The sequence below is a fragment of the Canis aureus genome, chromosome 6 (assembly GCF_053574225.1).
Source record: "Canis aureus isolate CA01 chromosome 6, VMU_Caureus_v.1.0, whole genome shotgun sequence".
Taxonomy (NCBI): Eukaryota; Metazoa; Chordata; class Mammalia; order Carnivora; family Canidae; genus Canis; species Canis aureus.
Window position 1 is genome coordinate 5,017,349 of NC_135616.1, and position 119,223 is coordinate 5,136,571.

Below are 119,223 nucleotides of genomic sequence, written 5' to 3' on the forward strand. Positions count from 1 at the left end.
ATCTCCCACCCCAAAGTCAAGCTGCATCACACATCTCTCTCTCTGCTTCCTCCAAATTATTTGTAGGAAATATCTGAATAATCAGGCCAGAGAAGGAAAAGAAAAACAACTCAGTTACTTCAAGTAAGCTCAGTCTGATGGAGAAATGGACCACATCATAGCTAAGACGGTAGTAATGCATAGATAGGAAGGTAAGTAGGTAGATAGAGGAGTATGGAAGTAGGAAAAAACGCATCATGTACATATCCATAAACATTTGAGGCAACTTAGAAAATAAACCACAGTATACAAAAGAAAAATAACTAATAAAAATAGGGTCAAAATCAGTCGAAAGGAACAAAGAAATCGATGCCACCCATCACCAGGGTGTCACAGAGGCTGCCACTGGGGGCCAGACTCAGTCCTGAGTCCCCCATCAAAGTATGGGATATTCTTGTCACTGTCAATAAAATGTTCACTCAGAGAAACAAAAGCCTTACAGATTCTTATAAAAAGGACTTTGGGCAACACGATAAAGTCCTCCACTGTGCTTTTGCAAAACACCCAGGTTTGTTCACAAGTACATTTCTGTGTCAGCTGCCCTCTGTAAAAGCTGAAGACATGATATTCAATCTTAATTCATCGGATGCTTTTCTGTGGGAAGCTGAGATAACGAGGTCCAGGAACATAGCTTTCAGATGATCTAACTCAGAACTAAGGTGTACGTGGTCTCGCGCCCTGTTCTCTGTCTCTTCACATCTAATTCCCAGAGACAGGAAGAGTTCTCGATATGTAGGGATCTGACACCCCATAAACAGCCCAGCTGAGAAGCTGCAGATGTACTGGAGTCAGATACCCAGGAGTTAGGAAGCCAGGAAGAAGAGAAGAGGTGAAAATAAAGGGAGAAAATAACAAGGGCTGTAAATGGAAGATTCTGGATAAGACTGCTTTTATGATCCATGTGAATTAATACAGACCTATTCCGAGTGCCAATCACATCAGCTTCTTAAAGTCTTTAATTCTTACATCCCCTTAAGTGTCTGCACTAACGGCACAAGGCATTTCCGTGTGTGTCTGTGTCTGGTTGGTTGATCTTCTGAAGTCTCCGACAGTCGTTTCGTCCTGACATTATTCTCACAAGCCTGTTCCCAGGCTTGATCTGCCACGTGCCTGCCCACTCTGACACTTTTCCATTCATGGAAATAAATTTCCTCTCCAATTCCAGCTGCCATCCAGACCAACAGGTGTAGTCTTTGAAAGCATAAATCAGCAAAGAAGATGTGAATCAAGTAGTCCTTGAATAAATGTATATCCGGTCCCATAAATAATCACTGAGCTCTTTGTATGGCAGGAACTGGGCTGGGTGTCGAGCTTTCAAAGATGAATACAGCGTGTCCAACCCCCTCAGTGAGCTCACAATCAACAGAGAAAAGTGTGTCGTTGGTACCCAATCCTTCACGGGAAATCAAATCCTTGAGCAAACACATGATCACACTCTGCACTTTGAGTGCTGTGACAAAGGAATGAAGGCAGGGCGTGACTGGAGGAGCCCTTTCTGATTCAGAGGACAGGAAACTTTCAGAAAGACAGTGATGGCCTATTGAGCCTCCATTCTACCACCCCAGGTCCTTGCCACCAGAACCCTGCTTCTGTTCAGGGACTCATCCAGAAACGAAGGAATCCACAGGAATGAAATCCTGACCAGTCAAAGCCAGTCATGGTAATTCCATTCCTCTTGCCAGGTGGACACGTGCTGAAATTATGGCCCAGAACAAATGACAGGAAGTAGGCTGGGGGGCCTTCCAGGAAAGGTTTCTTTGTTCTTAAAAAGAAATGTCCATTTTCCTCTGGATCCTGCTGTCTGGATCCGATTAATGGAACTGTCGGCCACCTGTGATTATGAGGCCTACTTGCCCAAGGACACTGGGCAGTTGGTTACCTGGTATTGATATGTGTGGATGTGTAAATGTACTTGTGTGGTAGAGGCACGTATCTACAAAGCTGTGAGCTTCTTCAGAACGTGGATGAGGCCTTACATCATTTCTCTCCCTCCCACAGGATCTAGCATGGAGTCTAATACATAGAAGGCACCACTTAAATGACTTTGAATAAATCAATACATGGCAAATCTACTCACGATGTTTATTATAATCATGTATTAGTGCATAATGTACAATTATACTAAAATTTTTACAAACGTATGTTGCCACTATATGTAATGTTTTCCATTTTTATAATTTTCCAAAACACAACCCAAGACTGATCTAGACGTATACAGTTCTATATGGTAGCCCCTGGACACATGTGGCTATTTAAACGTAAATTAATTAAAATTCATTTAAAATTTAGTTCTCAAAAAAAAAAATTAGTTCTTCAGGTACATTAGCCATATGAGACTAGTCACCACTATAAAAGACAATGCAGATAAGAACATTTCTATCATTGTAGAAAGTTCTATTGGACAGTGCTGTTCTAGAGCATGTGCTGACCACCTCCAAGTGTAGCCGAGTGTTTGGTACACAGTAGGCACTCAGTAAATATTTGTTTAATTAATTAATGCATTCAACTGATCATTCCAGATATCATTCAATAGCCAAGATTCAAAATGGCAAGCCCTGTCCTATCAATGAAAGCAACAGAACGAAATATCTAGAAAGGCCTACAGGTCCCCTAGCTGGCAGACTGCCCTAAGAACATATGTTCCACAACCACACAGTCAAGCCCATGCTGAGCTGATGAGCCTGAGCTGATCATCCATTACTCCATGGCCTAGGATGGACAACTCTGTGGCTTATAACATATCCTTCTATTTCTTTCCATGGACTGTCCCAAGGGCAGTTGAGCCAACTTTTCAGGGCTTATACCCAATTTCCCTTTTAAATTCATCAAGAAATTTCACTATGAATTAGAGATTTGAGATTACTCCCCAAGTCCCAGGGGATGAAAAGGTCTCTTTTGGTCCTGGGGCAGCAGGTAGTGTGCAGACATGATGGCCAGATAGGTCTGGGTAGAAAGCCACCTTAGCCCTTTGGCTGTGCAACCATGGGCAAGTTGTTCAACCTCTCCTAGATTGTGTCTTTTCATCTGTGCAGCATGGACATAGACAGTTCTCCATGGCAAGATCCTTTCAAATGTGATGTGTTGGTGCGTGGCACACACTCGGTCCCTTCCCTAGACAAACAGCCCCGGTCACCAGAGGCACTCAGCCCCTGTGGGTGTCTCTCCCTCTCTTCCTGGCACAGTCCGCCTGAAGTCCCTCTGTTCTGGGGGGCTGTTATTTTTGTTAATGCTAAGTTATAAGCTTGTAGCTACCAATAAGAAAAAGGAAAAACCCTGAGACTACAGAGAAATCAGGCCTTGAAAACAGCCAATAAAGCGGATGCCTGGCCCCGAATGCCCCCCTGAGCAGCGGCTGCCCGCCTTCACGCCTTCGGCCTCTTCAGGACACCCAGCCCTGTATTTGAGGTGTCATCCTGAATCTTATCAAGAGTGAGGAAAGCTGCTCCTGGCCAGAAGTGCTTGGAAAGCACTGAAAGACGCAGGGTGTGTGCGAGGGGCCCCTGGACCCAGGCTCTGGTCAACAGGCCTCGTCCCTTGGGACTGTCCCCGCCTGGAGCCCAGCAGCCCTTTCTCATCTTCTGGACACCCCCTCTACTGGCTGCTTCGTCTTCCGTCTCCTGGGGGCTGGCCTGTTGCCCTCTGGCCTTTCCTGGCATGCTTCTTTCTTCCCTCCAGCATGAGCTCTCCCTGACAGAATTCCTGAAAATTTTCACTAAAATGGTAACATGTGCTCATAAGGACATGTGCACCAAACAGGGATGAATTTAATAGGGTCCATCATATTGGAACCCAAGTCTCTACTTAATTCCATGCTTCTCACCTCCCAGAGAGCTTCAGTTTAAAATGAGTGTCTGCGCTTATAAAAATGACCAGTAAAATGACCAGTATTTTTAGTACCTCCTAAAAATATATTTCAGCACATCTGGGGTAATACAGGTGGGTGAGTGATTGCACTCACTCTTGTGAAAGCCACATAGCCACAGAACTAGCTGTTCCCTCGACACGGTGTTCCACCATTTGTCACCAAATTTAGCAATGTCACCCAGACACAACATCGCATCCGTCATTTAGCCTTCTTCTGTGTGTTTATCGTAACACAGCCTGTAAAATACTGTTCCAATCAGTACATTTAAACATTTTATATCCTTGAAATTACCTCTGGCTGCCAGATTGAGCATTAGGTCAGTTTAAGCTTTTCACGATTTTATCAGCTGAATAATATCCCTCTCTCCATTTTTGTCCATATTGGAAAAGTCTTATGGCTTTATTTGCTTATCTTTGAGTCTTTGCCCATCAAAAAGTCTAAAATACATCGTAAATATTTTAAGACACCCTAAGTATTTTAAGTCATCTTTAGTATTTTAAAGATGAATCAGTCTTCCAATAGTTGTTTTTTTCTTTAATTTTAGAGACTTGTTTCACCATTGACTGCAATCTCTCCCAACATTACTGCAGCAAACATTTCCATAGCACATTTACATAACGTGGGGCAAGCTTATGAGAAACAGAAATATTTCATCTTTCATATAAAGTTCTGTTTTTCCTTTACATTTGTACGCTATCTATCAATGTTTAACTTAATCGGGTCCTAGTGTTTCCCAGGCTTAAAGAGATTTTTGCTTTGAGTAATCTCCCCAAGCACAACCAGCTCCAAGTGCTTCTGGGATGTTTCAGAGGTGAAGACAGCCAGGCATTAAATCAGCCGCAGGCAAACTTTTACCACGGTAGGGCCGGATGATTGCGACTCCTAAATTCTGGAGCACCGTATCAGCTTTCTGTAGTTCTTCCCAGAGATCAGAAAGCAAAACTCATGCCATGCCTTGCCTCTGTTACTATCACCTCTGCAGGACTTCTTTGCTTCTTTCTCCTGCAGATACTCTTGTCCCACCAGCCTGAGGGGTCACACTTGCATCTTCCCGCTGCAGTAACAGTGACCATTCCCGCCCATCTGGAAAGAGTGGACCTTGACCACTCCTACATCCATCAATAAGCAGTTATGGAGTATTTCCCATGTGCTAAACTCTGCGCTGGCCCCCAGTATCCTGGTATATGTACATATTTAGTGAAAGCAAGCTCTAGAATAAGACATAAACAGATAAAAGATCACAGTAGCCCATGGTGCAGTGACCACAGGAGGGGCCGGGGACACAGGGACACAGAGGAGACGCAACCACTGCATCCTGATAACGTGGTGAGAGCGGCAGAGATGGTGACCTTGGGGTACTTGAAAGATCCGTAGTAACTCCCCAGACCGGAAAAGGGGGGTGTGGGGCACCCCAGACAGGAGCTGTCATTCACCAGTTTGGAGAACAGAGCTGAAGAAACACAGCCCAGTCCTGTTTGGGATTCAATACGTGTGACATGTTGGCAGGGCCTGGAACTGGAAGCACCTGGCAGCAGGTTTGAAACTGGAGTCTAGAGCTCCACAAAGATGGCAAGGCAAGAGTCTTAGGTGCACGGCCCCTGTGATGAAGCCACTGCATGGGGAATCTCAACCCCGGGTAGTAGGATCGATGAAAAAAAGACCAGGGACAGCAGGGCACACGGAAGAAAAGGAGGCCACTCCAGGCAGCGAGTACAGAGGCGGGAGCATTTCTCTCTTTTCTGGAAAGACCCCATAGGCAAAGGTAGAGGGGTGTTCAACAGTCTTACTGACAGAGACGAGCCCGAGACCCATCCCCACCCCCCTACCCCGCCTCCAGGTGTCCTGCCCCCTGCAGGGGGTGGCCCCGGGCGCTCTTCCCCAGGGAGGGAGGCACTTGCCAGGCCTGGCTTCCCTCTCCTCCATTTCAGCCTTGTTCTCCATCCACTCCAACTCTCACGGCTGCTTTTTCTTTTGCAAAAAGCAAAGTGTAAGTGAGAGCTTACAAACAAAAATGAACATTCAAAATATCACTCAAGGCAACAGCTACGTTATTTGACAACATGCAGAAGAAACCATCTATTTTTTAATGAATGTGTTTGTCGACCTCTTTGGCTGTGGGGCGTTCACTGCGGCACTAACTGCATCCTCTCCAGCCCAAGTGGCACGGGGGTCCCCGGCTCTCTGAGGCACCTCTGCCGATCCCCACACATAGCTCCTGTCTCTGATGCTCTGGTCGGCCTAGCCCAGGTTCTGGAAATGCTGGTGACAGATGTCTAGGAGGTGGGTGACAAGCCTGGAATTTTGGGATGGGTGGGTGGGAGAGTGGTCGCCCTTCCTTCCACACACAGCTGCTGTCACTGTGACCTGTCACCTGTGCTGAGTGCCTTCCAGACCTCTCTTTCATTATAAGGGTCTGGAATACGCAGAGAGGAGGCTGCGGACACATAGGCCTGGAGTCACGTGTGAAATTCGTCACAGAAGAAGAGTGAGGTCTGGGACCCTGAGGGCGCAGAGGATCAAGAGGTGATGCCACCATCTGCAGGAGCCTCAGAGAGGCGAGCAGCTCAGGGGACAGCGCAGAGCCCCGGGGTCACAGAACTAAGGGGAGTGGAAGGTGGCAATCTGCAGGCCATGTGTCCCTTTGGCTCTGTGCTACTCAGACGTCCCTTAATTAAGCCTGGCTCCATGCCACCTACCTACCTGCCCCTGGGAATCCCAGGGAGCACTTATACAGCTCACGAGTCCAGATTTGCTGCTGTTGGCCAGCTTTCCTATCACCAGGAGGTCTAGCCAACCCCTCCTGCCATATCACATTGCCCACCGAGCCATGAGGCTCTTCCCACCCCCCTGCTCCCAATGTGGACCATGCTTCAGTTTCCCCAACACTGTCAGGCTGTCACTTCTATAGAAATGAATTGCAGAATTGAGGATAATAGATGAAATTTAGAAAACAGAAAAGAAAAATCTTAGAAGTGAATGCAGATATAACTGTGCCTGGTGTCCATAGGCCCAAGCCCTCCAGGCCTGGGAGGGACAAGTGTGGTTATCACTGGGTGGTCCTCATCTAAGCACTGCTGCCCTCCCCTCTGCTCTGTGAGTGTCCCAAAGAGAATGATGAACTACCTTATATACCTGCCCAGCACACCATTGCGAAGTGCTTTTATCAACATACCACGGGTGTGTCTCCCAGAGTCCTGGGCCGCTACCTCTCCAAAGATCAGCAAGAGGGGAAAGGTATATCCTGTCCCAAACCAGCCTGGTGGTCAGAGTAACTGATGCGCTGAGTATAATTCTTTCAGTCTATGCTACCAGGTTAAGTTCAAAAATTTCTTTAAGATCTGAGTCATACATACATATTTTTTCTTCCCTTAATAAAGCTCCAATAATACCTGATTATTGACAAATCAGAATATCCACTCACGACCCTGTGGACAGAGTTCCAGACAATTCACCGGAAGTCCCAAGCCAGGAGTCAAGGGAGCCACTGCGGTATGGAAAGGAACCAAACAGGACTTCTCTCCAGAGCCCAGGCCACCGAGATGCCAGCGGGCAGAGTGCTGTGCGATTCCAGGATTCTTGTCCCTGCACTCGGCTGACCCACGTGGACAGGCACCCTTTACCCAGGGCATGTGGGAACCAAAGGTGTCTGGGGGTAGGGCAGTAGATGTCACCTGACTCGTGCTCAGATCTGGCATGGCTGAGCTTGGTCACTGGCAAGAACCAAATAGAATACCAGGAAAGGGCTCTTTTCCTCTATAAGGCTGCAAGATGCTCCCTGATAAACTCCAGCACACATCCAAGGGGCCCTTTGATATCCTTTCCCCCAAGACAAAGAGGTAATTGCAAGAATATCCAAACTATCCAAACATCTAGAAAAGCAGAAATACCACTGGCAGCTTAAACACAGACCTCCTCAGTGTCCCCCAGATTCCAGCCATCAGCAGTCCCATAGCACTGAGCACCCCAGCACCATAGGCTTGGAGTGAATTGGTTCGGGCCTACTCCAGTGCCTCCAGAATTGGGACAAGTGGACTCGGTCATCTGGGCTCTTGACGGATTTCACACGTGACTCCAGGCCTGTGTGTCCGCAGCCTCCTCTCTGCCTGTTCCGGGCCCCTGTAATGAAAGAGAGGTCTGGAAGGCACTCGGCACCGAGCTGTGCTACCTTCACATTGGGGGCTTGTGCAAGGAAGGGCCACCAACAGAGATGCCCGCTCGCACCCAGTGCGCCAAAGCCCACCCGCTCTCCTCCCCCAAAGCACGGCATTGACTTCAGAACGTACTTTCCGAAGCAAAGTGCTCATCCCAATGAATTTGTCAAAACAAATTCTAGATCCTGAGTGAAAGGCCGTCTTCGTTCTTCTAAATCTCCATCGGTATGACTTATACGGGAGCCCCTGATGCACAGAGCCCAGGGGTTTGCGACTGGTATGGGAAATACCAGAGTCAACAGAGCTCAGCAGCCCAAGGAGCCTCGCCGCTGGGTGGGGACCCGCGCAGGGTCACTGGGATTGAAGCCGTGTGACAAAGAAAACGCACTGAGGACCAATCGGAGAGGAAACAGGCAACAGCTACCCTGGCGGAATGCTGGGTGATTCTCCTCAAAGCAGCCTTCCCTGTTTTCATTGTCTCCATGATAAAATGAGAAGTGGGAGGGGAAAAGGAAAGTTCGTGGAACTCCCGTTGGGCCGCTTGAACCACAGCCCTGGCTTCCCTTCTGTGGCTCTCCGGAGTCGTGGCTCTGATTCTTGGCACTTCTAGCTCTTCATCTGTGAAATGGGGACAGTGGTGTCCACTGTTGGTCTTGACTCACCAACCTCCACAACCCTTACCTGGGTAGAGATGCTGGTTAGAGCATCTCAGCTTCACTTTGGGGAAGAACGTTCCTCGGCTTCTGGTCCCAGTACTGCCCTGTTGCATCTCGACGGTACTGTCATAAGGTTCTACCCACACAGGTGCGGGGTGCTGACGGCTGCAGGGCCCAGAGACTCTGCCCCCAGATCCTTGACTCAACCACAGGGTCCTGAGGAAGGACCTGATGAGCAGATTCGTCTCGGGCTGGCCCTTTAGCTGTTCCTTCAGTTATGTGTGTCCTCTATATCCTCCCGATAAATACACTTTTCGCTGAAGCTAGTCACAATTGGTTTCTGTAGCTCACCACCAAAAAACTATAACTATCCTGCATTTGGCAATTGTCTTGGCCACCTCACAGATCGTTCTGAGAATCAAATAAACCACTGGTGTGAAAGCATTTTACTAACCGTAAAGGTCTGTACGGATATTGGCATTTTTACTACGTGGGGTCAAACTCTCAGTGTGAAAATCTCCACCAACTTGGCCTAGTGGGATGTGGGATCAATTGTGCCAAGGAATCTCCCCTCAGGACGAGAACACAGGCATGATGCCCCCTACCCAGTCTGCATGATGTTCTCTGCTCTGACCTGAGCACCTGGCCAGGCAGAGCTAGGCGGGCCCACCGCAAGCAGGCAGGGCGGCAGGCATCGTGAACTAGATTTACGGCGCATGGATTAGTTGCCCTCAGAGACCGACTAAATTAACAAGGACAGATCATAATGTCAGACTGAGCTTCACGGCCCGAAGCACTAGGAATGGCCAGAATGAGGGGAGCTGTAATTAGTTTCATTGAGATGCTTTTTTAAAGATGCTCAGCAGTTTTGATGCTGATAACTGAGCTTGCTGCTTTCTTGGTTTTCCTCTGTGGCTCTTTCCAGACATAATACACGTGCCCAGAGTGTCAGGTTTGTTCTTTTAAAAGAGCTTTACAGTGAAAGTGGGAAGTGGGCTCGGAGTCTGCCAACCAGCTGAAGGACTTCAAGATCGTATTTCAAAAGGTAAGTGTGGGACACCTGGGTGGCTCAGTGGTTGAACATCTGTCTTTGGCTCAGGGCAGGACCCCCTGCCTCTCCCTCTGCCTGTGTCTCTGCCTCTCTCTGTGTGTCTCTCATGAATAAATAAATAAAATCTTTAAAAGAGAAAAAGAAAAAAAAAAGGTAAGTGCTGTCCCAAAATCCCCAAGAGGAATTTTAATCTTGAGTGACAGGCTGCCTTGAGGTGGACAGAAATGGTTACAAATGAGGCACCCTTGCCGCTCTGTGTTAGTTGTCCTTGCAGAGGAGATTATTGCAGCAAAGACAGTGCATGCAGTGTCCTCTGCATGATGACAAGTCCTCCCTTACTGTCCCTGCTGACTGGGAAGGCAGGCTGCAGGGGCAAGTCAGCCTCGTGCAGAACCAGCCTTAGTCAAAGGTAGAAAAGTGGAAAGTGCCCAAAGGGAAGCCAAGACAAAGTTTTCTGGACCTTCCAAAGAGAACACTGAGACAACAGAAAAGTTTGCGTGGGGGTTGCCCCTCTGCGCAGGTCCCTGATGACAGGAGGGGTGGAACATGTCAAGAGGCAGCGGGACAGGAGTTCACCCCTGAGCAAAGTCCAACACAGGGGTGTGGCAGCCAGAACATGAGGTGAGACTTCAAGTTGGGGTTACAGAGCCAAAGCCAGAGTTAATAAGTGACAAATGCCACACTTCAAGCCCAGATCTGTGTTAACACTTCCACACACCAGAGAGAAATTACTGATACTTCATTTCTGAGAGCCTGGCGTGTATACGCAATACTACAAAGTCCACAAGGGATGAGGCACCTCAGAGATGGCCTCTGACATCATGAGGCCTAGGACCCAACTGAGGAAGTATGTCCAAAGCAGACCCCACCCCCACCCCGGCCCACACCCTCTCCCCAGGCATGCAGGCCAGATCTTCAGCAGCCCCATCCCTGACTACTCCCGGGATCATCCAAAGGAAACAGCCCATGTTGGCTGTACGTGCCATCCATCCTCCCCCCAGACCTTCATGTTGGTGCCCATGACCCTGAGGACAAGGGGAGGGTGACCCAACTTGTCACTGCTTACTGTGCCCATGTGAGCACACAGCTGTCCTCATCCAGGAACTGTCTCCTGATGCTCTGGGTACCAGAAGAGTGCAGGACCTGACAGAAATGAGAATGCCTGCATTCCACATCTCACAAACTCTTCCCTGAACATAGCTGCTTGTATGTGTGTGTGAAGGAGAGAGACAGAGAGAGAGAAGATAAAAGAATAACTATATAAGACAGAATATAACAAATGTCAAAAGAATAATGCCCTTTGATGAGAAATCAATCTTAGCAGAATGACTTCCAAAGAAAGTAGGATCTAAGCAAGAATTTAAAGACAGAGAAGGTAAAGGTTCATTTATGCATGCTCGAGTAACTCCCAATACTCCCTATCAGAGCACGTCTCACACCACATTGTACTTGCCTATTTATTTCTCCATATCCTCCAGTGAACTTTAAGACCAATGATGGAAGGGCCTGTGTCGTTTTTGTTCCATATTGTAATATAGAGGCCTTTAGAGTGTCCAACCCATAATAGGTATGCAATCAATACCAGACAGATAGATGGGTATGGATAGGTGATGGATGGATGGATGGATGGATGGATGGATGGATGGATGGATGCATCTTGCTTGGAAGGATGCATGAGTAGATGAGAGGATGGAAATGAAAACAGTGTGGACCAAGGTTGTTCTTTGCATGCATCAAGATGGAGCTTTTCTCACTTTCCTTGATACTTTTCAAAAACCACTTACCTACCTAGCATTCCTTGGAGACCGCAGGTTTAACAAACTACAGAAAAATTATAATCACAAAATTCCTTTTCAGTGAGAGCACCCTGTAATAGAGAAATGTGAATGAAGTAGAAGGGACAGATAGTGTAAGGAGCAGGAACTGCAGGAGCTATACGCAGAGCGATTGCTGAGGCAAAAATCATGGGAAATGTCAAATGGGCCATCTTCAACTTGAAAAAAGTATGGACAGATCTAGCCTAGAATTTCGTGGGCAACAGTGTGGCATAGGAAAAATGCCCAGGATGTGGAATCTAAACACCTGGGCTCCAATCTATAGTTCTGTACTCTAGTATAAGGGGCAACTACTCAGGCTCTCAGTGCTTTAGTTACTCGGCCTTCAAGAGGGCAGCAATAATGATACCTAGTCTTCCCAGGGGTAAGAGGATGACAAGAAATCACAAAGGTGAAAGTTCTCTATCAACTGGCAGACCCCTTACAAACACTGATTTTCACAGTGAAACCTCCAACCAACCTGTAGACATAGAAGGATCAAACAGCATCCTCCTTACCCATTTCCAAATGAAACAGAGACACAGGGCATCCAGGTAAGTTACCTTACAGGTGGAGGCTACATAAAGCTGAGAAGGGCTGCTCATCTGCTGACTCTGACCATCAGACTCTGCTTCTGTGACTGACAGGCCTCCACATGGCCGGGGGCAGCCAGCCAGGGCCTTCAAGTAACACCAGGGCATCCCAGCTCTGGGAAACACGGGTGGCCTTATGATGGTGTTTTATAACGTGGAGATTTTAGATACAAATGCCACTGTCTTTCAGGGCACCCTTAGTGGCCCTTGTCTGTCTGGGCAGAAGACGAGAGACAGTGGGACCCCTCACCTGATGTTGACACCTTCAGCCTTTGGAGGTGTTAATTGGATCTCAGGATTTTCTCAGAGTCTGGGATTCTCTCAGAGAGTCTTTTGTTTTGAAGGGAACCTTAAAGGTCACCTAGTTCAACCCTGTCATCATGAAAACGAGGAACCTATGCTAAAGAAGTGGTCTGATTTATTGAATACTCACAGTCTGTTGGCCCTGGGGACTTCGAAGTGGACACCACATGCTGTCTGTCAAGTGCTGCCACCCATGCAAGCAGGATGGTGTCTCTTGACTAAGGAGGATTTGGGGGGCAAGTTCCGGTGTGATATAACGTGCGGGTCGCAGTCTGCATTTAGTCCTTGGGCACATGTCTCCTTTAATTCTGCCCCAAGGCCAGATGGCAGGACATGGCTGAGAACAGATTAAAATACAGGTTTTACTCAAGGACAAAGAATTTGTGCTCATCCCAAGGCTTCTCATTGGGTTCTTGTCTCTCCTCCCACCCCATTATAAGTTACTGGGAAGACCAACCCAGTATGTCTCATACATTCTGTGCCAAAGGACCAACACAGCCCTAAGACAACTGTCTAGGGCATAACTTGTGACCTTGAGCTAGCGAGGTAGAATGTAGAATGCAAAGTCCATCGTAGATTGAAACACAATATTGGTTGATGCACTCCCCCATGAAGCTTCTAAAAATAAAGCTTGGGGAGCAACACAAAGGCTCTGCTGAGGTAGCAGAGCGGGTATGGGGCACTGTGTGGCCTCTGTGGGAGCCAGAATCCACGAACAGATGGGTGGAACTGGACATCAACTGTCCCTTGGTGCTTTTCAGTAGATATTGAGGACGTGGACCAGCAAAGGTTCCATGTACAAATATGGAGGGCTCAAAGCGTGAGATCTGGAGGCCTGGTCCTCTCCAATCTTTGCTTTTCTCTTTGTTTTATGAGGAGTATTTTCATCCATATCCTCCTAATTATCATTTTTTTCCATCATCAGCATTAGATTTACCTTTGCCCTGCAAGAGGATGGAGTGTGTTTCCTTGTACCCACAGAAACGCCAAGTTAAAAGATTGGAGAATATAAAGAGAAATGAAATCGAACTGAAGTCCACAGCCCCTACTGATACATCCTGCACTGTGCTAGGTATTGGGTATACTAAGGTCCTAGGGAAGCTACAGAGTCTGGAGCAAGAGCTTGGCCATTTCAGCGACTTGGTTATCTGGTGTGTACAGTGTAGTCAATGGAAGCTAATACTTACCTTGCATCATATAAAAGTACAAGAGATGGTAAATATGAAGAATTTGATTCTCAACAACTGGAAGCTACCAAGGTGCAAGCTTGCTCTTGAGAACACCACAAGCCAGGACCTCTACTCTCTGGGTCTTTTGCAGACTCCTTCCCATGCACATGGTGGGGAACGAGCACTGTACACAGCCATGTCCTCAAGTAGCAAGGCTGTGCAGACTTCCTGAAGGACAGACCGCCTCAGCACAGGACCTAGGCAGAGGACTGACCGGGTCTGCCCTGCACCTGCCGCCATGATGCTGTGGGGGAGGTGAACATCCCCTGGGTGCACCTGGCCATCTGAGCAATGGCACACTCAGAGAGCAGCTCAATGAGTGTCGCGCAGCACAAAGTGGACCCTCTGTGGCCTGCAGACCTGCCATTTTCACTGGGCATAGTGACCCCATTCTCATTATGCGGCTGAACTTTGCTTCTTTCTCCCCAGCATTAAAATTTCCAGTCAGAGAGTCAGGTGTAATTATACATCTTAGAATAGCTCATAGGCAAGTTTCAGAGCCTCTTTTTTTCATTTGTCTGGACAAGGAAATGTTACTCCCTAATGAGTGGTACTTACGTATAAACCCAAGTCCATTTAACCTGACCCCGGGCCTGGCACATACAAGGCATGGGGCTATACCCGCCATAGGCCGAGAAGTCACAAACGCTGCACTCACGGAAAGCTACATAGAGTGCAAAATAGCTCCAATACCAGGTAAGCATCATAAGAAAAATACAAACCTAAATTGAGGAAGACATCATGCAGGAGAGGACATTTCCCGTTGACCCAGGGGACCAGGGCAATTCCAGCTGTACTAGGATTCGATTTTTCATTCATTACATCAGCCACAATTTCCAAGTCCTAACACGTTGGAGCCACAGATATTCTTGCAGACAGGATCTGTGCTGGGTTTGTGCTGGCCAGGTGGACACCCCATTTCTGGCCAAGGCTCAGCTGCACAAACACGTTGTATGGATGCTCCAATGCTGGGCTCATTCGCAGATCCAAAGTTCCCTTTAATTTCCTCTTTAACCCAGAGTGTGAGGCCATATGGCCACCACAAGACATTTTTTTTAATTCTGCTCTTTAAGATTCCATCCTGGAAGTACTGGAAGTGAGCACCAAAGCAGTCTCAGCTCACTGCCATGCTGGGCCTTGGTCCCAGGAGCCCCTTGTGCCAACAAAATCACCAGTTGTGGTTTCCAACCACATTTGTGCAAACCATCATTTTCCCTTCCCAGATTGCTAGGTTCTGTTCTCACACACATGCCAGGCTTATGAAGTTGTGCAAAGCTCAGGAAGTGAATGCCTCCGTAGGAAAGTGATTTATAATGTTACGGCTATAGGCCACACACTGTCAGAACAAATCTAGTTCAATTTTTTCCGAGTTCTTCTTCACCATTTATCTCTCTCTCTGTTTCCTCTCCCTGCTGTACCCAATCCACACCAACATATGCACACGTGTACCCTCACACGTGCACACACACACACACACACACACACACACACAAGGCCCACAGCCCCTCGGCTTCCTTCTCCTGTCCCGGGACCGGGAGAGGATCCGCCTCTGGGGCCACAGCCCCATTTCTGAAGTCCCACTCACTCTCTTGGCCAAACCTGGGGCCAGTCTGGAAAGCCCCAGCTCAACAAGTCAGCCCCGAAAGTGACCCCGCAGTGAGTCTTCAGATGGATGCGGCAGCGCTGGCAGCGAGGTCAAGCCAGCTGAAGTTGGCAGAACTTTTCTGGGAGTCTCTGGCCATCTGAATAGGACCATTAAGAATGAAGAAAGGCAGCTAAAAAGCGAGCATGACGTGTTGCTCTGAGATGGCAGCAGGTCCAGGCATCCCCACAGCCGCCAAGAGCCACTGCGCACAGTCTAGGAGATCCGGCTGTCCACCCTGGGAGGGCTCTCTGTGCCTTCGGCATTAGGATGAGTGATGGGCCAGTGTGAGTCCCCCTTCCACGTCCCCCACTGTGCAGGTCTGTCTCCCTGTTTTAAACAGGATGGAGAAAGGTGAATGGCTATTCTCAAGGTACTTTTCTCCCCGTCACTTCTTTTCCTTAAGAAAACACCCGGTTCAGAGACGTCCTTTAACTGCCAGCCCTGCCCCCTGCCAGAGCACTAGCACTCACCCTCAGTTCCTCTTACAAGAAGCAAAAGCAGGAGCATTTACCTACAGAGTTTAAATGGCCTGCGTTCTGGCCCCACATCAGAAACTTGGAATGACTGGGCTTTTAATTCCATCTTGGTTGCTAGATTTCTTGGGAGGCTACTTGGATTTCTCTCCACAGTGTCAGCCAGGACACAAGTACTGCCACACTGTTCTCCCAAAACATGGGTCAGTTCAGATGCTCTTCCTGTCCCTGGCTTCAGATGGTTAAGTCAAAGGAGACAAATGTATTGCATTGGGTTTGTACCAATTTTTTGATGTCCAACAAATGCAATGAGTAAGTAATTACCTGCTCCCAGCAAATAAATTCCTCCTCAGGGAGGACATATTGAAGGAGGCAGCAGGAAATGCCATGTTCCTCGGCAGGCCAGCCACAGGCTCATCCAGACTGCAGGGTGTATCAAGAGTCAAACTGGGCCAGAGGCTCTGAGGCAGAGGGAGAACTGAAATCCCACTACGTTTCACCCAAGTAGCTCTTTAGGACTACGCAGGAGCTTGATTCCCCTCAATCTACTTATCAAATTTCTCTTAAACTTATTTCAAAAACCAGATTTGTCTATTCAAAAACCATAAAATCTTGTGGTTAGACGTCTTTTTCATGCTTACGGATGGGGTGATTACACAGTATCCCTGGGACAGGTCCTCCAGAACTCGGTCCCCTCAAAGCCCCTCACAGTGAAAGGCAGTACCCCTTGGTGTCCTGGCCTGGCCACCTGGGAACAGTCCCCAGACAGCCCACTGGTCCTTCAACTCTCTTCACCAAGATACGGGCCCCCCAAATCTCCCCCATTCCTCATGCAGCGTGTTTTGGGGGGCCCATGTGGATCTGGCTCTTCTCCGTTCAGTGCACCCCCATCCGACAGGCCCCCTTTAAGGAGAAGAGCCCCTCGCAGAACCCAGACGTCCACCACGTGTGGTCCAACTAAGCCAGATTCAGACGATCGCACCTTTCCTTCTAAAACTGCACTTTTATTAACACAATGTGGCTCGTATTCTTGGCAGGCACAGCACACCAGTACTGAACATTAACTTTAATCTCAACCAACCTTCAGCCTGTTTTATTCCTGTTCCCACTAAATCCCATCACCCGGCCCCAGACTTCAGCAAATTGATTTCTGGACCTAGGAGCTGAGCCTTTTGTTTGCTGGGTATTTTCATTTAAAAGTAGACAGCTGAACCACAAATCACTCAGGGCACACCCATCCACATCCTTTTAATGTTTCCTCAGACCTAGCAACAAAAAATCCAGCAGGAGAACAAGAACCATCAAGTCGAAATGAAGACCAGACCACATTTCATTTAGACAATTACTGGCCTATTAACTTTAGTCAATTATTAATTCGAGCCCCTTGGTATCCGGGCAGCTTGAAAGAATGAAGGCACCTATCAAAACAACTCGCCTGGGTGACAATGGCAGTGGGGCCACCCTCTCGTTCCGGCTCCAGGGAGCACCAGCGGGGGCCCGGGAGCACTGCTGCGGCTCGGTGAGGCTGATGGAGAGTCCGCGAACCAGGGATCTCCTGTGCAGACCAACTGGGCCACAGGCTGGCCCGCCCTGAGGGGGCTCCCCGGACTCTGCCATCAAGAACCCCCTGCACTGTCCCTGGGTTCTCCCAGCGCAGGTGTTAAGGGGAAGCTTCCCCTTCATTTTCTCCTTGACCTCCAGCCTCTATGTTGCGTGGGTAGGAGGAGGGGAAGAAAAATGGAGGGGAGACAAAGAAGGAGGAGAAAAGAAGAGGGAGAGGCTAATCACAAATTGGAGTCGGCACCTCTTTTGAAAAGTAGAGCTGGGACGCCTGGGTGGCTCAGCGGTTGGCTCATGCCTCTGCCTTCGTTGGGCTCAGGTCATGATCCCGGGGTCTGGGGATCTGAGTCCCGCATCAGGCTCCCTGCGGGGGCCTGCTCCTCCCTCTGCCTGTGTCTCTGCCTCTCTCTGTGTGTCTCCCGTGAATAAATAAATAAAATCTTAAAAAAAAGATTAAGTGGACAGAACTACACAGCTCTGACATCTTGTAGGCAAGCCAGCTTGTAAGAAGGGTAAAAGAGTGTCCAGGGAACCCGTGGTGGGGAAGGAAAGAGGCTCCCCTTCCCAGACACGCTGGCCGGGCCGGCCTAGGACATGCAGGCCAACCGGGCAGGTCGCACAGGGCGGCCACCCAGACGCTCGCTGGCCCCGCCGGAGCGGCAGCCTCCCTGGAGCGCGGCCTGGCACCCTCGTTCCCCGGCAGGTGAACCAGAGTCCCCATCTGCTAGCTGGACTTACAAACTGATCACCGAAGATCGTCCTTCCTCACGAGCCTCTTTCCTCCTCCCAAGTTCATAAATCACTTTTAATTACCAACCCACAAGTTCTCCTTTGGACTCACTTCTTTTACATGGCTTTTGGTTAAAAGGAAAGCCGAGCGCACTTAGAAGCGCAGTTTACGTTTTTCCCAGAACGTTTCCCTGACTTCGTGGTTGCTATTACCCTGATGTGGGGGCCGTGGGGGCCGAGGCACCAACTCCACTTACACGCAGCTGGCAGATGCAAACAAGATCAGCACATCTCCGTTACACAGCAGGCTTTCATACGGTGATGGTTCATATTTTACTGCAGTTGCCTTTGGAAATGCTCAAAGCAACGACATCTGTTTCCTTTCACTGGGATTGTTATGTTCTTCCAGCCAAAAAAGGAGAGGATAGAGTTCATTAATTCAGCATAGTAATAATTACAATGTCCACATAAATTTTGTTGGGTTTGGGGCTTTTAAAGACTGAAGCATCCACCACCCTCAACCCCCTCCCGCTTTCTTAGTTAAGAAGTGAAGATGACAATAAAACTGCTGAGGCTCAGGGCAAGAATTCAGAGGTCCTGCGACCACAGAGACTTGCCACAGGCTTCCAAGGGGAAGGTGACATTCCCGGCCTGCCCCTGGAGCCGGGCAAAGACCCTGGGAATGCACAGGGAGGTGATCGCTCTGCGGGAGGTTGCTCAAATCACCATGGACATAGGGGGATTTAGACAGCCCCACATTTTATCCCTTGAAGAAGGTAAAAATCTGCCACAGATAAATAAGTAGGGGCAAGAGATGGGAGTAGACAAGGTCAGGGCTAAGACATAAAAATCCACATACATTGAAAAGCTTGGACTTCTTCCTAAATGTGTGGAATCCACTGGAAGCTTTCATCAGAGGAGTGACTTGATAATGTGCATTTTCAAAAGATCACTCTAGCTGTAGTTTGGAGAACAGATTGAAAACCAGTAATACTTGAGACAGAGCCACCCAGAAGGCAGACACCATGACCTGTGTGAGAGCGGAAGGTGGCCCAGATGTGGGGCCCACAGTGGGTGAGTGGAGACAGGTACAAACTCAAAAAGCATTTGGGACATAGAATTCATACAGCATGGTGGTGGATTGGATGGTAGGGAGTCAAGAAAGATGTCAAAGTCAAGGGTGACTCCCAGGGCTCCGGCTCAGGCCACTGGGTGGAGAGTGGTCCTGCTCCCTTGAGATACGAAGCATTCAAGGAGGAGTGAGTCACAGATGAAGGATAAAGGCCTCAATTTCAGACATGCTGAGTTTGAGGTGTTCATAAACACCCACATGGAAATGAGCATCGGGGTGGATGGTGCACACCTGGAACTCAGCAGTTTTTTAAACAACCAGACATTAAGATTTGAGTAGTCAGAGGACACAGGTAACATTCAGATCACAGGAAGAGAAACAATCATTGGGGCATGTCGGATGGCAAGAGAGGAGAAACCAGGACATAACCCCAAAGAAGCTCAACATAAAGGGCAGAGCTGAGGAAGGACCTGCCAAGGAGAATGATGTGAAGAAAAAACAGAAGAGGGTCCCCCGTGTCATAAAACCTGAGGAAATGTTTCGGGGAAGGTAGAGATGACCAGCAGTGTTCGTAGCCACAAGGTAGTCATCAGTGGCTTTATTGAAAGCTGTGTTGGTGGCAACAGAATCTAGGAATGTGTTAGAGGTCAGGAGAGTGGACAAACCCTCGAGAAATTTGGCCATAAATGGAAGGAACCAGCAGTTGCAGAGGGAGATGTAAGAACCTAGGTCAGGAGGCAGTTTGGTTGAACTTATAAATGAAAGGTGAGCCTGTTTAAGTGCTGATGGGAAGGAGCCCATGGGAGGAGCTGGAAGATGCAGGTGGGGAGGCAAAGAGAAATCCCTGCAGAGACGAGAGGGCAGAGGCTTCGGCCTGCCTTCTCCACAGCAGACGCCCTGAGGAGAACCTAGGTAAGGTAAGAGGAAGGTTATAGATTTGGTAGGAAAGAGTTCTCTCCAGCAGTTTCTGTTTTCTCTGAGAATGAGAAGGGAGGGAAGGAGGGCCAGAGATTCTGGAAGAGTGTAGAGATGTTTACAGAGCTGAGAGGAGGGAATTCCTACAGCCCCCAGTGAAGGGGGAAGAAGGTGGCTCCCAGGAAAGCTGGGCTTCTTGGCTTTTTTTTCTGGCCTGCAGTGCTCGGAGGGCCGGACTGTTTATGCTCCCTTACATACACAGTACACTTAGTTCATCCCACCATTTACTCTCTAGTGACACACACGTACAAAGGTCTGACCTGGAACCAGGCCTGATAAGAGCCACCAGGTAAGCAGTAATGACCGCATAGGGCAGTGCAGGCCCAGGGCATCGTCCCCCCACCAAACCACCCCAAATTCACTTCAACCATCTGCCCGGCTCTCCCTTGAGCATCTTCAGGATTGTCCCTCAGTGAGAAACTCAAAATCTTTTTTTAAAATATGCTTACTGGGGCTCCAATAGATCAGCTTGGTGGTTATTCCAGAATTTGAAGAAGCCGAAGGACAATGGGCTAGCCGACCTTTTATTTCCTAAGCTTTCAGGATAGTTGAGGAATTCAAGATCCATGATTTTAGCAGACTTGAAATGAGACTGACCTTCTGGTGACCTCCCGGCTCACGGTCCCCGGAGCTGAGTGAACGTTAGAGAGTGAACGACCTTCTGTGTGAATAGGTCAAGTCACAGGCAAGGCAGCGCCCTCCATACCATACCCTGGTACGGATTCCATTTTGAAGGAAAAGACATGGCCTTGAAGTGAAATGAAGCCACTGACGGCAATGAGTCCTGAAATTTAACCCAGCAAACTCAGGCGGGCTGGGACAGCCATGTCAGCTCAGGGAGGGCGACATGTCGGATTTGTGGGGACCCTGGCTCAGAACATCACTGCGGAGAGATGTGTAACCACCAATGGTTTCACACTTGTATTATTGAGCCAAGCCACAAATGACCCTGTGACTCAGTTTCCTCATTTGTAAAAGCAGATTAAGAAAACAGAATACCTACCCCATGGGGCTGTTGTAGAGATTACATGAGGTAATATTTCCATGAAGCATTTAGGATACCACCTGGCACTTCGTAAGTGCTAAATAAGTAGCATTGTCTTTTTCCATCACAAAAAGAAAGTTGGCCAAAGAGGCAGGGACTTTTGACCTGAAAGAACCACCCTCCATGCCCCACTCAGAGGGCAACTTATGAGGACTGGAAGTGATCCTAAGGTCAGCACCTTCCTGTGACCCCTCCATACAGCTGCTTCGTTCACTCGTGTTAGGGGGTCCGCGTCAGGGCCCATGCGTCCGAGGGAGGGCCTGCGTCACTCACTGCCCTTCCACGGCCCAGCACTGTCCTCTGCACCACGCCCAGCTGAGGGAGCCCCCAGCATTGCAGTGTGAGCTCATTCATTTGGGGAATATTAATAATAATGAAAGGGAATAGAAGGGAAGGGAGAAGAAATGGGTAGGAAATATCAGAAAGGGAGACAGAACATGAAGACTCCTAATTCTGGGAAACGAACTAGGGGTGATGGAAGGGGAGGAGGGCAGGGGGTGGGGGTGAATGGGTGACGGGCACTGAGGGGGGCACTTGACGAGATGAGCACTGGGTGTTATTCTGTATGTTGGCAAATTGAACACCAATAAAAAACAAATTTATTATTAAAAAAAAAAAAAGAAAAGCAGGAGTGCCCTAGGCACTTAGGAAGAAATTACTGAAATCAAGGGGAAGTTGTAGAAAGGTGACTTTCCAAACCAAAGTGGGGAAAGACGTCTAAAGACAACACAGGAAATGTGAAATCAAGGCTACTCCCCAAGTTGAAGGTCTGCAAGCCCCCCAGGAAGAGCCCCTGGTCAGCTCCGCCTCACTCTCCCCAGAGGAAAAGCCAACCGTTACCCTCACCCTACAACTCTTCCTTCAAAAGGCCCGTAAATTAATTCAGAGTGTTACAAAATCACAAACTCCCCCTTAAAGCCATGTTTCAGAAACACAGTGAAACCTCACAATGAGTGTGCAGATGTGGGAAGGCCCCGCCCGGACTGAGTGCCAGGGATGGTACCCGCCCCCCTCCTGGAGTTCCTCCAACCCTGACAGCAGTGTGTTTCCAAACTGCCTGGGGAGAGTGGTGGGTTGGGTTGCATTTCCCTAACCGACCAACCAGGGGTCACTGGTTACAATATTCTGATGGATATTTTGAACCCTCAAAGAGAAAAGGACATTCTGTGGTATTCACGTTCTCTGATTGCAAGGTTGAGAAATCTGCTCTGCGCTGCTGGCACAACAGGCCTGACTGCAATTGCGCTGAGATGCAATAGCAAGAAACCCATAAACGAGTCCAATTTATATTATTACACATATCTGGGGGGTGGGGCAAAGGCAGGCAAACACAGCTTTCCTCAGATCAAATAAGCAGTCAGGTCTAGGGCGGGCAGGAAGAGAGCATTGTTGACAGAAGACAAAGCACCTGTGTAGGCTGGGAGGGCCCGGCCTGGAGGGTCGGTCCTACTCCTACTGCCTTCTCTCTGCCTCTGCGGTCTCTAAACCGCTTCACAGAAACTTGCTTCCTGCCAATTAAGAGGACAAGAAAGTTCAGAAGAAGGAATGTCTTCAGAGCTGTGATGAGGTTTCGCCTTGAGTCTTCTCAACAACCTCCGTGCAGGAAAACCCGTGTCTGTGTGTCTGTGGGGTCACGCTGTCGGGGGTCAGGGCCGAGAGGGCTCGCAGAGCAAGCAGCCCTGTCCCTAGAGAACAGAGCCCGGGGTCGCGTCCCCTGGCAGCTCGGAGGCCCCTCAGGGGCTGAGCCCAGGCACGAGGAGTGGAAAGCAGATTGGCCAAGGAAGGAGGCCAAGGCCCACCCGGCAAAAGGTGGTGAGGGAAGGAGCCGGTCTGCTTTTCCGGCCGGGGGGTAGGCCGGTTCAGGCCACCCTCGGGAGGGGCAAAGCTGTCCCTCCAGAGAAATGGTACTCGGTTGGACCCGTGTCCACCAGAACAAAGGGCCTGTGTTTTCACTCCAGGGCTTGGTTTGCTCGGAGACTGAGCCCAAGTGGCCCCTGACCACGAGTCTGCCCGAACTCCTGCCACTCGAAATGCCCTGCACACCCAGAGGTAAACAGCAGGCACCTTGTTGGTAAAGATCGTGAATTGGGGGTGAAATCCAGGGGGGTTTCCTCCCCGTGTTTAATAAGCTGTGTGATATATAAAAAGTGGCAGAAATAGCAAAAGTAAGCTTGATGTCATTAACAAAGTCAACAAAATGATAGTGTCAGTAATCCAGATGATTCTAGACAGAACATTCCCATGCTGCCATTCTTCTTACGCAAAACAAACTTGGCAAAGACAGTGTGCCACCTCCATGTGGGGGAGGGCACTCATGTCAGGCTCCAAGGTGTGCTGGCTGGTCCCTGAAGCCACTCCAGAGGGTTTTTCACAGATGCCTCAGGCTGGGATCCAACCTGGTGGTGATATTATCCATGCCTGGCTGTCAGCATGGCCCACGAGTCACACCTGGCCCACCTCGGCCCAGCGTTGGTGGGGCTCTGAATTCTTTAAGAGCAAACACGTGAGGTGAATCTTGTCAAAGAAATGGGGCCAAGAGCCTGTAGTTAGAGCCCAAAGTGATGAAGGAGGAGGCCCACTGAAATCCCGCTGGGCCCCCAAGTGGCATGGTGTCCTGGCGGAGGCACAGGACTTGACAGGAGAAGACCTAGCTGGGCCTTGGACAGCTCTCAACTAAGCGAAGGTGACAGAAGCAGCTTCACTCCTGTGACTTTGGCCATAGCTCAGATGAAATGAGGGTAAAGCATAGACACCAAAAACTGGAGGACACCACACGGAAGGAGTTTCTCTTTCTTATCCACCTGCAGACAAACCCTCGTCCACTTGTCGTGCCCACGTGTAGGTTCATAAGCAAAAGGAACCAGAGACAAGCCATGAGTTTTGGGGTCATTATAAAAGTATTTTATAATTTCGATAAATAACCATAGATACAGGGCCTCCTGGGTGGCTCAATTAAGCATCTTCATTCGGCTCAGGGTGTGATCCCAGGGTCTGGAGATCGAGTCCCGCATCAGGCTCCCTGCAGGAAACCTGCTTCTCCCTCTGCCTGTCTCTCTGCCTTTCTCTCTGTCTCTGAATAAATAAGCAAAATCTTAAATAAATAAATAAATAAATAAAATCTTTTTTAAAATGAATAATAATTATAGATGTAAAATATAGTTACTATTTATATGTAATATATCAATATACATAAAATTTTACAAATAAAATTATAAAATAATTTATAACATATAATATACATGTAGTTATATATAAATATAAATAATATAAAACAGATTATATGTTACAATAAATATATTTTATACATTTGTAAATACATATTCACGTTATAGTATATAACATATATGATTTAATTATTTATTAATTTATTGTATGATTTAATTATGTGACTATAATTTAATCATGTGTATCTGTAGTTATATAATATATATTTGATTATATGCTATATTGATTATATAATTTAATTATAATATGAATATATTGAGTATATTATAAATATAAATGTATATATTTATTTTTTTTAAATTTTTATTTATTTATGATAGTCACAGAGAGAGAGAGAGAGGCAGAGACACAGGCAGAGGGAGAAGCAGGCTCCATGCAGGGAGCCCGATGTGGGACTCGATCCCGGGTCTCCAGGATCGCGCCCTGGGCCAAAGGCAGGCACCAAACCGCTGCGCCACCCAGGGATCCCAAATGTATATATTTAATATATTTTATACATACACACACTGCACAAATGCTTGTGTCAGACAATCTGCTAAGCACTTATACTCACAATGATGTACCATTATCCCCATCATACAGATGAGAAAACCGAGGCAGGAAGTTCAGAGACTTGTCCCAAATTATCCTGACTCTTTGCAGTAAGAAGAGCAGAGAAAAGCCTCGGTGGCAGCCCTCGTTTGTCCCAGCTCGTGAGCTGCCCACCACAGATTTGAATGTAAGGAGTGATCCTCCACTAGTTCCATCCCAAGGCCCTGCGGCACTCCCACAGCCTCTTCCCTGGTCCTCCCACTCCACAGCAGCCAGGATGGTTGCCCTCTGTTGACGGTACAGTTGTTGGTCTTGCACACTCACCACAGTATGCCCTCTGATGGACCCCAAATCCCCACGGTGAACAACTTATTTCAAACTGAATCCCACCTCCTTGCGCTCTCCCACACTAACCACCCTACCCCCAGTGCCCTCACTCCTTCCTTCCCCCTACCTCCTGCTCCCTCCAGGCCAGGCTCTCTCTCACCTCTTCCAACAGCCCACATGGACGTCCGTTCCAGAATCCCAGCTGTTCTCCACCCAGTTCTGCACAGCTTGGCTTCTCCCCCAACTATGTGCTACCTGAATAGTCACTTCACTGCTCTCACTCCATTCCCTGAAGGTTGTAATTGTGTCACGTATCATTTCTGTTGTCTCAGGCTCTAAACCTGGTTTAGACAAAGTTCAGCAGATTATGATTAATTGATTTAATTGATTGGTTTCAATTAAGCCACAATACCACCAGAAAAAATGAGAAACTGTGGCATTTTGATAATGACACCAGGAAGGTTGGTTATTTGGGACCTCGGAAGTTTCATAAACTTTCAACATATGCTTCTTTTGTATGAAAAAATCTAATTAGTTTTCTCAGAAAAGCATCTGGGTGTACATTCTGGGGGCTTATCAGGGAAGCAATCACAGGCCTACTCAGAGGTGGGTTCGTGTACCAATACCATTAGCTGGTGACAGCAGTGCACTGAGCCCACACGACAGGAGGCAGGCAGGCTGCCCTGAAGGCGCACCGCCCACATTCCTTCTGCAGCTCCAGCAGAGCTGGGGAGAGCACGCTTTCTTATTTGTGCTCCAATCATCTATAATATCTAAGCTTCTAAGTATATGCAGCCTGTCATGGCCTAAAAAGCCATGCCATAGAGGGCAACATGAACTCTCAATTTCCTTGTTCTCCCAATCAACTAATTAAAAAGAGTCCTTTGTGCTCATTTAAAATACTAGAGCAACAAAAGCAAAAATAAACACAGAAAAGGAAACCATCAAGAAAATGAAAGCACAAGCTACAGAATGGGAGAAAATACTTGCAAATCATATATGTGATAAGGGACTAATTTCTAAAATCCTAAATCTATGCACTGCTGGGGATTTACCCCAAAGATACAGATGCAATGAAACGCCGGGACACCTGCACCCCGATGTTTACAGCAGCAATGTCCACAATAGCCACACTGTGGAAGGAGCCTTGGTGTCCATCGAAAGATGAATGGATAAAGAAGATGTGGACAATGTATACAATGGAATATTACTCAGCCATGAGAAAAGACAAATACCCACTATTTGCTTCGATGTGGAGGGAACTGGAGGGTATTATGCTGAGTGAAGTAAGTCAATCGGAGAAGGACAAACATTATATGGTCTCATTCATTCGGGGAATATAAAAATTAGTGAAAGGGAATAAAGGAAAAGAAGAGAAAATGAGTGAAAATGTCAGTGAGGGTGAGAAAACATGAGAGACACCTAACTCAGAAATGAACAAGGGGTAGTGGAAGGGGAGGTGGGCGGGGGGTTGAGGTGACTGGGTGATGGACACTGAAGGGGGCACTTGGCAGGATGAGCACTGGATGGTATGCTATATGTTGGCAAATTAAACTCCAATAAAAAATATTTTTAAAAAAAGAAATATAATCTGCATCTAGTAAAATAATAAATAAATAAATAAATAAATAAATAAATAAATAAATAAATAAAATCCTAAATCTATCATCTAAGGAGGGGCACCTGCATCTCAGTAGATCAAGAGTCCAACTCTTGGTTTTGGCTCAGGTCATGATCTCACAGTCATGGGATCGAGCCCAGCATGGGGTTCTATACTCAGTGCAGAGTCTGCTTCAGATTCTGTCTCCCTCTCCCTCCCCCTCTACCCCTCCTCCCACTCATGCTCTCTCTCTCTCTCTCTCTAAAATAGACAAAATCTTTAAAATAAAATCTATAAGGAACTCATAGGACTTAAGAGCAAAAAAAAAAAAAAAATCCAATTAAAAATAGTTTCCCAAAGAAGACATACAAATGGCCAACAGGTACATGAAAGGTGTACATCATCACTAATCATCAGGGAAACACAAATCAACACCACAATGACTTATCACCTCGCACCTGGACAAGTGGCTAGCATCTCCAGTCATGGCTCTGCCCTTACCAGCTATGTGAATTGGGTACTCTCCAAACCTTCAAATCATCTGATCACTAAGAAATCAGAGTGACTAACTCACAGATTGCTGCAAGGATTAAGTGTGAAAATCCACATAAAGACCTTAGGTAAATTCCAGGTAAAGACCCAGCTGTGAACAAAATCTTTAGAAAAAAATAGAATAATATTTTTACAACTTCAGAGTGATGAGATTTCTTAAACAAAACTCTCAAGGAAAAAAATGATAAATTTGACATCATCAAAATTTAAAATGTTTGTTAAGGGGGGCTCAGTGGTTTAGTGCCTGCCTTCGGCCCAGGGCATAATCCTGGAGTCCCAGGATTGAGTCCCACATTCATCTTCCTGCATGGAGCCTGCTTCTCCCTCTGCCTGTGTCTTTGCCTCTCTCTGTGTGTCTCTCATGATAAATAAATAAAATTTTTTTAAATAAATAAATAAAATGTTTGTTAAAGACAAAGTCTAGGCTGAGAGAAAAAAATGGCAATCCTTATTAAGAGATGAAGTATTTGTATGTTTTCAAAACATATAGAGACCCAGTCAACAAGGAGAACATCAACTCAGTTGAAAAATTCTATATGTTTATAAAAAAATTCTCAACCTCGTAATAATCATAATTACGCAAATGAAAACTATGAGCTACTGTTCTATACCTTCCAATGGACAAAAATCCTGAGTCTGCCCGGCATTCCAGCTCTGAGGGTTCACCATGGCCCTCCCCAAGCTCATCAGAGAAAAGCCCCTGGGGCCACTAGATGGGTTCACCAGATGCTATACCCCTCTCCTCGGGGTGCTGGGAGCCCTACCCTACCCAAAGAAGCCTGCTGCTAGGACCTGCACAGGGCTCTTCCCTGGGATTGTTCTCCTGAGAGTGGACTACACATCCCTAGACCTAGTGTACTCTAGGGGTGCATGTGGACATGCAAGGCCTCTGGCAGGGCAGGACGGACCTGAGAGTTGAGGGTTGGAGAAGAGGATAGGAAGAGGCCAAGGACACCATCAATCCTCCAAGCTGTCACATCATAATACAGAACTCCAAGGAGTCTGAGAATTCTAAGTTCAAACTCATTCTCTAAGTCAGTATAAAGCCATATCCTCAGAAGAAGAATAGATGTTCAAGTTTTACTTAGATGTTTAATATCTTAACTCCTAACTTTTAAATAGGTGGATACTTAGTATATGGGGATGTGTACTCTTGCCCTGGGCAGGCCTGATCTGACATAGAAAGCACTGGCAAGAACATAGAGAAATGGGAACTTAGTTATACTGCTGTCAGGCATGTTTGTTCTTTGAAAATAATCCAGCAATACCTAGTTCATACCCCAATAACACCAAAAATCAGCTAATATCTCCTAGAAAATCTCTTGCAAAGATGATGCATTGGAAGTCATCTAGAATTACTGAGTGTGTTACCCAAGTGTCAGGCTCTCAGGTGTTTTATAAACTGCATGTTTAAAGCAACCCCGTGAAGTAATTATTAATAGAGACTCATTTTACAGATGAGATAACTGAGATTTACAGAGGCTGGGTACATTGTTCAAGTTCACACAGAAAGTGCTAGATTTTAACCCAAGTCCACTGGCCCCAGACTTCGTCCTTACCTACTGCGCTATCTGCCAGAATGGAAGAATCACTATGGAAAGATACAGAAATGGGAATAAGTATAAACACCTAAGAATGGGAGAAAAATCAAGACTGACTCACACAGAAAATTTCCATTGAAATTGTGCACATAGTAGTTATATGAGTATGGAGAGCACTTGAAAGCAGAGAGAGAAATTAGGATTTAATATCATAGAAAGAATGGGTGAAAATTTTTCATGAAGAGAGTGACACATAGAAGTAGAAATTTTAAAATACAAATTTCTCAACAAATGCTTACTGAATTGAATTCTTTACTGACAGCTGAATTCAACATGCTTTATCCATGAAAAAAAAATTGAACAAATCTAAATCTTAAACATTTTAACATTTCGAATTTTAAAAATTTGAACTTACCACAAAAAAGAAAGGAGAGAAGAGTTTCTATCTTGTAGTTTGGGAAAACTGGAGGCAACTCCATCACTAGCCACTGTCATCACCCACACTACCCCCACCGACCCTCACACACACTCCTCCCTGGAGAGGTGCCCTTTCCACTGGCAAGACTTCCCTAGTGGCGAGAGGTCAACAGTTTCCCCTCTGGAAGACTTACGAAGGCTGGATCTTGAACCTCCCACAAAGAATTGGCAGTTCTTTAGCCCTGGTGAGTTGAAATACCAGTGTCTCTTGCACTAACTACCTTCCCAGGCATCCTAGACTAGAGTATATTCCTACAGCTCCACACAATTCTTTACCTTGTTTCACTACTAAAGTCACCCAGTCCAGAAGGGCAGACAGCAGCACTACAATTGACTAGGGAGTAGTACTTGCACTCTGAGGGCTTTGTAGGAAGCACAGGGGGTTTACTAGTGGTTTCTGCTATCAGTGTGTAAAGCTGTAAGTATGACATCCTTACGGATTCATTTCTTTTGTTATTTTGGTGAGGTTTTTTTGTTCCTAACTTTAAAACCTTTTATTTTTTTTCTGATTAGTGAACAACACATCAATACATTAAAAACACCTAAAAACACAAGAAAAAAGAAAAATTTTCTTGCAAGATAGGAGATAACATCATTAACAATTTCACAATTGAGACACCTGGGTGGCTCAGCAGTTGAGTGTCTGCCTTTGGCTCAGGGCATGATCCCAGGGTCTGGAGATCGAGTCCGCATTGAGCCTCCATGGGGAGCCTGCTTCTCCCTCTGCTTATGCCTCTGCCTCTCTCTGTGTCTCTGTGTCTCATGAATAAATAAAATCTTTTTAAAAAACAAAAACAATTTGGCAATCATTACTTCATACAAACCTTTATGCATACATATATATGCACATATGCACACCTATAACCACATACACAGAATTTTACCTAATTGGATTATATCCTACATAATCAAATATGAAGGAAACCCTTTTTATATATCTCTAGATTGTGTTTATTAGGTTTTTTAATGTTTTGTTTCATTTGTCTTGTTTTGTTTCTTTTCCCCTCCTTCTTCCTATGCCCAACACTACAATTTTTATTTTGTTGATTTATAATGCATTCTAATATATGGTCAGTCTATCACCACATATACCCCCTTCTATTTTTCAAATTTTTATTGGAATTCTCATGTTGTTTTCTAAATGTAATATTGAAAAAAAACTGACATCCTTATGATATTAAATCTTTCCATCACTGGATATCTTTCTATTTGTTCAGATTCTGTTACTCTTCATACAGATACTGTATTTTTCTTGCTAAAGTTGCTCCTAATCATTTTATTGTGTAATTTCTACCGCTATTGTGAATACCTCCCATTTCATTATCTTGTAAAGGTTTTGATATTGGGGATATATATATATATATACACACACACATATACATACATGACATGATATATATATATAAGATATATATGCTAAAGTAACTGACTTTTGTAGTTATCTTATTCATTCATCTCACTAAATTATTCTATAAATCCCAATTATTTTAACTGGGCTTATGATTATGGTATCAGCAAAAAAATCTTTTTTTCCAATAGGTACACCAATTATTTTAATTTCACATCATATTGTATTAACTACACCCTCTAAAGTGGTATTATTAAGTGGCAATGGAGACAATCCTGCTTGTTTCTATTTGTAATTGAAATAGTTTAGGATTTTATCATTTAGAATTATATTTATAAGAATTAAGCAGGCAAAAGTACTAGTCAAGAGCAGAGATTAGCAAACTATGATCCATGAGCCAAATTTGACACACATTTTTGTAAAGTTTTACTGGAACACAGCCATGCTTTTTCATTTGCATATTACCTGTGGTTGCATTTTGTTCAACAGAAATGTGGAGGAGTTGTGACAGAAATCATATGACCTGTATTATCTAAAATAGCTACTATCTGGTCCATTGCAGGAAAAGTTTTCCAACAACCTTGGTCAAGTGAGCTTATGCTGTGGCAACAAACAACTCCAAAGTCCCAGTAGATTAACACATTTATTTTTCATTCCAACAATGCCAGTTGTGAATCTGGACAACTTCCAGGCATTCTGTTCTCCATGAAGTGGCAAAAAAGTAAGCTGTTTCAATCCTATTGTTCTGCCATTAAAATGCAAAGCCCCTTGGATCACCACAGTGGAGGAAGAGCACAGTGTTTTCACACCCACCCCCCACAATACAGCACAATCCATAAACCAAGAGTAATCACATGACTCCACTAAGTGAGCTGCAAGGGGACTAGGAAGTAGAACTTTCTATATGCCTGGAAGGAGACAGAAACCAGATATTGTCATGCATTATCAATACCTATCAAATAGATTTTATTACATCTTATAATTTCTTTCCATTTCTATTAAAAAGTTATTTGGTTGTTAAAATTTCAACATCTATTGATACATTCTGTGAGTTTTCTCCATAGGAAGTGTAATGTAATAAATTCTGCTCATAAACCTGTTGTGAGGGAATCATTCATGTGTTGCTGCAATGAAATCTATTTAGTAAAAGTTCATTATTTTTTGGCAAAGTTGAATTTTATATGTTAAGATTTCTTTTTTTTTTTAAGTTTTATTTATTTATGATAGTCACAGAGAGAGAGAGAGAGAGGCAGAGACATAGGCAGAGGGAGAAGCAGGCTCCATGCAACAGGAGCCTGACGTGGGATTCGATCCCGGGTCTCCAGGATCGCGCCCTGGGCCAAAGGCAGGCGCCAAACCGCTGCGCCACCCAGGGATCCCTATGTTAATATTTCTGCAGCTATATTCACAAGTAAGATTAAGTGGTTAATCCTTTATTTTCCCCCTTCTTTAATTTTTATTTTATTTTCCCCTTTGTACTATCTTTATCTGTTAGGGGAGATCTCAAACCTGGTACTCATTAGAATCATTTAGAGAGCAGTTGCAAAATATTGATGTCCAAACCCAACTCCAGACCAACTGAGTCATAATCTTTGAGTGTGGAGTCCAAACAGCAGTAGTTTTTAAAATTCTCTTGATGCGTCATTTGCAAATATCTTCTGCCATTCTGTAGGTTGTCTTGTAGTTTTGTTGTCTGTTTCTTTTGCTGTGCAAAAGCTTCTTATCTTGATGCAGTCCCAATAGTTCATTTTTGCTTTTGTTTCTCTTGCCTTCATGGATGTATCTTGCAAGAAGTTACTGTGGCCAAGTTCAAAAAGGGTGTTGCCTGTGTTCTCCTCTAGGATTTTGATGGAATCTTGTCTCACATTTAGATCTTTCACCCATTTTGAGTTTATCTTAGTGTATGGTGAAAGAAGAGTGGTCTAGTTTCATTCTTCTGCATGTGGATGTCCAATTTTCCCAGCACCATTTATTGAAGAGACTGTCCTTTTTCCAGTGGATAGTCTTTCCTCCTTTGTCGAATATTAGTTGACCATAAAGTTGAGGGTCCACTTCTGGGTTCTCTATTCTGTTCTATTGATCTATGTGTCTGTTTTTGTGCCAGTACCACACTGTCTTGATGACCACAGCTTTGTAGTACACCTGAAATCTGGCATTGTGATGCCCCCAGCTATGGTTTTCTTTTTCAATATTCCCCTGGCTATTCGGGGTCTTTTCTGATTCCACACAAATCTTAAAATAATTTGTTCCAACTCTCTGAAGAAAGTCCGTGGTATTTTGATAGGGATTGCATTAAATGTGTAAATTGCCCTGGGTAACATTGACATTTTCACAATATTAATTCTTCCAATCCATCAGCATGGAATATTTTTCCATCTCTTTGTGTCTTCCTCAATTTCTTTCAGAAGTGTTCTGTAGTTTTTAGGGTATAGATCCTTTACCTCTTTGGTTAGGTTTATTCCTAGGTATCTTACACTTTTGGATGCAATTGTAAATGGGACTGATTCCTTAATTTCTCTTTTTTCAGTCTCATTGTTAGTGTATAGAAATGCCACTGACTTCTGGGCATTGATTTTGTATCCTGCCACACTGCCAAATTGCTGGATGAGTTCTAGTAATCTTGGGGTGGAGGCTTTTGGGTTTTCTATATATAGTATCATGTCATCTGAGAAGAGGGAGAGTTTGACTTCTTCTATGCCAATTTGAATGCCTTTTATTTCTTTTTGTTGTCTGATTGCTGAGGCTAGGACTTCTAGTACTATGTTGAATAGCAGTGGTGAGAGTGGACATCCCTGTCTTATTCCTGATCTTAGGGGAAAGGCTCCCAGTGCTTCCCCATTGAGAATGATATTTGCTGTGGGCTTTTCGTAGATGGCTTTTAAGATGTTGAGGAATGTTCCCTCTATCCCTACACTCTGAAGAGTTTTGATCAGGAATGGAGGCTGTGTTTTGTCAAATGCTTTCTCTGTACTATTGAGAGGATCATATTGTTCTTGGTTTTCCTCTTGCTGATATGATGAATCACATTGATTGTTTTACAAGTGTTGAACCAGCCTTGCATCCCGGGGATAAATCCCACTTGGTCATGGTGAATAATCTTCTTAATGTATTGTTGTATCCTATTGGCTAGTATCTTGTTGAGAATTGTTGCATCCATGTTCATCAGGGATATTGGTCTATGGGCTAGTACCCAAGATCTATAAAGAACTTATTAAACTCAACAGCAAAGAAACAAACAATCCAATCATGAAATGGGCAAAAGACATGAACAGAAATCTCACAGAGGAAGACATAGACATGGCCAACACGCACATGAGAAAATGCTCCGCATCACTGGCCATCAGGGAAATATAAATCAAAACCACAATGAGATACCACCTCACACCAGTGAGAATGGGGAAAATTAACAAGGCAGGAAACCACAAATGTTGGAGAGGATGCAGAGAAAAGGGAACCCTCCTGCACTGTTGGTGGGAATGTGAACTGGTGCAGCCACTCTGGAAAACTGTGTGGAGGTTCCTCAAAGAGTTAAAAATAGATCTGCCCTATGGCCCAGCAATTGCACGGCTGGGGATTTACCCCAAAGATACAGATGCAATGAAACGCCAGGACACCTGCACCCCGATGTTTAAGGAAAAATGTCCACAAAAGCCAAACTGTGGAAGGAGCCTCGGTGTCCATCGAAAGATCAATGGATAAAGAAGATGTGGACAATGTATACAATGGAATATTACTCAGCCAATAGAAACGACAAATACCCAGTGTGGATGGAACTGGAGGGTATTATGCTGAAATAAGTGAATATAAGAGTGAAATAAGTCAATCAGAGAAGGACAAACATTATATGGTCTCATTCATTTGGAGAATATAAAAAATAGTGAAAGGGAATAAAGGGGAAAGGAGAAAAAATGAGTGGGAAATATCAGAAAGGGAGACAGAACATGAGAGACTCCTAACTCTGGGAAACGAACTAGGGGTGGTGGAAGGGGAGGTGGGCAGGGGTGGGGGTGACTGGGTGATGGGCACTGAGGGGGGCACTTGATGGGATGAGCACTGGGTGTTATTCTATATGTGGGCAAATTGAACACCAATAAAAAATAAATTTATTAAAAAAAACTCTCTTGATAATTCTAACTGTGCAGAATGCACTAGGGTTATATCGATGTGTACCCTCTTTGTAAGGTGATAAAATCATTCTAGGGTTCAAATTATTTAACCTTTTTTCATACACAATGTATACCATTAAACTTAAAACAATCAAGCATACTAGAAAACAAGAAAACAAAACAAAAATACCCTTTGGATTCCAGATAATTGAGGCATAAGGCACAGAATTTAAAATAGTTATCCTTAATATGTGCCAGGAGATAAAAGAAAAAATTTGAATTTTGTCAGAGAACTCAAAATTGTTTTAAAAAGGAAATACTAGAACTTAAAAATCCAGCCATCAAAATTTAAAACTCAGTAAATAGGTTTAGCCAGAGCTGAAGAGAGAAATGGTAAAGTAGAAGGCAGATCACAGGAAAATATCCAAGAATAAAACACAGAAAGAAAAGAAAACACTAAAGAGAGGGTAAATTGTATAGGATGTACAATAAGCTTAACATATAAATAATTGGAAACCAATTAGGGGAGAAGAAAGAATTTGGGTAGAAGCATATTTGAAGAGATGATTTCCAAATCTTTAAAAAAGATTAGAAAAATATGAAGTCACAAATTCCACAAGTCTTTTAAACCCCAAAGAGAGTAAATAAACAACAACAACCCAAAACACACACCCTTTGCTGCATCACCATAAAACTGCTAAAAATCAGACAATGAGAAGACCCTAAAGCCGTCTGAGGTCCGGATAAATAGATACATTCCTTTAAAGAGGCAATACATAAACTTATGGCTGGTTTCTTCTTAGAGAAACAGTAAAAACCAAAGACAATGAAATGATATTTTTAAAGAACTGACAGAAAATCTACTATATGCCTCATAGTGTATACTGAGCAAAAATACCCTTCAAGAACATGGATGAAATAATGACATTTTCAGATAAACTTTTTAAAAGAAAAGGCCATCGCAAAGGCAGGCTAAAAAGCATCTGACTGACGAGCAACCCTTTTCAACAACAACAACAACGTCATGCGATGAGCAACAGACTCTGCTGATGGGCAACTGGGTTTTTAGTTTCTCTCACTTGCTTTCTGCCCAGAAGCAGAATGGACACCACTGGCCAGTTGTGAGGTGTGGGGAGGATGACAGGAGAGGAGACCTCTATAGGAACAGCCTGAGCTTCCTAAAGATACAGGCACATGGCCACAAAAGTGTTTTAATAAGAAAAATAAAAGAAGTACATTTATTTTAAAAAATATTTTATTTAAATTCAACTTGTCAACATATAGTATAACATCCAGTGCTCATCCTGTCAAGTACCCTCCTTAGTGCCCATCACCCAGTTTCTCCATCCCCCCACTCCCCTCCCCAAGAAGTATATTTATATTAGTGGAATGTCATATATAAATTAGAAATACAGAAAATTTGGCCACAAGTCAGTTAAATAAATTAGGCTTATTCTTCTCATGGTACATGAAATCCAGGAGTAGGCCAATTGGCATTAATTCAGCAGCTCAAATATTCAGGGCTGACAGTCATGTGATCCTCTCAGTCTTTGCTTCATGGTCTGAAGACAGCTTCTAGAGGTAAAGCCAACCAAATTCTGGGGGGAAAAAGGGAGGGGTGGGAATAATACAAGGAAAAAGTAGTGGAAGCCAGAATAAGAAAGTTAAACATCCCAGAAATTCCCAGCAGCCTTCCACTTACTTCTGATTGTTCATAGCTCTGTCACATGGCTCTCCACCCAACTATGAAGGAGGCCAAGAAATGTCACTTTTTTAGCAGAGTTCTGTCAGTGGAATGAAAGGAGAGAATGGATATTGGGTCAGCCAGTGGTAATGTTGCCACTCCACAAGACTAATTCCACATGGAATCCATTATCCTAACTTTGTAAAAATTCATTGTAATGTTTTCTTGGATTTCCAAAATACCTTTATTCTGACCAGTAAACATCTCTTAAAAGTTGTATTTTATTCTATAAAAGTCTGTATGGTGGTGGTTCTCTGTAATTTGTTTGCTCACTCTGCACAGATGCTTCTAGGCTGAATTTGTGACACATGGTTTGGACACCACAGAGATTGTTTTATTCTTTATGGTCAATAAAAAATGTTCTCTTAGAAGTCAAAAAACATCATTAGAAATGGTATGTTAAGAAGTAAACATAAAACTATTCCCCAAAAGTTAAAATCAGATCTTTTGAATTGAAAATGTCCTGAGGCTTCATTCCTCTCCATTGAGGTAGGTCAAGGAAATGCATTTATTCATTCTTAGAATAAACTATCTAATGATGCTAATGAACTCTATTTAGCCCCTCTCTCCCCTACACAAGGTAATAAGAAGCAGACATTCCCAATGGCACCTCAGCCCCTGCCCTTGCTCTTCATTCTAATACAGACAGGCTTCAGCAGAATCAACCCCTTCTAGAGAATGCTGGTAATTCCCTTCTTCCTAGTAAACCATGCCAGGCAAAGGGAAAGAGGCCTCTGTAATTAGAGGAGGGAGATATGATCGACCCTTCTCCTCCAGATGCTGGCCATAGGACCAGCTTTTCCTACTCAGAGACTTTCTAGCCTCTCTCCACCTTCCCAGGCATTATAGGGTGTGAGAAGTCATCTCTTTGAGAACAGTCACTCAGTCCCCAATCCCAGTTCAGCCTCTGGGTAGATTAAGCACATGACAATTAGCTTCTGATTATTAGGGCACTTCAAAGACATCCATCTCAAATAAACACATCACCAGCTACACAACTAGATAAAGAGCCAGGCTGTCCCACCCATGAATCTCCCTTTTCAGGAAGCCCTGGGAAACCTAGGAAACTGACCACTTGTGAGACCCCACTTTTCCCTTCTAGTGCCTAAATTCCTGCTCTTCTTACATTTTAAATTTGCTAATAAGTAGTAAACGTGCATAACCTTAGGCATTCCTTCCCTGACCCCAGTAAAGTCAAAACCTCAGCTCTGCACTCTCTCCTTCTGTCTCTCTCCACAGCCTCATTGTGTGGCCCCAGGTATGCCATGTACCTCCCAGGACTTGTGATAATAAATCTTGTTTTATCAAAGTTCCCCGATTGTTGTTGCTTAGGTGCATCTTGCAATCATAATAACAATCACAGAGCCAGTCTGGCCATAACATTGACTCTGGCTGAGAGAAATGTCTATAGGGTCTCGCCACAGTAGTACTGGCCCAAGTAAGTGCCCTAGGCATTCCTCACCAATAGCATTACTATGGATAGGCTGACACCAATACAAAACATTGTGCCATAGAGATATTTATAGCAATTCTCAAAGCATGCACTTAAATACCTTCCTTTAAAGCATGTTCCTCTGTAGTTTCCAGATTTATTGCTCTGGAGAAAGAAAAGGCAAGTGTATGGACCTTTAGTCGGACAAAAGTCCTGAAAAACACGCTTCCCTACTAGGAAGAGTATTACGATTTTATTTATAAAGGACTACAGTTAGAGAACTCAAATAAAGTCTGCCCTCTACACATCATTATGTCTAGACTAGGAGTTGGGGGTGCAAGAGAGGATGTAAGTTCAGACTACAGCTCAGAGCACAGAGGAGGGCTGGGCAGTGAGGGGACAGAAGGCCAGTGAGCTCTGAGACCCTCTGTAAGAATACTTGAGGGATGCAAGACAATAGCCCAGCAGTCAGATAGCAGGGCCTTCCCAGATCATGGATGCCATGGTTCTGACTGGAGCAGCAGTATCTGTAGAGGATGGGCTACCTTCTAAATGAAAAAATATGCAGAGCTGGGGGAGAAGCCTAGTGTGCAATTTCTCCATGAAGGCACAGACTGGGCCTGCCTACAGGTAACCAATATAGAGCAGCAGCCCCACCAAAGTCCCACTTAACAAGGCTCCAAAGTTCCCCAGGAGGAACTCCTTACCCCACTGCCAGCAAATCACCACACAAACACACACACACACACACACACACACACACACACACACACACACTGCATCAGAAGAAAGCAGGTGGCCAAAGAAGAAATAAAAAGTCAACAATTACTAAAAACAAAAACGCGGCCTTATAGAGACTTCTACAAGATGGTGGCTTAGAAAGATCCTGAATTCATCTCCTTCCATGGACATACCAAATCTATAGTTACATACAGATTATTTCCCTCTGAAAACTAGATGAACTGCTTCCTCATAACACAGGATGAAAAGACCACATCAAGACATGTCTTGGCTCACCCTCAACAATGAGGACATATCAAGAATACATCAAGCAAGTTAGACAATCACAAAGCCTCAAGAGATAAGAGCCAGGGCTAGGCTGAATAGGAAGTTTCATCACCTACACAAGACCACTCCTTTAAGACTGAGACAGGTAGCTGCTTTGCCTAATAAATACAACACAGAGAGTCAAGCAAAATGAGGAAGCAAAGAAATATGTTCCAAATAAAAAGAAACAAAAAACAAGATAAAAATCTCAGAGAAAGACCTTAATGATATGAAAACAAGTTACCTACCTGATAAAGAATTCAAAGTAATGATAAAGATCCTCACCAAACTCAGGAGAAAAATGATGAACATCTAAGAACTTCAGCAAAGTAAGAACTTCAACAAAGAGACAGGAAATATAAGAAAGTATTAACAGAAGTCCAAGAGCTAAAAAAGAAAAGTCTCAGAGCTCAAGGATACAATAACTTAATTGAAAAGCACACTAAGGGGGTTCAGTAACAGACTGGATGAAGCAGAAAACCAGATCAGCAAGCTAGAAAACAAACTAATAATAACTCACCAAGACAGAGCAGAAAAAAGAAAAAATTTTCTTTAGTAAAGATAACTTCAAGGAATGGGACAACATCAAGTAGAATAACATTTGCGTTATTGGGGTCCCTGAAAAAGAGAGACAGAAAAAGGAAGAAAACTTGTTTGAAGGAATAATGGCTGAAAATGTCGCTAACTTAGGGTAGGAACAAGACATCCAGGTTCAGGAATTGCAGAGAGTTCCAAAAAATTATTAATCCAAAGAGATTCACACCAAAACACATAATTAAAGTGTCAAAAGTTAACGATAAAGAGAGAATCCTAAAAGCAGGGGGAAAAAAACAAAAATTTAATATGTAAAAAGGAAACCCCATAAGGCCATCAGCAGATTTCTCAGCAGAAACTCTGCAGGCCAGAAAAAAAAAATAGCATGACATATTCAAAGTGCTAAAAGGAAAAAACTTCCAACCAAGAATACTGTACTGACACAGTTATTATTCAGAATTAAAGGAGACATAAAGATTTTTCCAGACAAGCAAAAGTTCATCAGTATTGTTAGTATTTGCTTTATATATTTTGGTACACTTATGTTGGGTGCACGTATACTTACAAATGGTTTGTTTTTTTCATTTTTTTTTTAAGATTTTATTTATTTATTCGCAAGAGTCACAGAGAGAGAGGCAGAGACATAGGCAGAGGGAGAAGCAGGCTCCATGCAGGGAGCCTGACATGGGACTCGATCCTGGGTCTCCAGGATCATACCCTGGGCTGAAGGTGGTGCTAAACCACTGAGCCACTGGGGCTGCCCTGTTTTGTTTTGTTTTTTTAAGACTTTATTTATTTATTCATGAGAGACACAGAGAGAGAGAGAGAGAGAGAGAGAGAGAGAGGCACAGGCACAGGCATAGGGAGAAGCAGGCTCCACACAAGGAGCCTGATGTGGGACTCGATCTCGGGACTCCAGGATCATGCCCTGGGCCAAAGGCAGGCGCTTTACCACTGAGCCACCCAGGCATCCCAGCTTTGTATTTACAAATGTTAAAGAGACTTTTTTTAAGCTGAAAGGATATGATACTAAAGCAAATATTAACAGACCTAAAGGGAGAAACTGATAGCAATACAATAATAGTAGAGACTTTACTAGCCAACTTATATCAATGAAAAGGTCATCCAGACAGACTGATTTCCTTATTAATCAATAAGGAAACATCATCTTTAAACAACACATTAGCCTAGATATATTAAAAGATATGTACAGAACATTCCATCCAAAAGCAGCAGAATTTACACTCTTTTCAAGTGCACAAGGAATATTCTCCAGGACAGATCACATGTGAGGCTACAAAACAAGTCTCAAATTTAAGGAGATTGAAATCATGTCAAGCATCTTTTCTGACCATAGTGGTAAGTCAATTTTGAGGAAAACACTGGAAAAAACTACAAATACATGGAGAATGAACAACACATTACTGAACAAGCCCTAGGTCACAGAAAAAGAATCACAGGAGAAATAAAAATAATGTGTGGAGACCAAAAAAAAAAAAAAAAAACCCCAAACAAACAGAACTATAACATACCAAAATCTATGGGATGCAATAAAAGCAGCTCTGGGAGGAGTTCATTACTATTACTATTTCTACAGGTCTACTGCAAGAAACAAGAGAAATCTCAAATACACAATTTAATTTTACACCTAAAGGAACTAGACAAAGAAGACTAAATGAAGCCCAAAGTGAATAGAAGGAAGGATATAATAAAGATCAGAACAGAAATAAATGATATAGGGGCTCCTGGGTGGCTCAGTTAAGCATCTGACTTTTGATTTGGGCACAGGTCATGATCTCAGGGTCATGAGATTAGCCCTGTGCTGGGCTCTGTGCTGGGTGTGGAGCCTGCTTAAGATTCTCCCTCTCGAAACGGACTAGGGGTGGTGGAAGGGGAGGTGGGCGGGGGGTGGGGGAGACTGGGTGACGGGCACTGAGGGGGGTACTTGATGGGGATGAGCACTGGGTGTTATTCTATATGTTGGCAAATTGAACACCAATAAAAAATAAATTTATAAAAAAAAAAAAAGATTCTCCCTCTCCCCTTGCCCCTCCCCTAACTACTTGCTCTCTCTCTCCCTCAAAAAATAATATGTATATATATGTATATACATACATACACATACACACACACACGAAATAGAGACTCAAAAGGCAATAGAACAGCTTAATGAAACTAAGAGCTGTTTCTTTGAAAAGGTAAACAAAATAAACAAACCTTCAGCCAAACTCATCAAGCCAAAAAGAAAGGGCACATTAAATAAAATCAGAAATGAAAGAGAAGCTACAACTGATACCACATAAATACAAGGAATCCTAAGAGGCTACCATGAATGACTCTATGCCAACACACTGGACAATCTAGTAGAAATGGACAAAATTTCTAGAAATTTAAAGTTTTGCAAGACTGAATCACGAGGAAATAAAAAATCTGAATAGGCCAATTACTAGTAAGGAGATTGAATCAATAATCAAAAACCTCCCAACAAATGAACGTCCAGAACCAGATAGCTTCACTGGTGAATGCTACCAGGCATTCAAAGATTAAATACCTTTTAATCTCTTCAGAAAAAATTAAAGAGGAGAGAATGGCTCCCAACTCATTTTCAAGCCAGCATTACCCTGATACCAAAACCAGAAAAAGCAACCTAAGGTTTCAGTACAATCCCTATCCAAACTCCAATGGCATTTTTCATAGAACTAGAATAATAATTCAAAAATTTATGGAACCACAAAAGACTCCAAGTAGCCAAAACAATCTTGAGAAGAAACTGTGACATACCATACTTTCTGACTTCAAACTATACTGCAAAACTATACTAATCAAAATCATATGGCACTGGCATAAAAACAGACACATAGATCAATGGAAGCAAATAGAGAACCCAGAAATAAACCCACACATATGTGGTCAATTAATTTATGACAAGGAGGCAAGAATATGTATTGGAAAAAGATATCTCTTCAACAAATGGTGTTGGGAAAACTGGACAGCTACATGCAAAAGACTGAAAGCGGACCACTTATCTTGAATGTAAGACCTGAAACCATAAAATTCCTGGAAGAAAGCATATGTGGTAAGCTCCCTGACATCAGTCTTAGTAACATTTTCTGGATCTGATCCAAACACAAGGAAAACAAAAGTAGAAATAAACAAACAGAACCACCTCAAGCTAAAAAGCCCTTCATGGCAAAGGAAACCATCAACAAAACAAAAAAGTAAGTCGCTGAATGGTAGAAGATATTTGCAAATGATATATTGGATAAGGGGTTAATATACAAAATATATAAACAACTTATACATATCAATAACCAAAAAATAAGATTTAAAAATGGGCAGAAGATCTGAATAGACATTTTTCCAAAGACATACTGATGGACAAAAGGCAATTGAAAAGATGCTCAACATCACTAATCATCAGGGAAATGCAAACCAAAACCACAATGAGACCTCACATGTGTCAGAAAGGCTACCATCAAAAAGACCAGGAAAAACAGGTGTTGGCAAGGATGTGGAGAGAAAGGATCCCTCCTCATGCACTGTTGGTGGATCTGTAAATTGATCCAGTCACTCTGGAAACAGTATGGAATTTCCTCAAAAGATTTAAAATAGAAATACCATTTGATCCATCAATTCCAGTACTGGATATCTATACAAAGAAAACAAAAACACTAACTGGAAAAGACATATGCACCCCCCAAGTTCAATGCACCATTATTTACAATAGCTAAGATATGGAAACAACCAAAGTGTGCACAGATGGATGAATGGATAAAGAAGATGTGGTATACATACTTGCAATGGAATATTACCTAGCCATAAAAAAGAATGAAATATTGCCATGTGTTACATGGAAGGACCTTGAAAGTACTGTTCTAAGGACGGTAGGACAGAGAAAGACAAATACTGCATGATTCCACTTATGTGAATCTAAAAAACAAAACAAAACTCAGACTCATGAATACAGAGAACAGATTGGTGGTTGCCAATGAGGAGGAAGGCTGGTGGCGGGGGAGCAGGTAAAAGGGATCAAGGAGTACAAACTTTCAGTTATAAAATAAATAAGACACAGGGATATAATATAGAGCATAGGGAGTTTAACTGATAATATTGTACTAGCTTGTATGGTGACAGATGGTGACTACACTTATGGTGAGCACTGAGTAATGTATGGAATGTGAATCACTATGTTATACACCTGAAACTAATATAATTTTGTATGTCAATTATAACTCAATTTAAAAAAACAGCACTGCCTGCAAGGATTTTTTTAGTTATTGGATTAAGACTAGATTTCAAATAGAACAGAAATGTGAACACCCCCTCCAACTCATCCTCTACCTAGCAGTGGAGGATGGTGAGAACTATCACTTGATCCATAAAACAATAATATTACATTTCCCAGTCCTCTGAGCCATGATATCACTGGAATCACTGTACACTGCATGTGTAAGCTATACTATATAACTATATATTACTGTATACGATAGTTTCCTGTGGCTGCTGTAACAGGTCACCACAAATTTAGTGACTTAAGACAAGTAATATTTATTGTCTGACCAGTCTGGAGGTCAAAAATCCAAAATGGGTCTCATTGGATTAAAATCAAGGTATCTGCAGGGTGGTATCCCTTCTGGAGGCTCTAGAGAGGAATCTGTTTCTTTGCCTTTTCTAGACTCTAGATGCCTCTTCATTCCTTGGACTGTAGCGTCCTCTGCCACCTTCAGGTCAGCAGCCTTAGGCAGAGGCACTCACACACTACCATATCCCTAGTTCACCCTCTCCCAGTGGTGAGGACCTGTGATTACCATGGGCCCACCAATAATATGGATGATCTATTTAAAAGTCAGATGCTTAGCAACCTTATTCCATTTGCTACCTTAACCTCTTTGCCACGTACCATAATATAGCCAGTTTCCAGGGATTAGGATGTGGACCTTCAGGGCCATTTTTCTGCCTACCACACCTGGTAAACCTGTTTTCTCCCCTGTGAAAGGGAAGGATATTGATTGGTTAGAAGGACTGCCTGAGCTAATGTAGGTAAACTGACAGCCACAGAGTAGATGTTCATTCAGTATGTGAATCACCCTTGATTCACCTACTTTTTTCCTAACCTGTACACTCGAGCCTTCCTCTACCCCCACTGGCTAGCACCCATACTGGGTGGCCATTTTACCAGATGCAGTTCAAGCATTCAGATGAAGATTCTCATCAAAGCTGTCTTCTTCATCCTTGGCTCTTAGCTAGGGTAGTATGTTGGAGCACAGGCACTTTTTGTATTTAGTAAGATCTATTCCAAACAGAGGATGTGGAGAAAGGGGAACCCTCTTGCACTGTTGGTGGGAATGTGAACTGGTGGAGCCACTCTGAAAAACTGTGTGGAGGCTCCTCAAAGAGTTAAAAATAGATCTGCCCTATGGCCCAGCAATTGCACTGCTGGGGATTTACCCCAAAGATACAGATGCAATGAAACGCCGGGACACCTGCACCCTGATGTTTCTAGCAGCAATGTCCACAATAGCCAAACTGTGGAAGGAGCCTCAGTGTCCATCGAAAGATGAATGGATAAAGAAGATGTGGTTTATGTATACAATGGAATATTCCTCAGCCATTAGAAATGACAAATACCCACCATTTGCTTCGACGTGGATGGAACTGGAGGGTATTGTGCTGAGTGAAGTAAGTCAATTGGAGAAGGACAAACATTATATGGTCTCATTCATTTGGGGAATATAAAAAATAGTGAAAGGGAATAAAGGGGAAAGGAGAAAAAATGAGTGGGAAATATCAGAAAGGGAGACAGAGCATGAGAGACTCCTAACTCTGGGAAACGAACTAGGGGTGGTAGAAAGGGAGGTGGGCGGGGGGTGGGGGTGACTGGGTGATGGGCACTGAGGGGAGCACTTGATGGGATGAGCACTGGGTGTTATTCTATATGTTGACAAATTGAACACCAATAAAAAATAAATTTATAAATAAATAAATAAATAAATAAATAAATAAATAAAACCTTTAAAGACAAAAAAAAAAAAAAAAAAAGACCACACAGTAAATGTTTTAGGCTATGTGGGCCAACAGGTAAATTTGAGAATATATGTAGGTACTTACATAAAATGTAAGAACCATTCTTCGCTTGTAGGCCATTAAGAAAAACAAAGGCAGGCCAGATTTGGTTGATGGACTGTCATTTGGAAGACCCCTAGTGTAGAAGGCAATTCTTAAAAATCAGATCTCTCTCTCTTTACTATAAAATTTCTCAATTTATCTTACTATTTAACAAAAATAGTAATTTAAATCAATTTATATTGGCGGGGGCTAATGATTATGCAAATTAACTAATAATAGCTATAACTTCTTAATTTTCTTATTTCAAACGTATTAAAAATAAACGATCATTCTAGCCAATAATTTCTATTTCTTACCTGGATTGCAATTTAACACGATGCTGGTGTGAGTTCATCACACTTCCTCAACCAAAGTGAGCTACAAAGTGGTAACTATTTCAGAAGAACATATAGAAGAGAGAAAAAAAATTGCAGCATTAGTATATAATCAAGCAGAAACTGAAATACGCAACTAGAAATGTAAATGCCACCAAATCCGGAGACCACGGATGCCTAGCAGATCCTCTGGGCAGCGGCTGACTGTGTGGTTTTCATTCAGCACTTCGAAGATTCCACAGGAAACTGGTAGTGTCCAGTGACAAATTCTGATGATGCCAACCTCAGCGCGGGGTGTGAAGTCTCAACTGCTGGAGCCAGTTCTTCAGCCACCTGTCACCACCACCTGTTAACAGCTGACCCACTCACGGGCTACTGTACACGAATTCTGACTTCATTCCTTAACATATCAAATGAAAAGTTAACGCATGCACAGAAGGAATCATAAGTGCTATGAAGAAACAACTAAAGTAGGATTTTGATCACAAGAACACAGCAGGAAATAATGGCAACAAACAAATCTACGTTGGCACATCAAACTGCAGCATGGTGTTAGATATTCCTGAGACCGCTCTGTGCCACCCCGGGAGTCACGACTGTAACCCAGAAGTCCTCTGGGTGGGACACAGGCAATGCACCATTCGTTTGGGGCACACACCTGTACATTTGCAGCACAGGTATTTTTGAAAAAGGGGAATGAATTGCATTTAGAAAGCAATAATGTGCATATTATAGTGTGGTTTTAAGAATTACTAGAATGTACGCCATATCCAGATTTCTCTACCAAGGCTTATTGTCAAGAAAATGTGATTTTTAGAATTTCCCTGTTCACCTTACTTAAAGGAGATTTAACAGTTGAAAGACTTGTTACTTTTTACTACTCTAAACATAAAATACCGTTCTGTTTTCATGAAGTGGTGGAACTGATTAACTAGTAACTTTTCCATTGTTCATTCTAACATTGTCTAAATATGAACTAGCGATCTGTTCCTAGTATCATCATCAATAAATTCACAGAGAAATTTGTGGTAAAAAAAAAAAATCTATTCCAAACAGGTGTGCACACAACCAGATGGATATACAATACCTGCTTGGGAACAGAGAAAAGCTAAAGCTAAATTGGGTCTTAAAAGTAATAATGTGGGACGCCTGGATGGCTCAGTCAGTTAAACGTCTTCCTTTGGCTCAGGTCATGATCTCAGGGTCCTGGGATCGAACCCCTTGTAGGGCTCTCTGCTCAGCAGTGAATCTGCTACTGCCTCTCCCTCAGTGCTCTCTCTTTCTCTCAAATCAATAAATGAAATCTTTACATAAATAAATCAAAGTAATAATGTTAATGAAATTACTTTACTCTCATTAGCATTCCAAAACCATAAATTCAAAGACAATTATATATTAACTCTCTTACAATAAAAAACTTAAGTTTTTGCTTTTTAAGTTACTGTTATTTTTAAGCCCATATTCAAGCTTTGCTCTCCCCTTGGCCAGAGTTTCCATTTGACAATTGGTAGATAGGGCAGCCATTTACATGTTAACCTGGGGAGGGAGGGAAGATAGATATCGAAGCTAGAATTTAGTAACTTCAATCATTAAATCAGAAAGTTATTCAACGTCTGAGTGAAGGACCAGATAAAAATAAACAGGTAACACCTTACACAATTATAAGGCATTATAAAAAATTAATACCTGCGACCAATTAAGTCACACAGATGAAAGTTAATAATTAAATTAAAGATATTATTCTATAATATCTTTTAATCAAAGATTAAAGGGTTCACCCACATGATTATTATAATTATCCCATTATTTTATAATGGAAAAAACAAACTTTATATCAAGGAGGGGCAAGGAGTATTATATTTATCCTTAGAATCAAAACAAACATTTCCTTAATTTGGTAATTAAAATTTGAATTTAAAACATAATAGTTTGATTTTGTTTCAAATGTGGATTTTCAACTTGGGTTTTCCATGATGGGAAAAGCCTCAAGACATGAGACCACATTGCCACCTGGTGGTAGGATCGAATTTTGGAACAATTCATTTTGAGAGTTCCTAGCCTTTGATTTACTATTTAAAAAGTGAAAAGTATGTGTTTTAGGTGGTTATTGTTTAACTTCAAGAAAAATGAAAGAGTCTGAGGGACAGGATTTTGGAGGTACCAAATTAAAACAAAATGTACTTTGAATGACAAATTTTTTTAGAAAAGCCATTAGCCCAATTCTATGGAATGTAGGCCCACCCCCACGGACAATCTAGAACCCCATGTGAGTTCACCTCAGTGACTGAAGATGCGGGGAGACACATCAGAACTTCCAAGAACCCTCCTTTGTTTACCTTGAAATTCCATAGTGCCATTTCACCAAAATAAAATCAGTCAGGCAAAATCAGTCAGGAGATTAAGGACTCAAATGTATTACCTAGTTTTAGAAAGCATAAAAGAGGTTCCAACCATAGGTGTTACTTGAATCTAACAAATGCTTGTGCTTCCCTTTTCAAACACATCACAACAGTTAAAATATTGTGGTTGAGACACTAAGGAGAATTCCCTAAGAAAAAGTGATGTAGCTCAATAGTCAACATTACATGGATGGAGAAGGCCAAGCTACCCCTTCCATGTGATGGTGGAAGAGAAGACGCACATTCTCTGAAGTATCCTGGAAGGTCTACTGTGAAGGTCATTCTTGGGGGTCAGACAGTGATATCTCTTCCTCAGGAAGCTTTATGATCAACCCTAAAAGAACTCAATAAGATGATTCTGATTCTTATTTGAAATTAATACCATTTACAGATAACTCTAAGTGTTGTATAAATCTGACCCAATTATCAAATTAAGGACACACAAATCTTCATAATAGGATTAAGGAGTCAAGCACCAGGCACCACAAGGCTTTCCCTGGGGCTTTCCCCCACCCTCAATATGTACAAGGACACCAAGAGGTGGTTTCACTAGCACCTGGTCCCCTCGATTTCACCCGTTGCCACCTCCTGGGACAGCGAGATACACATAGAACCCTCCCCTCCGGCTCTTCCCTGAAAGCCAATCCCTGCTTGCTAGTCTCAGCACCTGGGCTCAGCTCAGCTCCATTGCTCTTCCCAAGCAGCCTGAGATTCACCAGTGTCTCCTCGGAGGACAAAGGAAGAAGTTTGAGAGTTTCTCTCAGGACAACTGTCAGCTCTTCACAATCTGCTCTTCAAATCAACACCCGAGCAGCCATTTTAATCTATGAACTGGTGGCTGAATTGAGAGGTTTTCACCTGAGCCACACACCCCGTTGACAGGGAGTCCTGCTCTCCTCATGTTCCCACCATTGCTTGAGACAGAACACACACGTCCCCTCAGGCTGGAAAGACCCCCCCTCCCCCGCCCCGAGGCCTGCCCTACCAGTATATTTCCTTGATGGGAAGAAACCAAGTTCCACAAGAGCACAAGCCAATCCCCCATCATCCTGGCTGCCCCTGCCTCCCTGTTCTTGGATCAGGGACTGAAGTGCACAGGAAGTCCCCCTGCCCCAAGGCCTAAGGTTCACCTCGTTTCCAAATAACCACCTCCCAAAACATCTACTAATGGGCACACCAATACCTTTCCAGAAGAGTCTTGACCCAGTTCCTGGAGTCCTAACAATCATTAAGTGGTCAGCATGGGTTCACTTCCTAAAAACAAGGTTGTTTGGTTTATAGCCACAAACTCATCTTGAATGCAGTACTGAAAGGGCCCTAAATTAAAATGAAAGGGATGCCGAGCCACCTCAAGGCCTCTCTATATTTTCTAGAATCTTCCCTGGGGCTAGATAGTTCCCTATGAACCCAGAGATGGTTGGTGTTTGCTAGATAGGGATGGTGAGTGGAAGCAATAAAGAGTATTGTCTAAACATGATTTTAATCATGGGCAGTGGAACCAAATCTGAATGAGGAAGCAAAAAAAAAAAAAGAAAAAAAAAAAACAGAAACTGTTCTTAGTAAGAAAGTGGTCCATTCTGAGAAGAGTTGGGGTAAAAAATAACGGCCCTAGAGGATATTTCTGCAATTAAGATGAAAGGAGAGAAAGCCATGGTTGCAAAGTGGTGTATATACAGTCAAGATCCCCAAGGTATTTATGTCCTGGTGCTGACAACCTCCAAGGAAGACTGGAGAGTGGTGGCAGAGGGGTGAGGAGGACAGAGCCACTGGAAAGGGTAGGTCAGGAGCTAGAACCCTACCCCATGAAGTCACTGGAAGCAATGAGATCAGCTGGAGAGGAAGGCCAAGAGCGGGAGCTGCTACGTTACAGAAATGGGAAGCTACGAGCCATGAACAGAGAACAGCTCAGCAAGGAGGCAAGTAGCCATGGATGGAATACATTAGAAATGGTAGCCACTTTTGCAAGAGGAATTCAGAACAAGTGTGAAAATGCGGAAGGAAACCAGCCCCTCCTCCTGGCTCTGAAGTTTCTTCTGCATTTGATATCGAGGCTTCTGTAAGAGTATGGTGGCCAACAGCCATCCCTAGAGGAAGTCTGTTCATCAACACATGGCGAACTCTGAAACTCTGTGCTGAGGAGGAGGAGGAAGGTGAGGGATGGGGTCAGACTGAGGCAGGGTGGGGTTTTCTTTTAACTAAATTCCACAGTAAGAATGCATTTTACCCATTTCATGACTGGATTGTTTCTTTGCTGTTGAGTTTAATAAGTGCTTTATAGATCTTGGACACTAGCCCTTTATCTGATATGTCATTTGCAAATATCTTCGCCCATTCTGTAGGTTGTCTCTTAGTTTTGTTGACTGTTTCTTTTGCTGTGCAGAAGCTCTTTATCTTGAAGTCCCAATAGTTCATTTTTGCTTTTGTTTCCCCTGCCTTCATAGCTGTATCTTGCAAGAAGTTACTGTGGCCGAGTTCAAAAAGGGTGTTGCCTGTGTTCTCCTCTAGGATTTTGATGGAATCTTGTCTCACATTTAGATCTTTCATCCATTTTGAGTTTATCTTTGTGTCTGGTGTAAGAGAGTGGTCTAGTTTCATTCTTCTGCATGTGGCTGTCCAATTTTCCCAGCACCATTTATTGAAGACACTGTCCTTTTTCCAGTGGATAGTCTTTCCTGCTTTGTCAAATATTAGTTGACCATAGAGTTGAGGGCCCATTTCTGGGTTCTCTATTCTGTTCCATTGATCTATGTGTCTGTTTTTGGGCCAGTATCACACTGTCTTGATGATCACAGCTTTGTAGTACAACCTGAAATCTGGCATTGTGATGCCTCTGGCTCTGGTTCTCTTTTTTAATATTCCCCTGGCTATTCGGGGTCTTTTCTGATTCCACACAAATCCAATCATGAAATGGGCAAAAGACATTAATAGAAATTTCACAGAGGAAGATAAAGACATGGCCAACAAACACATGAGAAAATGCTCTGCATTCCTTGCCATCAGGGAAATACAAATCAAAGCCATAATGAGATCCCACCTCACACCAGTGAGAATGGGGAAAATTAACAAGACAGGAAACAACAAATGTGGAAGAGGATGTGGAGAAAGGGGAACCCTTATTGCACTGTTGGTGGGAATGTGAACTGGTGCAGCCACTCTGGAAAACTGTGTGGAGGTTCCTCAGAGTTAAAACTAGACCTACCCCACGACCCAGCAATTGCACTGCTGGGGGATTTACCCCAAAGATACAGATGCAGTGAAACACCGGGACACTTGCACCCCGATGTTTATAGCAGCAATGTCCACAATAGCCAAACTGTGGAAGGAGCCTCGGTGTCCATCGAAAGATGAATGGATAAAGAAGATGGGTCTATATATACAATGGAATATTTCTCAGCCATTAGAAAGGACGAATACTCACCATTTGCTTCGAAGTGGATGGAACTGGAGGGTATTATGCTGAGTGAATAAATCAATCGGAGAAGGACAAACATTAGATGGTCTCATTCATTTGGGGAATATAAAAAATAGTGAAAGGGAATAAGGGGGAAAGGAGAGAAAATGAGTGGGAAATATCAGTGAGGGTGACAAACCATGAGAGACTCCTAACTCTGGGAAACAAACAAGGGGTAGTGGAAGGAAGGTAGGCGGGGGGTTGGGGTGACTGGGTGACGGGCAATGAGGGGGGCACTTGACAGGATGAGCACTGGGTGTTATGCTATATGTAGGCAAATCGAACTCCAATTAAAAAAAATTTAATTAAAAAATAATGCATTTTACACTGTTAACCTGTGTATATGCATGATGGCACCCTCCCACCAAGACTTACTGAGCACCTACACTATACCAGTCAGCTCTAGGCAGTGGGGACATAGCAGTGATCAAAACACAAAATCCCTGCTGTCACAGAATCTTCATCTTGGTGGAGGAACAGACAATAAACAGATCAAGTATGTGCCATATTCAGTGAGTGAGGGACACACAGGAACAGAGCATGGAAGGAAGCAGGGTGGTGGAGTTTTAGCCAGAGAAGCCCAGGAAGGTCTCAGGAGTGAAAGCCTGAGGGAAATGAGGGTGAGCCATGGGACGCAGAAGGAGAAGCAGAAGGAGAGGCTATAACAAGGTTGGCCTCCAAGCCTGGAATACGCCAGAGTGTTCCACAAATACACAAATACCAGCAAGACGGAGTGAAGGAAGGAGCAGTAAGTGAGTCTAGAGAGGCAAGGGCGAGTGGGGGAGATGCAGTCTTGTAGGATACTGTGAGGTCAGAATGAAACAGGAAGGGGCAGAATGTTGCTGAGACCTACCAGCAGTGATGGTCTAAATCCACATCAGTCTTTGAGATGCCAGTAGCATTGGTCATGACTTGAACCTTGAGTTGAACATGAGAAAGACCGAACTAATCTGAAAGGGATTGATTGAACCAGAAAAAACTGAGACCCATTTAAGAGGTGTGGTTTTGTTTTATTCCATTGGCTGTGTCACACTTCCCTCTGAACCACTAGGATGTGCCAATTGGCTTAGATCAAGATCTTCTACTTCTCCTCTGCTGGAGGTGGGGTTCACCCCCAAAGAACTTGGACTGAGAGAGGGGAAATGATGGTGCCTATGGTCAGAATAGTGGCCCCCCAAATATGCCAGCATTCTAATCCCTGGAACATCTGGATGTGTTACCTTCCACAAAGGGACTTTGCAGATGTGACTGGATGAAGGGACTTGAGATGAAGAAAGTATCCTGGGTTACTCAGGTGGCACTGTCATCACAGGGTCTTTAGGAGGGAGGCAGGAGGGTTGTAGCAAGAGTTGGAGGTGTGATGTGGATGCAGAAGTCAGCACAACATGGTTGCTGGCTAGGGGCCACCAGACCAGGCATGCAGGCTGCCTGGAAAAGGCAAGAGCTTCCACAATGAAGGCAAACCTACAACTGCTCAAACTTGGAAATCCAGGTAAGGAAATGATTTTAGATTTTTAGACTCCTCTAGGAAATCCCTGGATAGCTCAGAGGTTTAGTGCCTGCCTTTGGCCCAGGTTGTGATCCTGGAGACCCGGGATCGAGTCCCACATTGGGCTCCTTGCATGGAGCCTGCTTCTCCCTCTGCCAGTGTCCCTGCTTCTCTCTCTGTGTCTCTCATGAATAAATGAATAAAATCTTTTAAAAAATAATCTCCTCCAGGACTGTAATAAACTTGTTTGTAGTAACTACATGTGTGGTAATGTCTTACAGCAGCCCTAGCAAGGTATTAAGGTTCCCCCAGAAGGGAATCAGGGTTTCACTGCAAAAAAAGAAGAGGGAATGAAGTCTGGTTGCAAAAACAACTGACCTATCTCCATCCTTCCTGGCTCAGTTCTTCCTTTTGATAAGCACAGCTTGTTGCCCTTCCTCCATTCTCTCCACCTCACTATCCTAACCCACTAATGACTCAAGAGAGAGAAGGTAAGGCAAGTAGGAAATGGGTGATGTTTTGGTAGCTTGGTGAGGAAAAAAGTCATGACCATATAACCTCCCTATAATTCCATACAGCACATCAGGTGGATTGTCACCTGTATGAGGTTTGGTTCTGCTTATACATCTACTTCACCTGCTGGAGTAAGAGTTTCCAGATTGTTGGGTTTCTCCTCTACAAAATCCATGGAATCAAATCCTTTCCCAAGATAAAAAGACATTGCTAAAGATCTAGTGCAAAAAAAGAAGAGGGAATGAAGTCTGGTTGCAAAAACAACTGACCTATCTCCATCCTTCCTGGCTCAGTTCTTCCTTTTGATAAGCACAGCTTGTTGCCCTTCCTCCATTCTCTCCACCTCACTATCCTAACCCACTAATGACTCAAGAGAGAGAAGGTAAGGCAAGTAGGAAATGGGTGATGTTTTGGTAGCTTGGTGAGGAAAAAAGTCATGACCATATAACCTCCCTATAATTCCATACAGCACATCAGGTGGATTGTCACCTGTATGAGGTTTGGTTCTGCTTATACATCTACTTCACCTGCTGGAGTAAGAGTTTCCAGATTGTTGGGTTTCTCCTCTACAAAATCCATGGAATCAAATCCTTTCCCAAGATAAAAAGACATTGCTAAAGATCTAGATCACTTTAAGTGAGTAAGCAAAAAAGAGAAGACATAGATTGTTTTCAACATGTTTCCTCTACCTGTGCCAATGCACAGAAAGGAAGCTCCTCCAAAAATGAAGAGAGACAAAGGGAACATGCAGGTCCCAAGGTATCACAGTTCTATGCAAACACACTTGTAAAGTCACATAAAGGAAAACTTCAAATTTTATCACAAAGCCTGAGGGTCAACTGGTAAATTAGTGCCATTTTGGCACTTAAAAACTCCCAAGTATTTCCACAAATGTTCTAAGATTTTTCAAAATAAAATTAATCTGTTTTATCTGGTAATACTTCAATAGTGATAACTAGCTTCCAAATGAACAAGCTGTGGTTCACTTGTCAAAGATGAAGTCAGAGGACAATATATATTTCTCTGGACAGAGGGTGGGAACAGTTCAACTTTCTCTCCTAGAGGCTCTGCGACTATGTGACCCAAGAATGTGATCTATTATCTTCCAAACCTCTTCTGTAGAAATCAGATGTGCTTGCAGATCTTATAAAAACCAAACAGAGATCTCACAAATAAGGACATCTTCATAGTTAATGAGAATTAGAATCCTACTTGTATGAGCTGAACAATGCATATAGCATTTCAGCATTTTTGAGTCTTTATTTTCTTAACCTCTCAAAATGTATCATTGGGAGAATATAGATGAATAATCATGCCCAGCACCTACAGTGGTAATTATGAGCCAGTCACTTCCTTCAGGACTCTACATACATTAACTCATTAAATTCAAAGAACAACCTTATAAGGTAGATATCAATGCACTGTAAAAAAAAAAAAATCCCCATTTTACAGCTGGGGAAACTGAGACACAACGTTGAAAGCTGCCCAGGGTGACAGGGTGACAGGGCGACAGGGTGACAGGGCAAAGTCAGCTTTCAAACCCAGGCAGCTGATTCCAGGGCCCTAAGCCTACGCATCCTCTTCCTGTGCCTTCTGAGTGTACCTTTTTCACAATGAGGGGCAAAACCTCACAGGCCTTTGGTCATGATGCCCTGAGAAGGACATAAAACCATTTCTGTAGTGATGCAAAGAATCTGCAATCTGAACCTACTTGGGGAAAAAATGTCAAAGAAAATCCAATGACAAATACTCTATCTTAAAAGGTGAAGGCAAGGAAAGACTGTATTCTTCAGAAACATCAGTGTGATAAAAGGCCAAGACTAGGAACTGTTTCAGATTAGACCCCAGAGACATGACAACGAAATGCAACCTGGATCTAGTCCTGGAGGGGGAATGCTATAAATGACACTGGGTGGATGTGGACAATGGATTTGGAAAGAAGTATTCTATCAGCATTCAATGTACTCAAGTTAACAACTGTCCTAGGACTATGCAAGAGAAGAGCCTTATTCTTAGGGAATACACACTGAAAGGGTCAGGTAGGAGTAATATATGTATCCCATATGCCATCTGCAACTTAGTCTTGAATAAGATTTGAAGAGAAAACATGGGTATATGCGCACGTTTTTTAATGTACATATATATATATACATGTATATACATGTAGGCTATACACCAAGAATGCACAGGGTGCACATACATGTATGTACACATATCAACTATGTATGTACTCATGTGCGGAGGGCAAATATTGAAAAAAATGAGGCAAAATGTTAATAATTGATGAATCTGCCTGAAGGGCATATTGGTGTTTTTTGTACTATCTAACAATTTCAACAATTGTTTCCAGATAAGAAGTGAATTCAATTAATTGCTCATTGATTTACAAAAGCATACATGTTGATTTTGGTACTATTAACATATATTTACACTAAACATATATATTTGATACTCACATATACATTTAAAAAGCTATTAAGAAGTTGTCTCTGGGGAGTAGGATCCTGACATTTTTCCTATGAATTTTTCTAGAATTTCCAAGCTTCCTTAATCAATTAACGTTACCTTCATATTTAGAAAAAGAAACCAAAAACCAAACGTGTATCACACCTACACCCGTAGGCTGCTTACCTGCAAAAACAGCTTCCTTCTTTACATTTTTAAGTGGTTTTACATTTTTTAATTCAAAATCATCCATTACCATCAAGCAACTAGTAAAACTTTCAAATTCTTGCCCTTTTTGATATAGGATTAAAGGACAGAGTAAAAATGCAACTTCAATCTTTATAATGTACCAGAAACTATACTAGGTTCTTCAAAATGTCTTACAGTCCTCACCACAACTCTACAGGGTTACAAAAGGAATGTGAAAATCAGATGGCATCACTGGTTCCATCATTTTGTGAGGGACCACACATCCTATCAAGGACAGAGTGGAAATCCCAATCCAAGTCTGTCTATCCTCGGAAACCCATGCCGTTTCTCTTGCTGCCTCTCTATAGGTGCTCAATAGAAGGCTGTTGCATATATGTGGCCAAATAATGCCTTCAACTACAGAACTGGTTAAGAACTCCAAAAAGTAAAATTCCAAGCCAAATACCCACTATCTGAATATCTCGTTTTAATTTTTAACCCAAATATCAGTCCACTGCCCAATTTTCCACCTCACGTGTATGCAAACAGTAATTGCTAACATCTGCTGAGCTTTGTGCCACACTGCTCCAGGAGCTGCACCTCGTCAATCCCTTTCACACCGCGATGGAGGCATGGTTAGCATCCCTTAGCTACAGCTGAGGCACAAAAAAATAAAATGCCCAAGGTCCTAACTAGGAAAGTGACCAAGCCAAAATTATAACCTATGCAGCTTCACTCCAGACCCCATGCTCCTTAGCACTTTGATGGGGTTTCTTCCTAAGCTACTCATGCTTAATATTTGAAACCATGTTATATATACCCTTTACAAAGCTATCAATCTAGATTAACTGGTTGAAAGGCCAGCCATAAAGGTCTGAATTCTGAAAAATACCTTAATTTCTGGAACCTTATAAGCAGCCACACCTTACCCTCTAGGCACCAATGCAGTAATAAGCTGTAGGTATATTATTTAACCAAGATCTTCAGAAGTAGAAATGATTTATTTTATACTTCCAAAAGAGTGACTGAGACCAAAGTAAACTCTTTTTGATTGAATGCCATGAAGTCAATTTCACAGCATCATTCCCCTTTTTCAAAGGCAGTTTGGCATGGTGAGGGGCCCAAGTTTGGGAAACAGACTTGGCTTTACCACAAAAAGGACAAATTCATTTCTCCAAGTTCCTCACCATTAAAAAGTTTAAAAGGCTGTTCCAAGGAGATAGGGTAAATAAAATACCTGACACACACTAGGTACACCATATAGTTTTTATTGTTCCTCAAACTTTATGCTTCTGTTTCAACTGACCATGTTTTAGGCATTCTGGGCCAAATTACCTGTTAACTAGGTATAAATGTCGAAGTATTCTGAAAAGAGGATCCCCCTAGATCCTACTGTACAGCCACCCCAACTCCCACCAGTGTGCAGGGCAGGAAGTACTCAGTTATGTGATATCTAAACCAAGAATCCCCTATTAAGATGAATACAGACTGTGGAGGTCACTAGTAAGTGAAACAGTATGAAACAACAAGTGATGGAAACTGTAGGTAAACTTGGCTCCAGCAAATTATTGCATATGGTAACGCAAGTCCTGTGTTCCAAATCTTTTTGAAAAATAGGAATTCCAGATTTTTATGGGACATTTTCCTATTTTAAGAATGTGCATGAGAAACCACTTCCATACCAACACTCAGGGGCACGTATGCAGTCTACAAGCACACGTGGAAACCCATAAATAGAAAAGGTGCACAGTAAAGTGATCCCATGTGGGTACTTGAGCACCTCATACCTTCTCTCAGACTGGTTTTACTACTAAAATTATATGCGCAAATGTACATACATACACAGACAACAGGTGGCTGTTAGGGCTACATTTGTCTGACAAACTGTCCTCTGGCCAGCCTGCCTTTGTACCTCAGTCCTAGAACCACCACCAGGAAAGAAATGGTTTCAGGAAAAGTGATAAGGCCTTGGGTAGGTATTCCTGTCATAATTTCAACTGTAGCATCAGCAGCAACAGAAAACATCACTACAACAGATCCAAGCTGATAGAGCAGAGGAGAAAATGGTGTGTTAGTTCATGGAACACATATACACAAAGGATATACTACTTCAAGTGTGGGCACTTTCAAATGAGAAATTTGAGGTGAGGGCAGAGCTAGAAAAGTAATATTCTGAGTAAAAAACACTTAAATCACATTTTAAAACATGTAAAACACAATACATAACTGATTATTACATACCTGTGTAGTTTACTAATTTACTAATATTTACTAATTAGTAATTAGTATTTATATATTTACTAATATATATTGAAATAATATTATATTTACTAATATTATACATACAAGAATGATACACACAAACTTCAGGCTAGTGGTGTGACAAAGGAAAATGTGTTCAGGGAACGATGTAAAAAGATTTCAGTTAATATTTTTGATGGCTTGCTCCTTAAAAGAAACCAAGAGATCTAAGTAACAAAACCTGGGGAAACTTCGTACTAAAAATAAAACAAATGGGGAAAGATAACACCAATCCACAGCCACTACTGTGCCTCCCATCACACACTACTGAGCTAGGGAATACATTAAGCAAACAAAGTCTCATTATCTACTGGCATCTGCAATATACCTTTCTGGAGTTAAGAGATCTAGTATTGGATGGAAAGGATTATTTACATATTTAAGTAAGTGTTGGAAACATTTACACCATTTACTACCTCAACTTAAATGCAAATGTTACTTGTTCTCAATAACAGAAGCCACACCCTCTTATCACATCACTACGCATTTTGATGAACACAAATTTTTAGCACTTTAAGCATATATTCCAATATACTTATCTCCCTGAAATTCCTATTGCACCCACGACTTATTTTACAAAGGAACCACTTTACCCAATTAATGTTGAAATTCTTATTAAGACATGTTCTCATTGCAGTGTAAAATCTTGCTAAGAAATCAGTTTCTTAAAACATGTATAATGAAATTCCCCAATTAACAAATTCCATGGGAATCTCAAAGTTCAAGAGCATTTTTATTTTTTCCTTGGGGAGATAATTCACTTACTTGATACATTAAACTCTTAAAAAGAAAATCTAAAAGTTTTATGTATTTAAGTAATCCCTACACCCCATGTGGGGCTTGAACTCATGACCCCATTACCAAGAGTTGGACGCTCTTCCAACTGAGCCAGCCAGACGCCCCTAAACGAAAACCTTAATTTTATTTCAATATTGTAAAAATTTGCTTAGTAGCAAAATAAAAAAAAAGCATCCAAATTGTTTGCAACAGAACTTTCCTTTCTGACTCCTAACTCTGGGAAACAAACTAGGGGTGGTGGAAGGGGAGGTGGGTGGGGCGTGGGGGTGACTGGGTGGTGGGCACTGAGGTGGGCACTTGATGAGATGAGCACTGGGTGTTACTCTGTATGTTGACAAATTGAACACCAATAAAAAATAAATTTATTTTAAAAAAAAACTTTCCTTTCTCACAAGTTTATCTTTGTTGAATTTCTCAACTATTTCCCTAAATTTAATTCAAAGTAGCATGATACACACTCTCATATTTATCTACATATTATACATATAAGGGTATACTTACGATTAAATTAGCACACAAAAGCCCGCCCCCCCAAAACTATATTAACACCTTAGATAACTTCTAATAAACCTGTATCTCCTGAAACAAGCAATGTACTAAAATAAGGAATTCTTCTTTCTCAGGTATTGTAAAATAGATTTCAGTCACTTGCAATTTCAACTCTCCACACTTTTTTAGAACCTAGGTTGTCAATGACTTCCCACCCTCAAAAAAATTTGGATATTTCCTCAATGGCCTTAAATATCTGTCTTACATGGACAGCCTTTGTTTCCTGTAAAAGAGCATCAAGAATTTACACAACGATTTTTCAAAATTCATACACTGAAATAATGGTTAGTTTTTCGTTTTTTAAGTAACGGTTAAACCTTAAAGGACCATATAGAAGAGTGAACTCATAAACTGTTCTCCAGCCTTGCTTACAGAAACATTTCTATAAATCCTATAGCCTCCTTTAATACATTAATAGACTGTTTAGTAATGTTTCTATTGATTTTGTTCAGGAATTGAGATTGTTAATGGGCAGCAGTTTGTTTCCCTACACTTCTTTGGGAGGTAAAGGCAAGAAAGAAGTCTGAATATTTAAGATCAAATATTTTCACAAAGAAACAGAAGTACAGCCTTTAGAAAGGGATCAAAGGCATCATGTAATTAATTAACACATGAATTTTCTGTGGAGACAATACTGGACTTGGACCAGGGTAGAAGTCATTCCCTCTCCTTCTAAATCACAATGGTTAAAAGTATGGGTTCCAGGACCAGAGCATCAGGATGGAACTCCTGGCCTGTCACAGCTGTGTAAACCACTGTGTAAACCTGTCTGTCCCAGCACATAATGAAGAACAGTACCCACTTCACAGGCTCTGAGCGAGGACATAAATACCTGGCACATACTCTCCAAGTACCTTGAAAACCAGCTCATACTTTGAGACACAGATGACAGGCAGAATCAATTCCTCAGCTGGGTAAAGATAATCACGTGGGGTACCAGCAAAGTGGCCACTAAAACTCCCATAAAATTTCTCACATCATCTCTGCAGATAGCTCACATTTATTTACAAAGCATTTGCTGGCACTTTACAATCCTAACTCTTACAAAGATAGCTCTTGTATTGAGAAATATCTAAAGATGACTCCTGCAACTTTTTAAGAGAAGGGGAGTGGGAGGGGCAGAGGGAGAGAATCTTAAGCAGGCTTCATGTCCAGCGCTGGATCTTACAACCCTGAGGCTATGACCTGAACCCAATCAAGAGTTGGACAGTTAAGCAACTGAGCCTGCAGACACCCCTGCAATTTATTTAAGATTGATACACAAAGAATCCTGAAAATACAATTTCCCTATATTTTAAAGACTTAAGTCTTAAACATATTTGCATCTGACTTTAGCATTTAAAAGCCTATGAAACAGCTGTCTGGCTCAGATTAAAATGATGGAGCTTAACACAAATGACCATGCCAGGTCTCCACTCCAGACCAATTAAGTCAGTTATCTCTGGAGGTACTTGTTCAAGCATCAGGATCTTTTTTTAAGCTCTTTACATGAGTTAATATACTACTGCAATTAAACACTAATGCTAAAAACAGAATAGTTATCTTAATAGTTCCCTGCACCCTCTTTCAAGATGGGGGTTATATACCTCTTACACTATTGGTGGGAATGCAAACTGCTACAGCCACTCTGGAGGTTCTTCAAAGTTAAAAACAGAACAAAGCTACAACCCAGCAACTGGAGTAGGTATTTGCCCAAAGAATACAAAAATACAGATTCAAAGGAGTACATGTACCCAGATGTTTATAGCATTATCAACAATAGCCCAAACTATGGAAAGAGCCCAAATGTCCAGCGACTGATGAAGACTTGGTGTGTGTGTGTGTACATACATCATATACAATATAAGATTACTCAGCCATCAAGAACGAAATCTTGCATTTGCAATGATGTCAATGGAGCTAAAGTGTATTGTGTTAAGCAAAGTAAGAGAAAGAAAAATACTATGATTTCACTCATGTGGAATTTAAGAAATAAAAGAGGTGAACATATGGGAAGGGAGGAAAAGGAAAAAAAGGAAAGGGAGGCAAACTCTAAGAGACTCTCAATGATAGCAAACAGGGTTGATGGAGGGAGGGAGGTGAGGAATGAGCTAAATGGGTGATGGGCATTAAAGGGTACTTGTTATGATGAGTCCTGGGTGCTGTGTCTATGTAAGTGATGAATCACTAATTCTTCTACTGAATATTATCCTATATGTTAACTAGAATCTAAATAAAAATTTGAAAATAAAAAAAGGATGGGTGCTATAAAAAGGAACAACTGGAAAACAAGAAACAGAGTTCTAAAACAAAAGAAATGAGGTAATCAGGAGGATGTGCCTAATTAGCAGGGGAACTACCTGACCAATCAAGCTGTTAAACGTAAAGCATTCATAACCTTATGGTCAAGAAAGGGACTGTAAACATAAAGCAATTTTGTAACCACTTCTACTTGGTTTTTGAAATACCAGAGAAAAGATTAAGTGAAAACACAGGATACAAAATTATATGTACAATTATGCTTAAAAAGCATTAATATTATAAGGAAATAAATCAAATGTCATACATACTGATGCCGCTGGATGGCATGATTTGGCATTACTTTTTATCTTTTTATTTTTATAATTTGCTTTCCAAATTCCCTGAAATGAACATATTATTTCTACAATCAGAAATTGTAAGAAGATGAAATTTCCTTTCCTTTAAGGATGAATGTTCAAACTTCCTCACAGCAATGCCCATCAGGCTGAGAATTGCCAAGAGGCCACTGTTCCTGCACTGAATTCTCCAGAATCATGGCTTCTAACAACACTCTGCCATCAAATGTGGAACTCAAAACCCAGCTGTGCGCATTTCGCACTAAAAAGTACTCTACCTCTAGGTCACTAAGCAAAAAACTACCTTGCCATCAGAACTCAGGTCCTGGTAAGTGACTGATTATTTCTATTTAACATAAACATACAAACCATCATAATTTACTGAAATTAAATTCCTTTTTGTTTCTTGGAAAGGAAAATGACACTTCACCACATTTTTAAACAGTTTATTCACATGATAGTCTGATTTCCTTTGAAAGCTAGAAAATAAAGATCATTTATTTACCTTCTTATTTTGTTTTTCCATACGGTAAACATTGATCTTTCCCTAACTCTCATAAAGGTGAACTTTTAAAAATCTATGCACATACCAAAATCACTGAATAGGAATGTGCAAAGCTGTAGGAAAACTATCACTTGAAAAGTGGCAGATCACAATTTGGGGATATACCCTATTAAGAATTTTTTTTATCTTACCGATGATAAATCTAGTTTTCGAAGTGGTGTATTTTGAATGATTAAAAACCAAAAAGAATCCCCACAGCAGAGAATCTCAATTTTAGGAGAAATTCTGAGCGAAGATATTTGAAGAAGAAAGTAAAAATAGTTTTTCTTTGACCAGAACTTTTCAATTTGATACATATTTTTTTCCAAGTGTCACTTCTTTTTCTTTTTGTAAAGGTAACAAACCACACACTCAGAATACAATTCTTAAATGTGTTTCTTGTAAATACAAGAATGGGCAAAGTTAAGGTACATTAGTTATAGAAAGAATGAAATAAGGTACTGCATTTAGTGTCACATGTGAACTTAAGGCCTTAGTTACTTGTGATTTCAGTATTAGCAACAGTATATTTCCCTCATGCTTACATACACAAGTAAGCAGGCAGACAAAGTAAAAATTTCTAAACATGTAAGGAATGAAGACAAACAATTTAATCTATATATTATCAATTAATACAGTTGGACTCTTTCAAAGTAACCGTTGGTAGTAAAATAATCTGATCACATTTGATACAGCAATTAAAAGAATAGAAAGTAGGTCTCCTATACAATCAGAGCATCTCCCAACACGTAAAGCAGTTAAAAAGCCCATGTATACTTTATTTTGCAGATACTGCCCAGACTACAATCTACCCCAAAACCAACATTTGCATAATGCATTTTATAAAATGCCTATCTAAAAATACATTGTATTTCATAATATTTATTACCAATATGGGGTGGGGAGGGAGATTTCTAACCTAAATACTAAAACCAAACATACATGAGACTATTCAACAGCAGCCTGCAATACAATCTTAGGATATGAAATTTCACATACATTTATTAAATAGCATCTTATGCTCATAATTTCAGTCATTTCAAATTAGGTCAAATTTTTTTTCTACAAAGTTTTCAGAAAAGACACTAAAGCTAGAGTCAGGAGAGCAGATATATTAGTTCCAGCTCTGCCTCTACCTACCTGTGAGACACAAGTTCCCTTAGTTCTTGGAAAGGCCTCAGATTCCCCAACTATAAAACAAAGGGGCTGAATTAAATGAGTTCTAAGGAGCATTCCCATAAAACGGGATTTTGCTAAATTTTTGAGAACTAAAAATTTTTTTTTAACTGTAGCTATGAAAGATCAAGCTTGATACTTATCACCAATAGTGCTGATTATATAGAGAGCTTTAAGCCAAGGAATTACTGATTCTTCATTTATGGGACAAAATGCAAGACATTTTTTCAGCATGCTTTCCCAGTTATCAGAAAGGGAGGGAAATTTTACAATGACTGTAAAACGTTGGAACAACAGTGGAAACATTACCTGTAGTAGCATGCTAGTAATGGATAGGCATTACTTGTTTGTTTTTAATAACTTTTGCACACAAGCAAGAGGTTTTATAAGATACCATAGGGCACAATGACACAATACATTTGACCTGACAAAATCAAAACATACTCAAAATGAAAAGGCAACCAAAATACTTTAGGGAATATTTCACTCGATTATAATGTATACAGAGACCTGGGCCTAACATACTTCACTGCACCACATCAAGTCTCAAGGACTAGTTTCCCTTTCAGAAAGAAGTGCATCTTTTACAAAACTAACACCTATTTTCAGGAATCAAGAGTCACTTTTATTAGACTGCACTCACTAGAAAAACTGAATAAATTGTCTCTGGTTCCAAACTTTTCTATGCTAGTACAAGTAAAATAAATGAAGACACAAGATTAACTGCAAGAAAGGATCAGACCTAAAATTCATATTTATACTGAAAATGTGTTTCACATTAACAGGTAGATTTGCAAAGGATAAAGTCATTTTCCAAAAAGAAAATTCCCAAGGCTTGCTTAGTAATTCCAAATTTCCATTATAGAAATTTACTTTGAATGTCAGACTGGACAGGAAAAACACCTACTTTTAACTATTACTATGAGATGTTTTAAAATAGAGGAGTTATTAGGCTGGTTAAAAAGCACTGGACTAGAAGCAAGGAGAATTAGTCTTGAGAAGTTACTAGAAGAACCTGTTAAGAATGGGTAAAACAAATGAAACAGAGCATACAAGGCATACATATAAACAGACTAAAATTATAGTCTCTTTATTCTCATGGGATTTCTTTATATAATCTTGAAGACAAACTGTGATCTTCCAAATTACCAAAAGTAGCCTGAAATGTTATCAATCCCTTTCCTTAATAGAATGAGGACTTTTAACTACAAATACTGTAATATCTGAAAGGGTTTCAATGCAAGATAAAATTATGCATCATAAATTTCAAATTACCATGGACTTTGTGTATCCCCGCCTAATGACACGACACACAAACAAGCTATCGAGCAAGATCTGTTAACAGTTTTATTTTTTTTTATGTTAAATACCATGGTACCATGGGACAGGATTGTAAGGATGAAAAACTCAGTCAACAACTGCCTCACAAGGGATAAGAAAAATTCTGCCATGATATTAGCAAAGGTAAAGGAGAAAATTTACACTGTAAGAGGCACCATTTCCCCACAGAATACCTCTTGGCATTTCCTGAATGAGTGGGATTATTAGCAATCTAAATAAATCATATTTCAAGAGGTAACAGCAACAGATAAAATTTAAAGGGATTATTAAAATAACATTTACAAGACTCTGAACAATTCTTGAACTCTTATTAAAACCACAAAGAAAGAACAATTCTTTATTTATGAATTTCATAAAGGACTGAATGTGCAACTGACATCTGCTAGTGATGATCTGGTAATATACAATTTGTCCAGGAGCCGAACAGTTTGTTTTATTGTGTTTTCTAACCGTAAGAGATCATTAAAGGCAAAGCCTATATGACGCTGTACACAAAAAAAAAAAAAAAAAAAAAAAAAGTCACCGTGGGCCATACTACCAATGAAATGGTAGGTAAACAAATCTTTTTCTGGTCAAGAGAAAAAAAAAATAGCACTCTGCATGCTTTACTCTACAAGATGAACTTCCCTAGAAAGAACCCGATGAAAATGGCTGCAATTACGACAAGAAGGGAAGGAAGAGGACTGGCGACATTATCTCTGAAGGATGCAGCTGAGGTTGATCCAGGTTTATCCGAATGTGCTACCTTTCTGAGCCTTAAGCCTTCATCCTGAAAAAAATATATGCACAAAGAGGTTTTAAAAACAAATACGCATACAGTAAAACTGCCAAGCTACAGATCTATAGCCAGAAAGCAGATTAGTGTGCATGTGGCTGAGATGGGATCAAGGATTAACTGCTAACCAGCATTAAGACAACCTTCTAGGGTGATGGAAACATCCTAACACTGGAGTCTTGTAATGGTGGCATAACTCTGTAAATTTGCTAAAAATAACTGAATCGTACACTCACAGTGGGCATCTTAATGGAATATAAATGATTCCTCAATAATGTCGATTTTAAAAACTAGAGCTGAAAATTTACTCCTAAAAAATTGAAAAGCAGGTATAACTATATTTATACAACAGGAAAAAAAACTCCACTAAAATATGTTAATAAAAGTGCATGCACTTTTTCCATGGTGGCCCGCAGTATTTTTATACTGGTTACCAAAGACCACACCACGAACAAAGCTGTGGTCTGACAGGTTTGACACACTGCAGCCAGGGCACCCACACAGCAGAGGCACTGGGAGTAGCTGGCCAAAGGAAAAGACAGGCATTTTATAGGATTTGCAGGAAGGGGGAATTTCAGGATAAAATTTAAATAGCAAGTGTTTCGTTAAGCTCAAAGCAGAAGGTATATGTGTAGAAGGGTCAGCACTGAGTCTTGATCGCAAAGGAAACACCAAAATCCTGCTTCCTCGGAAACGACAAACTACAGCAGCTATGGAATGTTATATACAGAACTCACCTACCCCCCTACCCCCCCCTACTGGAGGCATGCAACTAGACTGGAAAGGATGGCTGCGCTTCTGTGTGTCAAAGTGACTCAGATCCTCTAGATAAGAAGGGCTGCTTGGTTCTTACTGGTATGATTCCACACAGCAAAGTTTTGGACAGTATGATTTTAGGGAACAAGGTTTCTCAGTAAGAAAGCAGTAATCACTCAAAATAGGAAGTTGTTAAGACACTTTACCAGCCACTGTGTGACCCTGGGAAAAATACGGATACCTGTTACCTAGGCAACTGGCTTTATCTGTGTCCATCATCCCAACCAGATGAATGACAGGGCAGACTGCTACTTCCTTACTTAGTGCAAGCTCATTTTTATTTTCTCACTTTGATTCCTCTAACATGCTCCGTAACACCAAATGAAAAAGTCCACCTCAGGTCATACTGTTTTATTTGCAATTACTACATTCTCTGAGGGTTTGTAGGGTTTTTTAGTCTTTGTTCATTAGTCCTACATGAAGAGAACACAGATTCTCAATCCCTTCAAGAACTTTAAAAAACCCTCCTAGTGATTCTGATTTACTAGGTCTGGGGAGGACCTGGTATTTTTTAAAAGCTCACTAGGAGACTGAGATGCACAGCCTGGCTTAAGAACCACAGGACTAGAGGAATAAAAAGAACATATTATGATGGGCCTTATGTATGAAATGTTATTAAAGGGCCTGAAACGGATTCTATAAGCCAGTGATCTTCAAGGTTCTTTTATCTTTTAAACAGCAGAACACTTTTGCAAATAACATCTCCTACAAACAGCCAATGAAGGGGAGAGACCAGCATCCAAATCTCACCTTCCTCCCTGTGCACTCTTCCCACCCCTGCCCTACTTATGTCATTCCTACCATTTCCACTTCTACTCTCCTCTTTGCCAAGAGACAAACTGGCTTTTTGAACAAAAAAAGTACGGAGCATGCTAAGGAGCACACCTTTCATCAAAGAATAGAACTATGCCATGGAAGTCATGACAGATAAAGTAAGAGTAACAACAACATCCTTAAAAATCTATGATGTGTGGATAGGTGTGAAATGAAACTAGTTTTTCCACTATCCTAAGAGGCGCTGGGGGCCCCTGAGGAGTACTGTGAAACAGAAAGAGACAATTATTTCAGCACAGATCAATCCAAGATACTGTGCCTCTGATTCACAGTATATACAGTTCCTATATACATTAACAGATGAAAGAATCAAATGTAAATTAAGTCACTTAATTTAGCTTATTTACTTATGTACATTTTTATATCATCTACTTTGATACAAAAAGTTCCAAAACCTAAAATGGCAATTTAAAGGTATTCACATCTTGAAATAAGGTACTTGTCAAAGGCAAATTATTAATACACTCTGCATATATTCAAATTAGTTCTCATTCACCCGTTCATCCATTTATTCATTCGAATATATGAATGACTACTATATGCATGTGCTATGAATGCAAAGATGAATGAACACAGGTCCTTGCTCCCAAAGAGCTAGCGCCCACTGGAGGGAGAAAAACCTTTAACAAACAGGTACAGTGAGATGACGAAGGTTTCATGGAAACAAAGGAGATAGCATTCCAAAACCATACTTCTTTGCTTCTGGGAGGAGAGATTCCTAGAAAAAGTTATACTGAAAAGATGACAAGAACCAAGTACCAAAAGAGAACCATGCATGCGTGAATGTGCTTTTAAGGGTAGGAATGTGATTTCAGGGTGATCCAATCAGAAGAAGGAATTCAAGCTAAAGTAAAAAAGAGATCACTGACAGAGAGGCATCTTCAGGGTACTGTAGTCCAACACTGTCCAATATAAATATAAGCTTCAAATGTGAGCCACCTACATACTTTTAAATTTCTAATAGCACATTAAGACGGTAAAAAGAAAATAATAAAATTAATTTTAATAATAAAACTCAATCCAATATAACCAAAATATTACTTCAGTATGTAACAATACAAAAAAAAAGATTTTTTTTTTGGTACTAAGTCTAAGAAATCAATGAGTTATCATACAACACATCTCACTTCAAACTAACCACATTGCAAGTGCTCAACAGCCACATACATCCCTACTATATACGGGACAGCACCATTTCAAGCAATTCATATGACCAGGGCATCAAATGTGAAGGATGTTACAAACAAGAGAGGAAGCCAGCAATGCCACAGGCCAGATCACAAATAACTAGGGCACCTACTAGGAAAGGAACTTGCAAGCAATGAGAAGCCTTGGTAAAACTATGAAAAGAGGCAAGAGTGGGGAGCAAAGGCTAAGACATAATCAAATTGGGGAAAAAGAGAAAGAACTGACCAAGGATAAATTTAAAAACTGATGGATAACGTGGCCTAATAATATTCACATATCCTAAGCTTTCATTTAAATTAACTTATTTTCAAAAACAACTTACTCTCAGATGTCGGTTTTCTTCTGATAGTTTCATCATTTCTCCCTGAAGTCTTTTACATTCTTCCATGAGTTTCCTTGTTTCAGTATCGTTGAGTGAAACACTATGTGGTTTTGGCATGGGTCCATCTTGCTTAGAGGCATTCAGTGGAACAGTTTTGCTAGGTTCCAGATCATTCTGTATTATAAAGATAGTGACACTTTTTTAACTGACCAAAACTCCTTACAGATTTTTAACAAATGCAAATTGAAACTCCATACCTTTTCCAAAAAAAAAAAATCACTTAAATGGAAATTTTTAAGGTTGTGATTTAGTTAATCAGAATTTTTTAAAATACCAAAGGTTACAGTCATTCATGAACAATTTTAGGACTAAATGAATAAAGGTCAGCAGTAACAGAAGTCAAAATAAGCAGCCCACTCCCTCCTCTACTCCCAAAACCCTTCACACTTACCTCCACCACAGCACTTATCATATATCATAATAACGTATTTTTGATGTTCTTTCCTATAATACTTCAAAGACTGGGAGAGCAAGAGTCATTTCTTTTTGTATTTACCCCTAAACCCAGCACTTTGGCCAAGAGTAGTTATTCAATGTAAGTATGCTGAATGACTGACGCCAACCAAAATCCAAATATGAAGGTCATTTTCGGTACTCTGATTCTGCAATTCAAATGAGATTCTGAGGGGTAGGGGTGATATCATCATAATAATTCCAATGAAATAAGGAGACCACCTAAGAAAAACACTTAAAGAAAACCTAACTTCTATTAGTGGGAAAAAATAACAAGGATATAAACACAGAAGGGAAGATAATGAACACAAACTATATCATGGTTTAAAAAAAAGAGAAGGGAGTTAATCCCATGCTCTTAAACTCAAACATAAATTAATTCTTTCAAATTATTGCTGACACTGTACACTTTAATTAATGAAATTCAATATGGAATCATAGTAGTACTTAAGACACTTTTAAAACTATAAGCTCTAAAACTGTGATTCTTACCAACACTCATCCAATATAGACAAATATCTAGAGCAGTGTCTAAGTGTCCCAGGGCCTGTGGTCTAAAGTTCTTCAATATCCTTTACCCTAATGTCATCTATACTATCACATACACCATTACAGTTTAGTGCAACAAGTCATCTTTTTAACTAAAATTTTACTTGCTAGAAATCTAATGTCAGATGTTTTTTAAAAGTGCCTTATTCAGATATAACTTCTAACAAAAACATTTCCAAAATCAACTTTATGAAATTCCACAATACTCAATAATAAGATTGAATTATAGATTGATTACACATCTACCACACCATCCCAAGTCCCAAATTTATATTAAGTTTGTATTAGTTCAAGGGGCAAACTATTATTTCTTATGAAGGGAATGTGATTTGATCACTATGCCTAAACTCATGTAAAACCATATGTTAATATGCCTACACTCATGGAAAACCAATAATGTTATAGTAAGGTTCTAATGTACACTATGTATTTGACTGTTAACATGCAGATTTTTCCATTTTTCTTCAGAAGCTTCTCAGCTGTGAATGAAGGGTTTTTAAGAAACCTACTTCCGATTTCATCCTCTTTTACAATACAAAAAGAGTTTCCCCCTCTTGCTAGCTTTCTTCTTCTTCACCTTATCTTCCCCTGTCCCGACCAAGTCCATCTCTATTAGTAAAAATCTATTCCAGATATATATTGCTCTCCACCAATAATATTTCTTAATCCTCCTCTTAACAGTAATTAAAATTCATTTCAAAATGATTTTTCAAGTGTGCTCCAATTCTAACCTAGAAGAAGTCCAAATTGAGAAAAAAAAAGCAGCTCACTGCCTTCCTCTATAAAGATGAAAGCAACAGTCAACAATTTGGCAACTAAGGAATCTTCAGGTTCTGATTAAGAATTGGGAAAAAGGGCAGCCCCAGTGGCACAGCGGTTTAGTGCCGCCTGCAGCCCAGGGTGTGATCCTGGAGACCCTGGATCGAGTCCCATGTCAGGCTCTCTGCGTGGAGCCTGCTTCTCCCTCTGCTTGTGTCTCTGCCTCTCTCTCTCTCTCTCTCTCTCTGTCTCTGCATGAATATGCAGATGAATAAATAAAAAAAAAAAAAAGAATTGGGAAAAAAATATACAAGAGAGTTGACTAAAAAATTAAGAAGAGATACATGAAGCCAACAAGTGAAGAGAAAAAAATTAAAGTGAGGAATCATCAAACTCTTCACAACTGGGTTTTTATTTTTAAATTAATTCTTGAAATTCCAGAAAATCTATAATTATGAGAGGGAGGGAGAGGAAACTACTAATCTCATCAATGCAACCCAACTATTATTTATGTATTATCTTTCAGTATTTTCTCCTATACACATTTTATAAAACCAGCATACACTGTAACACTTTTATCTTTATTTATATGTACATCTTTTCATCATTTTAAGTGACACAATATTTCATTAAATACTCTTTGTCTAAGTAAAATTACTTAAACAGCTCACTCTTTTTAGACATTTGATGAGTAGCTTCCCACTCTTTGGAATTTTAAATAACATGTCAACGAGTATCTTCTTATGGTTGGCAGAATCAGATTTTTCACTGAAATTTTTCTTAATGTTATTTTATCAGAGGAAAATAAATGTCATAAACAATTTGTGGAGCACAAACATAAAGGCTAGATGCAAAAGACACAGTGAGGCTTAAAAACACATTTCAATAGTGAATCAAGTAAGACATGAAACAAGTTACTTGGGAGTACACTTCTGCCAAGTATTATTGAGGCCCCCTATAGACCAGTCAACATACCTAGCGAATGCAATCTAATCTGTGTATATTTAAAGTATAAGCATAAATAACCTAACTTAACTGGAGATTAAAAAGGGGGAGTTAAGCAGAAGGACTGGTTCATATAGTAACCATGTGAAGAGCCTGTTGAAAACACTAAGGCTGCTTTGACTTTAAATATATACTCCCATTCAGGAGTCCCATTAGTGATGTTTGGCTCCAAGAAAACAGCTCATTCCTTGAGAGTTGCCTCAGACTGGTCCAGGAAGAGGAGACTAATTGTTCTGAGAACCATGAAACAAGCAAACTAGAGGGATTCAACATGCTGTGACTCTTAGGAAACTGATAAATAGTAACATTATATTAACATTATATGTAATACTGCAACTAGAATAAAAGGGAAGGTCAAGGCCATGATATCAATTAAGACAAGAAAATATGCCACATTTTGTACATATTCCACTACTTTATATTATTTACCCTAACTGCAATAATCCCTTTCCACCCATGAGATGAACTTACTTCTGTATTCCTTTTTAATAACCTTCAGAATTTCAATTCCAACATTCTAAATTAACCCTATTAGGGATAATTAGAAAAAAAGAGCAAGGGATTGGAAACAAAAGGGGCAAGGCAAAGTATTAAGGCAAAGCAAGTTTTTTTGCAAATAAAGGCTTGAGAAGGACAAATCTTGAGCTAAAGAATGTATATATGAAGCTACATTCCTGTGACTATTATGAGTAAGGGATGTAAATGAATATAAAATGGGAGGGGGAGGGAAACCTGGCAGACTCAGGGGAGAATATAACAACTCTTGGATCTTAGGGTTGTGGGATCAAGCCCCACACTGGATGTAGAGATTACTTAGAAATAAAATCTCCCAAGAAAATTATTTAATGTCTATAAAGGGAATTAAGATTAAAACTAAGAGCTATGGCATAAAATTTTTAAAGGCATAATTAAGGCCTTGACCTGAGAAGAGATAGTATTTGAAAAACAAGGTTACTGGAGACTTATTATCATCCTAAAAAATCAATTTACTATTTCTGTAGAATCATGATTCCCAGAAATAATTAAAATCACAAAATCAAAAAAGTTTTAGACATTCAGATAAAGGATCAAATTTTTTTAAGCCTTAGTGTACATATTCTTTGCAAAGCCAAAATCAAAGTATAAGCAACCTGTTCAAACTATGGGGTTCCTGAAGTTTCTAACAAGCAAAAAATGGTAAAAGGAATCATACAACAACCACAATAACAACCCAAAAGTCACCATTATCTTATTGACATGCTGTCACCTTGAGTGAATGTTAAGTACACATGTACACATCTCTCTCTCTCTCTCTCTCTCTCTCTCACACACACACACACACACACACAAAGTTCAACTATGACCTAAGATCCTTAGAGTTTAACCACAAATTCTCCAACCTTGGGGCACTGTAAATAACTAACAATGGTTACCATTATTTGCATTTGATAATAAAACAAAATAATTTCATCTTTTTTTATTATATTAACAAATACTTGCCTGGAGATCAATGTTTGCCAGCTCCTACCTTTACTGCTGTATCTGCTAGTCTATTCAAATAAGCTCCTAAATCCTTTTTCAGAGAATGCTCCCAAAATCTCAATGACAGAAAAATTTATTCCAACTTCATAACAACGTTCATACTTATATTTGTCCTGCTCACTTCTGAGATTTTATTAAGTGTTCAACTTGTTTTTTTAGAATAGAGAATAGTTTCCGTGCATGATTTTTAAGTGATATGTGGTTCTACTGAAAATTTCAATTCTATCTACTTCACATAATACACTCATAATACCAAGTGCTAAGTAACTACATTAAGGTAACCAGTAACACTAGTAAACTCCTATAGCTGTTGGCTCCCTAAAACAAACCTTCTGCTTCTCCTGTTTGAATACATTGAGTCCCCTGGGATCATTCTTCGTATTATAACTGCCAGGTGTTGGAACTGTGTTGTTGATGCTGCTCATTGAAGCGACAGCCGGAGCAGTCCCTGGTGGAGTTATACCCTGAGGTGGCATGGGAAACATATTCTCAGATTCACATCAAACTGATTTCTCCGCATGGTACTAGGAACAACTAACACAGAAATCATTAGGCTCTAAAATATTAACATTTTATTCAATAAAAGTGTATTATATAAAGGAGGTAACACTAATAACTATGTTAAAGCAGAAAGTACAAAAGTTTCTGTAGCTTTTTATATTATTTCCCAAAATTAGTTATGATCATTTTGCATTATGCTAATTAAATGTATAAATCTTATTAAATTCATGCTAGCCTCATGTTGTCCTAAAATGAACACCTTCTAATTTTGCAGCTCTTAAATTTTGTTGCTAATCAATGCTTGTCAATATCTGAAAAACAAGCACTTCATATTTTCTTACCTTTGTAAACACTCAACCTGAACAATTTTTAAGTTAAATGAATTCTTTCCTAGAGGTTCCAAAACTACAGTATTTTATAAACCTCTTTTGTACTCAACAACACCCACCCTCAAACAAACACACGCATAAGCATGCACACATACACACATGCCCCTCTCCCAAGACCAATAAACAAACTTAAAGATGTATATAACATTCTAGTATGTCATTATCTCCATAGTTCTCTATTTTCTCAAATTCCTTTAATACAGGTGAAGAAAATAGGATACCAAAAAGTTGAAACACACTCTGAAACAATACTGAGTGATATTTGGGTCACTCACTGTACACAACTGTGAGAACCCCATCTCAATAAATAATGCACTGTCCCTAAGTTCTTTGTCTCAACACAAAACAATGTATATTTAATCATAAAATGTTTTTGTATATGTAAGATCACTGAAATTTCTTGTTCTTGACAACCCATCAGTCTTCATTAAGATAAACTGATATTTTTTTCCTAGAAAATATGTCATTAGCATGTTAGATGGAGGGCATAAATGAAATGCGATACATTAAAGAAATGTAGAAAATTTCAAGTAGAACTGGCAGCCTCAAAATAAACTGAAATTTTTTTAACTGAACACAAAGAACAGGTGATAAAACATCATAAAATAACAAGCTCATTAAAACCACATTCAATCCTGAAAAAAAAAGAACACTACCACTAAATAGATATAATACAGTTGATAATAACTAGAAAGAGCGAATAATTCCAAGAACCCAACCCTACAGAATATAACGTAGTCAACACTTTAGTATCATCTGCCTCCACCTATCAACAACCCAGGGAACATGCTGAATGGCACTTGTTTTACTAATGCTGAACACAATTCAAGACTCCATGAGCCATTAATTTACTGAAATACAGGGTGACCACAAATTTTAGTATGCTTAAGAACAGTATTAGTTAATGCTTGCTGCCTGGAATAATTATTGATAGTACCTTCATTTGTAAAATAAAAGGGTTTCTGGAATCCTAGGTCACTCCATCTAAGATGCAAATCAAAGAATTATTTCCCCAAAAAATGCCCACTCTAACAATCGTTCAAAGTAAATTGTTTTGCCAAAAAAAAAATCGTTTCTTTAAATTATAAAAATTTTAAAAACAAGAACTCAACCACTATACTTCTAAAGCTGGTACCTTTTTTTACCCTAGAAGACAACGACAAAATTTCAATCATTTGTTTATATATTCAGTATCAAGGTCCTGAAAAACCTAAAGAAATCAACAAAATAATAACATATCCTTTTCCACTGTTCTTAAGAACATATAAATGCCTAAAAACTAACAGCATACCTAAAAAGATCCAGATCCTCAAAAAGTATGATACACTTAGTTAATGTAATTAAATTAAACACCTATCTACTTCTTTTTGGGGCAAGATGGGTGAGGAGAACCTGGGGAGCAAGAGTGAGAGAACAGGATGGGGTGGTTAACTTAAATAAGATATACTGAATCAACACCATAAAGTTTAAGACCTCCTTATCTACACCAACTTCAAGAAGAAAGCATCAAGAACTCTGAAACCTGTCTTCTGCTTTGAATACTAACCAAATTCTTCTAAGTTGACTACTAAAGATCAGAGATTCTAGTGATCGACTCTTTTTTTTTTTTTTAAGATTTTATTTATTTATTCATGGGGGGGGGTGGGGTGGCGCAGAGACACAGGCAGAGGGAGAAGCAGGCTCCATGCAGGGAAAATATTCCATGTTCATGGATTGAAAGAATTAATATTGTGAAAATGTCAATGCTACCTAGGGCAATTTACACATTTAATGCAATCCCTATCAAAATACCATGGACTTTCTTCAGAGAGCTGGAACAAATTATCTTAAGATTTGTGTGGAATGAGAAAAGACCCCGAATAGCCAGGGGAATATTAAAAAAGAAAACCATACCTGGGGGCATCACAATGCCAGATTTCAGGTTGTACTACAAACAAAGCTGTGGTCATCAAGACAGTGTGGTACTGGCACAAAAGCAGACCCATAGATCAATGGAACAGACAGAACAGAGAATCCAGAAGTGGACCCTCAACTTTATGGTCAACAAACATTTGACAAAGGAGGAAAGACTATCCACTGGAAAAAAGTCTCTTCAATAAATGCTACTGGGAAAATTGGACATCCACATGCAGAAGAATGAAACTGAACCATTCTCTTACACCATACACAAAGATAAACTCAAAATGGATGAAAGATCTAAATGTGAGACACGATTCCATCAAAATCCTAGAGGAGAACACAGGCAACACCCTTTTTCAACTTGGCCACAGTAACTTCTTGCAAGATACATCCATGAAGGCAAGAGAAACAAAAGCAAAAATGACGGACACCGAGGCTCCTTCCACAGTTTGGCTATTGTGGACATTGCTGCTATAGGGGTGGGGGTGACTGGGTGACAGGCACTGAGGTGGGCACTTGACGGGATGAGCACTGGGTGTTATTCTATATGTTGGCAAACTGAACACCAATAAAAAATAAATTTATAAAAAGCAAAAATGAACTATTGGGACTTCATCAAAATAAGAAGCTTTTGCACAGCAAAAGAAACAGTCAACAAAACTAAAAGACAACCTACAGAATGGGAGAGGATATTTGCAAATGACATATCAGATAAAGGGCTAGTATCCAAGATCTGTAAAGAACTTATTAAACTCAACACCCAAGAAACAAACAATCCAATCATGAAATGGGCAAAAGGCATGAACAGAAATCTCACAGAGGAAGACATAGACATGGCCAACATGCACATGAGAAAATGCTCCGCATCACTTGCCATAAGGGAAATACAAAACCACAATGAGATACCACCTCACACCAGTGAGAATGGGGAAAATTAACAAGGCAGGAAACCACAAATGTTAGAGAGGATGTGAAGAAAGGGAAACCCCCTCTTGCTCTGTTGGTGGGAATGTGAACTGGTGCAGCCACTCTGGAAAACTGTGTGGAGGTTCCTCAAAGAGTTAAAAATAGATCTGCCCTATGACCTAGCAATTGCACTGCTGGGGATTTACCCCAAAGATACAGATGCAGCGAAACACCGGGACACCTGCACCCCGATGTTTACAGCAGCAATGTCCACAATAGCCAAACTGTGGAAGGAGCCTCGGTGTCCATCGAAAGATGAATGGATAAAGAACATGTGGTAAAAAAAAAAAAAAAAAAAAAAAAAAGAACATGTGGTATATGTATACAATGGAATGTTACTCAACCATTAGAAACGACAAATACCCACCATTTGCTTCAACGTGGATGGAACTGGAGGGTATTATGCTGAGTGAAATAAATCAATCGGAGAAGGACAAACATTAGATGGTCTCATTCATTTGGGGAATATAAAAAATAGTGAAAGGGAATAAAGGGGAAAGGAGAAAAAATGAGTGGAAATATCAGAAAGGGAGACTGAACATGAGAGACTCCTAACTCTGGGAAACGAACAAGGGGTGGTGGAAGGGGAGGTGGGCGGAGGGTGGGGGTGACTGGGTGATGGGCACTGAGGGGGGCACTTGATGGGATGAGCACTGGGTGTTATATGTTGGCAAATTGAACTCCAATAAAAAAAATTTTTTTTTAATCTGTATGTCAGAATTCAGCTCCCTAAAGAATTTTATCAGTTTGTCATAAACTAACAAACTAAGCCATTAAACCATTCCATAAAATTTTAATTTCCTAACAGGCGACCTTCACACTAAGCTGAAAATAAACATACAGAAAAAGGATGTTAAGTAATTTTGTAACTTTATCTATGGATCCTAGAAAGAAACCAATATGTCAAAGATACTAAGGTTTATAAACAGTTTTATCAACTTCATCTGTAGACCATACTGAACTGGAAATGGCAAAATACAATTACCAACAGGGTATTATTACCACATTAATAAAAAGTACTATAAATATGTACTATATGTATTTATATATTTTTATTTATGTATATTTACAAATACGTATGTATTTACATATATAAAAGGTTTTATCTTTGTTAAGGATAGTTATTATAGTAAATAAACAAAAACTTTATATTTTGTACCCTAATAAACACTTCAGATTTGGATACTTTGAGGCTTCCTATTTTCCACAAAAGATGAGAAGCAACATTAAACAGATGACAGAAAAAGTCACATATCAACTCTGACAGAACTGGGTGTGTGCCAGGCTGTACTCCATTTAAGTATATTTCTCAATGATGAAGATTTCTTGTAGCCATCTGCAGATTAATGGCACAAGAATGCATTTAAGCAGTAATAACCAGTGTTTCCCAAAGCATATTTTACAGAACACCAGATATTCCACGAGAATTTAATTATACTACATTAAGTATAGAAGAAATTCTGAGTTGAAATATATTTCCTTTATTCAGGGCCTTTAATATGCATATTTGCAATGCGTTTACAGGACACACAGTACACTTGTAGCATTTTTTCAAATTCATTTGACTACAGAACCCTTCCAACCCAATATACTTTGGGAAATACTGCCTTATAAAAACACAACTGTGTTTCAGCTCATCTTTTTAAAACATACATATTAAGCAACTAAGGGCACCCCTAGGCTGTAAATAGTATAGGTACAATTTTTTTTTTGAACATTTGAATTACATGAATTTGAAATACTGACATGTTAAAGTATTAAAAGTTTTATTATATGTGCACAACTTGAAATGTGAATTCCAAATACTTCAAAAATATCCATCAAAGAATCATAATGACAAGGCTAGTGAGTCATCTAAGTCACTATATTGCAACAGCACTTCAGATGGTTCAATGGGTACCTGTCCATTCTTCACAGGGTCAGTGCTGGATTTTATACACTTTAACTTATCCAACATCTTCAAGAACATAAACCCAACTATAAAATATAATCACTATCGTAAGAAATAAAAGGATACACATCATCCTATGTGCTGCTGACATGATTTTACCATTAAAATTTTATCATTTGAAGAAGTGTCTTCAAATGACAATCAGGTATCCATTCTAATTTTGGCAAAAAGAATGATCCCAGAGAAATTGTGACAAAACTAAAAATCACTGTTTTACCCCAGCGCTCAGGCTATGGTCCTCAAATACCATCTCCTACTGAAAAACTCCAGAGCTTCTTGAAGAACTGAATGATTCCAGGTCTGGCCTGGAAATATCTTACCATATTAGATACCAAGAAAATTCCCAAAGACTACCACAGTAAAAAGATTCAGGAACCAACCTGAGGAGCCTATTCGTCACTATGAACACCAATACTGGTAATAACTGAACGGGGTTTATACTCAAATATGTTTAAGTCCGTGAGTTTATAACAATGTGAATGAGGGTAGAAAGAAAGGGAGGGAGATTGGTTGACTACAGTCATATCCCAGGGATGTTTGTGACCAAGTCATTTTTTGAAAACTGTAACTAAAGAGAAAGGCATTTATCCTGCCTTTATAAATCCTACCACTGAATAAATAACCAGATGTTAGAGGAGTCCAATTTCTAAGCAAATATTAAAACTAATAAAATGAAGTAAAATGACAAGATAACATTATGCAATCCTAAAATAATTAATGAATCTAAATTATACTTTCTCAATTTTGGCCTTATGGATGTTTTGGGCCAGATAATTCTTTATTGTGAATTGTCTTGTCTTGTGCACTGCCAGGGCTGAGCAGCATTCCTGGTCTCTACCAACTAGATGCCTTCAGAATCCCTCCCTCAAAGCTGTCACAACCAAAAATGCCTCCAGACATTGACAAATGTACCCTTAGGAGCAAAAATACCCTAGTTGAGAATGCACTCACTCACACATTGCATACCAAAGGTCACTAACTTCACAAAAAAAAACAACCTGATATTATATATTGAGAGAATATATCACCACCCACAAAGCAGTCTTGCCTCTCCCTAAATCAAAACCTTACCAAACCTCTAGACCCAATTTTAGGATATACCAGAACAAGAAAAGTTTTATGACACCACAAGGATGTAATCAGCAAAATCCAGTCTATAGGGAAAAGTCTATAGGACAAAGTTAGTCTCTTTAATAATTAATTGGGAGGGGGAAAAACCAGAGAGAATCTATGGATGAAAAGATTCAGGAAACATATCATACAACAAGCAGTATGTGGACTTTATTCTGATCTCAGTTCAATCAAATTGAAAAAAAATTTTAAATGGCATTTGTGAGACAAATTCCAATCTGCCTGAATAGTTTGGTACTAACAATATTACAACAAGCTTTTAAAAGCTTGTTGGCGAGAATGTGGAGAAAAGGGAACCCTCTTACACTGCTGGTGGCAATGCAAGCTGGTGCAGCCACTCTGGAAAACAGTATGGAGGTTCCTCAAAATGTTAAAAATAGAACTACCCTATGATCCAGCAATTGCACTGCTACATATTTACCCCAAAGATACAAATGTAGTGATCCAAAGGGGCACCTGCACTCCAACGTTTATAACAGCAATGTCCACAAAACCAAACAGTTGCAAGAGTCCAGATATCTATTGATATAATGAATAAAGATGTGGTGTATATATATATATTTTCATACACACACACAATGGAGTATTACTCAGCCATCCAAGTGAAATCTTTCCATTTGCAATGACATGGATGGAACTAGATAGAGGGTATTATGCTAAGCAAAATAAGTCAATCAGAAAAAAAAAACAATTTTTATATGATTTCACTCCTATGTGGAATTTAAGAAACAAAACAGAGGAATATAGAAGAAGGGAGAGGAAAATAAAGACAAAATCAGAGAGGGAGACAAACCAAGAGAGACTCTTAATCATAGGAGACAAACTAAGGGTCGCTGGAGAGGAGTGGAGGAGGGTGGGTAATGGGCATTAAGGAGGGTGCTTGATGTAATGAGCATGAGTGTTATACAACTGATGAATCACTGAACTCTACCTCTGAAACTGATAATACACTCTATGTTAGTTGAATATAAATTAAAAAATAAACTAAAATAAAGGCTTAATGATAGTATTGTCATTAAATTCTTTTTTCCTTTTTTCAAAGTTCTTCTCTTTGAGTGGTATATATCAAAACAGTTCCAGATAAAATTATATTACATCTGGGATTTGCCTTAAAACAGTATGTGGGAAGTTCTTCCAAATAAAATGTTTTAAAAATCATTAACACTTACTCCTTACCATTTAATTAGGTAGTAACTGCACCACAAGCCCATATAGTTCGATTAGCAGAAATATATTCTTTAGCTAGTTCATCTAGGCTCAGAATCAGACAGGCTCTGAGTACTTTGGAATTATACTGAACAGAATTTGGGTTACTAATAATACCTGCTCTGAAAAGTTCCAGGGCCAAACTATTTCTGCTCATGCTCCATGATATGGGACTACAGAAACTCCATTCAGTATTTATTCAAGGTCTTTAGCAGACCCAAAACCGCTTTCTTGGATTACTATGTATACTTGGCTACTCTCCTCTATGGGGTGCTTAAAATGCCTAAGCCAACTACCATAGCTATATCGTTTCCAACAACTTCTGGATCCATTTTTTACTCTTAATCAACAATATCAAATACTTGGGTTCCAGCCCTTTTCAGACTATAATCTCAAATTGCTGTATAGAGTAAAATATTAGTCCAGATGAAAGACAGTCAGCTCTAAATATGTTTATTCAAGAATTGTAAAAGATGACATAAAACTCTTAAGCAAGAAAACATCCAGATGTGTTTCTACTCAATTTTACTCCAGGAATATATCTGAAGAAAATGAAAACACTACACCACAGATATCTGCATCCCCATGTTCACTGCAGCACTGTTTACAATAACCAAGACATGGAAACAGACTAAGTGGCCACTGACCAATGAATGAATACAGAAGTTGTCATGTGTGACACATATATATATATAAAGAAAATGGAAAATTATTCAGCCACAAAGAAAAAGGAGATCCTGCCATCTGTGACAATATGAATAGGCCTCAAGGGCACTATGCTAAGTGAAATAAGTTAGAGAAAGACAAATACTGTATGATCTCACTTATCTGCGAAATCTAAAAAAACAAACACAAACCTATGGAAAAAGAGATCAGATTGTGGTTACCAGAGGCAGGGGACAAGGATTTGGAGGAATTGGCTGAAGGTGGTGAAAAGATATATTACTTCCAATTATGAGACAAATTAGGTCCTGGGGATATAATGTACAGCATGACACAATACCTAACACAGGTGTATGGTATTATCTGAACGTTCAGACAGTAAACCCGAGAGTTCTCATCATAAGGAAAAAAACATATTTTTCATTTTTTTGTATCTAAATGGTATTAATGGATGCTAACTAAACTTATGCTAGTCATTTTACACTATATGTATTTTAAACCATTACAGTGTACATCTTGAACTTCTACAGTGCTGCATGTTAACTATATCTCAATAAAACTGGGGAAAAATATATATATAATTAGTTGACCAAGACAACATGTGCTTACATATTCTCGGTTCCAATAATAGCTAGGCAAGCTATTGGCTTTCTGGCAGTATAGGCAAAAGAAAAAGTAAACTCTAAATGAGAAGCACCAACATGCCCATGAACCCTCACTTTCCAATAAGGATATATGTATTCATATTTTATGTTTGGCAAATATCTCCATCCCTTTAAAAGGGCATTATTAAAAAACACAATAAATAATTTGGCTGACACTTATTTACCATTGAGGGACTCTATTTATCAGCTTATCCTAAAAGAGTAACAGTGTAATTGAACCCATGTATTTATCTAATCTGTTAATTTACTTTTCAATTGGGCAAATGGCTTCCAGTCAACATAACAGTCATGCCAGACTATAATCTAACTGTACACAACATCTCTATTTAATATATTATTAAATATATTTAATTTTTAAAATTATTTTATATATTAAGTCACTAAAAGAAAAAACCTATTTAACTTTTTCAGGTCCCTCCTATATAAACCATAGAAAAAGACTAAAATCTGCATTTCAAAAGAGAATAGAGAAAGTGACTACAACTCATTCTATACATTCACAACTTTCTAAACTACACATATATTCCTCAGTCCTCCACACTGTATTTGCATCATGCTAATCAAAAAGCAACATAAAAATTATTTACTAAGAAATAAAATCAGATGGATTTTTGACCAAAATCAGCAGTGAACAAAATACCTAGGAATAGCCTGAGAATAAACTGCTTGTCCATGTAAATTAAATCTTTTTATTCCCAGACTGCCGGTATACAGTTGTCAAAAACTGGTTTATGCCTATTATTTAATTATATTTATGCATATGTGTCTTATTCTAAAGAACTTGAAATTATTTTAAAGTGGCAAAAATTTGGGAAAGTTAAGATATTTTCTTCTCCGTCATGAAGACTGTATACCTAACAGTATTTTATTCTTGAATGGACTAAATGTTCTAAAACGAAAAAATGCATATACAATTTTTTTAAACTTAAATAAGCACTAAGCCTTATAATGTAGAAAAACATCATCACACAACCCAAAAAGGCCAAAATCAGAAGAAAAATCAATCTCAAAGTAAGTAAGAACTTAACAGCTTCCAATCTTCTCATTTTCCTACTTACCAATTTATCATTTTCATTGGGCATTTCAAATACACATCTCAATTTAGAATCCATTAATTCATCGGGTTTTGCCTCTTTCCACTAAAAACAAAGAAAATAAACATGAGACACAGAAAGTAGGATTGTGACAAACAGGTTTAATACCTCAAGAGACAACTAATAGGTTTCACCTTAAGGAATAAGAGTAGCTGTTTGGAGCAGGGGTGGAGTCTGTGACTGAGAGGAAATGAATGCAGTACTCTGTCCGGATCACCCTGCCACTGTTATCTGGCAATACCATAGAACTTTTTATATAATCCTAAAGAACCCTACTATCCCCATTTGCTAAATAAATCACACTAACATCTCTAGAGACTGGAGGACTTTCTTCCTAGTAATAGCATTTCAAACTCTAAGAAATACTATTTCAAAATTCTTTCATTCTTGAAATTAAATCAGGATTATCTATAACAGATTCACAAATTTTTTTAAATTAAAACATTAGCTTTCGCAAATAACTATATAAAACCCACAGTTTAAACAACATCCCCTAAAATAAACTCTGTTCCACTTCTATACTTACCACAGCTTCCATATCTGAAGTGTTTGGTGGAGCAAAAATTGTCTGTACCATAAACTTGTGTTTACTCTTCTCATTGGGATCATAGTCAAAAGGCTGTAGCATTACTAAGTAAGAAGAAAGATACATTATTTTGTGTCTTCTGCATTTGCTTGCTTATCTTTCCTATTCTTATCCACTAATATGCAAATTAAAAAAAAAAAAACGAGGAAGGGTTCAAGAAACCTAATACTGGATCGTTTACACAAGGATCCAGAATTAATTTTTTAGTTTCCAGCTATTTTAACAATCCACAAATTAAAGCTATTAAAAAAATAAATATAAATTTATGATTGTCCCCTCTTAATTTAGGTTTGGGAAAATTTTCAAAATGTTGCGAACATTAACTATTATAATACCTGTAAAGTCAGATTAAAATCTAGTAAATTGTCTATTGAAACTACTTATAAATAATATAAGGCTTCATTTGGTATTTAGTGATATCTTTTAGAATTAGACAACAGTTGGGATACCTAAAGGAGAAATTAAAAGTTAACTTCAAAACTCATTACTATATCTTAGTGTTCTAATAAAACTAATTTTTCAAAAATAGATTTTAAATAAACACCTATTCAAGACATGTATCTATCTGTTTAAATCTGATTTTAAGAAAACAAAGTATACAAGGAAAGGTAAACTCTCATCATTTTCAGTAATTTTCTAGCATCCTAATAATTATATTCAAATTTTTCTAAGCACTCAAGGTTTTCAGTAACCTTTAAGAAAATCTTTAGAGGCTCCTTGTAATTAGAAGTGATGTGAAATTTTGTAATATAAATTTAATAATAGACTATAAGAACAAATCTACAGTTAAGCAATATATGTACATGGCATCATGTAAATTATTCTCCTGCTCACATGTAAATTACTTCTAAAATATATCTTCTATATATGTAGTCAAAACCTTCAAAAAGACAAACACAATTAAGCAAATAGAGAAATACCAATTACATAAGAAAATTATATTTCCGGGGCGCCTGGTGGCTCAGTGGTTGAGTGTCTACCTTTGGCTCAGGTCATGATTCAGGGGTCCTGGGATCAATTCCCACATAGGGGAATTCTGCCCCTACCTATGTTTCTGCCTCTCTTTCTGTGTCTGTCATGAATGAATAAATAAAATCTCTAAATAATTAAAAAAAAAAAAAAGAAAAAAAGAAAATTGTATTTCCAAGGTGTATCTGAGATGTCCATTAACTCCCATCAAGGCTAAAAAATTTTTTAAAGGGACAAATACACAGCAGAAAAAAACGCACAGGATAAATGCCTCAGAATCCAGTAAAGCACAGTAAATGTCCATTAATGCCCTTCACTGAGCAATCACTGTAGACTCATCACTAGGATTTGAATAAAAAGAAAACTTAAAACATAGTTGTGACTTTATGACAGTTTTACTGTAAGCCACTGCAGACATGTAACAAAAATTAAACAATCTTAAAAAGATCTATAAATATCAAATTGAAAGAATCCATAAAACTAAGTGCTAAAGAGAGAAAGGAAAAAAAGAAATGAGTATGTAGTACAGAGAGTCACTGAAGGAAAAGTTGCTAAAGGAAGGAAGTACAGTATGAGTGGCTCCTTAAAAAGAAAAGGTAATACACTAGAAATTGAGCTAAATTCTAATTGGAGAAGAATCTGAGGGCACTCTATGTAAACAGTAACTAGAATATGGCTGGAGTTTTTAATACAGCCAGGTGCTCAACACAAGGGGTTTATGGAAGATGAAGTGTTCTGAAAAGTACAAGTTGACCCCTAAACAACAGAGGGACTTGGTGTGCCAATCTCCCACACAGTTGAAAATCTGCATATAACTTTGGCTCCCCCAAAACCTAAGTACTAACTTAAGCCTACTGCTGACCAGAAGCCTTACCAATAACATAAACTGTGGATTAATACGTATTTTCTATGCTGTATTATGTATTGTATTTTTATAATGAAGCTAAAGAAAATGTTATTAAGAAAATCATAAGGGGGCACCCAACCCAGGTGGCTCAGTCAGATGTGTGTCCAACTCTTGATTTTGGTTCAGGTGTGATCTCAGGGTACTACTATCAAGCCCCACGTTGGGCTCCAGGCTCAGTGGGAGTCTTCTCCTCTCCGGGCTCATACACATGGCTCTCTCTCAAATAAATAAAATCTTTTTTAAAAAGTCATAAAAGAGTGGCGCCTGGCTGGGTCAGCTGGATGAGCATCCAGCTCCAGCATGATCTTGGGGTCCTGAGATTAAGCCCTGACTTGGGCTCTGTGCTCAGTGGGGAGTCTGCTTGAAATTCTCCCTCTCCTCCTCCCCTGCTCAGGTGCTCTCTCTCAAATATATGAAAGAAAGAAAGAAAGAAAAGAAAGAAAAGAAAGGAAAGAAAGGAAAGAAAGAAAGAAAAGAAAAAAGGAGGAGAGCCTGGGTGGCTCCATCAGTTAAGCATCTGCCTTCAGCTCAGGTCATAATCCCAGGGTTCTGGGATCAAGCCCCATGTTGGGCTCCCTGCTCAGTAAGGAGTCTCCTTCTCCCTCTCTCTCTGCCCCTCCCCCCTGTACTCTCTCTCTCAAATAAATAAAATCTTTAAAAAGTAAAAAAATAAAAATAAATTTTAAAAATCATCAGATTTTTAAAATTACATACATTTACAATACCGTACTGTCTTTATCAAAAAAAAAAAAAAAAAACCCTGCATGTAAGTAGATCTGCGCAATTCAAATTTTTCTTAAGATATACAATAAAACTTCAGCAATCTAGAAACCTCAAAGAAAAAGTAATTCTGAATAGTTTTACAGATTCCTAAGGATAAAACTAGATGTACCAAAAAACTACTTTTAAACACATGGATAGAAATAATTCTATCGTCTCCCAACTTAGCTAAAAGACTTAAAGATTTAGAGACCAACTTCCAGAATGAATGCATGTACTCACTGCTTTATCTTCTTTCCCATCCATCTTTCCCATGAACTTGGACAAACACAAACTCTATGGTAAGTGCTTCACTGCCTTTGTAGTAAAGTTCTGCTTCTAAGTACCCTTCATGAGCTTGCTGTAAGGCCCTCCTCCCTCTTTGTAAAATCTGGTGTTTTTAATCTGCTGTGGATTTAAAAACCAGGAAACTGATACAGAATTAGTATCTTAGGAATATTACCAGGATCACTCAGGTATGTTTGTATGTTTTGTTTTGTTTTTAAACATATACATGGCTAGGCCATGCCCCTAGAGATTCTGAGCTAGGAGGGGTCCCATGTGTGCTCCTGCTCCACCTGTTATCACCACACACTTTCCTATCAGATGGATTTCACAACATACAGTGAATGGGAGGCAAGAACTACTGCTAGAAAGTAAGAGTAAATGGTCTCTGCATTAAGCCTAAAAGGTTCTCCTCCCATAATTAAGATATATTCTCATACTTGCTTCCTATTTCTCACCTATGTCAGATATTATTGTTAAAGAGCATTGCCTTGGGAAGTCTGACAGAAGAAAGGAAGTTTATAGAGGGTATTAACTACGGCACCAGCACAGACCCCACAGCAAGAATAAGCAATCCATATGTGGAGAGAACCAAGTATACTCTCTGGATTACAAGTAAACACAAAAGGGAGACATAAAACTAAACTTTGACATTTACAATGACAGGCAGAAACACTCATCTAATTTGATATAATCAGCAAAAAAGAGGCACTGTACATTTTTAAGACAGGATAATACTTGTATAGCTGCATGAAATATGTAACAATAGCCAGAGATCTGAAAAGAATCCTCAATCACAAAAATGGTGTAATATCTCAAAGATAAAATAATAAGGGCAAGAATGTGGTAGGGAGTGGCAGAAATAAAGGATATAAACATTTTAAAGTGACAATTATTATTTATAAATTGACCACAGACATCCCCAACCCCAATCCCAAGATAGAGGTGAGAAATGTTCTACAACAGTTAGCATACAGTAAGATAACAGAAGGATGTCACTAAAGGCAAGCCAGAATAACAAGAACTATTTCTCTCCCTCCAGGTAAAACCCTGCTAATTATAAGCAAATTCAGCATAAACATAAAAATATCAGAATTCAGTACTGTTCCCATCCAGAACCTGATGTGCTACCTGAAACAGTCACAGTCGACCCCGGGTCAATGATCCCACTGTTAGGCCTCACACAGTACCGACGAGGTGCTGTAGTCTTCACCTTGAAACACACTTTCCTATCAGATGGATTTCGCAACTTAAGATTTGTAGTGACTACATCTGTGAAGGGGCCTGTAAGATTTAAAACAGAAAAAAATGTTAATTGGGTTCACACATACAAATAATTCAAAACTAAACGTACATAAGCTCAATTTTATTAAAGTATACGTAGTAAGTCTGTGACCTAACTGTATCAAAAGACTAACAGTACTTTTTTCCAGGCAGTAGACTTACAAATGACTTCTATTTTCTTCTTCATTCCTTGCTATATTTTACAAAATTTCTATATGAACAAGTATTATTTCTACCAAACAAAAAGTATTTCAAAAGTTTAATTTATGAAATAAGCCCACAATCATATTCTCAGTGTGCTCTTACCACGTTATTAAAAAGATGAGGTTTTAAAAAGAATTAAGTAAATAAATCAGATAGATAGATAGATAGATAGATAGATAGATAGATAGATAGATGGATGAGGTTTTTCAGTGGCCTGCAAATCAGCCCAAGTCTTCAAATCCATTTTACCAAGCAAACTGCAAAATTCTCTACATCTGAATATACATCCAATGACAATAGTACTCTAGCTTCACACCTCTATTAGGTTTGATTCATTCACTCATTCACTCACTCACATATTTGTTAAGTGTTTATTAATGAGCATTATGTCAAATGCTTGAGATGCAAAGTTTCTAAGCTTTGGTGATATACGCAAACATGAAATTATAAAACAAAATACCCAGAAACGTAATTCACTCCCACCTGAATTAATTTAGTCCTAAATTAATATAAATTCATTTTTTAAAAAAGAGGGTAAAAGGAAAAATTATAGCCATTTTTTATCTTGGCTGAAGAAAAGCTTGTAAGCACTATGTAAATTAACTTAGCAATAAAATGAGTACCTTTTATTTTGGGCACAGAAGATAAACTTAAAAGTATGTCCCTAGAGGAAGCAATAACTACACACTTCTAACTAACCCAAAAGCAATTTTATTTTTTAAAGACGTTATTGTTTTTTAAGATTTTCCGTTTATTTATTTGACCGGGCGGGGGGAGGGAGGGACAGCTAGCGCTCCCACAAACAGGAGGAGCCAGAGAGGGTTCAGAAGCAAGTTCCCCATCAAGCAGGGAGCCTGATGCAGGGCTCAATATCTCAGGACCCTGGGATCATGACCTAAGCTGAAAGCAGACACTTAACTAAGGCACCTAGATGCCCCCCGAAATCAATTTTAAATAGTTTTCAAAGCAATCAGGTTTATTTTTTTTTTAAAGCAAAAAGGCTGAAATCAAAGACAACTATTATAGAGGCTATCCTTTTTGAGACAAACAAAAATAAATATGTCTTTTATAACTTTATAATATGGAGTCCAGATTGAGAAAACAACTCTACTAGTTTCTCATTTAGTTGAATATTGGAAAACCGCCTAAGACAAAGGTTTGAACAGGAATAAATACAGTCAAATGAAGAGACGCATTAGGAAGAGTTAGAGGGGCCCTTGGGTGTTTGAATCAGTTAAATATCTGCCTTTGGCTCAGGTCATGATCCCAGAGGCCTAGGATACAACCCCGCATCCAGCTCCCTGCTCAGCGAGGAGTCTGCTTCTCCCTCTGCCCTTCACTGCTCCCTACCCGGCCTCTGTTTCTCTCTCGAAAATCAAAATCTTTCAAAACAAAAGGAAGAGTGCAGGAGATGAAAGCAAACAGATCTGCCTAATGCAACCAGAGGAAAACTTCACTTCAAAGTTAACGCCATTAAAAGGTACTTATTTCAGGTCCTAAGGAGTGAAATGATTTAAACCTACATTTAAAATTGTAAGTTGTGGGCAGCCCCAGTGGCTCAGCAGTTTAGCGCCACCTTCAGTTCAGCCCAGGGCCTGATCCTGGAGACCCAGGATTAAGTCCCATGTCAGGCTCCCTGAATGGAGCCTGCTTCTCCCTCTGCTTGTGCCTCTGCCTCTCTCTCTCTCTCTCTCTCTCTCTCTCTGTCTGTCTCTCATGAATAAATAAATAAGATCTTTAAAAAAAAAAGTTTAAAAAAATTAAAAAATAAAATGAAAAATTTTAAAAATTAAAAAATAAATTGTAAGTTGTAATACACTTTTTAATAAAGTCCTGGAACTTTTAAGAGGGAGAAGAAAGAAATGAGAGAACATTAGCAAAAAACATAAAGGCAGAGAAATAAGTTACCAAAAAATAAATGAAAAATAGCTATTTAAATCAACAGATATGCATTTTTTTAAAAGAAGTATATATACAAAGTATGATTTTCTGAACAAACTGCTTTAATTATATAGTAACATTAATCATTCAATTTGTGCATTATTTTACCCCCTTTGCTCTTCAATCCCAAATGCTTGGATTTTTCAACAAGCAGCTAACTAAGCTCCACCATACACTAGCATGGAAGAAGTAAAGGGGAATATTACAATCTGTCCACATGGCACTTGAACCCACAGTATCACTGGCTAGAGACACCTTTTAAACTACTAATGAAACCAAGAGTCTTAAGATACATAGATTCCATTTCTTAACATTCTCAAAATTCATAAATTACCACAGATATTTGAGAATGTGTAAATATTTATAAAACTATTTCAACATCAGTAGCATGGATTAAAAAACAATGTCTTAGTAACATGACAAAAGAAACCTTTCACAAAAGTTTAATTTTGAACAATTCTACATTTTTATAACATACTTATGTAAGATTTAACTAAATTTTAATTGAATTTAAAATTTTAGATTTTAGAGGAAAATACCAATTTTCCAAAATAAGGTAAATAATGGACTATTAAAACTATTTAGAAAATGACCATGTGTCAATTTCCATCAACATATAAATTCTGAAATAGTACTTAAAATTTATATGTAAGAGATTGTGGCCATGACACAAAAATGCAAACTATCTAAAGATGAAGATAGTATGTCCAAAGAAAAAAGCTCACCAATTTAGAACAAAGTTGTTAACTGGATATGTTAACCTTATCAGTACAACGTGACATTAGCCACCTAACAAATGAATAAGCCCAACTAACACTTGAATTTCAAAGTTTCTGCTCCAATGTGTCCCTCTACCTGAGCATCTCAATGATTGCTCTCTGAGTGGACAGCTAAGTCTGAGCCCATTTTCCTGATTAAAATGGAAACTCAGCAAGTAGTGATAAGAATAACCAGATTTAATTCTTATAAGTCTTGAAACATCTGATCCACTTTTGTCTGATGAAATCTATATTCCACACCCCAAAATAACACACAAATATTCACAAAAAATTTACATAGTATTTTTTGGGGAGTAAGGGTGATATATGGAGATTACAGCTGGGGAGTGGAGGTGGTTTATAAATAAAGAGACTATTCTTGAACAAGAGTCTTTCAGGACCTGGACAATAAAAGGAGCCTGGGGGGGATCCCTGGGTGGCGCAGCGGTTTGGCGCCTGCCTTTGGCCCAGGGCGCGATCCTGGAGACCCGGGATCGAATCCCACATCGGGCTCCCGGTGCATGGAGCCTGCTTCTCCCTCTGCCTGTGTCTCTGCCTCTCTCTCTCTCTGTGACTATCATGAATAAATAAATAAAATCTTTAAAAAAAATAAAAATAAATAAAAATAAAAATAAAATAAAATAAAAGGAGCCTGGGCAGCCATGGGCAGCATTTTATAGCAAGATGTACACAGTTCTTTGCCTTTATTTGATAAAGTTTTATACAGCAGAGAAAAGACAATGTGTCTTTACTTGAAGAGCGTTTTATCAAGAATTTGGGTGGGAGAAGGAAGAATGGGTTGTCAAAGGGTGATCTGAAATTTTCTACACTATTAAGCTGGAGCTTAATAAGTAATAATAAAGAAATTTCAAAAAAAAAAAAAAAAGAAATTTCTAACAACAATTGACAACAACAAAAAAGCTACCATGTCATAGATCTCTGAATCCTCTGGTTAAAAAGACCTGATGAGGTAAATCTACCTTTTACAGACCCTTAAAAATAGAGGAAAAGTTACATAATTTATTGAAAGCACTATAAACAAATTCTAAATCTGACAGTGATACCCCTTTCACAGGTATTTTGTCTGACATCAGGATTGAGTGAGTGGTGCTATCGCTGGGGAGAGAGAAGAACAACAAACAGGATGTTAGACATTCTGCAATGCCTGAGCAGTCCCATACAAAGAGTATCATGCCCTCATCCTAAGGAATTTTCAAATACTCCTCCTAGAAATCCATACTGGTGAAAAACAGCTTTTCCAGAAATATTTCTATTGTGTATAAAAGGAAAAAAAAATGAAGAAAAAAAAATGTGCCCTTTCCTCCAAAACCTGAAAAGGTTAAGTTTACCATTACAGAAAATTATTCTACCAACAGCAATGCCACTCATGATACTTGAATCACCTCAACTCTTGTTATCAGCAGCCCTTTGTAGATAACACATACAATTCTACCCATATGTATAAATTTTCTTACTTTGCTCTTATTTCAAAATGTTAAAGAAAATCAGCCAGCTCTATTCAGATAGCTGTTGTGTTCTCCTAATACCAAACTTATTTGTTATTAGGAAGGTTACAAATATCTGGCTACTTCATTATCTCTTCTGTTATAGTCATGCCCAAACATTTACATTGAAATGTATTATTTTTTTTTGAAATGTATATTTCATTATAAATTTACTTTTTACTTATCCTTTACGTTATAGTCAGGGAATTATGTTAAAAATTTAATTTTGTATGCTGGTAGGCAATTTTACATATGAATTTCATTTTGAGATGGTAAAGTGGGCATTAAAGAATATAAAATATAAAAATGTGATATCTTATCCAATAGGGTTAAAAACCACTGCATTTTATCAGTAACCCCCTGCTTGACTTACTGAAAATTCATCCTTTGCAAAGCTTAGGTGGTTAAACAAGTAAATGATTAAGAAAAACAAGTGATTACCATAAAGTCAATATACAGATCAATTTTGCAGGGAAAGAGGTAGTAACTGGGAGGGTACAAGGAAGATTTTTAGAATGATTGCCAAGTTCTAGTTCTTATTTTAGGCAGTGATTACTTGGGTATTTATTTACTTTTTGACCATTCTATAAGCTATATGTATTTTTTCATTTATGCAGAACACAAATTTTTTTAAGAAAAGCTGATCCTTGATTTAAAAAAAAAGAACCTGAAAAACCAGTGGAAGAACAGTTTTGATGAGAAAGTAAACATCTAAGCAATTTATATAAAAAAACAAGTACTTTTTGAGGACTTCTAAAACTTAGAAAATCCTGTCAGTTGCCTAATGTAAATGCTTAGCTTAACATTTAGAAACAATTACTGGAACAGCCCATTTTAAGATTACTTAATAATATACTAGTCACCAATCACAGCTACCGTTTCATACATATTTCCTAGGTTAGAGATGAAATTTCACTGTTTATATGTAATCATATTCCATATAAAAAAAAGAAAATTCCACATAATACAGTTTACACTTACTTGTATTCATCAACTGAAAAAAAAAAACCTATAATCAAAATAACCCTACCTTTCATAATTACATGGGTCATCTCCTCATTTAGTCTCACTTTTAAGAAGCAATAACATTTCCTGTCATTAAGTATTGTGACCTAATTCCAACTACAACTGTTACTGCCAGTAAGCCAAAATCCTATACCCAGCCCCAAATTCTAAAAATCAGAAATGTAACAGACACAAATATGGCCTCTGTGTTAAAAAAAAAAAGTCTGGGGATCCCTGGGTGGCGCAGCGGTTTGGCGCCTGCCTTTGGCCCAGGGTGCGATCCTGGAGACCTGGGATTGAGTCCCACGTTGGGCTCCCGGTGCATGGAGCCTGCTTCTCCCTCTGCCTGTGTCTCTGCCTCTCTCTCTCTCTCTCTCTGTGACTATCATAAATAAATAAAAAAAATTAGAAGTCTTTAAAAAAAAAAAAGTCTGAACATAAATTTGAAAGAAAACAGAACCTAAAATTTCAAAAATGTAGTAAAAGTTTAGAGCAGCTCACCAAAAAGGATGTCCCCAGTGAGACTAGTCTGCCTCCTTTACCTAAAAATATTTTTCCTGCATGAACTACCTTTTATACTCAGTCCATATACCTAAAATACTAGCATTCAGAACAAGGATTTCCTTTTAAAAGTGGGACCCTTACTCTCCAAATCCCCAATCTTAAAAGGAACCCCCATTATGCTTATAAGAGCTAAAAGTAGAATCCCTTTGAACAAATTTTTGAATGTTGTCATCCATCCACATTTTGATATGAATTGCCAATGAAGTTTTCTTGAAATGCCAAGGTGAGTTTAGTTGCAAAAAAACTGAGTTGGGGAAGAGAAATAGAAGACAGCAGTTGGCTTGGTTTTTCCCCTAACATCTTATTGAAAATTTTCATAAAAAGAAATTACAATCACTGTAAACAATCAAATATCTATAACCTAGATTTGACAATTAACATTTTGTTGTAATTGAGACCTATCAATCTATTTATCCATCTCTGTCCATCCATCCATCTTATTCTTGATGCCTTCAAAGTAAGTTGAAGACATTAGAATACCTACTCCTAAACACCTCAGTACACATATCAATTTGAGTTCAATATTTGCTTACTCTAAAGAAAGTCAAATTTTATTTCAGGATAAGCAGTATATATGCTCTAAGCACAGAGCATTTCAGAAATAGACAAGCCTCTGAGATGCAGCTTAAAAATGAACAGGCAATGTACATGAACATCCATCATGAACTCTGTGACATCTATCTAGGCTACCTACTCCAAAGCCTGTTGAGAGAGAATTCTCTACAGGTCTCTAGCATTTGTGCATGTTTTCAAAGTTTTCATCCAGATTATTTTGTCAAGGATTTATTTAAAGAGTGAACAGTCCTGGAAACCAATGCCTCCCTCCTGAGGAGAGAGCCAACTTTTCATTGTCCTGTATAATAAAGATAAGGTCTTCCTCCAGGGAAAAAGGTCAGGTAAGTTTCCATGCAGCCCATTAGCGAAGACTCTGATTCTCTACACTCAAAGGCTTCTCAGCCATGATGCAAACACACTATGTGAGTAGCATCTGCCAGAACTGAACCCCTGTGTGTTGCCCCTTGAGGAAGCAAAGGAAACCACAAATATGAAGCTCATATTACATGCATGTCATGAATAATTATAAAGTCCCTTCTCTCTAAATCCAGGAATCTCATATCATCTACCAATATTCATAAAATTGTAGTACATTCAATTTTCAGACCCTTCAGGGTTTTTTTGTTTTGTTTTGTTTTGTTTTTACCCTTCATTTCTTGACAAGATCTTTCTGAGTTCTTGGCTATGGGGAACAGACTCAGAGACCTCTGAATAATTAATACCAGTCAGTGCAATGAACCAAAGCATGAATCCTGGAGAAACATGGCTGACCACACAATTCACAGAGCACATAATCTACACCTCATGGCACTTCTCACTTTATTATTTATGTATAACCCTTACCTCATCCAACTAAACTATAAGCTCCCTAAGAAGCAACAATTTATTTTTTAATGAACTGGAGTAATTAAAACAGACCATAAGTCATAGGAGCTGCTTAATTTGTTGGCTCCTATGCACTGTAAATATGGTTGAAGAGTCCACTTCGATTTTTTTTTTAATCAACATGCAACAAAATAAAAATCAGAAATATGCACGTTTTGTTTCAAATGCTATAACTCTCGGTCTTCATAAGTCATTTATGTCAACCATTACATTTTTACCCCTTCATCCTACTTTATTGAAACACAACAGGTAAAAATCCTAGAGGAAAGTTGGATGCTCAGCTCAAATATATAAACAATGCAGCTGTGGCAAAGGAGGTGATGACTACACTTCAGTGTTTCCACAGGTTTTAGCTGATTAAGTTTTCCAGTTGCATAAAGATTACACTGCTGAATACATGCCATGTTAAAATAATCATGCATGTGAAGTACATACTGTATAGTATATACAGAACATTACTAAGAATCTACACAGTTAATAGTAACATGGCAGTAGTAGTAACAGTACAAATACTGCTAACAAGAAAAGTTTTCCTAACAGCTAGCCTTTATTGGGCACTCATCATTCATCAAGAACTGTGCATGAATTATGCACCTCATAACAAGCCTTTGTAGACACTTTATTAACCTCATTTTACAGATGGTAAGTCAACTCGGACTCAGAGAAGTTAAAACACTTGTCCAATGCCATAAACTACAAAGCAGTGGAAGGTGGAAGTCAAACCAGGTGTAACTCCAGAGCCTGAACTTTCATTAATTCTATATGTATTTTATGCAAACTACCTAGCCACAGTTTTTTCCTAATTCAAAAGCATTCCACATAGATATCTGCAGCAATAAACCATGAAGCTGCAGTCAAATCTGTAATAGACAAAAACGATTTTTAAATGAATATTGTATTTCCCTTGGTCCCATACACAGGTCATCAACTGGGTATTTCCTAAAATAAGTATCATAAACAGTAAGAAAATATCTTATGTCTTACATCCAAGAAAACCCTAAAACATTTTCATTAGAATTTTTTTAAATGAAGTCACCTTAATTTGTGTTCTCTATTTTTTTTTTTCCCCCAGATACACTGAAATCTCAGACTTGAACGTAAGGTCCATGAAGACTGGGTCTCTGTTCTGTACTGTATCCCCAGCAACTATAAAAATCCCCTGGCAAAACAAGTAGTGAATAAATATTATACTGTACAAATAAACAGAGTACTACTTTCTGGAAAATAAAATGAGTCAATTCTATTCAAGGTTTTAAAAATACTAGACAGAGACGCCTGGGTGGCTCAGCGGTTGAGCGTCTGCCTTCAGCTCAGGGCGTGATCCCTGTCCAGGGATCAAGTTCCGCATCGAGTTCCCTGCAAGGAGCCTGTTTCTCCCTCTGCCTATGTCTCTCTGCCTCTGTCTCTCTCATAAATAAATAAAATTTTGAAAAAACAAATAAATAAAAACACTAAACCTATCTTGTTACAATGTTTCACTAACATTAATTATGAAATATGGATTCTGAGATTAATAATGTATCATGAATACATGATCAGACTCTAGACGAAAAATCACCAAAATTTAGATATAGTAGTGTGTAGTCCATTCAAAAAAAAAAAATACACACACAAAAAATTTTCCCATTCTAGGGGCTTTAAGTCATAGATAAAAGAAGCTACCAATAGGCAGGAACCATATCTTATTTCTTCTGTACCACTTTCAAATAACGTAGTAGTATTCTGATCAGACAGTTAAATACTCATCCATTACTTTCACATGGAAAAGCACCAAGTCAAGTCAAAACTTCTATTCTCTTCATTCCTTTGGAAGCCTTTTGGAGACAGAGGGTCTAGTTTTTGTTATTGATGGTGTACTTTGACTTTTGTAAAAGCTAGAAGATAGTACGCTGAACTAAAACCAGCTAAGTGAGTGACCTTGAGCAAATCACTTGACTTCTCCAAGACAGTCTAATCGCCTGCATTTTAGCATCAACAGACAGAATGACCTCCAAAGCTCCTCTGGGCTCTAAAACTATGTGACATTATGATCAATTTCACTTCTTCTACTCTATGGTAAGATGGCAGACAATTCAATCCTAAATTTTCACAGCTTTATTAACATTCTGCATAAAGTTATTGTAAACATTTTAGAAGTGATTTTTCAGACCTTTTGATGCACAGACTACTCACTCTGACCTAACCAATCCCAGTAACAGTCTTGAAAACATGAGGGAGAGAACAAATAAATTGTCTTTTCACAGAAACAGAACATTTTGTGACTATCTTCCACTGTGTAACCTTCTAAAAAAAAAAAAAAAAAAAAAAGATGTACACACACCTAAAACACTACATTAAAGAGAACATTTCCACTCGAGGCTAAACATGAAGGATGCCTGCTACTTAACATCTTTATTAACACAGAAGTGGATCGGGATATCCCAGCGGTTTAGTGCCTGCCTTCCGCCCAGTGCGTGATCCTGGAGTTCCGGGATCGAGTCCCACGCACATCAGATTCCCCTGCAAGGAGCCTGCTTCTCCTTCTGCCTATGTCTCTGCCTCTCTCTCTCTGTGTGTGTCTCTCTCATGAATAAATAAAATATTTAAAAATTTTAAAAAGTATAATAGAAGTGGATCCATATTTTAAGAGTTTAGATAACTTTTTAAAATCTAGATAAGTAGGATGGAAGGAAATAAAAGGAAAATTGATAGTTGGGGAAAAACAGAAATAAATGTTTTCAGCACCACTTAAATATCTAAAACTCATTAGCTTAGAATCAAAATATTCATTTTGAATATTCATTTTGTGTCACTATGTCATAACATGAGGAAATGATCACAATAATATTAACAGAAATACAGGATATAAGAGTGTAAAATTATACACACAAAACATAAAAAGAAATACGTCAAGCTTTATTATTTCTAGATGGTAACCTTGAGTAATTTTTGCTTTACACCTCTCCATCCTTTTTTCAATTCTCTATTGAAAATTTTATAATCAAAAAGGACTTTCAAACATGTATACATATTAGCTTAATTTGTTCATAAAGCTTTTTATTTGGAAAGTGCTGAGGGAAAAACTGAAAATATTAAACACACACACACACACACACATCTTCTGAGGACTTTATTATTGAAGTTTTTGGCAGTGGAAACAGAACTCAGAAAACAAGACTAAGTGATTCATCTCTCCCAATGTTGTAAGAGTAAATTTGGTTTTATAGAGAAAACAACTAAACAGGAAACAAAGATACTCTATACCTTTAAAGGTATGGCAGTCATTCCAAGTCACATCAGATTAAGTACTAAAGCAAATACATATAAATGGATATATATGGAAGTACAGTTACAAAAGAAAAGTTGTCAAAATGTAGGCCCTAAGAAACATATCAAATTACAAGCTAAGTATATTAAAGTCCTCTCATGTTAACAATTTTTTAATTAACATCTCTATTTTTAAAAATGGGAACTGAATTCTTAAAAGCTAATATACTCAAAAAAAAAAAGCTAATATACTCAAACTCATTCATTTAAACCTGAATTTTGAAAATAGTACAAAATGTTCATCATTACTCTAGTTATAGAGAACATTCTAAATGCCAGTGAAAAGCAGCCAAGCAAACTATGGGGATATTAATTAGTCATCAAAAATATCTAAGTGGATGTTTTTTCCATAAAAATTTAAGACACTGATCTACATTACTCTCATAAAAGTGAAATCATAAAGTTGAACATATTTTCACAAATTATGAAGTTCAATCTTGTTTAAGCAACAAATTTATTATGAAGAACAAAATCATACTCAAGAGTTTATTATAAAGAATACAAGGAGTCTCAACGACAGGAAATGAAGTATATAGCTGGCCTTAAAACAAGAGGCTGCAGCGTGCCTGGGTGGCTCAGCTGAGCATCCAACTCTTGGTTCCAGCTCAGGTCATGATCCCATGGGTCGCTCAAGTCTGCTTGAGATTCTCTCACTCTGCCCCTCCATCCACTCACACACATGCTCTCTTATAAATACATCTTAACAACAACAACATCAACAACAAAAAAGATAGAGACTGCATTCAAGAGAAACTGATTCCTGGGACCACAAGATCTCTGGTCAGCTTTCTCCCCCTCTTCTCTCTCACCTCATTGCTTCTGCTTACACATGGCACAAATCAGCCGACTTTAAAGATCTAAAGCCAATCCTTTAAAGATCTAAAGCCAATCGTCTATCTAACAATACGTTTAAAGGGCTGGCATCAAAATTCTGGCTGGTCAGCCATCAGTTTATATATTGGCTAGCCTTGGGTTACACTGAACTAACTGACACTGGGAGAAGAGGGACCCTAAAAATGTATCTGCAGGAGCCATTCTCAGAGAAATAAATACCCCCGGGGGGTGGGAGTGAATGGGTGACGGGCACTGGGTGTTATTCTGTATGTTAGTAAATTGAACACCAATAAAAAAAAAAAAAATAAAAATAAAGTTGAATTAATGGATTAAGGGCTCTTCCTGCCTACTCCTGCTTTCTCTCCCCCTTATCTCTCATTGGCATTTTTTCCATTTGTGTATCTCCTTCTCAGAGGTCCTGAATTGTCACAGTTCTTATGGCCTTATGCTAGAGGTCACTCAAAGTACTAACGACACAGGTTCCTTGTGTAGAAGTTTTTTTTCTTGAAGACTGAAGCAAAGGATGGCATTTACCTTGCTTTACATCATTTACAAATGATGTAAAACTGAATCTTTAGTGTCCTTCTACTTAACATCTTTTGTTCACACTGCTGTCTTAGAATTTCCCATATATTTTTTCCACAAACTCCAACCTTTTGCCATATCTCTCACATTCCCAATCTTGCCTCATTTCTTTGATCCCTACTCTGCACTCAATATTTGCTATGCCCCCTACATCTTTGTTAACATCCCTCTTTACAGACCGTGTCATGGGGATATCACCTGCTACAGCCTATGTGGTTTATTATTTCTCTTCTTGAAAGGAACTGTCAGACCAGGTCAAAAATAACATTTTTTTCAAACTCTACTATGCAAATATTCTCATGTTTATGGATAAAGTAAGAGAGATCTCCATAAGTCTACCCAACCAGAAAGAGTGTTTTTTACCCCTATGAAGTCATGAGGAAAAGGGGAGGGAAAAAAGGGCTAAATTAAGTCAAACCAATGGTATTGCAGTAATGACTTTATATTTTTGGGATTTGCTACAGAAAATTCTTATTTGCCATTAAACCACCTATAAGTATCTACTGATAGTCACCAATTCTAATGATGCAGAATGTGGAAGAGATCAACTAGCTCCTTGCTAAACCTACCTTCTTTTGTTGGGTAGCTCTGTATGACTACATGACTGAATTGTGGCCAATGAAATGTGGGCAGGAGTGATGTATATACACCACACACCACCAGACCTGGATCATGAAATTCCTACTCTATGTATCCTTCATGTAATCCTACATGATGAAAGGATCCTGCATCTGAAGTTATGTATAGAGAAGAGCATCCTATGTATGAAGAATTTTGCCAATTTCTTACCATATAGTTTCACTCATATGAGAGATATAAGAAATAGCACAGAAGATCACAAGGAAAGGGAGGGAAAACTGAATGAGAAGAAATCAGAGAGGGAGACAAAGCATGAGAGACTCTTAACTGGGAAAAAAACTGAGGGTTGCTGAAGAGGAGGTGGGTGGGAAGATGGGATAACTGGGTGATGGGCATTAAGGAGGGCACGTGATGTGATTAGCACTGGGTGTTATATACAACTGCATTGAAACTAATGATGTACTGTATGTTGGCTAATTGAATTTAAATTAAAAAATAAAAGTTAAAAAAAAAAAAAAAAAAAAAAAAAAAGAAATAAATACCCCCAAACAAATCTACCCCACTTCTCACAAGAGACCATCAACTGATGTCAATAATAAGAGTTCAAAGAAACGACATATTTAATATAGTTACAATTTGTAATTACAGGACAGCTATAAATTACATGGTTTTCTATTTGTCTTTATATAACTTGATTTGTGAACTGTTACCAGAAGGTTGCAAACATTAGACTTGTTTTCTATTTACCTTCCTGTAATACGCATTATTAAAAAAAAAAAAAAAGACCTCAAACTGTAAAAGACTTAATTAGCTAAAAATAAAAAGAGGTAACACAGGAAGAACAAATGAAAACTCTGATCTAATCTTCCAAAGGTATCAAGACTAATAAAGTAATTTTAAGTTTTCCTCTCTCATAAAAAGCAATGCATGTTCACCGTGAAGTCCAGGAAAACACAGAAAAGTAAAAATATAAAAACAAAGAGAGTTGAATCCTAAAGTAGAGCTAATCATTAACATCTTCTTTCCAATTTTTTTCTTGCACATATTACCAGAAATAGGCTCATATTTATGTAATTTTTCAATGGAGAAATAAGGCTGTTCCCATCCATCAGCATCACTAAAACTGGGACTACCAGACACTACCTATACCTGGTGCAACAGAATTCTACCCCCTGAAGGTATTTTTACCAATATAAATATTGAAACCTAAGCCTAATCAAGCCTTCAAATCTAAATCCAAATTTATAGGAAACACATTTCAGACACATCTAGAATATGAGACATTCTACTGAATGACCTGATCTTCTCAACAATAGTATGACCAAAAAAAAAAGGGGGGGGGGGGGGAGGCAGTGTTTAAAATTAAGACTTGGATACATGACAACCAAATGGCATGCACAGAAGACTGAACAGCAAAAACAGAATTAGGGAAATTTTATTTTATTTATTTTTTAGGGAAATTTTAATAGATTAGATATTTGATGATATTGAATGGTTATTTTTGGTTTAAGATGACATCACAATTATGTAAAGAAAATGTCCTTTTATTAGAAAAGAAAACTCAAGTTTTAGGTTCAAATGTTTGATATCCAGAATCTATTTTAAAACACCACAGCAAACATACAAAAAATAAACATGATAAAATGCTAATAATCATTAAAGGATATGAAATTATTAAAGTATAAAGTTTCATTACAATGTTTTTATGGATGTTTGAAAGCTTTCATTAAAAGTTTTAATCTTTTGGGCAGCCCGGGTGGCTCACCGGGTTAGCGCCGCCTTCAGCCCAGGGCCTGATCCTGGAGACCCGGAATCGAGTCCCACATCAGGCTCTCTGCATGGAGCCTGCTTTTCCCTCTGCCTGTGTCTCTGCCTCTCTCTGTATGTCTCTCATGATAAATTAAATCTTAAAAAAAGTTTTAAGCTTTTTATCTAGTAATTTGAGTCACATTTCAATTATAATAAACAAGTTTTTGCAAATAATAGCTCCCCTCTTACTTTCAAACTTTCTTTTTTAAGATTTTATTTATTTATTCATGAGAGACAGAGACAGGTAGAGATATAGGCAGAGGGAGAAGCAGGCTCCCTGTGGGGAACCTGATGTGCGGGACTCATCCTGGAACCCTGGGATCACACTCTGAGCTGAACAGACACTCAACCACTGAGCCACCCAGGTGTCCCTAAACTTCTTTTAAAACTTTTCAAGGCTGAAATAAGATCCATCCTATATTAAAATTTATCACCTCCACCCCTGGAAGGCAGCTGAGACTTCACTGTATAATCCCTCTAGGTTAAGATCCAAAAGCCCAAGAAAGGAAGCTCAAGAAGTGCCTCTTAGAAAATAAAAAGGTGTTTGCTAATGACTCTCTTCACAGAACATCTCTGCATGGTGAAAGAATGTCTTATTTAAAGGAAATTAAAGGATAACTAATATGGTAGACCAACAACAAAATTACCAAAACTTAACAATCACAAAATACCAAACTTCAAAAACCAATCAAGTTTTCCCAATTCCTTTACACGTATTTGTCCACTTCATAGAAATATCGTGTTTTCTTCTTTTTCTCAGCTGACAAACATACTCAAAACCTCTGGGCCAGAACAACATCCAGGAAATCACCTAGTCCTGCCTCATAGTTCACAAATGAAAAGGATGAAGCACAAAGATTGAAAAAAAAAAAAAAAAAAAATTGGGATCCCTGGGTGGCGCAGCGGTTTGGCGCCTGCCTTTGGCCCAGAGCGCGATCCTGGAAACCCGGGATCGAATCCCACATCGGGCTCCCAGTGCATGGAGCCTGCTTCTCCCTCTGCCTATGTCTCTGCCTTTCTCTCTCTCTCTGTGACTATCATAAATAAAAAATTTTAAAAAAAATTATCTATGGGTTAGTCCTATCCCTTTTAACAAAATGTCCTCTTTTCTGAAACTATAAAATTTTGAAAACACAACTACCTGCAAAGGCAGATGAAAAAGCCTACCGAAAAGAGATCCAAGATGAAAAACATGAAATTACAGGAGTAATCATCAGAGTCCTATTAACGCAATCAATGTTTATTGGACAATCATCCATGCCAGATCTTGTTACCATGGACATAAAAATAAAATAAACAAGTATATCCTCAAGTAGTTAACGCTACAGTTTGGGAGAGAAAAAATATATTAACATAAAACTCTGTAATGTGGTTAAATGCAGATATTACAGATAAGCACAAGCTTCAACACTGGCCTGAAAAAGGAAGGCGGTGACCAACTTGGACGGCAAGAATCAAGGACTTCACAAAAGGAAAGGATTCTTGAACTGGAGACTGCTTGACAGATATGAGGGAGAACAATATTCGGGACAGAGCATGTGCAAAGCCTTGCAACAGCTTGAAGTGTTGGGGAAAATGGTTTCATGTAACCAAAGCTATGTGTAGAAGGGAATGGAGAGGCAGGCATTGGGTTTTGGACTTTTTCATCTACATACTGGGGAAATGTGCCAGCAGGTTCGATAACCCAAGGGAGCAATAGCATTGAAGTTTGCATTTACAAAGGATAGTTCTTAGCAGCAGTGTGGAAGAGAGGCTGAAGAGAGAGGGACACTAGTGAAAAGCAGGCCTGTCTACAGACTTGTAGTAGAAAAAAGGCAAGCGATAATGACCTAAAATAATTACCCAAAGCCCACCCAGATCCCTCCCTAAGTAATACATCCATATAACCAAAATCTACTAGTTACTTTGCATTAATCTCTTTAAAGGACCTAAACACATTTAACACACCAGATGAGACCAGGACCCTCCTCCTATCGCTCTCCCACACGCCCCCAAGTAAAACACACGTGGTCCTCATTCAAATAAATACCAGTGTTTCTTTTTTTAGCACAGCCCAGGACACCATCATTCCTCCAGTTACATACGCCAGAAATCTCAAAGACATCCAACACACCTCTACTCTGCAGGAGCGTTATCCAATATAGACCACCAAGTCTCACTGGCTTGACCCTCTAACTTTTCACCATCTCCAATACCTCAGACCAAGTTGTCACCTCTTGCCTGAACTAAAAAAACTGCCTAATCTCTATCTTCTAATATTACTTCATGTTGTTACCAGAATTATGGAAATTGTTTTAGTACAAATTTGAGTTATCACTACATTCCCCCCACTCTACCATTCCCCCCACTTATAATCCCTGTGAGATAAAAACAAAATTCCTTAGTCAACCTAGAAACCAGCACCACACTCATGAGATTACTTTAACATTAAATGTTTCAGGTTCCCTCCTGCCACAGGATCTTTGTAAATACATGCAGCGCCTACTGCAGTTTTCTTTCCTTTTCACCTAGGAAACTTCTCATTCTTAGAAAATCTTAGTCCAATTGTGTCTTCCCTGAGCAGATCAAAGTCCTCAATTTTATGTTTTCATAGCCCTACACACCTCTTCAGAGCTACAGTTCCTTTTGCTGATTACCTGACTGGTGTCTCTCTCTCCGACTGGGACTGCTGCATGAAAAACAAAGATAGTGTTTTATTCAAAACTGTACTTCTAACACTTACTCAATACTTCTACATTGCAGAAATTCAAATCTTTATTGTATAATTAAATGAATTAAAATGAATAAATTTAAAAGTAGAGTTGTTTTAAAGGAGACAGATTCAAAAATTATCTCTGGGATGTAGAAATACAGATTTTAATTAGCAGATATACAGAGTATTTCTAATATAAATAATCACGATGCCACCAAAAAATTAAAAATATGGAAGACAAGTAAGCTTGGGTTATAAAAAAAAAAAAATCCATCTGGGATATACCAAGTTTGAAATGTCTGAGTCAAGGGGTGCTTGGGTGGCTCAGTCGGTTTAGTATCTGACTCTTAATTTTGGCTCAGGTCATCATCTCAGGGTTGTGAGACCAAACCCCATGTGGGGTTTCTAGCCTGTTTAAGACTCTCTCTCCCCTTCTGTCCCATACTCCCCCAAAAACTGAGTCAAAATTCAAATCCAGATAGTCAGCAAGCAATTCTAAAACTGACTCTGTAAAGTCTTAATTAAAATACAAATTTGAGTGTGAACCAACAGGTGCAAAGATAGAGCAAGAGAAAGTGAAGCCATCAAAAACAAGGAGACTGAAGAAGCAAAGTTCACAGAGATAAAAAACCAAATCAGAATCTCAGAAATATTAGCAATTAAGAAAAAGCCCATAAATGAGACAATAAAGAGAGCAAAAAAGAAAATTAGAAGACAATTACATAGAAGTCAAAAGAATTGTTTTTAAAAAGAGGAACTGTTAATAATGTAAAGTGCCACAGAGATATGAATTGGAAATGATCAATGCGATCAGCAAGCAATAAGCAGTGAGGACAGAATACTACAGGGGACAAGAGGTGAGAAACTAAACTAAACAGTGCACACGGACAATTTTTCCAATAAGTCTGACTGCAAAAGAAATGAGGGGCAGGGAGGGACATATACCAGAAGGAGTTGGGAGTCAAGTACTTTGTTTATTTGCTTTTACAATGAAAGACTTATGTGTACTTGTATGTTTAAAGGAAGAAGCCGGTGGTTGAAAACATGAGAGGGAAAATATCTGAGGGAACATGGTCTAAGTATGAGTCATGAGGGATTTTACCTTAACCAACAAAAACAGCAGAACAAACAAGCTTGGATAGGAGAAGGGTTTTTCTTTCTTGGGGGGGGGGGGGGGGGAGTGGAGTATAGATGTGTAAAGATGCAACAGGTGTTAAAAGAGAAGACAGCACATCATGGAAGATCGTAAATACCACACTAAAAAAAAAAAAAATATATATATATATATATATATATATATATATTTATCTATTTTTGATCCAATAGATTTGGATCCAGGGGCAATCAAGAGCTACTTGAGAGCTTTTAAGGAATGGAGTAATAAGATGTCATCTGTGGCCCAGAGAAGGGGGAAATCACCCTAGGGATCCGATGAAGCCACTGTGAAATAAGAGCTGATCTGAAAGACCTAAAAATATGCCAAATATCTACCAAGAGTAGAAGAACTCTACATCCTCACTTGTACTTCTCAGTATTATGTTGCTATTCAAAGATGTTCTGGCTGACATCACAGGTTTCTTGGTTCCTCAGAGAGCTTAATTTTCTTTATTCGCTTGATTTTGTTATGGGCCACCTTTAACAGAATGGTTCTGGTCTATTTTCCTTTCTCTGATTACTAGGAGGAAGAATACATTCACATTTTATTTTAGCCTTTTCTAAATTTCCTTCTTCCAACTTTTCTCCAAAACCACTAGTAGGTAGGAAAAATAAAACATATAATACAATGGAAAAAAATGCTGTAATAGTAAAACTATAACAGCACAAAGAAACCATCTCTCAGATATAATATCAAATTTCAAATCTGAATTCTAGGTCAAATTACTGACAGTGTTTAAACAAAATTTGGTAATACCTACTTCTTTTTCTTTACTAATCCGACAAAAGAGCTACCTTAGAATTCATTACACCATTATAAAAGCACCTTCATAGGTTAACAACTGTATAAAACAAAATTTTTAATAAAATAGAGATATTAGAAAAATGTATTAAACTGGTATATGTTTCTCCATAATTGTGCAAAGTGCTGATAATTCCTATCAAGATGATTGCTATGCATATGACAGAAAAATTCACCACCTATTCTCAAAATGATTAAACGAGTCACTATTGGAGAAACGATCTCCGTCAAGTGTAGAGTTCAAAAGAATTCAAATAAGCCTACAAAAAAGATAAAGAATTTAGCAAACTATCCTTTAACACACTTAACTAAAAACTACAGATGATTTAGGGCAAGTCAGAATGAAATGACTATATATCATCATCAAACTAAGGATAAGGAGACTGTGGATTCTAAATAAGTCTCCTCACTTAGTGTTGAACTGTGCTTTGGAATATGGAGAGGTTTCCATCAAAGCAAATTATTTACCTTTGACTAGAAAAAGAACATTAGGAAGAAGGGAATCAAATGACATCAAAGGTCATCTCTCCTAATTCACCCTACCCCTCCTATTCCCCAATCCTCCCCATTATCCCACCCTGGAACAGAAAAGCACAGTTCAAACCACTAAGTATAAGCCACACATTCTCGGGGATCCTTGGGTGACTCAGTGGTTTAGCACCTGCCTTTGGCCCGGGGCTGATCCTGGAGTCCCGGGATCGAGTCCCACATCGGGCTCCTGCATGGAGCCTGCTTTAAGAGAGAAAATAAATAAATAAGCCACACATTCTCTTACATCAGTAGTTGAGTAAACAACCACTCCCTTGCCCATCCCTTTCCCCCCACCCCCCAAATGAAAATAAGCCTCTTCCAAGAAACCTGGGGGTTTCTTCATACCAGTCCTGCCTCTGTTAATAGCACCTACGTGCCTTTGGTCTCCCTCACAAGTCTGAGTTCTTCAAGGACAAAGAAAAAACCTAATACGTTTCACTGTTTTACTGGACGCTTTCTCTATTAAACTACAAACTGTACATCTTTTCCCACCTTGTTTAGTACTGAATCCCCAAATATAATCTGATAACTGTTGAATTACTTAGTTGAATACTCTTAATTAAATATAGGGATGGCACAAAGCTTTCAGTAAGTGTTCACTAAGTGGCCCAACCGAATATGTCTTCATAAACTTTTCAGTGAAATACATTTTTAAAAGTCAATTTTAAAAAGTGGTCACTGATATCCAAACTTTTAAAAATGGTCATTGTGAATTATTTTCATTCATAACACAAGAAAAACTTGTTCCATAATCACGACTAATAACTCTTCAGTAACTAAAATAAGTGTAATATATGAACGTTATTGTATGGGTTCTGAGTTGTTTCTTTAGCTTGCTTCTCCACTATTATTAGTCTCTTACTATGGCAACATGACAACTTCTCTAGGGAGAAAGCTTCAAATTCTGCGCACATTTTCTGGCCTAAAGCCGGTTGCAAAGGCTTCTAAAGTCCCTAAAGGTAATACACGCATGGACATCCACCAGTAGAGGAAATTTCCTCTGTAAACTCAGCCTGTCAAAAAGTAAAAGCAAAAATTCTTTTAACTTCTCAAAAGCACACACACCATTACAGAGGTTACGATAAATCCCTCCAGTCAAAAATAATCTAAGTAAGGTAATTTTCATGATTCCCCAAAGGTGCTTTTTCCTTTCAGCTAAAGCCATGTGAAACGCCACACACGTCAACTTGTTCCGGTAAGATACACTTAGTGCCCCTCAAATTATTGGAGTTGTCTTAAAACCAAATCCTTACTGAACAAGCAGCTCACATTCCCAATTCAAAGAAATCTGCAAATGTCCTAAAAAGCTTGCAAGATAAAGGACCTATCTACTACTCTCATAAATGCCAGGAAACAATATTTTAAAATCTCTACAACTATTCAAAGCGTTGTCTATGGAAAGCTTTTGTTTTCCCTTTGGACTCAATCTCGTACAACAATAAAGGATTTAATTTGTTGTAAGCACTGGAATGGCTACACGCCTCGCAAACACCGCTCCCCTCAGAGCCGCTCAAACAAGATCGTGAATCTTCCAAAAGGCGATTCACTTTACGCGTTAAACCAAGACGGGAAGGAATCCGCTTTCCCTGTCGGAACTGCCCAGGCCTCCGGCATTCCTAAAAAGAAACCAGCGTAACTCTCTTCCCTGACGTACCCTGCACTCTGAACACCACCGGGGCCAAGAGCCGCCTCGGATTGCTCGGGGATCACCAAGTCGGACCGCTGGTTCACCACAGCATCGCTGCGAAGTGCACCCAGGGCGCTCCAGAGCCGACGGACACCTGAGCAGCCTCCCCGTAAACCAGAAACCTAAAGGCAGAGCCCCGCACCCTGGAGCTTCCGCAGCACAAGGGCTGAGCTGACAAGCAGAGCGGGAGCGCCCGGCAGGTGGGCCCGCGGGAAGGAGAGCCCAGATGCCGTCCCGGAGAACCAGGAAGGCGTCTACTCTTCACCTACTACTCTCCGCCCGCGGGCTGACGCACAGCTTTCCTGCCCGCACGCGCCTGGGTCTCGGCCAGCACCGCCGGGTCGGTCCTAACTGGAGGACTTCACGGGCTTCTCCGCCTCCCCGCAGCGCCTCGAACCCGACAGCCCCATCCCCTCCCAGCGACACGGTGGGCGGCAGCCCCTGTGCGGGGCGCGGGGTGCGGGGCGCGGGGTGCGGGGCGCGGGGCGCGGGGCGGCTCCACCCAGCCGCTGCTCCCGGACCCGCGTCCCGGGCCTCCCACCGCCGCTGACAGCCGGCGCCACCCCCGGGGCCCCCGCGCGCCCGCAGCGGACCCAGCGCACGCTCAAGGGCCACCGCCCACCCGCCCCCTCCCAGACGACGCCCGACGGGTCGCGGGGGCCAAGGACGCAGCCCCGCGAGGCCAGCGGCGCGGGCAGCCCCCGGGAGGCGCCCCCGCGGGACCGCAAGATGGCGGCGGCGGCAGGGCCGGGCCCCTCCGCCTCGCCCCGGCCGGCGCGCGCAGGGAGACGCGAGCGGGCGCGGGCGGGCGCGGGCCGAGCGCGGGCCGAGCGCGGGCCGGGCGCGGGGCCGGCGGCCGAGGGCCGGGGCGGGCGCCGCCGAGAATGGAGAGTGCGGGGCGTGGGGGAGGGGACGCTCCCTCGCGGCCCGCCGCCGACCTTCCCTCGACCCCCCAGCGGCCCCCAGTCTGGCCGCCCGCCCGCCCGCCCCACCCGGACAGCTGCCCTCCCCCTGCCTACCTTTGAATTTGAGGTCGGTGGGCGGGTCGAGGACCAGGATCTGCTCGTGCTTCGCCATGGCCCCGGAGGCGGACGCCATCGGAGAGACAGCGCAGAGCGGGGGCGCGCCCGCGGCGGCGGTTTGCTGGCTGGGGGCGGGGGGCGGCGGCGGCGGCGGCGGCGGCTCGGCCGAGCTCTACGATGGGGCCGGCTCACGGCGCCCGAACCCCCGACGCCTGCCGCTCTGTGGCCGGACCCCTGGGCCGCCCGCTGGGTCAGCAGCTCCGGGCCTCACAACTGACTCAACCCCACACCAGCCGCCGCGGCCACGCGCACTGCGATCCTCGGCACCCCACGTGACGGCCTCTGCGTGCTTACGTGCGCGCCCCGGCGGCCGGGGGCCCCTAGCGCCGGTCCCGCCCTCCAGTCCTGCCCTGCGCGGCGCCGGCCAGTGCGCCTGCGCGCTCGGGGCCTCGCGGCCGCTCGGAGCTCGAACTGTCAAGGGAACGGGTGTGGATGGAGGGCGGAGCGAAGCCCCGTGGCAGCGACGCGGTGTGCACCGCGGGGCGGGAGGGCGCGATCCTCGCTCACGTTTAGTTCCGACGGCGAAGCTGGAGAACCGGCTGTTAGCAGCGCATTACTGTCTTCCAAGTGGGAACGCTTAAGAGAAGGAGAAAGTAGTCAGGCTCACTCACTACAACTCCCGGCATGCCCGTGGGGCCCGGTCTTTTTGCGGCACTGCGTGATGCTTGCCGGGAGTTGTAGTACTGGCTGTGGGTGGGCGGGAAGGGTGATGAGGTCCGTTGGAGGCGCTTGGGGTGGGCCGGCTGACAGCCGTTTTTGGCTCTCAGCGTCTCGTCTGCGCTGAAAAACAAAAAAATTTAAAAAAAAAAATTTAAAAAAAACTTTTGAAAACTGACCTGAGGTCCCCCGCCTAGAAATATAAAACCAAGATTTCTGAAATTTCTAAGTCCACCCATCCCTCTACATTCTCCGTCGTTTTCCAGCGGAACGTCTGCCGCTTCCTGAATTGCATCCAGCGATGCGGAGCCGACGGAGGAAGCTGCCCCGTCGGAAGGGAAGGAAGCCGCCGCCGTCGGGGAGCCCTGACGAAGCACCCTTACCCAGCTGCAAGTGGGGGTCCCCACCCACCCCGTTGGGTTGCGGGCGCCTGGTCTTCGGTGTTGTCAAGTGACGGGCCCAAGCCACGTTGTCGTGTTGGAAGCGAGTTCGGCGGATGGTCAAACTGAGCGAGGGAGGAAAGCCCCGGGAGCGAAGGTGTGACGGTGGATGTGCCGCGACTGAGCCTGAGGTGCGGCGGGCACCGGAGCCCCCAGGAGGCGCCGCAGAGGAGCGGCGGGGCAGCCGCGTTGGTCCGGAATGAGCGTGGGCACGAGGGCCGCCTCGACCCGCGCGCTCGGTGCAGCCGCGCCCGTGTGGGGTCAGGCCCTGAGGCGGCGCCCGCGGCGGACGCTACCTCCGACGGGCACGCAGCCTAAGCCGTGAGAGCCTCGTTCGAAAAGTGCGTTCTAATTTCCCCTTTCCTCGGATTTCTTTTCTTTTTTTTCTTTTTTTTTTTTCCCCCTTGGATTTATTTTCGTTCACGAAATTTATCTTGAGATTTCAGTCATCGTCCAGGGACAATACCACAACTGGGCGTTTGTCAAGAGAGGCTGACGACCACCGCGTGGGACGGGGTCTCACACGCGATCAGCGTGAGGAGACGGCCCGTCGGCGGCCACAGACGCCGGGTTTCCGTGGGCAGATTCGCCTGGGCTGAACCGGCTGCTCCGCCGCCAGATGGACGTCGTCGCCCCGACCGACCGACCGACCGACCGGAGAGCGTCTGAGGATCCCGGGCCCGCGTGCTGCGGAAGTTCCCGCGCACTCCCCAGGCGCCGGCGGCTCGCGTTCGCCCTGAATTCCATGGGAAGGCTGAAGTGCATATGCTCCAGTTTTCCAGCCTGATGAAGCAGCCCGGGCCTATTTTTAAGCCATGACCTTTGAAATCGACTGTTTTTGTCTCCTCGAGGTGACTTCAGATATCATATAGTCTTAAACCTCTATGAGAATTTAAATATCTGGTCATCTGAGAATACCTGAAACATCTTTGGAATAATTCCTCTGTTCCTGTTTTAGAGCACTGCATTGATAATGATTCAGAGTTCTCCCGAATCATCGTATCCCTCATTGAACAGTTCACTGTTGAAGAGGTTTCTGCTTTGGTATTTATTAACGTCTTCTAGCAGTTCAAAGAGCTTTACAGACATCGTCACACCCTTCTCAGAACTACCAAATAACAGCAAGTTGTACTTTTATTGTCAAATATGGGGATGAAAACACAGGTGAGAGCATCTCACGACAGTAACAGAGCTAAACTTGAGAAGGGGAGTTGCCCAATTTTCCATCCTGTGCATTTTTGTTTTTCCCAAAGCCCTAATGCAACGACAACTGAAAGTGATTAAGACAAATTAAAATGTAATTGGTCTGTGTGTTGTTTGACATTTAAGTTAGGAATGGAGAAAGGTGGAGCCTAATGTTTACTGTTTGCTCTTACGTTGATTAATGTAGCACATGAAGTTCTCTTAAAGTATTGGCAAATATATATACAGAATACATATATGCATGTATATGCATACTCAATTATATGTATACTTATGTATATATTACATATATACAACTATACACATATACATATGTGTATACAATTATATATGTGTATACAATTATACATATGTATAATGTATACAATATGTATACTATATATGTATACAATTATATAGATATATATATACACACACACTCAAACATATTTCTCTAGCTACTAAGAAGTTTTTATGAGTCCAAAGAGTATGAAGTCCTTGAATATTACTTCAATCTACTTGAATCACTAGTGGTATTCACCTTTGGACAGATTATCTCCCAGGTTTGGCAAGGATAAAAAAAAAGGTACCAGTACAAATGGTAACAAAGTATAACCATCTTCTCCGTAGTTAAACATGTTAAACTTTACTTTATAAAAGTACTATGTAATTATGAATTTGTATGTGATCAGGCCTCTGTGTAATACAACTCAGTAAACATTTAAATGAGCATACTTGCAATAAACACTGAGGCTGTAAAGCATACAGAATAAGAGTACTGGCCTTGGGTCTGAACTGCTGGGTTTAAGTCCTGTTTACCCTTGTATGGTCTTAGCAGCTTACTTCACATCTCTATGCCTGCTCTATCTACATCTGTAAACTGGGGAGAATAATAATACCTACATCTGAGGTTTGTTGTGAGAATTAAATGAGTTAATGCACACGAAGAGCTTAGGGTAGTGCCTGGATCCAGCATTGTTACCTTATATATGCTAAATGTTAAATTATGACTGTGTGCCTGGCATCGTGGTAAGTGCTGGTGGTATAGTGGTGAGCCAATAGACATGGTCGCTGCTCCTGTAGGGCTATATTCAAGCAGAAGAGATAAACATGAAGCTTCTCCTTTGCAGCTATTATTCTGTTCTTAAAATAAGTTTGAGTAGTGAGATACACTCAGACGAGACTTAAAAGTTAGACATGAGACCAAGGCCAGCTTTCTGCAGCCTCTGGCTGTTTCTCTGCTGAGACAAACGCCCCAAGACTTGAAGTTTTCTGCATCAGCATTCCAGCTTCCATTTACTGACTTCCTGGATCTCAAGAGACCGTCAGTTGTTGCAGGTCAGCAGAAGCAGTGGCCCCCCTTCTTGGATCCAGCTTCCCAATCCCCGGGTCAGAGGCAAAAGATACAGCCTCAGAGGCAGCAGCTGCCCAGGTGGGGCAGTTCAGTCCTGCCCTGGAGTCATTCCTGGGGAGCCTAATCAAGAACCTGCTCCTCCACGTCCCCCTCAATTTTCTAAGCACCTAATTCTCTTCGTTGTGTTCTTTCAGGTTACGTTGTTGGATAATTGCAGAGAATGAGGCATCAAGGAAGCCAAGAGTGGATCAGGAAGGAGGTCAATAGGGTGGAAATCTGCTGAGCCATTCTAGAAGGCAAGAACTGCAAACCACTCTCCTGACTGAGTAACAGGATGCTGAGGGTAAAACAGGAATAAAGCAGTCACTGCACACAAGGATCTGCCTAAAACAGAGAGATACGATAATTAGAGACTAATCACAAACTACAATATGTACGAGGCCAGAAAGTATCACAGGGATGCAATATCATGTAAATGTGGATTTGTTGGTAGTACTTATTGTAGCACATTTGTAAGACTTCAGTGAGAAATATAGATTCCAAAAGAAGGCAGATGGGCGCTTCACCAGATAAAATCAAGGCTGGATGAAGAGTTAGAAAAAAAAGACTCAATCTTGGGGATTTTTCTTTTTATAACCACTTAAAGCAGTTAAAACTGTAAGATTAATCATCTTTGTTTATGAAAAATCACTTGAAGAATATGTGTTTTCTCAATTAATCTTTCATACTGTAAAAGCAGTGTGTGCCATTGTAACAAATGACATAATCCAAAAAAAGCATATGGACAGAAAGTTTCTTCCTACACTTCCCAATTTCTACTCTACTTACTCCACTTACAGTAACCAGTTTAACTGCCTGAGTTGTGTATCACTCTAACTTTATACTTATAAAAACATAGCTAGTTTGCTTTTTTGGTGTACTTTTTTAACATGAATTCTAACATATTACCAGACCATTGCTTTATTCACTTTACAGTGTATTATCTGGCCAGGTCAATAGGCAGAGACCTAACTCAGTCTTTTAACAGCTAACTCCGTAGAATAGATGACCCTACTATAGAACCACTTGTTCCATTATTGATCAACATGTAAATTGATCTAGGCTTTTATCACAACCAATAGCACAGCAATAAACATCCTTATGTGCATATCTTTATCATATAATACTTTTATATCCACAAGGAGATTTCCAGTGGTGGGACCACTGAATCGCAGATACTTCCTATTTCAATATATATTGCATACTTTTTATCCAAAGGGTTTTAACAATTCACTCCTCCATCAAACACATACTGAGGATGTCTGTCTCCCATGTTGTCATCAGGTACTAGGTCCCACTCCATGTCAGCAGCTGAAGGAGGGGCATATATAAGTATCCTCAGACTGTTTGGATCAACAGTTTGGTTTCCATATTGAATCTATCCTTACTTATTGAACTATCTTCTTTCCATGCTCATTTCACTTCTCTGGATTGCAAAGGTGAGGGCACCTGTAGGCAACCAGATTCTTGGCAGTTCTTGATGTGTTTTCTCCCACAAATACAGTTCTTAAAGGCAACCAAACTCGTAGAAAGATGCCTGTGAACCTAAAATCCACATTTGACACCTTGCCTGACTTCTCATAGTCTGTGAACACACGGACTTCTTCGAATACCCCTAATGAAACCTAGAGTAGACGAGGGGTGAACAACACAGATCTGGACATCAGACAGACTGGAATTCAGACTCCATCACTTTTTGTCCTGTTGTGCAATTAAACACTATGGCCCTGTCTATAAAATGGCAACAACACATCCTGTATTTCATATTGCCTATGCCTACTTTAAATGGTAAAATCTGCATAAGTGCCTGGCATAGTGCTTGGCATTTAATGATTGTTACGTGACTGTTCACAAAATTTGATATCTCCTTTGAAATATAAACCATACATACGTAAATTATTAGACAAACCCACTGTCAAATGTTGTTTTCTTAATGAGAAGAAACTTTTATTAACTGGAAATAATTTTCCAGGATATCCTGAAGATAATGAGGATTCTTTTTTTTTGCTTTCCTTTATTCCAGTTGCTGGTTGATGGCTTGTTTGGGGCCAAGTCCTGTGGTGTAGGCTAGGGCAGACACAAAGAAGGCTAATCCTTAATTTCAATCCAGAAGAAGTTGATGATTTTACAGGACTTCAGCAAGTATAATCTAATGTGTGATGGTGTGGTGTACTTTAAAAGAAGAAACTGAAAGGAATTACGGAAGAATTCTAATAGGAGTGATCAAGTCCCAGAGAGTTAGGAAATGTTTTGCAGATACCTGACCATTTCAAGATTGTTGCATTTTTTATGTCTAGGTACATATAAATACACACACACACACACACACACACACACACCCTTTCTAAGATTTTCTGTGAGAACTTTTATTATTTTTCTTTTGGAAAAAATATTTATTTGAGGGAGAGAGAAAGAGAGAGTATGAGTTGGGGGAAGGGCAGAGGGAGAAGCAGACTGAGCAGGGATTCCCAATGGGATGTGCAGGGCTCCATCCCAGGACCCTGAGATCATGACCTGAACCGAAGGCAGACGTGCTACCAGGTGGCCCAATATTTATTTTTTTCCGAAGGGTGTTTTTTTGCTCATTTTGGGGTAAATACATACAACGGAATATTATTCAGCCTTCAAAAGGAAATTCTGATGCAGGCTACAATACTACTGAATCTTGAAGGCATTATGCTAAGTGCAATAAGCCCAACACAAAAGAACAAATACAGTGTGATTCCACTTCTGTGACACACCATTAAGTGGTGAAACTCATAGAGACAGAAAGTAAAAGTGGTGGCCAGGGGCTGGGGGAGTAGGAATGGGGAGTTAATGTTCCATGGTTACAGAATTTCTGTTTGGAAAGATAAAAAAAAAATTCTGTAGATGGATGGTGGTGATACTGCAAAACAGTATGTGCTTAATACCACTGAACTTTACACTTAAAAATGGTTCAAATGCAAATTTTATGTGAGGTATATTGTACCCAATAAAATAAAAGAATAAAAATTTTTGTTTTTGTTAGTAAAAACGAATGCTTGTTCATTTCATTCTGTCACTGTGTTCTTGCTGTCTTCTTGTGTTTCAATAGCTTTTCTGACCTTACCTGTCCTGGCCATTTTAAGCACTAGCTCAGGGATCAGAGTTCTGGCTTATTCAAATCTGGGTTCAATTTTTGTATCATTTACATGGGGATAATAAAACCATATAGCACACAGGATTGTTGTGAAAACTAAAGCAGCAATACTTATAAATACCTGAACACAATACCTGGCACACGTAAGTGCTCAATATTACTGTTACTTACTGTTATTTACTTCATCATCGCTCATTCAGAGGCAAGCGTGAGTGTCCATTTTTGGTAAATAACTAGGAACATCGATTTATGTGAAGAAAGTAAAATAAATCAAGAAATTGAATTGTCCCACTGTAAACTCAATAGAACTCTAACTAATTCCTTCCAAAAAAAATTCTCTTTAGGCATCCCATTGAGCTTGCTCCTGGTGCTTTCACAGAAGTTTGGATTATATTAAGTAAGTTCTTAATCATTACATTAAAAAATAGAAATATTAATCTATTTGAGGATCACTTTTTTGATTGCAGAGATTAAGGAAAACCAGTGGGTTAAGCCTAGGGGCCAAATGGAAGATAGGGATCCAGTGATTAAATAAATAC

The 119,223-nt window shown here is 40.4% G+C and overlaps 2 protein-coding genes and 2 long non-coding RNA genes across 23 annotated transcripts; 2 read left to right on the top strand and 2 right to left on the bottom strand.

The window, feature by feature from the left end:
• Window positions 1-23,292: 23,292 nt before the first annotated feature.
• Window positions 23,293-53,488, bottom strand: LOC144315439 (uncharacterized). 14 transcript variants are annotated; one of them, XR_013381136.1, is made up of 9 exons: window positions 52,676-53,476; window positions 51,922-51,959; window positions 49,687-49,757; window positions 49,171-49,228; window positions 46,087-48,837; window positions 45,773-45,863; window positions 44,565-44,651; window positions 36,610-36,691; window positions 35,908-36,505 (listed from the first exon to the last, which is right to left on the bottom strand). It is a non-coding gene; the product is annotated as an uncharacterized LOC144315439 (long non-coding RNA). The 14 variants fall into 14 exon arrangements; XR_013381131.1 differs by having other exon boundaries at window positions 35,907-36,505; window positions 46,087-49,341; window positions 52,676-53,483; XR_013381138.1 differs by lacking the exon at window positions 49,171-49,228 and having other exon boundaries at window positions 52,676-53,475.
• Window positions 52,775-98,048, top strand: LOC144315440 (uncharacterized). The gene is made up of 3 exons (XR_013381143.1): window positions 52,775-52,951; window positions 62,925-63,142; window positions 97,902-98,048. It is a non-coding gene; the product is annotated as an uncharacterized LOC144315440 (long non-coding RNA).
• Window positions 65,857-112,155, bottom strand: VAPA (VAMP associated protein A). 5 transcript variants are annotated; one of them, XM_077899948.1, is made up of 8 exons: window positions 109,257-109,320; window positions 106,579-106,610; window positions 89,260-89,412; window positions 85,149-85,252; window positions 84,587-84,667; window positions 74,487-74,621; window positions 69,811-69,984; window positions 65,857-66,644 (listed from the first exon to the last, which is right to left on the bottom strand). In XM_077899948.1, exons 1-8 carry the CDS (start codon window positions 109,313-109,315, stop codon window positions 66,486-66,488), a joined length of 897 nt encoding a protein of 298 aa, XP_077756074.1. In that variant the 5' UTR covers window positions 109,316-109,320; the 3' UTR covers window positions 65,857-66,485. The 5 variants fall into 5 exon arrangements, with proteins under 5 accessions (XP_077756074.1, XP_077756073.1, XP_077756075.1 ...); XM_077899947.1 differs by lacking the exon at window positions 109,257-109,320 and adding an exon at window positions 108,126-108,217; XM_077899949.1 differs by lacking the exons at window positions 106,579-106,610; window positions 109,257-109,320 and adding an exon at window positions 111,829-112,155.
• On the top strand, window positions 111,803-118,579 carry LOC144315438 (uncharacterized). Of its 3 annotated transcripts, XM_077899953.1 has the most exons (3): window positions 111,803-113,839; window positions 113,947-114,152; window positions 115,719-118,579. In XM_077899953.1, the coding sequence occupies exon 1, from the start codon at window positions 111,885-111,887 to the stop codon at window positions 112,470-112,472; it is 588 nt and encodes a 195-aa protein (XP_077756079.1). In that variant the 5' UTR covers window positions 111,803-111,884; the 3' UTR covers window positions 112,473-113,839; window positions 113,947-114,152; window positions 115,719-118,579. The 3 variants fall into 3 exon arrangements, with proteins under 3 accessions (XP_077756079.1, XP_077756080.1, XP_077756078.1); XM_077899954.1 differs by having other exon boundaries at window positions 111,803-115,508; XM_077899952.1 differs by having other exon boundaries at window positions 111,803-114,152.
• Window positions 118,580-119,223: the final 644 nt, after the last annotated feature.

Coding starts and splice junctions, on each gene's coding strand:
- VAPA (XM_077899947.1), bottom strand. CDS start 108,202: ATGTCAGCCAGAACATCTTTGAATAGCAACATAATACTGAGAAGTACA. Junction 85,253..89,259: donor GTCGACTGTGACTGTTTCAG/GTAGCACATCAG, acceptor CTTCTTACTTAG/TAATGCTACAGCCTTTTGAC. Junction 66,645..69,810: donor AAGAAAACCGACATCTGAGA/GTAAGTTGTTTT, acceptor TATTTTTTTCAG/GATGAAGGCTTAAGGCTCAG.
- LOC144315438 (XM_077899954.1), top strand. CDS start 111,885: ATGGCCCCGGAGGCGGACGCCATCGGAGAGACAGCGCAGAGCGGGGGC.